The sequence below is a fragment of the Pinus tabuliformis genome, chromosome 1_2 (genome assembly GCF_031772625.1).
Source record: "Pinus tabuliformis cultivar Carrire ecotype Pingquan chromosome 1_2, CPIR1, whole genome shotgun sequence".
Classification (NCBI taxonomy): domain Eukaryota; kingdom Viridiplantae; phylum Streptophyta; class Pinopsida; order Pinales; family Pinaceae; genus Pinus; species Pinus tabuliformis.
This window is the reverse complement of record NC_142298.1, coordinates 1,007,132,468-1,007,276,646: the sequence shown is the minus strand read 5'-3', so window position 1 is coordinate 1,007,276,646 and position 144,179 is coordinate 1,007,132,468.

Below are 144,179 nucleotides of genomic sequence, written 5' to 3'. Positions count from 1 at the left end.
CACCTTGGAATGATACTCATCATCGTTCCTCATTCTTACCTGGACCAGAAGTCATGTCTACCTGTCTTGAGGAGTTCTCTTCTTAGTTCCCGACCCAACCACTTCAGACACCTATCATGACCCATGAAGTTTGGTCGGAAGGGAACATGGGTAATATTACCCAAACGATGCCTATTTATATTTATGTTAAGCCTGGTATCGTTGAAAATGTTCATATTGGGGTCACTTGTTCTCTTGATGAGATCAAGCTTTATACTCGTCTTTTTCAAGAGTTTCGAGATGTTTTTGCATGTTCGTATGAAGAAATTCCTAGCATTGACCCAAGTATAGTCGTGCGCAAAATTCTGACTTATCCTAACGCAAAGCTTGTTTGTCAACGGCTTTGTTCGATGCACCTTAGAAAAGCGGCCGCCATCGAGGGAGAGGTTGAAAAACTTCTTAAAGTTGTATTTATTTATCCTATAGCTCTAACAGATTGGGTGTCCAACATCGTGCCAATGACTAAGAAACAAGGAACCATTCGGGTCTGTGTTGATTACTGTGACATTAATCGTGCCTGTCTGAAGGACAATTATCCCACTCATTTTATAGATCAGATTATAGATGAATGTGATGAGAGTGAGATTTTATCCTTTATGGATGGTTTTTTTGGTTATAACCAGATAAACATTGCACCCACTGACCAAAAAAAGACCGCCTTTATCTTTCCGTGGGGGACTTTTGCTTATAAAAATCCCCCTTTTGGCCTTAAGAATGCTGGGGCTACTTTCCAACGAGCGATGCCTTATGATTTTCATGACATTAAAAACATCGTTTAGCCTTATTTAGATGATCTTCCTAACCATTCATGTAAGCACCATGACCATCCCAATCACCTTTGACAAATCTTTCTTCGTTGTAGACACTATAACATTCGGCTTAATCCGCATAAGTGTGTCTTCTGCGTTGAGTCCATACGACTTCTCAGTTTTATTGTTCCGAAGGATGGTATTCATCTTGATCCTCTTAAAGCCAAGGCTAATGTTAATCTACCCCCTCCCTCTTCATTGCATCAATTACAAAGTCTACAAGAGAGCAATTTTCCTTCGTCGCTTTGTGCCTAACTATGCTGAGTTAGCTTCAGGGTTCACCTGATTACTTAAGCAAGGAACGCCATTTCATTGGGATGAGATTGTCCAAAAGTCTTTTGATGACTTGAAAGCTATCCTCATTAATTCTCCTTTGTTACACCCTCCAAACTATCATCGTGATTATTTCCTCTATCTAGTTGCAGCTTCTAGCACTATTGTTATGGTACTGGTGCAAGATGATGACGAAGGTCATGAACATGTCATTTATTACCTTAGCTACAATCTCCTCGATACTGAGACCCATTATGCTCATGTCGAGAAATTGGCTTTGGATGTTGTTCAGGTTGTTCAACGCTTTCAGCATTATATTCTCCTTTGCACTACAACTGTGATTTTCGATTGCAACCCCATGACTTATATTATGACTCATCAGTTGCTTGGGGGAAATATTCCAAGTGGATTTTCATCCTCCAGGAATTCAATTTGGTATTCAATACTGCCAAATTGAAGAAATCACTTGTATTTGCTAAGATGATTTTCTCTTTTCCCTCTGCTTCTCTTCCTGCTAGTGCTAATGAGCAGCTTCCCGATGAGACTCTCTTTCTGATTAGCACTCTTGATCCTTGGTATGGTGATATCATCGTGTATCTCAAAAATTCTATCTTCTAGTCTGCATTGACCAAGGATGATCACCGATGCATTCGGCATCAATCCCAACCTTACCGCATCATTGGGGATACTTTATACCGCGTTGGTGTTGATTCGATTCTTCACCGATGTTTAACTCTCGATGAGGCTGAAAGAGTCTTAAATGACTGCCATTCTGGCGAATGTGGTGGTCATTTTTCTGGCTATGCCACTGCTCAAAATATCCTCTGTGTTGGCTATTTCTGGCCCTTCATCTTTAAGGATTTCATTCTTGCTGTTTGCAAATGCCATGAGTGCCAGATTTATCAGTGGAAAATGCATGCCCCACCTGCTCTCCTTCACCCCGTTATTACCATTGGCCCCTTTGCCAAATGGGGCATTGATTTTATAACATGTAACCATTGTTCAGCCGGGGGGCATGGTTATATTATCGTTGCCATGGATTACTTCACCAAATGGGCTGAAGTGATGCCTACATATTCATCTGATGGTAAAATGGTGGTGTAATTTCTCTTCAATCATGTTATTTCCAGGTTTGGAGTGCCTCAAGCCATTGTCACTAACCATGGCTCCCATTTTCGTGATTATATGATGGTTGAGCTGACTTCTAAATTGGGCTTACGTCACGACAGCTCAACTCTGTATTACCCTCAGGCCAATGACCAAGTTGAAGCAATAAACAAAGTTTTAGTCACTATGCTTCAACACACCATTGGGATGCACAAATCCAATTGGAATCTCATGATTTTTTAAGCTCTGTGGGCCTACCGAACCTCGACTAAGGATGCAATTGGATTCACACCTTTCTAGCTCGTCTATGGTCTAGAAGCTACCTTACTGATTGAATGTGAAATTCCCTCACTCAAATTGGTTGTTGAATTACTCCTTGAAACATCGCCTCAAGAAGAGTGTCTCCTATATTTGGGACGACTAGATGAAACCTACCGTCCCACGACTGCACAGAAAAAGTGAGTTAAATCCCATTTTGATCAGTCGATCTCTCCTCGTGCTTTTTCTGAGGGAAATTTGGTCTTGCTATATGACCAAGCTAATGATAAGTTGGGGGCAGGAAAGTTCGAACCCATGTGGCATGGGCCCTATATTGTCAAGCGTGTATTACAAAAAGGGGCCTATGAGCTAATTGATTATGAAGGTAACCCTTTGAGCAAACCCCACAATGGGTTGTACCTCAAAAAGTATTATGCATGAGTCATCTTGCATGGTTACTTGTGTACATAAGTGTGTTATTCATTTTTGTGTAGTTTGGTTTTGTGTGTTTTTTCAAGCAGCTTTCCTGCTTATTATGTCTTCACCTGCTTTGCAGATGTCTATGACTCTTTCTGTTGCTTTAGTTGATGGTGCTTCTCGTAGTACCCAGAATTTGTCATTCGCGGCATGGGCTATTTATGACCCTCATGGTGAGTTGATTGATCTTCAAGGTATTTGTTTAGGTCAAACAACTAATAACATTGCTAAATATAGCACAGTTCTCGAACTCTTGTCAGAAGCCATTGCTCTTGACATTCGAGAAATGGTTGTAAACCTTGATTCACAACTTGTTGTTCTTCAGCTCAATGGGCAATATTCTGTCAGAAACCCTCAATTATTGAGAATGTATTTGTGTATTTGTCTCTTGGAAAGAAATTTTGATTATATCACATATCATCACATTCCTAGGCATATGAATATATTAACAGATGCATTGGCTAATTATGTTTTAGACAGACATTTACACAATATGTGAAAACATTGTATCATAGTAAACATGAAATATAGCATATATATGTTGATAATGTTTGAGTGTAATACATCAAAATCCAAAAAATAATATATTTGTTCCAAGTACATCCATGGCTCACAGGCCTCAAAACTATAAATGATAAACTATGGACTACTCTGCGTGATGCTCATCATAGAATGTTACTGCTCGTACTACACGAGTCAGTAATCGGCGAATCCGATCTGACACTCCCACTGTATTCCACTGATAATGGCGAGGACTGTCCTTGATCCATGCATACTCTGGAATCCCTCTCGTTAGGCCCTCTAGATTTCAGGCAATCTCCTCTTCATTGTCCACTCCTTCCTAATAAGGAACGACCTTGAACTACTGAGCCACGCGTCTAGCTATAGGGGACATCCTTGCTGGTCTCTTCGGTCCAACATGTGCAATTATAAAGTCAAGGTGTCACGAATACATATATTCAAAAACAATACAAAAACCAAAAAAAATTGTTTTGATCACTGCCATCATCAAAGTCTTCTCCCTCTGGGAGTGGTATGTCAGGATCACCATGGAAGTTAGTCCCGCTATACGGCCAATCCTCCACGATGATCAATTGTCATTTGAGACACACAAAGAAGGCGGGACTATAGGACATCTGTTGGCCCCCTCCAAATCTAGGCATTAGCTCGCTCCATCGAACCATCTCGTGGTACTGGGGGGTTCACCTCCGCCATTTGAGAGTGGAACTGTGGGATTTGTTCCAGGAAGAAGGTTACTAGAGCAAAGCCATATCCAAATTGCCTCAAGTTCCCTACTTTGCATTTGGACAATTACCGTTTCATTTTCACCTTCATTGCTTCTACCCAGTTGAAGACAGTGGGTGCCATGCAATCCACAGCATATTGGAAGCACGATTTGTTGGAGCCATGTAGTGCTTGAGCCCTAGCCACTCGGTTAATGGTCAAAAGTATTACCTTTAATAGAAGATCATTTATGGTTATGATGTCGATCTTGCCGCTTGTAGATTTTAGGTCTTCTGGGCAGTGTTGGGCAAGAAACATGTTTACACTCACCCCAATAGGCCTGCCTCCATATAATTGGACTGGTTCCCCTATGTGACACAGTCTATTGATGAAATAGATGTTTGAAGTCTCCAACTGCAGCTCTTGGTCATGGATCACAAATACCTCCCGTCTGATATATTATAAACTAATTAGGTACTGCGGCAACTCAGGTTGAGCCCGTAGGCTTGGTGTCAGAAATAACTTGAGGAAACCACAGTTCCTCAATGCATCAAGACAATTTGGATCCTCCAAGGCCATTTGGTCTATTCTTTCATGTTCATGTTCTTTCCACTCAAACACCATTTTCTTGCCTTGATTTGCCTGCAAACACCCCACATTTAACTTAACATCAATTTTTGAAAGGGAATTTTTCGGTTTGAAGCGTTGAATTTGGGAAAAATTCGTAAAAATTTGGTTCTCTGCGCTGGCGTGAGCCCCCATGCTAAAAGCCGATGATCGGCGCGGTCCTGTGCCCGGATCCTACACCAACCGTCGATGATATTTTTTTGCAAAAAGTTTATCAAATCTGCTAAAAATATAGTTAAATGCTCAAAAAACAGGCATCAATGCGAAGAGTAGGGCCATGGCCCTTACCTGCAATGGACGGTTCGACGATCAACTTCCTGGATCTGCAACAATCCGCTCTTGAAGATTTAGGGCACAAGTGGGTAAAAATTGCTCCAAATGAGGTAAATGGTAAAAATGTTTTACCTTTTTCCCTTTTCATAAGCTTTTCTCTATGTTTTAGGGTTTTAAAAAAGTATTTTTTGCCATTTTTCTCTAGAAATGGATAATGCATTTGCTTCTTGTGTAGTGACAGGTGATGGTTTGCCAGTGATGATGCAAAACTGGAGTCGTAAAAATTGAAATGAAAAGATTGCCAAGTATTTTTCCCTTTTTGACTCATTAAAGAGAATAAAAATGGGGAGTCTGCTTTAAGCTCTTTTCTGACTCTCAAAACACGAAAATATTGCCAAGTTCTTGTCATTTTGACCTCGTAAAACGGTTCCGAAACATCATTTACCTACTATACATTTACCCCTTTTTTTCGGGTTTGGATAAACTATTTACAAAAAAGGTACTCCTTGGCTGACATGGTCAAGAGGTTCTTTCGAGTATTGTTTTCTACCTTTTCGGACTCGAGAGATAACTTTACGAAAAGGGACCTTTTGGAGTTTTATTTTCCATGTCTTTTTCAAACTCTCTAAACATGAAAAAGATACCAAGTTTTTCCTTTGTCGAACTCGTTAAAATTTAATGACATTGGATTCGTCACCATGATAGACATGAGCTTCTCCTTCCTAGGGCTCATTAATCTTACTAGGTCGGATCTATCTGAAGGATGGAATTATATTACAAGCATATGATGTTCCCTTCAAGATTGTGATAAAAAATAATTGGGGTACTGCCATAAATGGTGGGGGAAAATGGAAATTTTTTACCAGTTGTGTCGGCAACTTGTCGCTCTTGAACATGACACTTTTCTACTTCGTGTCAGGTTGGGATATCTTCACTTCATCATTAACCTTCTTGGGTTTGGGTCATCCACTTTTTTCCTTTCCATTTGATCTTTGCCACGTCATCATGACCTCCGATCCTATGGATCTAAAATCTGCCAAACTCCGGATTCGTGTCGCTGATATGTTCAAGAGTTAATCCTTCTACAATTTACACTCATTCCTGATTCTCTGTATCATCCATAATCATTGCATCCCCTTGTCTCATGTCAATGATGTGGGATACATCATGGCCCTCCTTCAACAAGGTCACTTCCTATCGACTTCAGCTCATTATCCAGGAAGTTGGCCGAGAGACTCCCTTCCAGTACCTTAGAGATTGCATGCCCTAATGGCAAGTTCTTCGCACTCGACGATAAGTTCTCATCATTGGCTTTCGATCGAGTGACTTCATGGGTGTTCGACTTCAGTTCCTTATTCACACTCTGTGAATTGTGCTGCTGGTACCTTGAGAGCCATTATCATTATTGGTGGTTTCTCTCGCGCTTGTTAATGGTTCACATCATTGATCAATAATCAAGTGATTTTATAGCATGTTCGACTTCAACACATCTATTCACATGCTAGAATTTGTACTTTGATCGGGTCATGTTGGAGCGCAAGACCCTGGGCTCAGATTACAAAAGTCCAGGTTGCAGGGCGATGTGACATGATCATGCTTACATACATGTCTCTTTCAGATGGATGGCTATGACCATACCATGAGTCTGTTATATGTGATCCTTCTCATTATTGGATGGCTACGACCATACCTTGGGTTAGATATGATCCTTCTTGCTGGATGGCTACACCCATACTTTGGATTCATGTACATGATCTTTTTTTGGATGGCTGCATCCATACCATGATTCAGGTATCAGAGATTTCAGTGATGTATATGTATCTATACTTTCTTGCAGGTTATTCAACGATAGTTTCCGGTTCCATGCATCTACTCATAAATAATTTCAATCCTCACTCTTGTTCGACCTTCATGCTTTAGGGGGCATCTGTTACAAAACATTTTGTCACTGTCCCTGTACTCCTCGTTCCTTTATCCTAGAGGACCTCTACAATGATCCTCATGTGTTTTCCTATCATGAAGAGTATGTCCTTACATCACTCTTTATCTGCAGAACATTTCCCTCTTACATCATTGAATCCCAAGAATATTCCTTCAAACTCAGTGTTCAAGAATGATGATATCACTTAGTTTCTTCCCTGCACTGATTTGCAGAGTCTAACACTGGGCCTAGTGCTGAACACCACTGGTAATCCATTCATGACCCGCGCCGACCCTCTTTTGGAAAGTTTTTAAAAATGGAGTCGAAGCTTCCAGGTCTAGAAGCTTCGTGAATGGAAGTTTGGTAAATATTTAAGTGAGATAGAGCCAAGAGAGACTGTTTGGGCTTCTTTCCCCTATTAAAATGGAACAAACCAAAAGGGATAAGGCCTCTCCCATCATAAGAAGATCCATTTCCCCTCTCTCAAGCTATATAAACTCTTCCTTTTCCAACCTCAGTGAGCTAATGAAAGCGCTGGAATAATTTGCAAAATCTTGATAGCCAAAATAACTCTTGAGAGCTTTAGCCTTCTAGTTTGTGCTTGTAAAGGGAGAATAAGTGTGTGGTTTGTTTGGTTTGGAGCAAAGAGGAAGAAGCCTTGAACTTCCATTGTTTGAGGGTGAATCATGAGATGCTAATAGTGGTGCTGGAACCCAGACACGTTGAAGGAAACTTGCAACGCTAAGGCGAAGGTTATTCTTTCCTTTTTGTCATAATAATACAACTGATATTTTGTTTCCTATATCAATTGCATATGCTATTTGGTAGCTTAAGACTCCTTAGCCTCTTAAGTAGGTTGAATATATTGCATGCTATCATGTGTTCTTTGGTTTCTTGTTCATTTGTTTCAGGTGCTTGATTGACATTAAGGAGCTGATCGCTGGAGAAAAGGCGCAAGGACTTCATCAAACAAGGATTAGCGATACAAGAGGTAGGATCTTATCCATTCTCAATCTAAGGGAACTTATGTTATATTGTCTTGTTTGTGGCTAGACCCTCTCCCCTGGGCTAGAGGGATTGTCTATGTCCGCAAAGAGGATCTTCCTACTCCACAACAACAGGAAAATCAAAGTAAGAGAACAAGGAAAATGTAAGACTAAAAGAAAAGCAACATGCAAGATGAGAAGCAAGAGACATAACAAATGCAAAAACTAGATGTGGAGAAAAATGCAAGGTCCATGCAATGAAAAGTAAAAATAAACTGCAACTAGACCTACTCCTAATCTAACTGGTTAGAAGGTCAGGGTTAAGTGTAATGAAATTTCCAGTGTAGCCACCAAAGCTACTCCCAACTTGCAAGTATGAAGATACAAGCAATTAAGAACGCTATAAAACGATGTGTTGGGTAACGGAGGTCCCACGTAACAGTTTTGGGTCTGATAGCCTAGAAGTTAGGGTAAAAATATTGTAAACCTCCAAAATATGCAGAGCGCAAAATGTAAAAAATCGAGTCAAAGGGTTGTCCACCCAAGAAATAATATAGAATAATAGGAAGTAGGTCGGTCTGTGGACCATAGGAAGGTATAAATAGAGCACGACCCTATGGGGAAAAGGTAGTTCTTTTGGTGTGATTGTGGATCTGAATTGTAATGGGTTTCTGAGGAGAAAATGTCTGAAAGCATCTGAAAGTCCGAGTCGAGGGTTTGTGGTAGTAGATAGAGGCTTTGCAACTGTGTGCGTAGAGGCCTAGAACAGTTCGCAGCTATGTGTGCGGACCCCTGCAACTGAGTGCGCAGGGTAGATCTGGATGTATTGGTGATAAAGTGGAAATAAAGATAAGTTGCTTCTGTAATTTTGTGTTAAATCTGAATTATCACGGATCTGGCCTTTTGTATGGTTAATATAACTGTTTGATATATGCACACATGCTTATGTTATGAATGTATATGAATCTGAGTCTATTCTAAGTGCGTGAACTAGTTAGATCTGATAAATGTGTGCTTAAAGACCCTGCTAAAGTAGATATGATACCTCAACAAGTAATCGATATTGCAGAGTAACCCGGGTCCGGAGCTACGCGGAAGTAGAGCAGCACGAGGCTGCAGAATGGCGTGCGAACCCTCCAAACCACATCTAGACATCCCAAGGGTGCGGAAACCTAGTTCCAGCACCCTCCCCTGCTACCTCGGTGAGACCTCAGTCCGCGCTCCGCGGGCTGTTGCCAAAAGGGCCGGTAGCTGCGGGATTTGTTTCACTAAGAAATTCTTCCAAACCTGGGTTAGGCCCATACAAGCCAACAAATGGTTCCGTTGCCGGGACCGGGATCTGCTTAAGGGGTGCCTGATGTGAAATGCAGGGACTCTATAGAGAAAGAATTGAAGGATCGAAGGGACCAGGAATAATAGTAGTTCAGAGTACATTGACAAGGGTAACAATGACAAGCGCGATCCAGCTACCGGTATTCAAAGGAGCAGGAGGCGAAGACCCGAAACAATTCTAGTTCGTGTTAACATCAGTATGGAACACACAACGAATTGTGGATGATAATATCATAAAAGATACCTTAGTCAGTGCGCTGCAGGACCAAGCGCTGACATGGTACATAAAGTACTCAAGCGATCACCCAACGATGGGGACAACATAAATCTAGATGGAATTAAAGAAAGAGTTTAGCCAGCCGAAGTCAGAAACATAGTCGATCATAGGGTTCAAGGAGATCATGATGATGCCTAGTGAAACCCCATGGGATTTGGACCAAATACTGAAAAGTACTATTCGTGAGGCTAACATGACATTGACAAATGCACAACACTGTGCTTGGTTTATGGCATCCTTAACACCACATCTGAGGATGGCTCTGTCACAACAGAAGATCTCAACCCAGGCTGAAGCATTAGAGACAACGATGAGGTTGCACGAAACTCCGTTACAAGACCTGGGGTTGGGAGTTCAGCAAATCCAAGCACAGATCCAAAATTTGTGTTTGGAAATGAAGAAGTTAAAACAAGAACAGGCACCGCGACTAGAAGTTCGGGAGGAAGTATGGTGTATAAAGTGTAGGAGCCAGGGGCACGATAAAGATCACTGCCCGGTCTCAGTGAATTATGTGGCAATGGGGGGACCAACACCATTGCGACCAGAGGCACAGGCAGGGCTGAGCACAACAACCCCGCTCTGGTGCACAATTTGTCAGGTGGGAGGAAAGCATAACACGGATAACTGTCATCTGCTGCCAAAATACAACTAGACCCCCAACAGTTATTTTGCAACTTTTGTGGATCAGTGGGCCAAGAGGAAAGAGATTGTCGTAGCTACTAATTATTAATGGACCAGTCACCTGCTTACAGAATGCAGACTGAGGCGCGAGGTTAGGATCCAGCCACGGTGATCACGTGCGGTGGGTTCTAGGGCTGTGGACGAGGACGGGGCGGAATGGGGCCAGGAAGGGGTCGCATGTAGCTAATCTGTTACAACTATGGAGGTCCAGGACATTACGTGTGGGATTGTACCAACCCAACTAGAATTTCATGCAATTATTGTGAGCAATTCGATCATGAGTTGATAGATTGCCCTACACTGATAGCACAGATTCGTGAAAAAAGGGCAGCGCAACCAACAACAACCCAGAATCTGTAGATGATAAGGTCTGAACCCCACGAGGAAGATCCCAAAGTAAACATGGTACTAAGGAGTGGCACGGCCACAGGAGCGGATAGAAGGAACGTAAGTAAGGAAGACGCAGGGGTTGGTAAGGAGGCATATCTGGAAGTTCGGGAGAGCTTCGCGAAGGTTTCTACCCCAGGTAGTAGGGATCAACTTGAGTCGGACAGGGATCCATCGATGATAACTACCTTTTTAGAGACATGTATAAAATTGCTTCGTGACAACAGGGTAGTTAAAGGCTTATAGGAATTGATAAATAGATGTGCAGGATGGAGAGAACCTCGTGTAGTTCGAAAGTTGGGAAGACATGTGTCGTGGACTGGGAGGGAAATGCTACTAACAACGCAGACCGATGATTATGAGATGGATCAAGTCATTTTGGATTTGGGATCATATGCCAACGTACTGCCTAAACAGACTTGGGAGCACATGGGTAAGCCTACGCTACAATGGTCCCCTATCCAATTGTGGATGGAAAACCAGTAGAAGGTCCTGCCCATGGGAAGTTTGCAAGGAATTATGGTAGATATTGACGGCACAAGTACTCGGACGGACTTTTAAGTAATTGAAATCATGGATGAAAGTACACCTTATCCTACGTTGTTAGGAATAGACTGGGCAATCGACATGAATGCGATTATTAATTTAAAGAAGTGGACAATGATATTTGAAACAAAGTCACTCCGCATAGTCGTTCCACTAGATCCGGTTGAAGGACCGTGCTATATTGAACCCGTGCGCAACAAAGAAAGAGACGACGAATTAGATGGCATCTATAGGATAGCTGCACAAAGACAAGAATGGGTCAAGAAAATGGAGGCTAGAAGAATACCATGAGGCTATGAAGAGTCCTGTACCACCGATTCAGATGCAGAATATGAGCGGTGGCGTAATAGGTTGAATGGAGTGACCACGCTACACTACAATATGGTGACTTAATCTTTGTACTGCGTAAGGGCCCAGGATTGTGAATTGCCAATGTATGATGGGCTAACAATAATAGATGAATTCCTGACCAAATTTGAAATCACAGTACCGGAGCACCAACGGTTTGATGCGTTGAAGTGGGCGTTGCACGTAATGCCTGCGTGATGGTGGGGAACACATGAAGGGACTTTCGAAGATTGGTGCGGCTGCAGGCGCATGATGAAGATCATATTTGGGAAGTCGGAACTACGCATAAAGGAGAAATATGATGGATGGGATGACCCGCGCATGCACCTTACCAGATGGATCAAAGCCTACAGAGAGGAACCTCAACCAGAATGGGTGCACTTACTTTATCACACCCTGGATTTCATTCCCAAAAACTGGTATACTGAAGCGGAGCTCTGGCATGACACAGGCGAGGGGGATATCTTGCACAAAGGGTTTTTGTCAACATTCTTCTTTGAAGATCAATGGATGGATCCCGTGGATGACGCATTACAGCCGGTAAAGGCCACCATTTTCAAGATGACACTAGAACCAGAAGAAACTGTGCAGCCTGACTGGTCGCGACAGCTGAGCCAGGCTCTCGAATGCTATAATGTCCATATAGAATATGATGAGGACGATCCGCAAAATGTCAATATTCTAGAATCAGAGGGGAGCGTGAGGTGCGCAGACCTGAAATCGAAGATCCAGATATCACAGCGTTGTTGAAAACAAGACAAGTCAATATCAGAACAGAAGAAGAGCCGAAGTATGCAATGCTTAGGGACTATTGGGACGAGGCCACAGTGGAGAAGGTCATTGAATTTCTTCGGGAATATCGAGATTTATTCCCAAAAAAATCATGGAGTTAAAAGGGATCCTAGGAGACCTGGGAATGGTGAAGATAACGTTGAAGCCAGATGCGAAACTAGTTAAATAGTGACCCTACCGATTGAATCCAAAACATAAAGCAAAGGTCCGCGAAGAACTGGACAAGATGCTGGCAGCAGGAATAATTGAACCAGTCAAGGAGTTTGACTGGGTAACTCCGATGGTTGTGCAGGAAAAGAAATATAAGGGTGATATTCGCATCTACGTGGATCTCAAGAAGCTCAATGATGCCTGTGTTAACGATCCGTTTCCAACACCGTTTATAGATGAGGTACTAGAAAATGTGGGGGGGTAGGAAGCCTACTCCTTCACGGATGGGTTCTCAGGATACCACCAGATCAAGATCGTGCCAGAGGATAGGAGTAGAACAATGTTTGCCACCGAATGGGGTTGCTTTCAGTACATGGTGATTCCCTTTGGACTGAAGAATGCGTCGGCGATATTTTCACAAATCGTGGTAGCGAAATTCAAGGAATTTATACACAAGTTATTAGAGGTCTATCTTGATGACTGGACAGTGTTCGGACTGATTAAGAAACACATAGCGAGCTTACGTTAATGCTGGATACTTGTCGCCGACACTAGATTGCGCTAAACCTAAAGAAGTGTACTTTCCTTGTCCCATTCGGGAACCTGCTGGGCCATGTGGTCTGTAAGCAAGGCCTGATGGTGGATCCAGCAAAGATCGCTGTCATACTCAATCTGCAAGTGCCGCGAAGTGTCAAACAACTACGCGCCACACTGGGACACACGGGCTACTATCGAAAGTTCATCAAAAGCTATGCTCAGATCACGGCTCCAATGGAACAGTTGCTAAAGAAGGATGCTACTTATTGCTGGAATGAGGAATGCAACAAAAGTCTGGAGACGCTTAAGGAAAGATGGCATCCACCCCTATATTGGTCTTTCCGAAATGGGACATTGAATTTCATGTGCATGTCGACGCATCATGTATCGCGTTGGGGGCGATACTTACTCAACCAGGAGCGGAGGGAATTGACCATCCGATTGCGTTCGCAAGTCGCCGGTTGTCAAAAGCTGAGAAGAATTACTCCACTACCGAGCGAGAGGGATTAGCGATGGTATACATACTTCAAAAATTCCGCCACTATCTGCTCGGAGGCCACTTTAAGATGTATACCGATCACTCTGCGTTAAAATACCTAGTGAATAAGCCTATGTTGGGGGGGCGCATTTGTAGATGGTTGTTGTTATTCCAGGAATATGACTTTGAGGTCGTCGTAAAGCTGAGACATATAAATGTAGGTCCAGATCACCCATCTCGTATTGAGACCAGCGAAGAGCCCACAAATTTAGAGGACGGACTCCCGGATGCACAGCTATATGTGGTGCGCGTAGCGGATGGCCATTTTGAGGATATAATCCATTTCTTAACTACAGGAACCGCGCCGCAGGGATATTCTGTTTAGCAGAAGAAGGAATTGGTGATACGCGCAACAGACTTCACCGTGATTGCAGGACACCTCTACAAAATGGGCAATGATGAAATATTGCGTAGGTATGTCCTGGAGTTCGAGCGAGGATAGATCCTGGCCGAAGCACATGGGGGGTTGCTGGCGGACATTATGCGGGTCGCGCCACAGCCCAGAAGATTCTTCACGTAGGATTATGGTGGCCCACTCTACATCAAGATTCGAAAGCATACTGCCGAGCCTGCGACGTATGTCAACGGACAGGGAAACCATCGCGGAGAGATGAAATGCCGCTCCAGCCACAGATGACGCTACAGCCATTCGAGAAGTGGGCAATCGACTTCATAGGACCTATCGAGCCACGAGGGAAGATGGGCGCACGCTATATCATCATCGCGATAGAATATTTGACCCGATGGGCAGAGGCACAGCCGGTTAAGGATTGCACGGCTGCGACAGCTGCGAAGTTTTTGTTTGAGAACGTACTGACAAGGTTTGGATGTCCCAAAATTCTCATGAGCGATCGGGGAACGCATTTCCTGAATGAAATGATCAACGCCCTCATTGAGAAATTCCAGATATATCACCAACAGAGTACGCTATACCACCCACAAGTGAATGGGTTCGTTGAGGCATTCAACAAAATCTTGGAGACCGCATTGACAAAGGTCTGTAATGTGCAGCGAAATGACTAGGACTTGCACATCCCTGCTGTGCTATGGGCATACCGAACCACATGCAAGAAGTTGATGGGCCAGACACCTTTTCGGTTAGTCTATGGCAAGGAGGCCGTTATGCCTATGGAATATATTGTGCCTAGTCTGCAGATCGTGGCAATAACAAGTATGGCAGACCGCAAGGATTTGGAGGAAAGGCTCGTGCAGCTAGAGGAACTGGAGGAGGAACGATTTTTGGCTAGATTCCATCAACAAGTACAGAAACAGCGCGAGAAAGCATGGCATGATCGCCATATCAAGGTGCGCACCTTCAAGGAGAATGATCTAGTATTGCTATATGACAATAAGTTCGAGAAATTCCCTGGAAAACTTCGAATGCATTGGTTGGGACCCTATGTCATCAAAGAAGTTACCGATGGGGGTGTGGTTCAACTTTCCAAACTCAATGGAGATCCCTTCCCGGGCCGAGTGAATGGCAGTCGCCTAAAGCTCTACACGGGCGGGCCGGCCGCTTGACTAACTGTTCGAGGGATAGTCTCACCGCTCCAGTCAATTGAAAGAGAGCGTGGGATGGTAAAGCAGTCTTGGAGAAAGAGGCGTGAGTGCCAAGATACGCGTCAATTAGGCCCATCACCAAGATTGCGGTTGCACGGTAAGAAGTGTGCTGACGCATTGCTAAGAGGTGAGGTGACCATTCCTATCACTATTCATGACAAGATGTATGCATTATGGCAAAAGGGAGCGGGTGGTGGGCAATTAAGAGAAGGAGTACGAGCTAGATATGGAACGAGCTACCATAGATTTCACACAAGGATGCTAGAACAGGTGGGAACCACTGAATTTGAAATTCGAATTGATTATAAATCACCGAGGGGCATCCACCGGGTGACCTACACTTCTGGAAAACATATGCTGGTTATCGATATGGAGCTTTTCATTATCTCTGCACAAGGAGTAAGCCTGAGGGTGGTGATATGGTCGATGGAAAAGCAAGACTCTCTAAGGAACATGGTGTTGACAGCTATGGGCATCCCGCAGAGTGCAACATCAACAGTAGGGGATGTATCGGAAAAGGGGAGACACAAAGCAAAATTGGTCCGGATGTCATCACCTTGCCTAGGGGCAAGCTAACGAACTACAACAAAAAAGAGAAAGGATGGAAAGACTGAGACCACTGCTAGCAATGTAGTTAATACGTTGTCTCTGAGGTACCTTGAGGATTGGGATTTCGCAGAAAGCAACACAGTAGACAACACAAAGAGTAGATACGAAGGTCGGAAGTGGTTGCGGTGGTACAAGGCGGTCCCGTATGCGGCTCCCCTGCTCGAGCTAAAATCATATGAGGGGGTGTTCTATGTTAACCGAGTAGAGCAGAATGAGCATTATCAGTCGCAAGAATTGGTAGAAACAACGAAGCAGGAGCCGGACAAAGCATTGTAGGAGACAACGAAGAAGCAGTAGGATGACGAGCGTCACTCAGAGGGAGGTGAACTACGAAGCCAAGGTAGCATGTATCGCCGCACCGACAAGTGACTCGGGACGAGTCACGATGATTGTGTTGGGGGACTGTTGGGTAGCAGAGGTCCTGCGTAACAGTTTTGGGTCTGATAGCCTAGAAGTTAGGGTAAAAATATTGTAAACCTCCGAAATATGCGGAGCGCGAAATGTAAAAAGTCGAGTCAAAGGGTTGTCCACCCAAGAAATAATATAGAATAATAGGAAGTAGGTTGGTCCGCAGACCATAGGAAGGTATAAATAGAGCGCGACTCTATGGGGAAAAGGCAATTATTTTGGTGTGATCGTGGATCTGAATTGTAATGGGTTTTTGAGGAGAAAAAGTTTGAAAGCATCTGTAAGTCCGAGCCAAGGGTTTGGGGTAGTAAATAGAGGCTTTGTAGCTATGTGCACAGAGGCCCAGAAGAGTTCGCAACTGTGTGCGTGGACCCCTGCAGCTGAGTGCATAGGACAGATATGGATGTATTGGTGATAAAGTGGAAATAAAAATAAGTTGCTTCTGTAATTATGTGTTAAATATGAATTATCGCGGATTTGGCCTTTTGTATGGTTAATATAACTGTTTGATCTATGCACACATGCTTATGTTATGAATGTATGTGAATTTGAGTCTATTATAAGTGTGCGAATTGGTTAGATATGATAAATGTGTGCTTAAAGACCCTGCTAAAGTAGATCTGATACCTCAACAAGTAATCGATATTGCAGAGTAACTTGGGTCCGGAGCTACGCGGAAGTAGAGTAGCGCGAGGCCGCAGAATGGTGGGCGAACCCTCTAGACCACATCTAGACATCCCAAGGGTGCGGAAACCTGGTTCCATCACCCTGCCTTGCTACCTCAGGTGAGACCTCAGTCTGCGCTCTGAGTGCTGTTGCCGAAAGGGCCGGTAGCTGCCGGATTTGTTTGGCTAAGAAATTCTTCCGAACCTGGGTTAGGCCCATACAAACCAACATAATGTGTTGAAATAAAGATGACAACTTGAATACATTGCACAAGAAAATGAAGGTCTGGACTATAGGCAAAAAAATGTATCAAAATAATTAATTCTAACAAGCCTGCAACTTTACCTTGTTGATCCGAACAACAGTCATACAAACCTTGGAAACTTCTTTTGAATGTACCTTCCTCTATGTTTTAATTATTAGCAAACATCAAGAAAAATCATAACTTATTATTAGCAACAGGGTTTTCTAAGTAAGATGCTTCCATCCAATCATAGTTTCGATCATGAAATCCAAAACAATCCTCATGAAAACCTTGAAATCCTTGAGAAAATGAATTTTCAATTAATGACACAAAATCAATGGGAGAATATTGTAAGGGAAACTGAATTTGATCATGTTTAGAAGGCTTGTCAAGATCATCAAGGCATCAACAATAAATGATGTGCTTCAACCACTTGACAAATATATGAAAAATGAAGTGATGAATCATAAGAATTTATGGCCTTGATGGAATTAGAAAATGAAGAACAATTATTATCAGACACACTCATGGGAAAATGATGAATTTAAAAACAAGTGTTAAGGCCAATGTTATGATCAGATGGGTTGATTAAGACATCAAATTCTCCATTGTTTGAACATAAATATGGATCAATTTGAGCAACTTCACAAATTATTTGAATAATATAATCACTTTCCTTACATGTTGAATCAATAAATCACGACCTTGTATCATACTACAGTCTAAACCAACATCATGGAAATAAGAATAATTAAGAACAAAAGCTAGTATAACAAATATAGGAAACCAATTAGGATACAACAGATCAACATGTATTGAATTAGATTCACCCTTTCTATCAACTTGGGACATTAACTTTTCAAGATAAGGAATTTGATTCGCCAAATAACTCAAGAATTTACTAACAGTCAAGAGGAGATCTTGTGCCATAAGGAAAATTTTTAACATATGAATATTCACAAGAAGGACCATGAGTTGATTATTCTCAGAAGTGTTTGACATATGTGAATCCTTCGACATATGAGTATTTGTCATGATGATTAAAAAGACAAACTTCAGAACACTGTGGATCCACAAAAGATATACATTCCAGTCATGAGTTCAATGCAAGAGGGTTATATGAATGAAGCAGGTGCGTAGATGGAGCACTAAATTCAATGAAGACTGGACCAATGCTTGCCAATGTGATGGGATGGTCACATGATTATGCTGGGAAAAATTTAAATATTTCTGTAATAAATTGTAAATATTTACATTAGGAAGTGAGTTTTGTTTTTATAATTAGTTGGATGAAATACTTACTAATCTAAATGTAGTTTTAGTTTCCATTATTTTGTGAGAAGGGGAAACATAAAATCTCTTGTGACTCTTGGTCGTCCCATGTTAGCTTCCTTTTTAAAGAGAAAGAGTGTTTTAGAAGAGAGTGTGTAGTAGAGGCAAAAGAGGAGGAGAAGAAGAGAAGATCCAACATGAGGAGAGGAGACAAAGGTCAAGATGCTTGGGTTGCACATGCCCACATTATATGTCTGGCCAGTTTACTATATGTTGAATTTGATTAATGAGCAATATGTTTATATGTGCCTCTGTATTTGTTTAACTTATTTGTCTGTGTGTTGTTAATGAAGTTGTTGGTATTTGGGGTAAATGAAAATGACCAATCTAGTGAGTTAGATGTGTGATATATTTTTTTGGTGTAGAATATGAATGGATGAATTCGTGAGAATTATGATGTTTAAGAGACATGAAATTCATGTAAGAAAGGAACTTGAATACTTTCACGATTTTAAGCATATGTATGATTGCTAGGCTTGTAAAATGGACGCTAGTTCTGAGTGATGAAATTAGAGTAACCCTAATTGAGATGCTTATGTTTATCCCTTCCTCCATATGAAGTTTTCATACATAAACTGGTGAAGAGATTTGATGTCCGAAATTAGCGTAAACTATGATTGAGATCTAAAGGGCCGAGTTCTGTAGGGAAGATTCGATCAATTGAAGTATGTCATTAAATATGCATTGAGAGGAATGTGCCATGATGTTATGGAGTAATGACTATGTAGAATTTACAGCTAATAGAGCGTTGGCATAGAAAATATAGCACCTTGTTTTGCTGAACATTGTCAAACCCTTTTTGGATTGATTCCCGGTTGGAAAATTTGTAATAATTTGCAAAATCAGATGAAGAGAGCTAAAGTAAGTCATTGATAATGTTAAGGAGTGACTTAAGGTCGTGTATAATCGATTGGGAGCAAGGCTAAGTCATTTCAACCTCCAGGATTTCGAAAATACATTTTTTTTGGAGCACTACAGAATCATTTCATAGAGCCTATAGGATTTTTTTCTACACCATGAAAATATTTTGCAGCGCTTATAACAAAGGTTTATAGGTCTGTGGTTTTGGTTTTTCTTAGCCTGTTTTGGCTTACCTATTGCATTATTTGATAAGTGAATCCCATTAAGTTGAATGAGACGAGGAAAAAGGATTGGAAGGTGGGAGAAATCCCTCTCATAGAATTTATCAAGACAATTCCATACTTTCTTATTTGACGAGCATATTTTAAATGTTGCATGAAATATTGTTGGAAATATTTATAGATTTGTGAGTGGAGTTAGTCCTAGGTTATTGGCAGCCGGGGTAACTAGGTTAGTCATCAAGTGGTATTGGAGCCACGAAAAATTATTTAGTTTGGAAAATCTTAGTGGAGGATACAATATGCTTTGGAAAAAAAGAGCAGAGAATGAAGGATGCTTGCAGACTAAAGCTACAACAAGGCTAGACTGATAGAGAGCCTGGAAAAGGTAAAAAAAAAATTAATTTGTTTTGCAATTTTGAAGATGGTTGATCATAGGGAAATCGTTGGAGATTGTGAGTGGAAAAGAAACTGAACTTACTAGAGAAGCAGAAAATTAAGAAGTCATGAATGTAGGGATATGCAGATTTATAACTCTGTCATGAAAGAGACAACATTTGAAGAGTGTGCAGTCATAAAGGATAGGATAAAGAAAGACACCAAGCAAAGAACTTGGTATTGAGGGAAGCAACAAACTTGTCACAAAGAGTTAGAGAATAAGAACCTTATAGCAAGAGGGGGACAAGTTGAATTCTTAGGAAGACTAAAATGATAGTATCTACCATAGCAAGTAAGGTATGTCAAAGAAGGAGGAAGAAAATATGAATAAATGGTGACAAAACCCAACAACAATTTTTTTTTGTTTGGAAAACTAAGAAGAGTGAGTGATTGAATATGCAACAACCAACAACTTTGAAGGCAAAGGAGCAAGAGTGCCCAAGAAGAGGTTCTACTGCAAAGGACCTAGATAAGAGAAGATACTAGGAGGATGACTTGGTATGGGTGACAAGTAGCAGACTTGTTACAGAGACAAGAAGGTCTTGCTACAACTCACTAGTAGACAATGAGAGTTTACAAGAGGAAGAGACGAAATTGACTATTATTAGTCATAACAGGGGTTTAGAGGAAGGTCACAAGTAGAAGAAGAAAAGTACCAAAGCAGTTGGACCCAAAGGAATGATTGATGAAGGATTTGAGAAGCAGATGGTGGAGTTAAGAGAAGAACTCAACCATGTGAATCAATTGTTACAAGAAAGTCAATATGACCATAGGTATGGTTGGATAATGAGCAATCATGAGGAATAATTGTGTTGATTTAAATATTAGGGATCTCTGCAACAACAAAAGGATGACAAAAATAAAAAGAATTTTGTAGCAACAGTTGTGTGTTCAAGGAAGATTTAACAAGGAGGTAATGGTATTTTGTTAATTGTGGATTAGTTGTTGCTTACAAGTAGCAATGATGAATGTTTGTAGTTGAGGATGATGACAAGTTACCTTGTAGTAGAAAGTAAGGAAGAACAACAAAGTTCTTAGAGGAAGAAGGTGAGTAAATTTCATGCAACATCCAGAACAGTTAAGAGTGCTGAAATGAAGATTCCAAAGGACGGAGTTAGCAAAAATACTAGGAGAAGACTAGGCATGGAAGAGCTTAGTATGGTATTTACAAACAGGTTGATGAAGTCAACTTGTTGTAGTGGCTTGTGTGCAGTTCACAGTGGGCAGGGAGAAGCTCATGGAAGAAGGAAGTTTGTGATTGTTGAGAGTCATAATAAAGGTTTAGAGAGAAGTCACAGAATATCAAGTCAAGACAAATTTGATAGAGAAGTAGTTGAAATCATATTACAACTAGAGATGATGAGAGGACTGCTAAAAAAAGATGAGGAAGAACAAGGTTACAACTAGACCCTCTGAAAGAAATTAAAATGGAATTTGTTGTAGGTGAAGCTGAGATAGAGATCAAATGCTCAGTTGAGGAAAATCTCAAGGGATTTGAGTTGCAACCATGGAAGAAAAACCTAAGGGTGATGAACACATGTGTGTGGATGTTAATGAGGATGTTATTATAGTGGATGAAGCAGATGAAGATTTGATGAGCAGCCCAAAGACATCAAATTTAAGCCAAGGACTAAATTAGAAGATGAAATTAGCAAAAGGAAAGAGACTAGGTATAGCTGGTTACATGAAGAGATAAATTATGATCCTTGGGAAATATTTGAGCAATGAATTGGCAAGTTTGAAAAGTCCGACACCAAGCAAAGTTTAGAGTTCAAAACAAAAGAAATATAAAAAGGTACAAGTTGATTAAAGATCTAGTAAGAGATTTATTTTCACTTTGCAGGTGACAATAGAGGAAGGTGAGGATATTTTCAGTAATCTATGGTAAAGAGTTCTCAAAGGGTTCCAGAGAAGAGAAACAAAAATATGACAAAAGCCCAAACTTAGGAGAAATTTTGGTGACGTATTGTGTAGCAAGGTGGAGACTTGTTACTGCAGAGGCATGTTGCAACTCACGAGTTGGAGTTGTTATGAGAAGACCAGATGCATATGAATTTTCGTACCATGGGTGTTTGATACAAGTGCATAGATGAGGCACTATATTCAATGAAGACTGGACCAGAGATTGCCAATATGATGGATGGTCACATGATGGTGTTGGGAGAATTTTAATTGTTTTTTTTAAGAAATTGTAAATATTTACATTAGGAAATGAGTTTTGTTTTTAGAATAAGTTGGAGAAAATATTTCCTAATGTAAATGTAGTTTTAGTTTCCCTTATTTTGTGAGAAGGGGAAACAAATCATCTCTTGTGACTCTTGGTTGTCCCACATTAGCTTCCGTTTTCAAGAGAAAGAGTGTTTGAGAAGAGAGTGTGAAACAAAGGTATAAGAGGAGGAGAAGAAGAGAAGATCTAACACAAGGAGAAGAGGCAAAGGTCGAGAGGCATGGGTTGCACATGCCCACATTGTATATCTGGCCAATTTATTGTATGTTGAATTTGATTAATGAGAAATATGTTTATATGTGCCTCTGTGTTTGTTTAACTTCTTTGTCTGTGTGTGTGTTGTTAATGAAGTTGTTGGTCTTTGGGGTAAATGTAAATGACCAATCGAGTGAGTTACATGTATGATGCTTGTTTTTGGTTTGGAATATGAATGGATGAATTCCTGAGAATTGTGATGTCTAAGAGACATGAAATTCATGAAAGAAAGGAGCTTGAATACCTTCACGATTTTAAGCAGAGGTATGATTACTAGGCTTGTAAAATGGACGATGGTTCTAAGTGTCGAAATCAGTGTAACCATGATTGAGATCCCAATGATTAGCATGCCTCCATATGAAGCTTTCGTACATAAATTGGTGAAGAGTTTTGCTGTCAAAAATCAGCATAAACTCTGATTAAGAGCTAGAGAGTTGAGTCTTGTAGGGAAGATTTAGTGAATCAGAGTTTGTGATTAAATTTGTGTTGAGAGGATTGTGCCACGATGTTCTGGAGTACTGATTGTGTATAATTTACAATGAATAGAGCATTGCCATAGAAAATAGAGCACCATGTTTTGTTGAACATGTCAAACCCTTTTTGGATTGATTCTTGGTTGGAAAATGGAAAATTTGTAATAATTTGCAAACTTAGATGAAGAGAGGTAAAGTAAGTCGTTGATAGTGTTAAGGGGCGACTCAAGCTCGTGTAGAATAAACTGGGAGCAAGGATGAGTTGTTTCACTTTCCAGGAATTTGAAAATACATTTTTTTGGATCGCGACGAAATCATTTCATAGCGCCGACAAGATTTTTTTGTGTGCCATGAAATTATTTCAGAGCGCCTATGACAAAATTTTCCAAGACTGTAGTTTTGGTTTTTCTTAGCCCGTTTTGGCCTACATATTTCAATATTTGATAAGTGAATCCCATTAAATTTAACGAGGTGAGGAAAAATGATTGGAAGGTGGGAGAAAACCTCTCATAGAATTTATCAAGACAATTCCATACTTTCTTATTTGACAAGCATATTTTAAATGTTGCATGAAATATTGTTGGAACAATTTACAGAGCTGTGAGTGGAGTTAGTACTAGGTTATTGGTAGTCGATGTAACCTTGTCAGTCATCAATGAATATGCATCAATAGAGATATCTTTGATCATAAGCCCAATCTTGAAATTTAGCTAAACTATCTCGGAAAAACCAAAAATCTATCAAGAATGAGCTTGCATCCAATGAAACAATACAAAGAAAAGAATTTTGTGAGAAAATCCAAATCTGACATAGTTCGGGGATATCATTAGGCTTGTGAGAACCTGGCATAACCATCAATGATATTTGAAGTGCCTCGACTTCCTAACGAGCCCCAAAACTTTGAAATGTTGGATAATTACAATTTTAGAGTTGAGTCAGATTGTGCATTGTTTGTGGACAACTACTACCAATTACAACAAGTTCACTATTATTCAAATAGTAGCCATCTACATCATTGGTTTGATCATATTTTTCAAACTCAATAAACATGTTACCCAGATCATAATATTCTTCTAATTGAAAATATGAAAGTGGATATATTGGGGAAATCTCACGAGAAACTTGATTTGAAGAGTTATCTTGATGGAAAACTGGAATTTGAAAAGCATGGGACAAATTCTAAATAATTTATTTCTTATCTTCTTCATCATGGATGACCTCACTTCCTTGTGTTAATTCAAAATTATTCTCATAAGAATGTGAACTTGAAGAGCATGGCATATTTTCATCGCAAGTTAATTTATTACATACAATAGGACACAAGGGATAGTAAGTTGAAGAAGAAGTTCCTATAAGAAGATCTTCTTGAGAAATCAAAATATTGGACGATATGCCCATGAAATCATCACCATGTACATCAACGGAGTCATGGTCATTAGAATGGTGGCTGCCTAAGGCTTCGGGTTAATTAAGAGCTTTGGTTTCGTTTGATTAAATGCCAAGATCACTAGATTCTAAATCAACCATGAATGAAGGAAAATCATCTTGACATAGAGAACTTTGAAAAAGAGAAGAGAGATCAAAAGTATCTTCACCTTTATACTCCTCTACCTATGGAATGTGACCATCTTGTACTTGATCAACATTTAGACCAACAAATTGAGAATTAAGAGTATTTGAAGTACTAGCTAGTGGTGTGAATTGATTAAGCAGATCAAGGCACGAAGGTTCATGAAATGTAGATGATAAAGGATGACATGTATCCCTTGAAGAAACAACATTTTTAATGATATCAAATTCAATATTTTGTTTATGTACATTAATGTGATATGGGGAAATCAAGGGACCAATCTTCACCTTAGGTTGCTTGTGCGTAGAGTATCGACCAAGAAGATAAAATGAGGATGGGATGAATGGATCATCAATCTGATTTTCAGATTTCATAACTTCAACAATAGTACTAGAGAAAAAATTGTTAGGTAATGAAAAGGGAGGAAGACAAGGGAAAAAGGAGTGGTAGATTTGTCCTCTAAGATTTGAGGTGTCTCATGATTGAGGAAGTTTGGAAGAGCACAATAAACCAAGGATTCAGATTCAGATTATTTCAAGAATATTTGAGCTAGATACCGAAACTTTTCCTTAAAGAAATATTAATCCATATCTTCTTCAATAAACTCATAACATAGGTGAATAAGTATATTAGAAAAATCCTCTATTTATTCATTAGGTTTCATTCTAAGTTGATTAATCCTTTTATAAACATCTCAATAATCATACCTATGAAAAACTTGATGAATCTACTTGAAAAGTTGTTCAAATGAATGAATTGAAGCAACTGGTAAGGTATGCCACGACAAATTAACTCAACCTTCAAGAGTGAGGGTGAATAGTTTACAAACAACATATTCACAATTGATTTCATGAGATTCACAAAACTTGAGAAATAGAGATGTATGCTTGGCTATGGATATTTCACCCTCGCCATCAAACTTTAATTGAGACAAGTTGTAAAAAAGTTCCACGAGGATTGAAAGTTTAAGATTGGATCTATTAGAAAAACATTATGGGAGTATGATTTGGGAATGAGCCATTTAAGATAAGATATTTAAACCAGACTCAACAGGCTTAGCTTTTCATTTGGTCATCCTTCTAGCACCAACTATTAATGGTGTTGGAAATCCGTTTGTTGATTTATGGTAGCATCAAATGTGCTCTAAGTCTCAAATTTTGCAGGGAGGCTTGGGCACATGTATTCCACAGAATTCAGAAAGGGTTTTGGGAAATTCCACCCAGAAATAGTTTTATTAAATTAATTAATTATTTTTAATGGGACCCTATGTCTAAACTTAGGAAAATAAAATAATTAATGGGTATTAATCTAATTGTGGGTGTAACTTCTAGAATAAGACGAGGAGCAAGCAAAAATGATCTTAGCTATTGATTAGCTTCTAATCTGGGCCGTTGAATATCGATGAGGAGATTATTTAAGGAATCTTGAGGGTCATTTGGAAAAACACACAAAGTGAGTTCAAAAGTTTGATTTTATGAAGGCAACTACCGGGAGAATTTTGATAGTGAGATTTTGCAGCAAGGGGTAGGGATAGTTTGGTTGGAGAGTCTTCTCTTGAGCTAGGATATGCATCAAAGAGATAGAGAGACACCAAAAGGAGGATGTGTAGTACCCATGAGGGGTTGACGCTGAAACAGAAGGGCTCACGTAGAGGTTGACGCTAAGCCATAAGGGCTCACACAGAGGCAACGTAGTTCTCCAAGAAGAAGTTTGAATTTGTTGAGGGAGCTCACATTTCTGAGCCGGGAGGGCTGGAAATTGATGTAAAAGGCAAATCAATTCCCATTTGGGTAGACACAAAGCCTTAGAGGCTGACGCTGGACCTATGCAGGGGCAACACAGAAATAACCGGGGACACGTTGGTTCAACTGTCGGATAAGCAGAGACTTGCCGGGTAGAGTGAGGTAATCTCACAAATTTCTTTTGCCAGTTGTATTTCTCTATAACTAGATTTCCGAGAGGGCATCCAAATTTGTATTTAGAAAACTACTACATAACAATAAAAACCCTCAAATCTGCTGCACTGATTTTCTCGCATTGGGATTTTCCGGGGACATTTGTCCAAAAACCACCGTGTCATTTGTGTGTATCTTTCTCTATTATTTAGTTTCTTATTTCGGCATATTATTTAAATGGTGTAGGCTACAGTGTATGTTTTTCGATGTTTACTGTAGGAAACTGCAAATAACTTGTTCATGTAAATCTAAGAAGTAGAAGAAATATCATCAGTGTTGCAGTAGGAATTCCTGGTTTAGGGAATTTTCACATGGTATAAGAGCGAGTGCATGTGAAGCAAGAAGAATAGTGCCAGTGAACATAATGCTGAGCAGAAAAGGAGGTTGAAAAAGCTACGAGAGGTAGCAGTTCGAATCCTTAGAGGGGTTTGCGCAGTCATAGCTGGAGGGTTAAATTTCAAGGTAGTCTCTCTCTGAGTGAGTCAACAGAGAGAGGGGATTCCAGATTGAAATCTTGCCGTGGTAGAGGGAGAAATGCTAAAGCCTCAGCGCAAGGAGATGCTGGTGGGACACTTTTTTCTGTAGGCTGTTTTGCTGGGCAGAAGGATGTTAGAAGAGAAGAGAAGCATTGTGAGGGAATTTTTCCTCAGAAGAATTCCCATCAGGAAGTCTGTTTTCTTATTGGTTGAGAAACAATAGTAAGAAGCAGAGAGGAGAGGTTCGACAAATTTTTCACTGCAGAAATGGCAAAGGAAAAGAGAAATATCCTCGATGGAGTGAAGGATCACAAAGTCTATCACATCACTAGCAGAGGGACTGCTAAAGAGATGTGGGATGCGTTGTCTACGCTATATGAGGGATCTTCCGAGCATCGGAAGATGTACTTAGAGCAGAAGCTGAGATCTGCTCAGATGCAAAAGGGGTGTTATCACCAAAAAATTGATCATCTAGCCTAATTTACTAGATGGATCGAAGTACACCATGTAAAGTCAATTTTACCATAGTAAAATTGCTTTCAATGTGAGAAAGTACTTAATAAACCACCTTTTTCAAGTAATTTTTAGGTAAATCCATGAAGAATAGTTAAATAATTCACTATTTATTTTATTTTCTTCTAGGAATAATTAATTAGACCATTTTTTAATTATTATTCCTTGTCATATTTGACCCAATCATGAAAAATAAACAGATAAATCATTAATTATCTTATTTTTCTCTAAGAATAATTAATTAATCACTAATTAATTATTATTCTTTGTCATATTTGATTAAATCCCTTAGGAATAATTAAATAAATCCTTATTTATTTATTATTCCTTAACTAATTCCCTGAGATGATAAATAAATCATTTATTTATTTATTAGAAATAAAAATTTAAATACTTTTTCCCTCCTAACCAAATATAATAAAATATTCCAAGTGGTTATTCCAAGAATGGGATCAATAATATTTATTATTGTTCATTTTTCGAGGATAACTCAATATTTTTTTTATAAATAGAAGGGTTTTCCATTCATTATTCACTTTTGGTTATTTTCATTGTTGCACTCATTGTTATAACTATGATTATTTTCATTGTTGCACTCACTGTTATAACTCTAATTATTTTCATTGTCGCACACCATTACTTGTTGGGTTTACATATTATAGAGGAGACAAACTCTACACAAGCTGAAGATATTTGAGGATAGCCAAGAACCCATCCCATAGAGGGGGACTGGTAACATTTATTTGTTCCCTTCATAGGTGTTATAATAAAACTATTCTTTGCATCTCTGGTTTCCATTGGACGATTGGAGTTATTACTCTTTCTTTTTGCTGTTTAACTATGATTGTGGCATAGATCCGGACTTTGACAGGTTTTGTTTCTATCAGTGGCTGCAGATCTACAATGTTCAACAACCATTTACATTGTTGAGATTGTTTGTCATCCATAATCTTAAGTGGATTCTTTTCGTACTGCTTTGAGAAGAAAACACTACAACAAAATTGACGACTCCCCTGGGTTTTATACTTCAGATCTAGAAACCTTGGTGACCTTTGCTTTTCAGCTTAGGGTTTCTTATTTTTTCAATTCTCTTAATGTTTCTTAGTTTTTTAACCTTAGATATGTTAAATTTCTAATTTCTGCAAGCTTTTTGGTCTTTTCCGTAGGTCATAGGAACCAACCGCGACAAAGGCGACACTTTTTTCTGTGATTTGCCGACCGGGATCCATGGAGCAAAAATCACACTTTTTGGCCCAAAAAGTGCGATATGGAGGCCATAGCGCACTTATCAGCCCAAAAAGTGCAATCCCTACAGGAAAACAGGTTAGTACTTGCGATTTTTGGGTTTTAGGGTTTTTCTCAGATCTGTTTCTAGGTTTTGTATAGAGTTGTCTATTGGGTTGTCTGACCTCTGTCTAATCTCTCTTAGGCCTTGATCCATGCTTATTTACTCATCGAAGTCGAATTTAGCCCCCCCAGGGCTTCTAGTACACTTCCACATTTATAAGAGAAGTTTAGCTGAGTGAGTAGTCTGAGTTTCTGCAGCGCTTTCAGCTACATTTTATAGATCTGTACCTTTCTGTTTCAGATCTATAAAGATAGGTTGCCACCATCCATAGTTTCACATTTAAACTTATTTGTTCATTGGCCTTAGGGTCCCATTGGTTTCCCTAGGTGTTACACCCATCTCCCTATATTTTTGCAGCGATCTTCCCCTCTAGTTTTTTGCTGTTACTGCACCACTTTCCAGCAACTTAGTGTCACTTGATCCTATTCACCCAGACATTTAGATATCTTGACTGTTTCATTGTATTTTCAGTCGATTTAGACACCAACCAACATAGTGTTTGCAAACCCAGTTTGGGTGGGGTTTAGTTGATTTTTTTGTTGTTCATTTTCTGTTGTTAATTTAAGTTTATTTTCAACAATATTTTTTCTTTTTTACAAACATGATTTGGGCTTAATCAATAAATACACTTGCACACACTTGCACACCTTAAGTGAATGACGCTTGGTTTACACTGCTAAGCCAAGAATTAACATAATAAATTTACCTCCCCTCACCGAGACAAAGGCATATTTTTGATCTCCCTTCACCATTTCTATGTCACGTGTGTCCTACCACCATTGCGCCACCAAGACGTTTGTTGTGGAGACTATTAGGCCTTCACCACCAATGTATGCTTGGGCATATTACCCCTCCCCGTCAGGTTCAAGTTCATAGCCTTCCAAGTCCCCATACCGACTCTTATCCTGGTTCATCCGATTCCTCATCTGATTCTGAGCCTCCTTCACTATATATCGTAACCATGTCTGGATCCACAGCTGGTGCAGGAACCTAACTTGGTGTTGTCTCCGGTTCTATCCCGGTGGTCACATCAAGAAGAACAGTCTTAAGAACCGTTCCGACAGCCCCCATGCTCCCCTTTATGGTTGGTTCAAGTCTATCAGATTTTAACTAGTTGATAAATGACCCCATACACCACGATGTTGTTTGGCCCTCTATGCCGACTAAGCTTCCCTCAGACATCCCAAAGTTTGAGGGTAATGTTGGAGAGGATCCTACCAACCATGTTCGATCCTTCCATATGCGTTATTAGTCCAACTCCATAACCGATGACTCCATTCGTCTCCATTTATTCCAATGCACACTCACTGGAGATGCTGCAAAATGGTATGTAGATGAGTCCGTCGCATCTCATTCCATTTTCGTGATGTTTGCTAAAGTGTTCCTTTCATATTTCCAGTTAACTCTCCGGTACGACATTGGTACGGAGCTATTGACCTCATTCCGTCAGTCCTTTGCCAGTCGCCTATCCAACCATGTTTAAGAGTGGCGTTGAAGGAGGAGCACATGTCATGCCCTGCCTTTCGAAGATCATGTCTACTTAGATTGGTTTCTTAGGAGCCTTTTAGCACCCATTGGAAAAGATGCCGCATCCCATTTTCCTCAGAACGAGGAAGAAGCTCTCCAAACTACTCTGAGATATGATTTGATTTATGAACAATCAGGTTATGTCTATACCATCATTTCAGACCTCCCTTGTCCTAGAAGTGCCAATGCATCGGGGGAATCTCATGCTGCCGACGGTATCATTGGAACCCTTTCACACCCTTCGCCATATACTCAAAAAAGTTATGGCTATCTACAAGGGGGCACCAATTCCTCTAACACTCATGCCCCTCCTGCTAGCAACATGTTTTCAGGACCCCAACCTATCTACCAAACTATTGCTCCTCCTTATGCACAGTCTAGCACTCTAGCCCCTCAAGCATTAACGCTGCAACCTCCCATGATTCCTCAGCCACCGCCCCCTCAGGGCTAGGTGTTTTCGCAGCAGAATGCGACCAATCCCAAAAATTCGAAGAAAAATAATAAAGGGAAGGGTAACAAGGGTAACCAGGGTAATCAAGGTAATCAACCTAGTGAACCCTAGGGGAACCAGCCTAACACCAACAACCAACAATAGGGCAGCCGACACAAGTAGAACAAGGCTATTCGTACGAACAAGCCTTGTGCATGTTGTGGTGTACATGGCCATTATACACATGAGTGTCCTCTCTTACCCTATATTTTCCAAATGTGGGAAGTTAAAGCAGCTTCTAGAGGTCAACAATTTCCTCAAAATCCTGCGCCATATTAACTGGTAGTGCTCACAAATCCTTTCCCTCAGCAAGGATTTATTGATTCTCAACCTTAGACAGGTCAAGCAGCCCACCCCCTCCAACCTTCTGGTCCTGGTGACTACCAGATCCTTATGATGAACTCTGATGAGGTTAACCCCTCCAATATCAACCTACAAACTTGGTCGCGTCAATATGGAAAGCCATCAACTTCATCCACCACTGAGTCAAAAACCAAAGCATATGATGAGCCTCTTATGACACCAAATGGTCCTCTACAGATCCCTCAGCCTAAAGTTGAGGCCCTTCCCAAGATCCCAAAGGGACCATTACGTCGTAATGCAGCTTCTAACCGAGTTTCCCATACATATAATATAGTAGATGACTTGGCGCAATCACGTGTTGCCATGTCGACGTTGGAAGTTCTCCAATCATGCCCATCTCAAAAGAAAGCTCTACTAACCACCTTGGGTGCAACAGATCCTTCTAATGATCATATGATTGTCTTTCTGGTTGATACATCAGAACATCCCCCATTTCCTTCACCCGTTTCTTTCTAGATATGAGCCCGAGTCGGTAATGCCATCATCTCCTGATGCATTATTGACGAAGGTGCATCCACCTGTGTGATGTCTGCTGTTGTTTGGAAACAACTTAATTCACCTGAGTTGTCCCCCTCTACCATCACTTTGCGTGCTTGTGATGAACACTCCTCCTAACCCCTTGGCATGTACCGCAACTGTCCAGTGACTCTTGTGGGCAAGACTGTCCATGTCGACATTGAAGTCATTGATGCCCCTTTGGATTAGAACATTCTCTTAGGTCTTAGTTACACCTATGCCATGTCATCCATCACTTCTGCGATCTTCTGAAAGATGTGCTTTCCCCACGAAGGGAAGATCGTTACCATCGATCAGTTGACTTACTATGAGTCAGGATCTGTGACCTCCCCCGAGTCCATTATCTCATCAGCGTCTGATAAATAGTCTTCAAATCCTCTCACCAGTGTTTCACCAGTACTCTATAAAGATTCCTCTTTGTTGGGTGCTTTCCCTGGTCCTCCCTCTCCCATATCAAAGCCTAAATCTATGAGTGTTTGCATGTTACAAGTGTCATGGGCTACCCTTAAGTAGTCTAGTACACCTAATCAACAATCAACTCCTCAACACCCTACTATTTCCCTCCCAGTTGAGCCCTCTGGATCCACCCCAATGACCTCCTCTGTTTGTGGGTGCCTCTACTATGTTTCCACTAGGAACTGTTCCTCCAGGTCTAAACCATCCAGGAGCTATTCCGCCAGGACATTACCCTGCAGGCCAGATACCTTTCTTATTTCCCCCTTCAAGAATTTTTTCTGTCCCTGTAATGGATTCACTAGTCCTTCATAACATGACTCTAGAGATCCCAGTAGGGTACATCGATCCCCCTACAAGAATTCCACCTGGTCAGCTAAGACCTTATCATGCTTTGACCCTGGTTCAATCGATCCCTACAGCCCCTGCCACTGCTTCAGTTCCATCACAACCTCAACAGGAACCCACTCCTGTTGTGAAAGCATCTGTCCAGGGGGCAAAGCTAAAAGGAAAAAATCGAAAGACAAGTCTCCCCAAGCTCCTCAAGCCCCTAAGACCCCAAAGTCATCACCTCCATGTTCTTTGTGTAAAGTTGTTGGGCACACCACCAATAATTGTCCCAAGCTTCCTCAAATCAAACATTTGGCTCATGAAATGTTCCCTGAGTCAAATATCCCTGAAGTCCATGTTAACTTATTGGGACCACCTAAGAAACTCAAAACATTGCACACAAATCACCCTTGTGCCTTGTGTGATCATCATGGTCACTATTCCCATTGTTGCCCTCGTCTTGATGAATTTCGTGATTGCCTTAAAGTGCTTCGCGAATACAAGGCCACTCATAGTGGATCATCCACTCCTCTACCCATGGATTATGGTACCACTAGTCAAGCAGAACATGGGGACTCTAGTCCTACCATTGTGATCCCTCCCCCCGATGTTGAGATGACTGACACCATAGTCCATGTCCTTTACCTATCGTCATCCTTGAGTTCCTCGCAAGTAAACCTTTCTAAGGTTTCTGCATGCGCTTTTATCGAACCTCCTTCGACAGAACCCAAGTCTTAACATCTGTAGATCGTCCATCTACCAACTCATCATCTACCATTCAAGATGATGCGTATGTGAACCTTCTTTCTCAGGTTTATGCACCAAGTAATCCTGCCGCATCATGTAGTCAGTCTTCCTCCCATCCACCCATCTTCCAGTCTGATGAGGACATCATGGAAGATATGTCTACCCTTGATTACCCTTGGGATGATATGCACCACCATGCATACTTCCTGCCATAGTAGTCCCATGACTAGTATGCTGTGGAATCAAAAGACTTCATCCACGGTAAAGTCAATTGGTTTCGAAATCCCATACCTTCCCAGATGCTTTCGAAGAAGGGAACATGGGCAACGTCTCTCCTACTATCAAAATTAACATTTCAGATAAACTAGGGGTCGAAGAAAACATTACCTTGGGGGCAGAGTGCACCCCGGAAGAAATTGAAGCTTACACCAATCTCTTCAAAGAATTCCGTGATGTTTTCGCTGGGTCCTACTCTAAGATGCCCAGACTTGATCCCGCCATTGTTGAACACCATATCGACACATGCCTTGATGCCAATCCTATCCATTAGAAGTTGAGAGCCATCCACCCTTCTCGACCCAAGGCCATAAAATCCGAAATTGACAAGTTCAAGCAGGCTGATTTCATCTATCCCATTGAGTATACCACATGGGTATCCAACCCGATTCCTGTTCTCAAGAAGCAAGGCACCATTCATGTTTGCACAGATTTTCGTGACTTGAAAAAAACTTGTCCCAAAGACAACTTTCCATCACCCTTTATTGACATGATCATTTATGAGTGTGCAGGGCATGAGGTTCTATCCTTTATGGATGGATTCTCTGGGTACAACCAGATCAATATCCGTCATGCCGATCAGTTAAAGACAACGTTCATTAGTCCATGGGGAAACTTTGCATATTGGGTCATGCCATTCGGCTTAAAAAATGTTGGAGCCACATTTCAGTGGGCCATGTCATACTGCTTTCATGACTTGGTGCACCTTATCCTTGCTTACCTTGACGATCTCACCGCTCATTCTAGGTCTCGGGCGCAACATATTCATGATTTGCGCACCATTTTTCTCCGATGTCGCAAGTATAACATCGTCTTAATCATTGAAATGTGTCTTTTGTGTTCCTGCCAGCCATCTGTTAGGCTTCATTGTGTCAAAATACAGTATCACTCTTGACCCCTTGAAAGTTCAATCCATTCTTGAACTGCCACCTCCCCATACCTTGCGCCAGTTACAAAGCCTTCAAGGCAAAGCCAACTTCCTTTGCAGGTTCATGCTTGACTATGCGACCACCGTGCATGGGTTTCTCAGACTCCTTCGCTCCACCATTCCATTTGTTTGGGATGACCATGCTCAATAGTCTTTTGATGCCCTGAAGCATGCTCTCACCTCTGCACCCTTGATTAGTCCCCCCGACTTCACCAAGGACTTCATCTTATACATCTCAGCTTCCACCCATTCGGTCGCTGGGGTCCTTATTCAAGAATATGAGGATTAGAATGAGCATGTTATCTATTATGTCAGTAAGAACTTAGTAGGTCCCCCTATGAACTACTCCCATGAAGAGAAGTTGGCACTGGCTGTCATGTTCTTTGTCCAAAATCTCCCTCACTATATCCTCATGCGTACCAACAAGGTCGTAACAAACTCCAACCCCATGACCTTCCCATTGAGTTGATGAATCATCAATGGGAAGTACACATGTTGCATCATCATCCTCTAGGAATTCGATCTCGAGTTTGTTATGCCAAAAATTAAGAAAGGTTTGGACCTCGCCGAACTCATTTTTGAATTACCCACTGGTGCATGTGATGCACCGGTTAACAACAAGCTCCTAGATGAACACTTGTTTGTCATCACTTCAGACGATCCTTGGTATGGAGATATTATCACATATTTGCGAACCCAAAAGTTCGCTCCCCATCTTACCCATGATGATCGATGATGGATTCGATACCAGGCCCCTTGCTACCTCCTCATTGGTGATGACCTTTATCATCGTGGTGTGGATTCTATCCTCCGTCATTGTCTCACCCATCCTGAAGTAGAGCAAGTGCTAAATGCCTGTCACAGTGGCGCTTGTGGTGGTCACCTCTCTGGTATGGCCACTGCCCAAAAAGTCATGTGCGCTGGTTACTTTTGGCCTTCTCTCTTCAGTGATTGCATTGAGGCAGTCAAACACTACCCCAATTGTCAACATTTTTCCCCAAAGGCAAGAGCCCCACCAGCTCCCCTCCATCCTGTCATCGCTGCTGGTCCTTTCTGTAAATGGGCCATTGACTTTATGGAGTTTCAACCATCATTTGTTAATAACCATAAGTATATTATCGTGGCGGTCGATTATTTTACCAAATGGGCTGAGGCCATGCCAACGTTCAATAACATGACGGCTATCGCAACCCTTTTATTTTTAAACCTTGTTATCGCTCGATTCGGGGTTCCGAAACAATTGGTCTCTAACTGTGGCCGCCATTTTGAAGATGAGGTATGGCATGAACTGTCCTCACTATTGGGCTTCCAACACCAATACTCATCGTCTTATTACCCCCAAGGTAATGGAAAAGTTGAAGAATTCAACAAGACTCTCAAGACGATGCTTCATCGGATGATGAATAAGCACAAGACCAACTTACACCTTATGCTCTTCCTAGCTTTGTGGACCTATAGAACTTCTATTAAACTGCCACCAGGTTTACTCCTTTCCACCTTGTCTTTGGTGAGGAGGCAGTCTTACCAATCAATGTTGAGATCCCTTCCCTCCACCTAGCTGTCGAACTTCTCCCTGCCACCCAACCATTAGAACAAATACTTGTCATGCTCAAATGCGCCTCTGAAGACCGCCGTGTTGCTTTGAAAACCATTGAAGCGGCCAAAAAGCGCACCAAAGCTCAATATGACCAAAAAGTCAACCCTCGTGCCTTTCACAAAGGTGATCTTGTTTTGGTGTATGACTAGGCCCATGATACCTTGGGGCATAGGAAGTTCGAATCATTATGGCTAGGACCTTACATCCTTAATAAGGACTCAGGTAAGGGGCATATCTCCTATAGGATTTCGAAGGCCAACTCCTTCCCAATCCTCGTAATGCACTCTACCTTAGGAAATTTTACCCATAGCATTTCCCATTGATTTGCGCGTATTTATTTATTTCATGCATTTAGGTAGGTTGCATCACTTCATTCGATGATTTGACACTTCACCAGGAAGCCTTTTTTCCAAGAAAGGTCACTTTGTCGCCTCTCAAAATCGAATTTCGTCATAAAGCGACACTTGTACTTTGTGTTCCTCCTCCTCAGAATACTTGTCGTACCATGTGTTGATTTTTGTCATGAGTAACCATCATTTACTCATGTTTCGATGGTCCCTACCGGGCCTAGTCTGTATGGCAGCGTCATCAAGTCACCCTTGTTCAGAGCATCCACGATGAGTCACCCTTGCATTCTTGGAGTCTATTTCATGTCCCATTATATCATGTCACAATATTCCATCCATATTTTCATACTTCTCATCCTGTGTTGCCCATTTTTGCCTCCAGTCATATTGTTCCCATCCCCTCTGGAGTTGAGTCAGTTCCTGCGAGTTCAACCATGCGCTTTATGCTCTGACAAGGGTAGTCGTCTGTTTGTCCCTCATTCCTACTTTCTCTCCATTATCCATGGTGCCAATCCATCAGTCAAATTACTATTTTCCCTCATGCTTTAGTTGGGGATCCTTATTGCCTCATCTATCGCGAGCCCTATTCTATCGACATCAGATCATTTATTCCAGAAGAACAGCCTAGAGGGCGGTGTATCTTGGTTCCAGCTTCCATTTTTGTTCAGTGCCTTGGATCGAGCAAAGGGACTCATTATTTCCCTTTGACTTGGTTGTTTCATGTTCGTGATTCATACACTTGATGGTCCAATGATGCAATAGATTGTACCAGTGATTCCCGGGTATGTGTGAGATGTTTCATACCTCATGAGTGGGTAGCCATTCAGGTAGCCCCCCACATGCTTGGATGCTTTCATATTATGGTACAACCTTAGATGCAGTTCCGCAGATTTGATGGCTTCGGTTCCTACCGATCGCATTTTTCATAGCATGAAAGTCTCCTTCAGATGATCCATCCAGTACTGCAGAGCCCTCCCCTGTTCAACAGTGCTTCTTCGGTTGTTTTACCCTCCCTCCCACCCATTTTTTTTAGGGAAGGGCCTTTGTATATCATGTACTCAGATATTATTGTATTCATTCTTGGATGATGTTTTTACCAGGTGCATTATGTATATGGGACACATTGTATTATTTTCTGGCTCTGTTACGCCATCATGTCATGACCATTCAGCATGTACTTCATTTCTCAGTATTATATTTCTAGGCGAACCATTATTTTTGTACTAAGTTATCTCGATGGGTATGGGTATGCCTCCCCCGCCTTAGTGAGGTCCAGTACCACAACATAAAAGGAGACTTGCATTAGTCGTGCCTCCTCTATCCCTATCCTCTTTCAATTCAGCTTCATTGGTCTCTCTCTCTCTCTCTAACTCCCCTATGTTGTCTAGTGATTGTGTCTTTACAACGTACTTCAGTCATATGTTTTGCTCCTAACACTCATACGTTGGGGAACAATCTGTTATCACCAAAAAATTGATCATCTAGCCTAATATACTAGATGGATCGAAATACACAATGTAAAGCCAATTTTACCATAGTAAATTTGCTTTCATTATGAGAAATTACTTAATAAACCACCTTTGTCAAGTAATTTTTAGGTAAACCCATGAAGAATAATTAATTAATTCACTATTTATTTGATTTTCTTCTAGGAATAATTAATTAAACCATTGTTTAATTATTATTCCTTGTCATATTTGATCCAATCATGAGAAATAAACAGATAAATCATTAATTATCTTATTTTTCTCTAAGAATAATTAATTAATCACTAATTAATTATTATTCTTTGTCAAATTTGATTAAATCCCTTAGGAATAATTAAATAAATCCTTATTTATTTATTATTCCTTAACTAATTCCCTGAGATGATAAATAAATCATTTATTTATTTATTATTTCTAAATAAAAGTTTAAATACTTTTTCCCTCCTAACCAAATACAATAAAATATTCCAAGTGGTTATTCCAAGAATGGGATCAATAATATTTTATTATTGTTCATTATTCGAGGATAACTCAATATTTTGTTATAAATAGAAGAGTTTTTCATTCATTATTCAATTTTGATTATTTTCATTGTTGCACTCATTGTTGTAACTCTGATTATTTTCATTGTTGCACTCACTGTTATAACTCTGATTATTTTCATTGTCGCACACCATTATTTGCTGGGTTTACACATTATAGAGGAGAAAGACTCTACACAAGCTAAAGACGTTTGAGGATAGCCAAGAACCCATCCCATAGAGGGGGTCTGGTAACATTTATTTGTTCCCTTCACAAGTGTTATAATAAAACTATTCTTTTTATATGTGGTTTCCATTGGATAATTGGAGTTATTACTCTTTCTTTTCGTTGTTTAACTATGATTGTGGCATAGATATGGACTTTGGTAGGTTTTGTTTCTATCGGTTGTTGTAGATCTACAATATTTAGCAGCCATTTACATTGTTGAGATTGTTTGTCATCCATAATCTTAAGTGGGTTCTTTTCGTACATCTTTCAGAAGAAAACACTACAACAAGGGGGAGCGCGTAGATTAATTCCTCACAAAGCTTCAGGAGACCTGAGATGAGTTATTAGCTGTGGGGTCTACACCTCAAGATTCCAAGTTAGTTAGATTGGCCCTAAATTCTATCTTAGATGAGTGGCAAGTCTTTGCCTAGAGTATCCATGGGCAGAGTGACTTTGCCAAATTTGGATGAGATGTGGGAAACTCTTAAGAAAGAGGAGTTGAGGAGAGATCTAGTCAAGTGTAAGCTTGATGGAAGCAACAACAGTGGGTTGAAGCCCATGGAGGAGGAGGAGAATTTAGTCCCTGCATCGAAGGGGTAGTAGGAGCAACAGAGACGTAAGAAGGACGTCTCGAAGATAAAGTGCTTAAGGTGTGGTGAAATGGATCACTACACAACACAATGTCCTCTCAGGAAGAAGGAAAAATATGAGAAGCATGATCCAAAGACTACACCCATGAAGACCGAGGAGGAGGAGTTCACCATGGCAACTGAGATACCTCCTGGAGGGAGGTGGGATGATTTGGAGCCGTAGTTTGAAAGAGCTACAAAAGGGTAGGATCCTTAAGGAGGCCACCTCTTTGATCAATTCCTTTCTATGGGAGCATAGCTCAGAAGTAGTTGGATGTACTAGTTTCAGATGGTGCCAAGGAGTGTCAGAGAGATAGTTGTAGTGGCTAGGAGCGCTAAAGAGTGAACAACGCAGAGCAGAGTTGGTAACAGTGCAGATGGCATAGAGCGGAGGTCAGTAGCAGCGCAGTAGATTCAGAGGGTCAGCGCAAAGGCTAACAATAGTCAGAATCCAAAATTCACATGGTATCATACTGAACATAATTATTTTAGTAATTTGGAATGTTTTTCCATTGCTAATGCAGTAGCAACAATAGTTTGCAGTATAGGGGAAGTTGGCAGTGGTAGTGCCAACAGTAGCACAGATGCAAAAATTCAGAGGGATTTGCAGTATGGATTCAGTGTTGACAATGGCAGGGTCAACAACAGTACAAATGCAACATTTGCGCAGTGGTTGGTGGACAACATGTCAGACATCAGTAGCACAGAGGGAGATGTTACAAGTTAGAGTGATGCTTCAACAGGTTGCATTGCTGGAGCACATTCCTCACTAGGAGGGAGTGTTTCTTTCTAGTAGCATCAGATATGCTCTAAGTCTCAAATTTTACATGTATTCCAAAGAACCTAGAAAGAGTTTTGGGAAATTCCACCCAGAAATAGTTTTATTAAAATAATTAATTATTTTTAATGGGGCCCTAAGTCTAAACTTAGAAAAATAAAATAATTAATGGGTATTAATCTAACTGTGGGTGTAACTTCTAGAAGAAGATGAGGATCAAGCAGAAATGATCTTAACCATTGAATAGCTTATAATCTGGGCTGTTGAAAGTCGATAAGGAGATTATTTAAGGAACCTTGAGGGTCATTTGGAAAACACACAGAGTGAGTTCAGAAGTTCGATTTTATGAAGCAGAGTAACTACCAGGAGAATTTCGATAGTGAGCTTTTGCAGTGAGGGGTAGGGATAGTTTGGTTGGAGAGTCTTCTCCTGAGCCAGGAAATGTAGTAGAGAGGCAAAGAGATACCAGAAGGAGGCAAAGTAGTACCCAAGAGGGGTTGAAAGTGAGCTAAAAGGGCTCACGTAGAGGTTGACACTGAGCCAGAAGGGTTCACACAGAGGCATCATAGTTCTCCAAGAAGAAGTCCAAATTTACTGAAGGAGCTAACATTTCTGAGCCAGGAGGGTTGGAAATTGCTCCAAAAGGAAACTCGATTCCTAGTTGAGTAGACATAGAGCCTTATAGGTTGATGCTGGACCTACGCAGAGGTAATGCAGAAATAGTCGGGGACACATTAGTTCAGCTGCCAGATCAGCGATGACTTGTCAGGTAGAGTGAGGTAATCTCAAAAATTTCTTCAACCATTTGTATTTCTTTGTAACTGGATTGTCGAGAGGGCATCCAAAGTTGTATTTAGAAAAATACTACATAATAATAAAAACCCTTAGATCTCCTGCACCGGTTTTCCCGCATTGGGTTTTTCCGGGGATATTTGTCCAAAAAAACTATGTCGTTTGTGTGTATCTTTCTATATTTTTCAATTTCTTGGTTTGACAAATTATTTAAATGGTGTAAGCTGCAGTGTATGTATTTTGATGTTTGCCATAGGAAATTGCAAATAACTTGTTCATGCAAATCTAACAAGTAGAAGAAATATCATCAATGCTGCAGTAGGAATTCCTAGTTTAAGGAGTTTTCACACTGTCAACTAAGGGTCTCCCCAGTATGGAGTCCCAATCATACCTCACATCATGGATTAGGAGACCCAACCTGAAACACTGCCACTTGCCATTATCCTTAGGAATTTTCCTTAGATACAATTATCAACATAAGAGATTATGCAAACAATATTTGAAACAAGAAAGTAGGTTGACAGTGCGAGGCATACAATCGCAATGTGTATAAAGTAGTTTCACAGAAGGGAAAATAGAGAGTGAGACTTTAGAAGAAAAGTAATAGTATTATGATTCCAAAAAGGGACACAAAAGAGCATGAAAGAATCATTGATTAACCTGCAAATTAGTTCACAAGATAACAATGATCATAAAATCAAACAACAACACAAATTCAACAAGATGTATACTAAATCCAGTGAAATAGTTCATTTTCATTAGCGTGTGTTAATAAAATATACACCGCAAACAATGAAATAATAGTCTCACAATAATTCACGACATGTGCATGAAAGTGCATAGACTCTGAGAGCCTCATATATTAAGTGAAAGTACCAAGATATACAATTACAATGCTACCACACTAGCCCCAATATTACAACATTAAGTCACCACTTGCTCCTCCAAAGAAATATCTTCTCTCTTATGCCAAACTAGAGAAGCCAAGGTGAAAAGTACAAAATTCAAAGTACAAGCCCTTTGCTTGAGTTATGAGGGTTTATTTATAACAAATGAAGTGAATATTCACCTCCCATGTGACTCTATACCTCCCTCATGACTCTTGAGCTTCTAATATGAATTTTAAAATCCCTACGTGACCTTTGAACTTCTAATGACTCTAGAATTTTATAGTGACTTTTCACATTCCATGTGGGACCTTTCGGTCTTCCACACATTTTACATTTTCTCATTTTTGAAAATAAAATAATTACATTTCACAAATGATGTGGCAAGATACATTGACACTTATGAATTTGTGATGAAACTTGGAGAAGCCATAACTTGGCATTGATGACATGGAACTTAATTGTGATGTGTCTAGGCCAATACTTTCTCCTTGCTATTGCGACTAAATTCTTCATGATGGATATTTTCTTCATCACCATATTCACCCTCCAAAGGGTTTAGATGAGTGTTGGAACCTTCCAAGTTAGTATGAGTTGCCATGTCTTTGTCTTTGTCCAAGATTCCTTCAGGTTCTTCATGATGGTCCCTTTGGTGCTTCTTCTCTACAAGTGCTCTTGTATCCTCTCCTTGGTTTCCTCCTTGAGCATCATCCTTTCATGTCTAAATAATAGTACCTGCAAATGGAAAGACAAAATCAATCCCGAAATCTCCTAGTCTATCTTGTTCCTTATACAACATGTTGATCAAGCTAAGAAAGAGTGCAGGACTAAGAAGGAGGCTCAAGGATTATGCAATACATAGTTCTAGGAGTCATTGTGACCACACAATGCACAATGGCTGAGAGATTGAGGGGAAGAACTCTGTAGTTGAAGGAGACATTGATACAGTGAGGCATACTTGCTCACTATGATTGCCCAATGAGCAAGAATATTGACCTTAGTGATTACACAATTTCGCTAGTCAAGGAGGCAGTGAGGCCTAACTATTGACTAAGAATACGCAGTGTGTAGTGTAAGACTTTCTGGTCGGGAGAGTTGTATAGTTTTCAAGGACAAGAGGCAGAGAATTAACACTGATTATGCAATGTGCAGTCCTTGGAGGCAGTGACTGCATAATGCATAGTTCCAAGAGGAAAGGATGCTTCACTGTGACTTGAGACTACGCATTGTCCAGCTCCAAGAGAGAGTTAGCAAGCTACAAAGACAATGAATGGTCCAAAAATGACTAGGTGTGGGATCAATTAAACAAGAGAGAGCAAGACATGCAAACAAGTCCTGAAATAATGATCTCACAATTAAATAATATTAATACAAGCCAAAATAGTAGTCAATACCCAAAATCAACAAGCATACCTTGAAATGAAAACAAAGAGACACTTATTTCTAAGTGCGATAGTTGAAACATAGCTTTGCGACACTTAAAATACAAGTGTTGACTGCAACTAGAAAGTGCGCTAAGACATGGGAGAGTGTATAGTACATATCCTTATGATATATATGATCATCTAATGTAGAAGAGTGCACTGGAAATTTCTCTATTGATGCGCCACAATGAGACACATGTAAGAGTGAAAACAATTAAAAGTGACACTTGTGATGGTAAGAAAAATGAAAATGACACTTGAAAAAGCTAGAAAAAGTGAAAGCAACACATGCCAGATCAAAGAAAAAGAAAAAGCAAAACTTGGTGAAAGTGAAATGAAGGAGAAAAGGCAGTCACAAAAGTGAAAGCGACACTTGTGAAAGCAAAGGTGCACAAAAGTGATAGTTGAGAAATCTCACCAGAATGATGATACGATTGCTACAAACAATGAGAGAGACTGTCAAATAATGTTGCACATTGATTTTCAACATAGATTGCGTAGTGCACTGTCCTTATGGATTGCATAATCACTGTCAACTGTGAATATGCAAGCACTATAAATAAACATTTCGTAAGCACTATTCCTAGGCACTGTGCAAGCCTTAGTCTCAAAAACTACGTAATGCCCATCTTCAAAGATAGTAATGGACTACTATGCTTTCTAGAATGAGGTGCACCTGTGAATGCATCAAAAGATAATCATGTGTAAGAAAGTGAGTTTGACAATTAAAATCTTAGAAGAAGACTTGAACACTTAGCAAAACACCAATCAATCATGAAGCAACTATGATTAAATTAGAACAAAAAATCGTAGGATTACAAGTAGAATCCAAAATTCAAGTGTAAGGAAAATTTTGGAGGATGTTTGTTGCAACAACAACAAGCTATCCCCAAGTAGCCATTTGACTTAATTATTTTTTAATTGGTTAGTTTGTGACTCATGCCTGTCTTGTTACTATGGTAATGGATACTATAGTTCTATACAATATTTGTATAATAGTTCAAATCAAAGGTTGTAGGTTTACCATGTTGAGCAAGAATTTCAATAATTGTTTTCGGTGTATATGCCTTAGTTGCATAAGTAATGCTTTGTGCACAGTGTGGTACTCTCATTCAAATATTTTCACTTATACATCTCATTGTTCATTTTTATATATAGATAGAGTCAAACTCTGATATAGAAGTACCTTTTTCCCATGAGAAATATCTTTATGTTCTATATGAGGAACGCACATGTTATAGTCTTAAAGGGAATTCTCGTACAACAAAGATTGAAGCCATTAAAAAATATATTCATTATCAACTTAGCATGTCACATGTGGGAATTGAATACTAGTGGGGAAGATAACAACATTTCTCATAGCCATCCAAGCTAAATCCAATTGACATCTTTGGTATAATAGTTTATGCTCATTTTATCTACAATTTAAAATTCAAGCAAAAGATATAGATTATTGTGATTGCTAAGATATTACTTATCTAGACTTTGATTCAGAACTTTTTTGAATATGCATTCTCCTATCATCACTCATGTGGTATTGAATAGCAAGGAAAACTAGTGTTCTAGAAAGATGAAATATAAAGTCATTTTTGATGATTTTTAGGATGGAATTTGTGAAGGAGAGGAGGACAATGGACCTAAGAAGTCTACATCAAACAATGAGCTAGCCATATGGAAGAATAAAAAAATATCCCATGCCCTTATTGTTGCATCAATAATTGAAGAGGTAACCCACCATATTATTTCCACTACAAATTCTTATGGTTCTCTAAAGAAGATAAAATATTTGTATGACTCACATTCAGAATTGGTGCTTTTGCAACTATTGGTGGAACTCTTAAACCTAGCCTTGAAGGATGATGATGCCATAACCTTGGATTCTGAGATCAAATCCATCATGCATGGCATATATGAAACTAGGTTGAATATATATCTTCCTCTCGCAACCTTTGTCAAGGCCCTCTACCGTATACATTCTCACTATCTTGAATCCCTGGAAGCTAGTGACCAACTAAAGTCTATTACATTTGATTCTAGTGGTGAAGGTCACAAAACGTGAGAAAGCCTTTGGGAAGAGGAAGAAAACAATTAATCTCCCTAAAGAAACCATATACCTTGATTATAAAGGGAAGAACTAGTCACCTAAGTCTTCTAGTGGAGAAAGTAATAAGAGAGGATGTGGAAGAAAGGACTTAAGGAGGGTTTACACAACCATGGTGATAGACCTAATATTAACTGTGCCCATTTTGGTAGAAATGGACATGATGCATTGACATGTAGAATCCCTTTGGAGAGGATTGAATACAAACAAGAGAAAAAAGAAGGTATAGGTAAAACAATAAATCCAACAAATAATGAAATGTAATGGGGGGAAATGGCTATGATCGTGCGACAAGTCTCGAACCTACAACCATCACATGATCATGATTAAGACACACTGTCTGACTGCAGACTTGACTGAATACTTACCATCCCCTCTTCCTCTCTTCGACTCTCAAGGTGGCTTCATATTGTGAGGACCTGAGTGCATATTCTGTGAGAATCATTTTCGGTTGGACTCAATATCATCTCCTAGGTCAACTACAACACTTTCGGAGTCTGAAATGGATGAAAAGCTTGTAAACTTTTCAGAGGACCCCTATGAGTCTTCTTCCATCTGGACCGAGCCTCCACATCGGTTAATAACGATGGATCCACCGGCGGCACACGATATACTGGCTTCCCTGGTCAACGATTCTAGGGTTTCCCCAACATATTCTCTTGTTCGCCCTAACCCTACTGATTTGGCTCCCTTTCAAACTGTCGGTTATGTTTCCATGGGAACTTCATTTCACTGTTACCCTGATGACCCCCTGCACTATAACTTACCTGATTACCCTATCCCATCCCCTTCCTTGCTTCATTTTTGGAATCCTGTCTTGACATTCAACCTCTGATGACCTCTTCTACAGATCTAGGACCCTATATGGTTTACACCTCTGATCCATCCGCTCACTCTTCATCGCCATCTCACCCTCCCCTCCACCCTTCTATTACTATTCCTCCCTCCTATGGATGTTTCGAAGGAGTCCCCATTCCACAACATGATATCCCTATTAAACTCACTAGGGTTAACACTTCCTCAGAAACTCCTTCCACTGAAGTTGCTCACCCGGAATCTAGAACTTGCAAGTGCGGGGTAAAAAAATCAAAGTGTATTAAGGTGAGCAACAAGGGAATTCAACTTATTCTTGGTGAAGGGATTCCTATAGCCGACGCCATCAACACAACAAACAGGGTTTTGGTTGGAAGGGTATGCGACAATATTTATACCTCTTCCCGACTGCAAAAATAGATTTCAGAGATCTGGGGTCAAATACTGCAGGTGATACCGTCAGTTGTTACAATGTCAAAGGGATGGTTCACTCTCCATTTCCACAAACTTGAACATGCAGATTAGGTCCTGACTAAATTTTGGCACATTGAAATGGTACCTATTTTACTCAAATGGTGGAGTCCCCTTTCGATGCCGATCAAGAACAGTTGGGTGCTAGTCTAATTTGGGTTAGGTTACCGGGTCTTCCTTTGCATTTATGGTCGGAGGACATTTTCAAGTGCATTGGGAACATCCTAGGGACATACCTTGACAATGATAAATCTTTCATTGAGACATGGAAGATGGGTTTTGCTCGAATGTTGGTTCATTTGGATACCCGTGAAGGACTGGAGGAGAACATGTATATTCTTTGGAGGAATACCACTAGGGTTCAAATTCTGGATTATGGAGTTCCATTCCATTTTCGGTGCTACCACAAATTTGGACACCTATATAAAGAATGTCCCCTACTGGCCAAGGAGCTCCTATCATTGGTGGCACATGATGACACTGGAAAGGCTGGAAAGTCTACACAAAAGGATTAATAGTCAACGAGGGAGGGGCCATCAAAATCAAAGTCAACTGTGGCTAAACAAAGGAAACCAACTGCTGCACCACAACTGCATTCTCCAATGGTAACCAGGGCATGCTCTGCTGTTGTTGGATGTCATCTGAGTAGTGAATACTTTCCTCACCTCTCTTCTCCTTTTATATCTATTGAATCATCTACATATTCTCATGCACCTCTAAGGGATGTTATTCAATCTATACACAATTTGAACTCGATTCCTTGTCCCTCTACCGTTTCCCCTGATATTGACTCAAACCCTCCTCCTGCCATCCCTAATTTTCCCCCATGCCCCTCCTCCTCTCTCGATGCATCCTCTAAATCACACTTCAGCCATCGATATAGTCTGCGATCTCTTGACAAGGTGATCTTGTCCTTTGGTGGTGGACTGGGCTCATCCTCCCCCACGAAAATCACGAAGCATCCTAAATCCTCCAGGGTTAGACATTCCAACATCTCCAAGGCCATTCAATAGGGCGATCTTGATGTGGGTGAAGGTAGGTAAATCTCCATTGATGGGGTTCTTAGAGAAATAAATAACCTCGCCATGGCCCCCTCATGAAGTGGCTCTCCTTCAATTGTCGCGGGTTGGCTAGCCCTGCAAAATGACTAGCCCTCAAAAGACTTTTTGAAGTTGAGAATGTGGATGTGATTATGATTCAGGAGACTCTTGGATGTTGTGACCACCTCATCCTTGCCTTGGCACCACTACTTCTAGGTTGGATCCTACATGCCCTTGATGCCTGTGGTCGATCTGGAGGACTTGCCATTGGCATCAATCTCAAGGCCTTAAGACTCGTAAATGTGTGGGGTAGAGAGGGTGTTTTGGCATCGGATGTATTCTCGAAACAACTTGGAATGGATCTCCAATTAGTGAATATCTATGGCCCCTATCATAATCATATGGTATTCTGGGAGATGATATTGAATTCCTCCTTCATGCAATCTGATAACATCATCCTAGGGGGCGACCTCAATTTATCTATTGGAGTTACAGAATCATGGGGATCCCATGCACAATCAGATTCACTATTTGATAATATCGGTGTTACACTAAAAAATGTCACCATGACTATTCACAGTTAGTATGGCTCCATCAACTGTCATACTATCCTCCTTGGCAAGTCTCATGCCTCTGCTTTCCATGTCAAACTCAAAGAAAGAGAGAAAAGTCATTTAAAGTCAATTATCTCTGGGTACGCAGTTTCTCTCAGCCTTACCTGCGGGTACGCAATCCAAGTTCACAATACCTGCGTACTTGTACGCTCTGTCTGTAAAGCAATGGGTGCGTACTCCTGTAAAGGTCAATAAGCGCAAGTTTCACTCCAAAAAAGTTACTTGTGGTTATTTCTAGAGCATTCTAGAAGCTTGTTTGACGTGTATGGAGCGCCTCCAGATGGTTCATGTATCCCTATGGAAGAGGAACTTATCCCATCAAGAGGGGAGCTAACCCACCCAAAAGAGGGGCTTATCCCATTGATGGTGGACCTGATTAACTTCCTCTATAGCATTATAAATACATGCATTGGGCCAAAGGGAGGGAGGCTGAAAGCTGAACATTCCTAAGGGTAGATGCTGCTGGAATTAGGACTTCCTTGTGAGAGCTTGTGAGGAGAGATTACCATATTTACTTGTTTCCATTGGGAGGTGGGTGAGCTGATTAGAGTAAAGGAGAACTCTTGTGGACCCTGGGAGGAGCTTGCACAACACCAAGGCTCAGGTTGTAATGGTTCCTTTTGTTACCTTTAATACAAATTAGTCCATTCTTCTCAACAATTTGTTATTTATGAGTTGTTTCATATACTCCTTGGTCTATATGTTAAATATGTTTTATTTTATGTGATATTCAGGTGCTATTTAATTGTTTGACTGTTGGTGAATGCAGGTTTCGAAGAGAAGGAGGAGCTCATCCGGATCAACGAAGCTGGACTACTACAACAACGTTGGGTTACAGGTAAGATCTAAACACTTGATTTCTCATATTGTAATGCATATTTAGAGAAGGATTGCTCTCGTTTGTCTTGTTTGTCACTAGAAAGTCTTAGACTTCTAGGGAGGTCGGTTGTGTCCGCACTGTCGACTCTTTCTGCATGACAATCGGCCCATTGTGGAGCACCATCATTTAATTGATATTCTGATGTCTCATCTTCAGCCAACTTAGAGGAATAGGAGAACTCGGGATGCTATGCTTGCACAGAGACTGGATCGATCTCTGATTAAGGAAGCCCTTCTTGAAAAACTTGCTCTTTACAAACAATGGGTGGGATCAGGGGGCATATCTAACCACTCTCCGATTTATATTGATATCTCTAGCCCCATGTCCAAACCGAAAACACCCTTCAAGTTCAACTTGAATTGGATCATGGACAAGAATTATCTCCAACTTGTCAGAGAGACCTGGACTATTGAACCACCTCCCCTTGGAATGTTTGCCTCTACTAGCTTTGCCAATAAGTTCCTCTGTCTTAAAAAGAAAATGATTGAGTGGGCAAGGGAAAAATGCAGACACGATGAACAACTACTCAATAATATTGAAGAATAACTTGCCAGATCCAAAGACCTTATCAGAGGATGTTTCTCATCCATTGAAGCCAAATATCATATCATTAAACCGGAAGTGGAAAGATTACAATCCTCAAGGAAAGGGAGGAAATCGGGAGGCTCAAAATCAAAGCTATTGGCTTCATGCTGGAGATGATAACACCAAGTTCTACCACCAATTTTTGAAAGGTCGAAAGGCCATAAACACCATCTAGTCTCTGGAAGATGAGGAAGGCCACACTTACTCTTGTTTCAATCAACTTGAAATATTAGATACCTCCCATTTTGGACAACTTTACAAAGCTCTTCAGGAGGCAACTTTGGCGGAAATAATAAAAATCGTTGGTCTCTTCCCCAAGTTTGTTGATGATGATACAACAGAGGACCTAAAAATACCTGTAACGATGGGGGAACTTGAAGCAAGACTCAAATGGTTCAAGAAAGACAAGAGCCTAGGATCAGATGGTTGGCCTATTGAATTCTATCTAACCTTCCTTGACTTGCTGGGCCGCGATCTACTTCAGGTTGTTGAAGAATCCAGGATTGAAAATAGTATGTATCACACATTTAAATCTACCTTCATTTCCCTCATCCCCAAATCATATTTACCACGCAATTTCTCTAATTACAAAACTATCTCATTACACAACTGCATATACAAGATTATTGCAAAAATAATTGCTAATTGGATCAAGCCCATACTCTTTTAATATTTATCTTAGGAAAAGTTTTCTTTTTTGGACAACTGTCAGATCCATGATGCCATTGGCATTGCACAAGAAGGGATACATTCTATGCATATCAAAAACATCAAGGACATGATCCTCAAGATTGATCTTGCAAAGGCTTTTGACAGGACTAGTTGGATATACATTCAGATGCTTATGACACACATGGGTTTCCCTATCTTCGTAATCAACTAGATCATGTGCTGTATCACATCTGTCTCATTCAACGTCCTTATAAATGGAGAAACTTCAAAATTTTTTCATGCTGAGAGAGGTCTCAGACAAGGGTGCTCCTTATTGTCCCTACTCTTTCTTTTGGTAATGGAGGGCCTGCGCATACTTATTATCGACTAGAGGAACTCTAGGAGACTGAAAGGCATCAAAATTGTTGATAACTACATTATAAAACACCTCCTTTTCATGGATGATGTTCTCATTTATCTGAATGGATCTATTAGTGATACAGCAGTCTTCAATTCAATGATTAAGCTGTTTTGCAAAGCCACAGGTATGTTGTGTAATAATTTGAAATCTACATTATTAGCTATGGGATGCTCTCATCACGAGATTCATTTTTCCTTACAGAGATTTCCTTTCACCTCTCTGAATTTTGAAGATGGATTCAAATATTTAGGATTCCGTCTCAGACCGAATAGATACAAAATTGCTGACTGGACTTGGATGGTAGCCTAGATTGAGAAAAGGCTAAATATTTGGAAGCACAGATGGCTTTCTAGAGTAGGATGCCTAGTTCTCATCAAATCAGTCCTTGAGGTGACTCCAGTCTATTGGATGTCATTAGCTTGGATTCCTAAAGACATACTCTCCAAAATCCAACAAATCTGTTGTAGATTCCTTTGGAAAGGATCCAAGGAAGGACACACCTTTTCTTGGACCAAATGGGACCTCATTGCCCTGCTTAAAAAATGGGGAGGCTAGGGATTAAAAGATCTCTTGTGATTCTCTAAGGCTCTTGCTACTAAACTAGGGTGGAAAATGCTCTCCACCGATAACTTGTGGACCAAGGTTGTTACAATGAAATATATCAGTCCCCTATGACCCATTGAAAGGATCAGAAACCCTCCATTGAATAGAGTTACCATCTCCTCGGTCTCGCGTGCTATCCTAAATTCTATTTAATACATCCACTGTGGATTATCTTGGAGGATCAAATCAGGAAGACAGGTTCATATAGGAAAATACCCTTGGTCTAGCTGTGGAAATGCACACTCCCTCTCTCCTGGCCTCATTCTCTTCTTAGAAAAAGCTGACATCACCACACTCGACCAAATTTATAACCCGATCAGCACTTCCATTTTCTCACAAGCCTGGAAATGAGCGCATGACCTCGACATCCCTGCTGAATGGTATCAGGAATGGACAAGCTACATCGCTGCACTCATGGAATCCCATACTATAATATTTGACAGGGACGACGAGCTCCTGTGGATTTTCTCCCAACATGGCAAGTACACACCTAAGGATGGATACTCATTTATATATGCTGATCATAAACCACCAGTATTGACCTCATGGTGTTGACCCTTATTGAAACTGAAAAGCCCCCCTAAGGCAAAACTGTTCATGTGGTGTATCTTACGCAACAAAGTGCCCACTGGAAACAACCTACAAAAAAGATACTTCCATGGGCCCTCTTAGTGTGCTATGTGTAGAAATGCTGAAGAAAGTGTTGATCATTTATTCCTACATTTCTTTTTGGCAACATATATTGCATTTGCACAATATCAGCATACGCTGGACTGGTTAGGACTTTCATACAACCTGACATACATGGTGGATCTGAGCAAACCCTGCCAAACTCCAGAATTTCCCTTTGCATGTCTGTTGGGGTATTTGGCTCAGTAGGAACTTGATCATTTTCCATAACAGGTCTCCAAACTGGACTGTTCTCTCCGCACACATATCTTCTCTCTATCACTTGATACCCGAGGAAGATCCCAAACAACCTAACAAGACTATCATTGTAGAGAACATTGACAAATCATCCCCCTTGGCATATTTTGACAGATCTGCCCAACTTGATGGTTGTGGGGGTGGAGTGATATTATATCTTAATGAGGATCAACATTTCAAATTAAAAATGGGTCTCAGAAGTGGCACCAATAACTTTGTTGAACTGAGCAATCTAAGACACCTTCTATCTTTCTCATTAGAAAAGGGATGCAGACACTTGCAATTTTTTAGAGACTCCAAAATCATCATTAATTGGTTCAATCAACAATCTACTTGGCATGTGCACACACATTGAAACCTATTGGACGAGGTTATACTATTAAAATCACAATTTCACTCTATTTCATGTCATCATATTTACAGGGAAAGAAATCAACTTTCTGATCAACTTTCCAAGGAGGCAACGCAACTTCCACGTGATCACTAGTTGATACAAGAACATAATGAGCATACTTTATACCAGTACTTTCACAGGCCTTTTGATGATTAGCCCTCACAAGGGGAAACTCTACCCTGATTTCAGAGATATATTTTGGAGATGATACTATCTGCATGTTATATTTACTGAACTGCATATTTTTATTTATTCTAATGTATATTGATCAATGGACATCAAGTTACAGTTATGTAGCAAAATTATTTAATATGTATTTGGATTGCCACCATATTTTGATATATACTTCCTGAAGAAGCATCTACAACATGTAATTTTCTATACATAATGAAAGTTACGATTTTTCCTTGAGGAAAAATAAATCCAACAAAATATAATTATGTCCATGAATTTACTCATTACATTGTTTCCCATTGCAATATTGGAGTACATGAAGATTTGTTTCTTACTTCATTTGTTTCTTAGAGAGATGCTTGGATGTTTGACATAGATGCAACATGCCACATGACATTATATAGAGACTTCTTTAAGATTTCAACGACAATGTAGACATCATATCATACTTTGCAGTTAAATCAAGTCTCAAATCTCAAATACTTGGCACCATTAAGCTTAAACTACCTAGACTCCTAATTTTCTTTTGCATGATACTCTATCTTTTAAAATTGCATAGACTTTGCTATCCCTAGTGCTCATTCAATTGAAAGGCCACCCCATTCACATATTTTATGAAAAAGTAGAAATAAGGAAGGATTCCAACAATATGGTTGTCATGACTTGAGTGGAGGATGAAATATTGATGAACCTGAAAGGGACATCTATTAATACAAAATATTTTGCACACCTCTGTTATCAAAATGGAGGCACATTACATCTAGTCTTTTATGGCATGCTATATTTTGACATATTAATTATGATAGCATTCACTTATTGAAACATAATGGTGTTTCTAGTTTTCCTACTATTCCTAGGAAACTAAAGCAATGTGATGCACATATCCTTGGAAAGCTCAACAAACAACCCTTTCATGATTTTGCTTCTAAAGCATGTAGAAAACTTGGACTAACCCATTTTGATTTATTTTTCCTCATGCTTGTTCCATCTGCTAATGGAAATAAATATTTTATGAATTTTATTAATGATTACACAAGGATGTGTTAGGTGTACTTGTTGAAAGATAAATCTCAATCTTTTGAAACTTTTAGAAATTTTCATGCATGTATTCATAATAAGGCACAATCACATATTCACTCTAATCATATTGATAATGGAAGATCATATACATCAATGAATTAGAAAACTATCTTGGTTAACATGGGATTCAACATCAAACCACTGTACCATATAATTATCAACAATATGGTGTAGCTAAAAGAATGAACATTGCTATATTGAATATGGTTGATGTTTTTCAAAAGTGTAAAGTTGATGTTTTGGGTTGATGCGGTTCTAGGTGTAATGTATGTGAAAAACATGTGTCCATCTCATTCTCTTAAGAATAAGACTCCTTATGAAATATGTATGGCCACATTCCTTTGTTGATGCATCTCAAGGTATTTGGTTCCTCCTACTATCCCTTGATTCCTAAGGAGAAAATAAATAATCTTGATGCAAGAATCGAGAAGCACAAATTCACAGGGTATTAAAATATCACCAAGGAATATTATCTCTACAATGAGGTAAGTAAGAAGATTTATTTTTTCTTAAATCTTCCAAGCCTGACAATATTGTTGAGTGACAATTGAATCATTTGGATATAATGAATTATTTAAAGATGTATCATGAACTTGATAATGACATTCCATGCCACATCTTGAAGGGGAGGGGGGGTTATATTTGATCAATCTCTAGAATCCCATTTTGAAGCACCAACTTCCCCTCATGAAGTTCCAACCACTTCATCAAATAAAAAAGATCCTCTAAATGATGTGATTGAGAGGATTGGAAGGTTGAATCTTAATGCAACACCATGTCAAACAATGGAGCAAACCGAACCATCTCAAGAAGGAACACCAAAATGGCTCATCAAAACACTTGAAAATGTTCATCCCGATGAGGTTGAAAAAATGGGAAATAGAGGTTCCACCATAAAATATGGAGGTGATGTAGATAATTCCAACTCAGGAGATGCAGATGATATGAATGTTTCATATGGTTGTGAATTGAATTTATCTGCTAATTTTGAACCAAGTTTCTTTAAATAATTTGCTACTCATGATGAGTGGAAAGAAATAATACAAAAGGAATATGATGCCATCATCAAGAATGAAATGTGGAAATTGGTGGACCTTCAAGTTGGAACCAAACCATTTGACTACAAGTGGGTCTACAAGAAAAAGTAAAAGTTAGATGTTCACATAAATGGGCGCTTTATTTAAAAATTAAAGAGTTTGTATCTATATTGTAAAAGTTGTAAGTTTATGTTTGGAAGATCATCTTCTCCGATGAAACACTCAAGCATTCAATAACTTCAAAATAATTTTTTAACACAAGATAAATACATATTTCTCTATGTATACAATCAATTGTAGTTGGTGTTTTCTCATTACATTTTCATAAATAAAGAAGCAACTAATTTGGTTTGGGTAAAAGGATGAAGTTGATGTGCTTGAGCTTTCTAGATATGAACTGTCTAAAAAATTTAGAAATGTCTAGTGTTTCGAATGGACACTAGCCATTGTCTCAGACAAATAAAGGTTAAATGATTCAAAAGAGTGTTGAGACAAAGATATATAGGATAATGATCTAAAAATGAATGCTATAGAATGATAACAAAAGTTAAATATTCATTGAGAAAAAAAAATAGGAATCAATTAATAAAATAAAAAATAATAAAGAATTAGGAATCAAATAATAGAATAACAATAATTAGTTTAAGAGCCATCATAAATTAATAATAAATCTAGATAATTGACACATACATGAAAATACAAAAATTATAATAAAGAATTAGGAACAAAGAAATAAAATAAGAGTAAATAATCAAGGGACCATAGTAAAATGATAAAAGGTTATTAAAACCTTTTTTTGACACCAAGGAGTAGATTTGATATTAATTCTTCTCCCAGACTTAACAAAATACTCAAGAAGTGTTTAAAGTGAATTCCAAACATTAGGTTCTTCAGAAAGGAACAGGAAGGTAGTTCCAAAGTTTGGATCCAAAAAACTGCTACTGATAAATATTCTACCTACTAGACTACAATTGTAAGCTATGCAAAATTGACCAAATGGAAAGACAAATTTACAAAATGCTATAATAGATCAGGAGGGAGATCATCAACCAAAGTTTTTTTTAAGGTCAATTAACAATTTTTCTTTTTGGGACCAAGAAAGGGTGCTTGTTGTGCTGTGTTGTTCAATAACAGTCCTTTGTAGTTGAAGCTCTTCCAATTGACAACACAAGGTGTCAAGTTCATCTTCCTGCCATTTTAATCTAGATTTCAGTGATTACAGTTCCTTGACCAAGAAGATAATAGAGTTGGACTTCTGTTGAATTTTCTAATGGAGGGTCAAGGATTCGACATGCTCATTGATAGGGAGATGTAGATAATGGCTAGCATGGATGCCACTTGAAGTGGCTATAGATAACTTGCTATGTTCCATGAGAAAATTAATAAAGGGGAGGAAGCAGAGATCGAGGAGGGACAATATCCAAGGGGCCTTTGAGTTAGAAACAAAGGAGAAATAATGAGGTGAGAAACTAAGCAACAAAAGGGCACCTTGAGAGTCAATATACATACAATTTGGCGATCAAGAGGGAGAGAGTGAAGCACTCAACTAAAATCCTAAGAGAGAAGCAAAGGGATGAACAGGTCCAGGAAAAATTCATCTTTTGTATTGACAAGAAAGCACAACGAGAGGTAACTTAGGATGACCTACGAGCCACAATTAACCTGAAGGAGTTCGTGATGCTTGGGTCCTCCAATGCACAGAGTTTGGAGCACCAAAATTGAACGAGCCTATGGAGGAGTCCAACCTAAACCCATGACTGTCCCCCTAAACCTCCATAAAAACCAAAGACAACCAGAGGGGATGAAATCACGTTTGCGAGTCGGGTGGGAGAAATATTTGGCTTCGAAATTGATTAGGGGCGACCATAGAGCCCCAACATTTTCCTTACATAAAAAGACCTACAACATTACAGAGAACTATTGTTTTTGGTTAGCCATTGGTGTGACCACAAGGAAAATTCCATAATAATTGATGGAAATTTCCTAAACTAGAATTTCCCTCCTATACCAAGAAGAATGAGCAAGACCCCCATAAAAATGCATACTACCTACAAACTAGAAACACATTTCCCATACACTGTCCATAGATATGAACGTAGGACCCAAGATCTCACACGCTACATAAATCCTTTCAACATTGAAGGTCATTAACTCCCACCACCTTGAAGCCATCGATAATACAAGTATGAGGGTGAAGATGAAAATGAAGAAATTCTTGAAGAACACATGCGAGTGCCTGATATATGTTTTGAAATCACTGCTTCTGCTTGCCACCACATCAATATAATTAAGCCCCCAAATTGCTCTAAAATCCTTATGGTTACCAATGTAAGGGGAGGAGGGAAGTGTAAGAATGTAAACTTTGAGGCCCTTATAAATTGCCTTTCCCTTTAAAACATACCAATAGGCTCTGACGTTTATATGATGATAAAGAATACGGAAGGAATCATTCATGGAATAAATTACCATCCTAACATACCATTAATGACGATCTGCCTTGCTTCAAGAAGAAAATCCTTATTTGCTTGCTCGTTTGATTCCTTATTTAGACCTCTCAAGATGTGATAAAATGACTTGTGATGAAAATAGACCAGAAGAATTTGAATTCAATGGAAAAAAAGGCTGAGATGATTATTCTTTAGAAGATAACCTCTTTGTAAATTTTGGATGGTGAGAAGGGAACCTCCAAGGATTGCTATCTTACAGATATTCCTTTCTTTAGCCAAGAGAAGCCCATACATTTCAGCCATATTGTTTGTCCTATTGCCAAGTCCCCAGGAATACTTTACTTTTAGCCCTTTTCCATCGCTTCTGTGTAGGTTGGATGATGGCTCCTTGTCGCACCGTGTTTTTCGTAAAAAAACTCACACAGAGCAATATCTTCATGCGAGCTCCCACTACTTTCCGACCCATAAGATTAGATTTCTTAACACTCTAGCCACTCGTGCCTTAAGAATTTCAGATGTTGGTCACCTGGAGGAGGAGAAATCTCATCTTTTGAGAGTTTTTAGAAAGAATGGTTATAGAAATTTTCAGGGTCTTAAGGCTTTTCAAAGAGCCAGTAAGGCTCCCAGGGTTAAAAAAGGTTTGGATGATCCGGTTCACATGGTTAAACTTCCTTTTATCCAGGGAACCACGGACAAGATTGCTCACATCCTTAAAAAGCATAAAGTCGTGGCTACCTTTAACCCCCTTAATACCATCAGAAGCTCCCTTAGATATGTTAAGGACCCGGTTAACCCTAAAGACATGAAAGGGGTTTATTCAATCCCTTGCTCTTATGGGATTCCCTACATTGGGGAAACAGGTCGCTCCATTAATATTCGTATTCAGGAACATGCTACTGACCTCAGGCATAGGCATTCCCGTTCCTCAACTATTGTTGAGCATGCAGAGAAAACTTTGCATCATGTCTGCATTGAGAACTCCCAGGTCATCGCTAGGATTGATCACTTTCATCATAGGAAGTTACATGAGGCCATTGAAATTGAAAAGCATCTAAGGAATCTCAATAGGGATGATCGCTAGACCTTAAGTAGGAGTTGGGTACCTGCCATTTCTTCTTGACTTCTATGTTTTTAATTTGTTTCTCTCCTTATTATGTTTGCTTTTATTTTCATTTTCATTTTATTTTTCATATTTATGTATATATAAAATTTTATTGGTTGATTATTATTAACACTATTATTTATTCATTTTTTGTTTTTGTTTTGTTTTTTTACTATTTTTATTATATTTTATTTTATTCAATTTTTTTAATTAATTAATTAATTTTTTTATTTAATTTAATTTTAATTTTAATTTTCTTTTTATATTTTATATTATTATTATTATTTATTTATTTATTCATATATATATATATATATATATATATATATATATATTTTAATTTTTATTTTTTCAAACGATTCTCTATGTTTAATATTAATAAGTATTCTATTATGTTTAGATTAGTATTTGTTATTCCAACTAAATTATATATTTTTTAATATTAATAATTATTCTATTAGGTTTATATTAGTATTTAATATTTTAACTAATTTATTTTTTAATATTATTTTGATCTAATTAATCTCTAACGTTCTTCTTATAACTAAATTTCTAACAGTTACTTATAACTAAATTTCTAACGGTTACTTATAACTAAATTTCTAACGGTTATTTCTGGTACATGGGGGCATCTATGCTATTTATACCTAATTTCAGATCTGGTTTTTCATCTTTATCTTAAAGATGAACCACAATTAATAATTTGAGATATCAACTCCAAAACAATTATGTAATTATTCCGAAAATTTTATTTGATAATTAAAACATATTAGTTCCAAAATGAAAAAGAAAATAAATAACGAGGAAAAGTGATATCAAACAAATAAAAAAGCACGAAACAAAAAGAATAACTTAAACGAAAGAATATTTAAAATAGATCTACACATGAAATCCAAAATAAAGAAATTTTGATAATTTTATGATTATTTTGGAAAAGAGCAATGCTAAATTTATAAAAGGCACATGAGAAACTCTGGTGGGAGTGTTTATACTTTTTATTTTAGGGCAATTGCGTAAAAGTCAATGAAACACTAGTTAGTACACTTTAATTTTTTAGATTGTTGTGCTTTTTGCTTTGAAATCACAATTATTTCGGTGCCATTTTGTGGTCACTTTACCTCTGTCATTTGAATGATCTAATTGAATTTAATGGCATAACTTGACATTTTAACATTGAATTATTTCACTAATATTTTAATATAGTTGGATTGTTTAAATTGTTTTATTTATTTTTATAGTTTTACCTTCGTTTTCCATCATATATCAACATGTGATATGATAATTAAAATTAAAATAATTTTGTTTCAATTTTTGAGTGTAAAGGGTTGAATTTGTATTTATTTATTATTATTTTTTTTTTTTTTTTTGAGAAAAATCAAATTTTCATTAAAATAATAAAAAGTTACATCTGTAGATGTATAAGAATTGTTGTTTTTGTGTGTTCACCAAAAGACACAAAGACATACTGAGTAGTCTATGACAAAATCATATGGTGATGTAAGAACCAAAAAAACCAAAAAATAATAGCCTAGGCCTCTCCATAGATAGAGAAAACAACCCGCATATAAGTCAAATGTCATGTTATGTCATAATGTATCATTGAGGATGTATACATGAAAGTTGTTTCAATATATCAAAAACATGTTTATAAAAAGCATAAATAAACATATTAATGATATAAAACTGTATAAAAGAAAACAGTTGAAGTGAGCCGTTGCCTGAGAACTGTGAGATGAATTGTCATATGGTGAAAGGAGGTAGATCTGAAACCCAAGTCAGCCCGTCTATGGTCTCTCGTATTTTCCATCTTCCCATAACTCGTTGAAGACCTCCTTTAGATAAAATATCTGCCTCAATGTTCCATTCCTTGTATACGTGGCAAACATAGATGAAACAAAAAGCTTGTTTTAAAGTAAAAAATTCTTCTATGAGTGGGATCAAAGTATGATTTTAACATCTATGTCCTGCATTAAACCAATTTACAAAATTTAAAGAATCACCAAAGACTTCTTTAGAAGCTAAACCAAGTTCCCGAACCCAACGTAGAAGTAATTTTAGTGAGAAAAGATCTGCATAGTTGTTTGATCCAGAAGCAAGGCCCACTGATGACTTTAAAATTCTGAGGTCATTAATATGAGTGACTAGTCCAGCCCCACATATATTTTTTGCATCAGAAGCTCCATCAAAATAAGCCCACGAGAGCTATGGATTAATTTGTTCCTCTCTGATAATTCTAGGAGTTGAGGTTGTCAAGGGTGCTAGAAGTAGAGAGAAAATTGTTGCAGATTTAATAGCTATTATGGAAGGAGTTGTTGAGATGTCCCAGAATATTCCTTTGTTTCTTGCCAACCATATTCCCCAGATTATTATTGGTAGTACATTCCTTAGATGTTCATATTGTACTGCATTCCACCAATTTTTCCAGGCTTCCTTAATGTTTAAACCTCTCTAGTTCTCTCTGATTCCTAGAAGCCTCAGGTCTGCTTCCCAGATTTTTGAGGTGAAAGGGAAATTTATAAAAAGATTATTTACTGTCTCTTCTATATTTTTGAACAAAACACACCAGCATGGGCCATGCTTATTTCTTTTCCGAAGATTGTCCCATGTTGACACTTTATTTTTGAGGAGGCACCAAAAGAATAATCTTGTCTTTATAGGGCATTTCAGTTTCCATTAAGATTTCTGCCACCATGCTTGTGCCCCCTACATTATCCTGTCCATTTGATGGATGTATCCAAATTTTGGAGTATAAAGACCAGTTGGTGCATGGACCCATCTCAGTTCATCTATACTATCCCTTATCCTGACATGTGATCTTTGTAATTCCATGATATAATCGTGTAAGACATCTTCCCACTCTAGATCTAACTGTATATGAGCCCTTGTTTTCCATCCTTGATGCCAGATCGTGGAGTCCTCAACATATGCTACCTGGCTTAAGAAAAAAATGCCTTTCTCATTAAGGGATAATGTTAATTCCCTTAGGAGTTCATATCCTTCTCTGCATCCAACCCAAGGATCGATACCAATTTTGACTTTTCCCCATTCCATATATGCCATGTAAGACAATCTTTAATGACCCTGAATGCATCCACTATGGATTTCCCAATGACGAAGGCATTTGAGATTTTTTTATCCTACTTTCGCACCCAGTCCTCGATGGGAAGAGGATCAATATATTTCCTTTTGACTACGGGAGTCCAAAGTTTGTTAATATAAAGAATACACCATCTAAATTTCACTGCAAGTGATGTTGTGAAAATTAATAGATCCTTTTTTCACCATCCTCCCCATGCCTTTGGAAGAGATATCTTTTTCCCAAGCCACCCAAGGGAGAACTCCTTCCTCCTTTTCTCCAACCCATGAAAAATGTGCACACATCTTTCTAGTATGGGAAAGAATCCCTTTTGGTATCCAAGTGACAACTATCCAGTATAAAGTAATTGCTATTAGAACTGATTTTATCAGTACTAGCCTTTAGGCTCTCGAAAGCCATTTGAAGCTCCAATGTTTTATGTGCTTTTTGACCTCGGCTAGTAACCACATCCAATCTTGTTTTCTATAGGAATCTATTTTGAGATGAAAACCAAGGGATTTAAAACTTTCCTTCATTAGATTTGCTTCAAAATGGACAAAACTTTGAGCTCTAATGATTTTCGTTGGGAAACAACGTTCATGAACTAAAGAGGACTTATGATCATTTATACACATGTATTTTTTAGAAACAGGTTGAGGGATTCTTTTAACCATTGAAGATCCCTTCTGGACCCATTGCTGAAAACAAGAATATCATCAATGAATAATAAGTGGGTAACAAAGAGATTTGTGCAACCTCGATCCATTTTACATCTCCTCTACGTTTTGTTGAAAGGATCAACTGACTAAACCCTTTAGTTGCTAATAGGAAAAGAAGTGGTGACAATGGGCATCCCTGCCTCAGTCTTCTCTGGGTGTGAAAAAAGGGGGATGATGCACCATTTATTAAGACTACAAAGCTTACATTAGTGATGCATCCCATGACCTGGTTGATGAAAGCAATATCAAAGCCCAAATGCATGAGTAACAATCACAAATAGATCTAGCTAATTCTGTCATAGGATTTTGATAGGTTGATTTTTTCTATCAGTCCTTTTTTCCTGCTCATTTTAATGTTGTGTCAAGTTTCTTGTGCTACACCTATGGCTTCGTGAATCTGATGGCCATCTAGAAAGTCAAACCATTCCTTGGAGACATTTCTTGATAATATGGGGTTTAGCCGGATAACTATGATCTTGGCTATAATCTTGTAGAATCAGTTGCATAGAGATATCGGTCTAAATTCTTCAAAGGTCTTGGGATCATCATTCTTAGGAATTAAGGCGAGGAAAGTAGAATTGAAGGGCTCATGAATTTGGCCTTTGGTCCTAGAGTCCTTCATCACCCCTAGCAAGATCATCTCCTAACAGCTCAAAAAAATGATGGAAGAATTGAACTGTCCAACCATCTGGTCCCGAGATTTTATCTTTCTGCATATTTGATAACGCCTTATACTTCTCCTTTTGTGACTAAAGCCAATATTTGTTCATTTTCTTCCTCCTCCACATATCTAGGAAATAGCTGGGCAACCTGAATTACTTCTACAATAGTTGCTTGTCTCGGGGATCTGAATAGCACTTTGAAATGATCTCTCCCCATTGATGCTCATTCAACAAATGTTTTTGCAATACTTCCATCTTATTTCTACATTTCCCATATAGTGATTATATTCTTTCTTCGTCTGGCATAGTTATGGAAAAACAATGAGTTTTTGTCTCCTGAAGCAAGCCAAATGGCTCTGCCATTTTGTCTCCATTGTTCTTCTTGATATTTTAAAATCTTTCTTTTTGTACTTTCCAACTGTTTTATCCTTTCCTTGGCTTCTTCTATCTCATAACCATCTCCCTCTAAATTTTCCAATATTTCTAGGGTTTCTTCAATGTTTTTTAATTTTGCCTCTTCCCTTATCTTCTTTTCTTTTTTCCCAGATGGTTGTGGCATGTTTCGTTCTTTGTAGATTGTCCATGACTTGATGAGCTATGGGCGATCCCTAGTCAGAGGAGTATGGAGTCTAGGTATCCTTCACCAACTCATTATAGCTTTCCTCTTGGAGCCAACCCGGGATAAATTTAAATGGACTTCCAGGCTTCCCACTGCTACCTTTCAACTCGAGGAGAATGGGGAAATGGTCTGAGTCACCTCCCATCCCTACCCATTGTCAAAAAAGGGAGATTTTGATTATTATTTATTCATTCATAAAAAACCAATCCAACCTATTTGCCACCCTAACCAGACCTGAGCATCTGTTCCTCTAGGTTGGTCTTATTTTTACAAGGTTTATATCAATTAATAGTTTGGTCATCAACTTGTGCACAAAAAAATCCGCTAAGGGATCAACTTGTGCTTGTGGCCCCCAAATCTCTATCATGTGGAGATAGAAATTTAATTCCCCTCCCACCACCACATTAGGAGAATTCATGAATGATTTAGCTAGAAGTGAATTCCAAAAAGTGATCCTATCTTAGCAAGGGTCGTATATGTTGATGAGGGTTAGATCCATCCAAACCTCAGAGGAGTAGAGCTCAACCCCAAAAACTAGGTCAGATCCCTAATAATTTAAGAGCCTGAGGTTGTTGTATTTGAATCCCATAGATAATCCTCCCGATATTCCCTTCACATCAGAGGTCACAAAATACCACCCTGATAGTAGTTTATTTAAAGAGATCGAGACAAATTCTCCAATACCTAAAGTTTCTTGAAGCATATGAACGTCTGGGCAAGTGTGTTTGAGTATATTTTTTGGTGCTAGCTTCTTACGGGTGCTAGCTAACCCACTACAATTCAAAGATAAAACAATCATTAATAACCCACCTCTGGGGCTTGTGCTGCTCTAAGCGGCCCTACCAAAGAGAGTTGTTTCCCATCTGCTATATCCATTTTAGCTTTAATTTGGGCTTTATAAATTTTTGTTTTCCTACCTATAGTCTTCCTTATTTTAGGAGGCTCTTGAATATCTCCTAACCCCCCGATAGAGTCACAAGTAATATCTTTCTTATCCCTTGGTCGAAGGTTGTAGTAGGATGGAAAAGAGGATGAACGTGGGGGAAGAAGTCACCTCAATAACCAGAGGGAGAGTTATAGGAGATTTGAGGGTAGAGATGGAGACAATAATACTTTCTAGACCATTTGACATACTATGTAACAACAAAAATTATGACGACTTTGGCCTAGATGGACCAGGCCTCGAATTTTCATCAAATAGATATTGTAAAATATAGGATATAGAGGATGGAATGGGTAAAGTAATACCCATAGACTGAGGCTCAGTGTCAATGGCTTTGATATTATCATGATCCTCTTGTCACTGTCCAAGCCCCTGGAATTCTTGGTGCCTGATTGACTGTTGATTTTCCTCTTCTATCTCCATCGGCTTGTGGCCAATATCCCTATGCTCCCCTGCATCCTGAGCCTACTTTATCCCTTCATTCTCTAAATCACCAGGCTCTTCATATCTTGGTGTGCCTCTTTGCCTCCTTCTTTTGCGAAACCCCAGAGGGTAGTCCCTTACCATATGAGCATGTTTGTGACAACGATGGCATTGGAAAGGCAATTCCTCATAGTCAATTAATTGAAAATGTGTGTACCCTTGAAGATGCAGGTCAATTTTTTCTGCCAAACTCTCCCTTGGATTGAGCTTTACCAAAATAGGGGCCGTTATCCTGATTTTGGACTCCTTGAAAGACATGTCTACTTCAACGTAAAGACCTTGTTTATTTCTGATTTCCTTAAGCACATCTTCTATCTAGAGCTGAGGAGGTAGATATGGGAGGAAAACTGATGAGCCCCCAAATTGGGTAACCTATTGGGCTCGTTTTGCCTACTTATCCTTGTTCAATCCTCCATTTTTCATAGATTATGCATATTTTCCTAGTATGTTTATGTTATTTGAATGAATAAGGGTGGTCACTCTACCTAGGAGGCTAATACGTGGTTATTTCAGTATTTTTGGAAAAATTTTGGAGCAAAACCAAGCAATCATGGGTCAGCTGGCAGCCAAGCTTGAGGTGAGGATTCGTGGGGAGGTTTTCTCTTGCATTAAATGGCCTTCCTCGAAATCTCCACCCTCAACACCGAGCTCCACAGGCCACCAAAACGAGTTTTAAAGGCAGCCAAGCAGATTTTGGAGGAGTGACTGTTCACTAGCAGTTGGGATAGCCGAGTCCCTTGAATCTAGGAGGGCTACTAGCCCCCTCGTATTGTACAAATAGGAAGGCCTCAACCTTCGTAGTTTACTTTTTTGGAACCATTGTTATTTTTTCACTATAGTGCTGGCATTTTGCTCAGCCTGTTTTATTGTAGCTATTGCTGTACAACTTTCTTATGATGGTTATTTTTGAATAATGATAAGCAGATCTACTTGGTATTAGATCTGAGTCCTTTATAGGAGCTTGCAGCTCTTGTGGTTGGGCCCAACCCGAGTGCTTATGCCTCCTCTATGTATTGCTAGTTGTTCTTTATGCATTTGCAAAAACATTTCTGTTAAGTAGGTTAAAGTTTGCTGATTAAATAGGTCACTGTAAATGGTTAGATAGACTTTTGAATGCTCAGATTTTGTTGATAGGTTGTTAATAGGAAAAATCTTCAAGAAAAGGGCCATCAAACATCTCTGGTTTCACCTCTCCTTCAGTAGGATCTGGAGCTGGGATCAGGATAACTTTGTTGCCCACAAAAACACTAATTTTGCCGTGCCATGCAATCACTAGTGTTCGATTTTCATGTGTAGAAGTTGGTTGCAATTTTATACTTTCATTTGCTTAGTTGCATGAGTTAAAATACATGGTTTCATTGCAGGTCACACTTCTGTTCATTCTCTTTATTGGCAGCTAGCAGATTTAGGTCATCATAATTAGGATTTTGAATTTACAGGTCTTCGTTGGATCAGTTGGAAAAAACACCTTGCAGAGTACCTGTACCACTCCTTCATCTGGTCATTCGCCATCAACACCATCCACTCCACCCTCTGCTTAGAATCCTTGCCTCCTGTTCACCATTTGCTCCCATAACCCTAGTTTTGTGTGTAACATTGCTTTAGTCTTCTTTGAACCAAATACAACCATCCACACCTGTCCACAACTCCATCCACCGAGTTCTAGACCATCTCCAACCCTCACCCTACCTCCACACTCACTCCTTCACCTTTCCCTCTCCATTCATCCACCAAAAACCTCATCTCTGAACATCCTGTAGAAAATTCTAGACATCCTGTAGAAAATCGCAGACATCCTGTAGAACCCCTGCAGACTTCCTGTAGAGGCTCACGAATGAGGTTTCTTGACAGCCAAACTCGGTGAAACTCTATGGAAGGGTGTTAGGGACCCCTTAGGCCCTCTCTGAACCTTCTTGACCTTTCCCAAGCATTTCTTCTTGCATATCCACCTCTGCACAGCCCAAAAACAGTCAAATCATATGCATAATAACTCTGGCAACTTATTCAAAAATACAAAAAGATGTTTCTTTCAGATGTTACTGTAGAAGTAGCTTAGATACATGTATTTACCTTCCTAGGAGTCAATGGCATTTCCTTCAGTAGCTTGCATCCTCTTCCTGGCATCAGTAGGGTTAGCTGGTAGAATTAGGGTTTGCTAGGGTTTGCGTTTTCTTTTAGCTTTTCACTGTCTTTCTGCAAGTAGATCAACCTTCTTTAAAGTAGCTTTCATCCATCGGTTAAAAAGCTTCTTCTCAGAGCCCATAGAAGTTGGCTTGAGCCCCTAGCGGACTTGTGCCAGCTGACCAAGTGACAGCTGCGGCAAGAGCTAGTACTTGTGCATACAACACCGTCACTTCCAAGTTTGTTACGAACTACCGGGTTGATAAAAGTAAAGAAGGGAGTCCCAGGAGTTGTAGCATTATTGCTGCAATACTGGAGCTCACCACCTCTTTTTGGCGCCATTGCCGGGGAAGCGTCAGAGTATTTGTGATTGCTGCTTTTCTTCTATTTTCCTACTCTCGCCTTCTGCTAAGTAGTTTATTTCATTTCCATTCTGCAATTTCATTTCTGCAAAAGTAAACTAGACATTTCCTTCTTTCGTAGATTAACCTTTCAATTCTGCAAGTGTAGAATAGAATTTCAATTTTGCAAGTGTAGTTTAGTATTTCCTTCTCGCAATTTGATTTCAGCAAAATAGATTTCTCTTTCCCTGCTTCCATTTCAATTCTGCATTTTCATTTCTGCAAGATAGATTTTAGTTAGTTGCAATTCCATCTGTTTCAGTTTTGCAGGTACAAGCATAAAAAAAAGCAAAAACAACCAAAAGTCCTTTCATGCCTCGTAGGAACAGAGATAATACCGGAAAATTCCTACCCAACACCCCCACCACTTCACTAAGTCACCCTTCTCTCTTCTTTGGTGGCAGTGATCCAGAAGAACCTATAGGTGAACCTCCTGAGATATACGAAGATCCTATAACAGAAGAAGAGCAAGAAAACATTCCTTTTGAGACTATGGCTGACAACAGAAATGGTAGAGACGATGATGAGAGAATAGAAGGTACCTTCCCCATCCGAGAGACTAACGGGGACATGAAAATGAAGAACATAAGTCCCTCAGCCTTACCTCATTTCCATGGATTGACCACTGAAGACCCTGATACCTTCCTGTTTGAGTTTGTTGTCCTTTGTCGAACTTATGACTATACAGAAGATGAGAAAAAGTTGAAACTTTTTCCCTCTACCCTCAAGGATGCAGCATTACACTGGTTCATGGTGTTACCTGGAAACAATATCACTACTTGGGCTCAGATGTAGCAAGCCTTTAACAACAAATACCGGGATTACTGTAGGTCAAAGGAAACCAAGGGGGAAATCTTTCGGATGACCATGGGAAATGATGAGTCTCTAGAGGACTATGAGGAAAGGTTCCAACTTAGCTATAAACAGGCCAGGTGCACACTTGACCCTGAATCTCTAAAGCTGGTTTTGCTCCGAGGAGTCCCTGAAGACCTTCTAGATACCCTTCACATGCTAGTTGGAGGAGATATTTACCAACTACCTTATGAGGACATAAAGACTGTGTTTAGAAACCACTCTAGGGCAGCCCGGAAAAGAGGTAGGGGGAATCCACTTTCAGCTAGTACTACCTTCTCCAAGCATGAGTTTGCTAATCAGATGGAAGACCTCAAAAGTGAGATGAGACAGACCATTGCCATGCAACTTGATACTTTCTGAATCCAACAAAAGAAAGAGGAAGCTGAGAGGGCTTTGGCCATTTCCTGTCCCAGATGTAAGAGGAAGCACCCTAAGAACGAGTGTCCATTGCACTCACTGGAGGTATGTTTCGTTTGTGAGGAGAACCACCCTACAAACCAATGCCCAACCTTGCCTGGATTCAAAGCCATGTACCAAGGGACTGAGGCACCCACTGAACCTCTCTACTTCCTCAACCAAAGGAGACCGCATGGACCTAGACCTTACCAGCAGGGGATGCAAGGGACATCCCAAGCTTATTATAGCCCCAACAAATTGGCTCACATGCCTTCTTGGGGTCCCCTTGCTCATCCTTCCTGGTCTGCACCTCCTCCGTGGTCTTATCCACCCCAATACCATTCTCAACCCACTGATCATTCATTTCACTCACATGTCCAGCCACAGCCTCAGTGGAATGCACCTCAACTGGGGTGGAGGCCCCAATACAACTCTCCTCCCACCATTCTTCCTCCACCACCGGCTCAACCACAACCATTACCTCCTGCTCCTCCAAGACAACCCCAGATGCCTGCCCAACCAAACCCGAACCCCAACAACCGACAGGCCCAACAGGTATACACTGGGGAAACAACATGTCCTACCTATGCTGTGGAGATCCAGGAGATCAACCTGCGATCCGGAAAGACCCTTCCAGATCGCCAACCTCCTCCCCCAGAGGACGAGGAAGAGAAATAGGAAAGTGAACCCAAAGCCATTCCACCCTTTCCTGAGCGACTAACAGTAACCACACAACCAAACCCAGAGGAGACTAAACTTTTGGGGGAACTAAAACAGTTGTGTGTGAAAATACCCCTTCTCCAGGCCATCAAAGATGTACCGATATACAACAAATTGATTAAGGAGAAGTGTTTCAGGCACCCAGGCAGGAGAAAGAGAGATGCCTCGACAATCAATGTCATAGGACAACTATCTAATCTAATGTTGGGGCAAGTAATCTGTCCAAAGTATTTGGACCCTAGGAGTCCTGTAGTTGATGTCCACATCAATGGCACCATTATCTCCCATACCTTGATTGATCTAGGGGTTGCCATTAATGTGATGATTAGGGACACCATGCTTAAACTCAACCTTCAGGGTTCCTTAAGGAAGACTTCGACAGTCCTGTAGTTGGCAGATCGCTCCACTGTGACTCCCGAAGGGATTGTGGAGGATGTCTTGGTCTCGGTTGACTCTTGGGAGTATCCTGCGGACTTCTTAGTCCTTCAACCAAAGGCAAAGCTTACTGGATACCCCCTCATTTTGGGAAGGCCTTGGTTAGACACTGCGGATGCTTACATCAGTTGCCGAGCTGGAAACATGACCATCAAAAATGGTCCTATGTCCAAGCAGCTAGTACTATACCCTCCTGCCCAACCTCTGCTAGAACATGACTTACCGCTCTGGCTGGAAGAAGGAGATGAGGATTAGGTATACTCTGCACCCTTGTGCACCATAGAAACCACTAGCGGAGGTCCTCAAACCGAGGATGATTTGATTGAGACCTTGATTCGGAATCCACCTCCTAGTGCATTGTCCTTAGAGGAATTGGTTGAGGATACCAAAGCCAGCACCTTAGTGGACCTCTGTGTGTGATCCGGATTTAAACAGGAATGCAACAAATTACAGAGATAACCATATACACAAGGATGCAGCGGAAATAATACTTCATTTCATTAATGGAAAAATACTGAAATATGCTTACAATCAGAAATGGAAATAAATCAGCTAGGGCGATGGTAGCTTATCTCTGAGAAGAGATGTGATGGCTACATGCCTCTGAACTGTGTTACAATGAGGCTCAAAGGCCTATTTATTGTTGAGAAACAATGGAAAAACCCTTAACATTCCAAAACCTAACCCTAGGAGATGAAACGCCACAATGTGGGCCCCGTTTGGGGTAAATTGGTACATCAACTTCCCGGGGTCGTAACTTTGGCATATGATCTCCGTTTGACGCGTACAATAGCTTGTTAGAAAGATCTATCCGAGCACTATCATTGTTGGAACAGGCAACATCGGTCCATTCCATGGACCCATGTTGCCCCCGGATTCCCCAAAAAACGTCGTTTAGGGCCTCAAAACGGCTCCGGAAGTTCAGGACCCGAAAAACTGCTAAAAATAGTAAGTTGTGCTACAATTAAGGAAACTGAAAATGCTGAGAAAGACAATGGTGGGGGTCCAGGTGGACTTGGCAGGTGGCCACCAATATCCACCTGGATCATTCCTCCCCCCTTAGGAAGTAATGGTCCCCATTGCGTTGAGCTCCTCCATGAGATGAGGAAACTTCTGCTGAACTTGTTCCCTGGTGAGCCACTTGCCCTGCTGAAGGAGTTGGCCTGCTTTGACAACTCGATACAGTTGGATATTCTGTTGGCGAGTGTTCTTGATCTGTGTGTCCATGATCCGATCAGTTGCAGCTTGTTCCATGCAATCTGGATTTAATTCTGTGGGTTTGAGTTGTTTTGCAATGTCGGATGTGTCTAGCGATGGTGGAAAGTATGGCCGAAGGCGGTCCACATTGAACACTGGGTGCAGGCCAAGGAATGGGGGAATGCTGAGCTCAAATGCATTGTCTCCCATAGCCTTAGTAATGGTGTAAGGACCATATCGGAGTGGTCTCAATTTCCGATAGGCTCCAGTAAGGCGTTCCTTTTGCAAATGCAACCAGACTTTTTCGCCCACCTGAAACTTGTGTGGCACCCGATGTTGATCATGTCGCTGCTTGTACTTGGCATTTGATTTCTCAAGAATGTCATGGACCTGCTGGCGAATATGTTGGATGCGCTCAATGAAGCTGGTGGCCTTATCTGTTTTGGACTGGACATGAGCTGAATTCATGTGAGTAGCTGCAAGTGGCATGGCCACATCAATGGGGCAGAGTGGCTGGAATCCCAAACCCACCTGAAAAGGGCTATGGCCAGTGGAGCTGTGAAGAGCTCGGTTGTAGCTATGCTGAACATAGGGGAGGCTCTCGTCCCATGTGTGTGGATGCTTTGAGTTATACATGCGCAGAATGTGCACAATCATCCTATTGACAACCTCTGTCTGGCCATCAGTTTGAGGATGGAAGGCTGTGGACTTCATGAGTTTGGTGTCCAGCATTGACCAGAGACTGGACCAAAATGTGCTGAGAAACTGACTCTCCCGATCTGAGATGATAGACTGTGGGATCCCAAAGTGCACCCACACTCGTTCAAAGAAGAGTTTAGTAGTGGCTTCTGTTGTGATATTCTTCTTGCAGGCCATCATAATGGCCATCTTCGAGAACCTGTCGACGACCACAAAAACACAGTCATTTCCATGCTTAGTGGAAGGAAGGCCTGACATGTAATCCATGGAGATGGATTCCCATGATCGACTAGGGGTAGGCAACGGGGTATAGAGGCCATGCTTCTTAATGGCCGGTTTGGCAATGGCACAGGCAGTACATGATCGGATGTACTTCCCAACATCCTGTCGAAGATTCGGCCAATAGAAATAATTTTGCAGTACTGCCACTGTTTTCTCGACCCCGAAATGCCCAGCAGCCCGACTGTAGTGTGCTTCCCAAATCATCTTGGCATGCTCGCTTGAAGGAACACAAAGGTGACCGAGGTGGCATAATAAGGCATCCTGGAGGTGAAAATCTGCAACATGCCGACCCTCCAAGAGTGTCTGGTATGCGTGGCCGAATTCTGGGTCACTTTTGTAGAGAAGTGGCCAATCAGAAGTCTCGTGCCCACAAGAGTTGAGCACGGTGGTTAGCGCCATGATCGGTGGTCGACTGAGGCAATCTGCAACATTATTGGTGCTGCCCTTTTTATACTTGATATTCAAGTGAAACTGTTGCAGGTATGTAGACCACTTCTGGTGGCGATCATTCTGCAATTTCCCTTGGGTCTGTATGAACTGCAGAGGTCGATGGTCTGTGTGGATGACCGTTTCCTTCCCCAAAATGTAATGCTTCCATTGTCGGCAGGCCTATACAATGGAATACATCTCTTTATCATAAGTGGGGTGCTTCCGGACTGTGTCTGAAAGTGTTTCACTGTGATATGCCACTGGATGTCCATGTTGAGTAAGGATTGCCCCAATAGCATAGTCAGAGGCATCTGTCTCGACCTCAAATGGTTGTTGTAAATCTGGTAACGCGAGCACTGGTGCCATGCAGAGGCGATCCTTCAACTCCCTGAATGCCTTCTGTTGAGATTCAGACCAAAAGAATTTTGCTTTCGCCCCGCCCTTGGTGACTTGACTCAAGGGCCAAGAAATATGAGAAAACCCCAACACAAACCTGCAGTAGAAGTTGGCAAGACCTAGAAAGCTGCAGAGCTCTGTTAGAGTGGTTGGAGAGGGCCAATCCCGAATGACTTGGATCTTGGCTGGATCGACATGCACCCCCTGTTCATCAATGATGTATCCCAGATACTGAACCTGGGTCATGCCAAAAGTGCATTTCTCCAAATTGGCACATAGCTTGTGTTGTCGCAGTGTTTGGAGAACCTGTCGGATGTGGTGGAGGTGCTCTTCCCAACTCTGGCTGAAGATCAGAATGTCATCCAAGTATACTACTACAAAGGAGTTGGTGAATGGCCGCAAGATGTCATCCATTAGCCTCATAAAGGTTGCAGGAGCATTCGTCAATCCGAACGGCATGACCAACCATTCGAAGAGGCCCTCCTTGGATTTGAAGGCAGTCTTCCACACATCGGAGGGTTCGATTGGTACCTGGTGATATCTTGACTTCAGATCGATCTTGCTAAAATATTTCGCCCCCTTTAGTTGGTCTAGGAGGTCGTCAATCCACGGGATCGGGTACCTATTACGGACAGTGATCTTGTTCAGCGCCCGATAGTCAATACAGAGTCTCCACGTCCCATCCTTCTTCTGTACCAACACAATCGGGCTCCCACAGGGCGATGAACTCGGATGGATGTGACCTTTCTGCAGGAGCTCCTGAATCTGCCTCTTGATTTCATCGTTCTCCAGAACGGAGCGCCGATAAATTGGTCCATTGGGTAGCGGCGCACCTGGGGTCAGATCGATGTAGTGCTTGACTTGACAGTGCAGAGGAACCCCTGCCGGGGAGGTGAAGATGTCCTCGTACTCCTCCACAACCTTGTCCATCTGTAGTTGTCGTGCAGAGGGACCCCGTTTGGAGGCCGCGGCCACTGTCTTCTTCTTTCCTTGAGGGCGTATCATTAGGAAAACAAATTTCCTGGTTTTGGAAATGATCTTACTGCATTGTTTCGCAGTAATCAAAGAGATGGCGGCAGGTGGTGCTACCTCTGGTATCCTGAACAACTTATTTCCCAATGTAATAATAACAGCACGGGGCCTTGATTCATACACAGCATGTCGCTTCCACAAGTATGGTTGTCCTAGTAATACATCACAAACTTCAAGGGGAGCAATGTCACACAATACCTCATCCGTGAAGGGCTTGATGTTGTATGGAAGGCGACACTGCTGGCTCACGCGAAGATCTCGTCCTTGGTGAAGCCACCCAATGGTGTATGGTTGTGGATGTGCTGTGGTCGGTAAGCCCAACCGCTTCACGACCTCTGCCGAAATGAGGTTCTTTTGACTCCCAATATCAACAATGAACTGTATCAGGGAGCCCTTTACCCACATCTGGGAGTGGAAGAGACGCTCCTCCTCCTCTGGATCTTCGGGTTCATTTTTCTGGATCTTTGCGGTAGCAACAGTGACGCTGGGATCCGCATCAATGATCTGCTTCCCTTTTTCAGACCCCTTATCGGGTTCTGACTCAGAGTCGGAACATGCATCTGATTCTGAAACCTTTAGCTCAGCCACCAGTGACTGCTTGGCCCGACACTCACTTGTGTTGTGAGTGGAGCTCTTATGGAACTCGGACCATTTTCCAGTGTCCTTTCTCGGCTTCGCGGCACTGTTCTTTGCTTGCAGCTTCGGCTGGTTGTCTTGGGCTGTCCCGCCTTGGCTTTGTCCTTTGTTCTGTGGTTTCGGGGCACCTTTCCCCTGCTTTGGATTCGCAGATTCAAAGTCTCGCTTCTTTTGTTTAAACTTCTGCTCGACCTTGACAACATATCGGTATGCTGCGCCGAGCGAGGGGATGTTTAAGAATTGTATTTCTTCCTGGATGTACTTGTGCAGGCAACCACGGTATTTGAGTATCAAATGTTGTTCTGAATCCTTGATACCCAACTTTGTGCGAAGGGTATGGAAAAGATTTGTGAATTCCGGCACGTCTTGGTCCCTTCCCTGCCGCAGCGTGGTCCACTTTATGTATTCATCCTCATAGCTTCCGACAGGGTAGTATTGCTCCTTGATGGCATCCCGGAACGAATCCTAGGTGGGTGCGGCTGAAAATAGTGAGCCAGTACTTTCATCCTTCTGCTCGCAGTAGGTTTCCCACCAGTCCTTGACATGGGGGGCTGCTTTGAGAAGAGCAAAAACAATCTTTTCCCGACTCGAAAATTCATGAACAGAAAAATAACCCTCTAGCAGATTTAACCATTTATCTACGGCATCTGCGTCTATCTGACCCTCGAATATGGGGATTTCAAAATTAACTTGTACCTTAAAGGGTGTGACGTTTCCAGAGTAGCTGCTGGAAGCCGATGCGCCACTTTTGGGTAGCCGCTGAAGGATCTGGGCAAAGCTGTCCATCATCGCGTTCCGTTGTCGCTCGAGGGCTTCTTCGAGCAAAATTTTGATGGGATCTCCTGCCCCCTCGTCTTTCTTCTCGTCTGCCATGGGAGGCCGTCGGGATTTGCGAGGCTGGTCTTGCAAAGGTTCAACCAGTTCAAGCCCTAACTCCTTATATCCCGACCTTGTTGGGGACATGCAAAGAAAAACAGAGAAAAAGCAGACCGCTCTGATACCACTGATCCGGATTTAAACAGGAACGCAACAAATTACAGAGATAACCATATACACAAGGATGCAGCGGAAATAATACTTCATTTCATTAATGGAAAAATACTGAAATATGCTTACAATCAGAAATGGAAGTAAATCAGCTAGGGCGATGGTAGCTTATCTCTGAGAAGAGATGTGATGGCTACATGCCTCTGAACTGTGTTACAATGAGGCTCAAATGCCTATTTATTATTGAGAAACAATGGAAAAACCCTTAACATTCCAAAACCTAACCCTAGGAGATGAAACGCCACAATGTGGGCCCCGTTTGGGGTAAATTGGTACATCAACTTCCCGGGGTCGTAACTTTGGCATATGATCTCCGTTTGACGCGTACAATAGCTCGTTAGAAAGATCTATCCGAGCACTATCATTGTTGGAACGAGCAACATCGGTCCATTCCATGGACCCATGTTGCCCCCGGATTCCCCAAAAAACGTCGTTTAGGGCCTCAAAACGGCTCCGCAAGTTCAAGTCCCGAAAAACTGCTAAAAATAGTAAGTTGTGCTACAATTAAGGAAACTGAAAATGCTAAGAAAGACAATGGTGGGGGTCCAGGTGGACTTGGCAGGTGGCCACCAATATCCACCTGGATCAGTGTGACTAATACAACCTCTCCCAGAATTAAGAATGTGGAGTTTGGCCCCAAGAGAACTTTGAAGATCAGCTCCTCCCTATCTCCTTCCTAGGAGAAGGAGCTGTGTAGCTTACTGAACAAACATTTAGATGCTTTCGCCTGGAGCTATAAGGAGATGAAAGGAGTCCATCCTTCAGTCTGTACCCATCACATCTACATTAAAGAAGATTGTAAACCAGTCAGGCAACCTCAGAGGAGAATGAATCCAGCCCTTAAGGACATTGTCAAAGAAGAATTGCAAAAATTGTTGGATGCAGGATTCATCTATCCTATCTCCAATAGTGAGTGGGTTTCGCCCCTAGTGCTTGTGCCCAAGAAGAACGGGAAGTGGAGAATCTGTGTAGATTACCGGGAACTTAACAAAGCCACTAAGAAAGACCATTTCCCTTTGCCTTTCATAGATCAGGTGTTGGATGGACTGGCAGGGAAGAAGTTTTTCTCTTTCCTAGATGGGTTCAGCGGGTATAACCAGATCCAAATCAGCCCGGAAGACCAAGATAAAACCACCTTCACCTGTCCTTGGGGTACCTTTGCCTATCGCGTCCTTCCCTTTGGGCTATGCAATGCTCCTGCCACTTTCCAGAGAGCAGTATTGAGCATCTTTTCTGAGTTGGTCCATGATTCGGTAGAAATCTACATGGATGACTTCACTCCTTATGGGTCCAACTTCCAAGAAGCATTGACCAATCTGGGAAAAGTTCTAACCAAGTGCATTGAGATGAACCTATCCCTCAGTCCTGAAAAATGTGAATTCCTGATGACTGAAGGGACCGTGCTAGGACATACCATTTCTCGCCAAGGATTACAGGTGGACCCTAATAAAATTGCTATCATCCAAAAGGTCCCACCTCCTCAAAAGGTAAGAGATGTTCAGAGTTTCCTAGGCTTAGCAGGATATTATCGAAGATTCATTAAAGACTTCAACAAGCTAGCCTCGCCATTGTTTGGACTCTTAGGGAAAGATGTTGAGTTTAAATGGACTGAAAACTGTCAAAGGGCACTGGATGAGTTGAAAGAAAAGCTGGTGTCCTCCCTAATCTTGAGAGGTCCAAACTGGGCCCTACCTTTCCACATCCACACTGATGCCTCGAACAAAGCCATAGGGGTAGCGTTAGGACAAATTGAGGAGAAACTCCCATATGCCATATACTTCGTCAGAAAAAACCTGTCCAAGGCAGAAATGAACTATACTGTAACCGAGAAAGAGTTCTTGGCCGTAGTCCATTCCCTAAACAAGTTTAGACACTACATTACCGGTTATCAAACATTTGTGCACATTGATCATGCTGCGATTAGATATTTAATGAATAATCCTAATGTCAATGCTCGTATTATTAGATGGTTACTTTTGTTACAGCAATTTGATTTGATGATTGTCGACAAGCCAGGAAAGGAAAATGTTGTTGCTGACTTCTTGTCTAGAGTGGACTTGCCTGTAGGTGAAGAAGGAACAGTGGATGACCAGATGCCGGATGAACATCTATTTGCTATCTCAGTACTCTATCCATGGTTTTTTGATATAGCAAATTACTTGGTCTCAGCACAGTTTCCTCCGCATCTGTCCTCAAAAGAGAAGAGCAGAATTGTAAGGAAGAGTGTCCCGTTCACATGGATCGGGGGAAACTTGTTTAAGCTTGGCCTAGATCAGATCTTGAGACATTGTGTTAGAGAGGAGGAAGTCTTTGACATCCTCCTAACCTGTCATGATGGACCTTGTGGAGGCCACTTTGCAGCAAAAAGGATTGCCTTCAAAATTCTATAGGCAGGCTACTATTGGCCTACTCTTCATCAGGATGTCAGAAGATACGTCAGCCAGTGTGACCGATGTTAGAGGATGGGGAAACCGACTCCAAGAGATGAAATGCCTCTCCAACCTCAAGTGATCCTTGAGCCATTTGAGAAGTGGGGCATGGATTTTGTGGGTCCTATCAACCCTCCTTCAAGGCAACGGTCTTACATCATTGTGTGCACCGACTATCTGACCAAGTGGGCAGAAACAAAGGCAATCAAAGCAGCAACAGAAGAAAAGGTGGCTGAGTTTCTGAGGGAAAATATCTTCTACAAGTTTGGCTACCCAAGAGAGTTAGTCACAGATCAAGTAAGCCAGTTCACCTCCAACCTGATTGAAGATTTTCTCGCTCATCACAAGATCAAGCACAAGACTTCCACCCCCTATCATCCTCAAGAAAATGGGCAGGTGGAAGTCACTAATCGAGCATTGGAAGGGATTTTGACCAAGGTTTTGAGCAGCAGCAGAAAGGATTGGGCAGATCGCTTGGTTGAGGCCACCTGGGCCTACAACACCACTTGGAAGACCACAACCGGTTTCAGACCTTATGAGCTGGTCTACGGGAAGAAATCTTTGCTGTCCATAGAGTTCGAGTACAATACATTGAGGGTGGCAGCTCAGCTGGACCTAGATCTTAGCCATGCTCAACGTGAGAGATTATTGCAGCTGAATGGATTACATGAACAAAGAATGTAGGCCCTCCTCCACTCAGAAGTAGTTCAACTCCAGAGGAAGATATGGCATGACCGGCACCTTAATGAAAAGCAATTTCAGCCGGGAGATTGGGCACTACTGTATGACTCAAGATACAAGGATTTCAAAGGGAAGCTGAGGACAAGATGGTTAGGACCATATACAGTGGAGAAATGTAACGATAATGGTTCAGTCCTTATCAGGACCATTGATGAAGAGGCCATCCCCATGCTTGTCAATGGACATCAACTGAAAATCTACAAGAAACCCCTCTCAAGGCAGGAATTCATTGAAACTGTGGAAAAATTAGTGCTGGTAATAGAGCAGGGTTCTACCTCTGTTTTGGCCACACCTTGATCATCAAAAAAAAAAAAAAAAGAAGAATAAAAAGATCCCTGGACGAAAACCTCTCTAAGGCGGCCAGGGCAGGCAGTGAGGGTGAAAACCTCATGGAGGTGCCCTTGCTGTCTCTCGAAAAATAAAGAAATGGAATAAAAAAAAAGATCCTTGGGTGAAAACCTCTTTGAGGCGCCGAGGGCAGATAGTGGGGGTGAAAACCTCATAGAGGCTGTCCCTCTCAAAAAAAAAAAAGAGAAAAAAAAGGAAAAAACAAGGAGAAAAAGAAAAAAAAAGAAGAAAAAACAGGTATGATCTTTGAAATTATTGCAGGTTGCAGGGATATAATGCAGATAAAGAGGGTCACGCAAACCAAGGACAGGGGTCCATCCCAAGCTACCAGGCATCCTCACCGACACTCCCTCCATGGCCACACACTTTTTCCAGGATTTGGACACATTCGGGTCAAGATTCAACCTCCTACAGGAAGTTTCAGGGCTTTCTACAGGAAGTTCTGCATTTCTACAGGAAACATCCTGTAGAACCTTTGGATGAGCCAAAATCGATTCTGGAGGAGGATTTAAGACTTGAAGTTTGTTGGTGAGGCCTACAGCCACCCCTTTGTCCCATCCATCACCTGTTTCCTCTCTTTCCACTGCCATTACCACCATTTGGTCCTGTACCCCTGCATAGTCATGTAAAAGAAGTCCTGTTTTCTTCAGATCGCCATTTTTTTCCAGGGGACAAATCAAATACAGGAAGGCCTGCATACTATACCTGTCAAAAGCTCCAAGAGGACCCTTCACCTGTGACTGTAGCCGTGCTCGTTTCAGCATGCAGCTCAGGAGGAGAAGAAGCTACAGGATGTCCTACAGGAATCCTGTAGTAGCTGATCCACCTGGAATACAAACTATGGAGTCAGGAGTAGTTGAAATCAGCACAGGAGGCATGCTACCAGCTCCGCGGAAATATGAACACCTTCTCCACAGCTGAGAGCAGACGGGGCCGTGCATGCAACGTTCACCACCATAGGACCGGTTCCTGAAAGCCTTGCATCTGGAATCAACAAATGGACGAGAGAATTACCACGCCTATACATGAAGCAACAGTGAGCACAACCATTGCTTCACGTCCAAAAACCTGCGAAACATGTCTGCGGTCACCCCCAGGTAAGTGCCTAACCTTATTTCATCAAATTAGCATGAACTATACTGTGAAACTTGCATGACTGTGAATGTGCGGATTCAACAAATGCAATGGTCAGTCAACTGGCCATCCACAGCCAGTAGAACTGTCTCGTGGGATCCGAACAAGCATGGTTACGCTCGATTCCGCCAAAAATATGTGGAGCCGACACGTGGGAAGTGTCCAGTCGGGGAAATTAGCAGATTTGTAGTGAAATTGGTGGACTGACAGGGATGACGACGTGTAATGGCGGAGATAGATATTGGCGGTCAGAAACATGCCGAGGAATGATGGCCATGACGTTGTCTAACGGCTCAGCCTGGACACCTCACCCTCGCGCCATGAATTGCGTCGTATTTCAAAATCATTCGGCCAGAGCATGCACCTCAACCACTGTCATTTACGACACAACCAATTTTTCAACACCGTGAGCGTCCTCCTCCTCTGCAGTTCGTTAGCCTGAATTTCTCGGCCCAGTTCAAACTATTCCCGTGTCCCAGACTTGCTCCGCAACGCCGTGTCGTCCTCCAGAAGCAGTGGAAGCTCTCTATAGGAAGGAGCTCTACAGGAAGCAGAGTGAAAGCTATCGGAGCAGAGAAACCCATGTCTGTGCGTCAGAATTGGAAATCTCGAGGAGAGGTAGGCTCGAACATGCCATCCCCATGCTTAATTTTCGAAAGGTGGTGAATTAGCTTGTTTGAAGTGGGGAAAATTGAAACCAGTCTGCCTGTGGTCAAGAATGGTGGTTTGCTTATATAATACACAAAATTTCTTTTGAATGGTGCTGCGTCATACTCACCTCCATGATTCCTGTTAACAAACTCTCCCCATTATTATGACAAACCGCTGTAAGGCTCACCTGTGCATGTATCAAATTTTTTTTGTGTGACTGTTATATGATTGGTATAAAAATTTGCTCTGCACTCTGTCTGTGAGAGCTTCATTCCTTTTGACAAGTCGAAGTCTTGGGCGGCAGCAGTATTTTAACTAGAGAATTGGTGAAAGGGGGAGATACAAATAGCGGAGAAACCCTGTCCTGAGAACCAAGGAGGAAAACCACATCCGAATTTCCATTCTAACCAGAGCTCAAGCCGAAAAATAGGGTATTTTCACCATGCCTGGAGGGTTTATCAGGAAGGAACCCTCGGATTCCAAGAAATTGAGAGAAACTCCTGAGGTGGTAGACCTGTTTACCCGTGCAAAGTGGATGACCTTCTGTGATAAAATCCAAGGTCACGATGATGAAATAATAGAGGAGTTCCTAAGGTCCCTGCAGCCCAAATCAAAAACATTGGCAACTGTAAATTTCAGGGGATTGACCTTGAAACTCACTCCACAACTCATTAGCCGGGTCATTGAATTGCCATTGGGGATGCCCTGGGATAAAGAGGAAAGGAAATTGGGCCAAAAGGCCAAAAAGGAATTCTTCCTACCAGAAGATCAGTTTTCAGAGGATAAAAATGGGGTCCGGAGAGCTAGCTTACAACCATTTTGGAGTGAAGTCAGCCTTCAAATTATGAAATATATTACCTGTGAGGGGCGATTTAGTATTGTGTATGGGTATCACTTCTGCTTGTTAACTGAGCTCAGGCATAAGATGGATTTTCCCTCAGAACAAAAATTGAGCATCCCATACTTCCTCCTGCAGTCATTGATTGAGTGTGGCACAAAACTGAAGGAGGGGACACCAGACCAGCTGGCTCATCATGGGATTATCAAGCTCCTCGTAGAAGATGCCCTCCATACTTATACCGTCCCTATCTCCTGGGCGATTTTCCGTAATATGACCAAGAATGATGATATCCGGACTCTGGCAGAAGAACTCACTTCATCCAGCAGTGAGGAGAAGGAGCATATTGAGGCAGAGAAGAAAACTAAGGGTAAGGAAGCTAAGGGTAAGAAAACCCAGGACAGGCCATCACAGGAAAATCCACAAGAAAAACAAAAGGAAAAGCAAGAAAAAGGACAAGCTGTTGAGGCCAAAGCTGGGAGTAAAATAAAAACGCCAAGGGAGAAACGGTTGCAAACTCAGGCAGAGAAGACTGAAAGGATGCAAACAACACCCAAGGCAACCACAGCACAAGTCAAAGAGAAGGCACCCTCAGCCAAGCAAGCCAAATCAGGGAAAACTGGTTCTACAGGAAGCCAGCAGGCTATTTCTATAGGAAGTCAGAAAACTGCTTCTACAGGAAGCCAGAAAATGGCCACTACAGGACTTTCTACAGGAAGTCCGGGGAAAGGGCAGCAGAAGGAGAAATCGGCCGAGATTTTAGCTAGGGAGGCAGCAGCTGTGCTGGCCACCCTAAGCACATCCCCCAAGCAGAAGGAAAAGCGAAAGAGGGAGCCTCCCCTGTACTTTAAGGCAAGAAGAAGTGTAAGAATTAAAACGGTAGACCCCAACCTCCATCAAAAGAACCAATCACCATTGTAGACACCCCTGTCACACCAAAGGAGAGGTCCCCCTCCAAGGCAGCCATCACTTACAAGCGGGGAAGCCCGAAGACATCCACCTGGAGGGAGAGGATGAAAATGCTGGACACCAAAACCTCTCTACAGGATGCTAAAACCATTCTACAGGAAACATTGGCTAGACTGAAGGAGACCGAAGAAATGGAAGGTGAGGCAGCCAAATCACCACAGAAGGAAGAAGAGGTCGATCACATTATGGAACCTAGCCCCCAGCCCAGCTCGGGCTCCTATTATAACTTCTTGGAGGCCGGAAAGATCATTCCTCAGAAATTCATAGTGCCACTCTTCCTTTCACTGGAGGAAGAGAGGGTGAGGACCCACACTTGGATGAAAATCGCTAAGTCCAAGGGAGTAGCAAATATAGGTCCTCTAGAGGAGCAACTCAAAGAGGCTAGAAGAGAATTGGCTATGGTGCGACATGTGGAGAGCATCCAGCGGGTCAGGCTATAGGAAGAAAATGAGTAGCTCAAACAATAGCTACAGTCACAGGGACAGAGGTAGGAAGACAGGCCTCACATCTTGGGGGAACAAGAGCAACAGGAGGGGCCCACAACAACCATAGATACCCCTTATGAACAGAAAAGGAAGGAAGGGACACAAACTGAAATTGAGGCACTGAACCAGCAGCTCCAGGAACAAGAACTACAGATACATTCTCTAAAACAGCAGCTGCAAGAAAAGGAGGCCCAACTAGCCTGCATGGCCAGTTGGGCAATGGAAGCTCTGAAGTGCAGGCAACCTACCAATTCCTATGCTCTTTACCTCAAGGACCAATGGTTACAGTTTCAAATCAATACCTTGGCTCAAAGGGGCATCACCCCTTTCCAAAATTATCATCAGTTTGCAGCTTTATGTGGCAGCAGTCATCTGAGGATAGGGCCAAGTTGGCAGAGTTCTACTTGCACAACTTTTCCCTTCTGGACATGAACGCATGGGATCCTAACACGATGATAGGGGATGTCTAGCTTATGGCCATGGCCTCTTGGATGAGACATGAGGAGAAGAGAGCAGCAGAAGTCTGCAGTATCATAGGCAGAGAGTTCAGTGAGCCTCTCATGATCAGAGCAGAGCCAGATGACCCATTAGCAGTGATAATTGCCCACCAACACTTGGCCAACAGTCCTCAGGATCTACCGGAATACATTGAGCAACAGGCTCAAGCCATTGCCCATTTTGAAGACATGGAGAGACTGTTGGGAGAAAACTGTATGCATGCCTGCACAAGGCGGTGGAACACACTGCCTCACAGCCTGAAGATAAGGGAATACCATTCTCCCACTAGGATGAGGGAGGCCTTGGCAAGGGTACCTCTCTACAAAAAGTTGATGCAGGACTTGCAGGCCAATTGGATTGGCTTGAAATTCAGTCCTCCTTTACTTCTGGGATTGCTAGAAGGAGTGAAGGAAGAGGAGGAAAGTAGACAATGGGAGGAAGTGGAGAGGAAGGCAGGATTCCACGACCAGGAAGAGGATATCACAGCAAAGGCTTGGGACGTGAGGGAGGCGATCAAAGCCATAAAGGATGATGAGATGGACTAGTTGCTCAGAGGATGAGCAACCGATTCAGCAGGGGGGTGATGATGAGCCCCCAAATTGGGTAACCTATTGGGCTCATTTTGCCTAACTATCCTTGTTCAATCCTCCATTTTTAATAGACTATGCATGTTTTCCTAGTATGTTTATGTTATTTGAACGAATAAGGGTGGTCACTCTACCTAGGAGGCTAATACGTGGTTATTTCAGGATTTTTGGACAAATTTTGGAGCAAAACCAAGCAATCATGGGTCAGCTGATAGCCAAGCTTGAGGTGAGGATTCGTAGGGAGGTTGTCTCTTGCATTAAATGGCCTTCCTCGAAATCTCCACCCTCAACACCGAGCTCCACAGGCCACCAAAATGAGTTTTAAAGGCAGCCAAGCAGATTTTGGAGGAGTGACTGTTCACTAGCAGTTGGGACAACCGAGTCCCTTAAATCTAGGAGGGATGCTAGCCCCATCGTATTGTACAAATAGGAAGGCCTCAGCCTTCGTAGTTTACTTTTTTGGAACCATTGTTATTTTTTCACTATAGTGCTATCATTTTGCTCAGCCTGTTTTATTGTAGCTACTGCTGTACAACTTTCTTATGATGGTTATTTTTGAATAATGATAAGCAGCTCTACTTGGTATCAGATCTGAGTCCTTTATAGGAGCCTGCAGCTCTTGGGGTTGGGCCCAACTCAAGTGCTAAGGCCTCCTCTATGTATTGCTAGTTGTTCTTTATGCATTTGCAAAAACATTTATGTTAAGTAGGTTAAAGTTTGCTGATTAAATAGGTCACTGTAAATGGTTAGATAGACTTTTGAATCTCAGATTTTGTTGATAGGTTGTTCATAGGAAAAAGCTTCAAGAAAAGGGCCATCAAACATCTCTGGTTTCACCTCTTCTTCAGTAGGATTTGGAGCTGGGATCAGGATAACTTTGCTGCCCACAAAAACACTAATTTTGCCATGCCATGCAATCACTAGTGTTTGATTTTCATGTGTAGAAGTTGGTTGCAATTTCAAACTTTCATTTGCTTAGTTGCATGAGTTAAAATACATGGTTTCATTGCAGGTCACACTTCTGTTCATTCTCTTTATTGGCAGCTAGCAGATTTAGGTCATCATAATTAGGATTTTGAATTTACAGGTCTTCGTTGGATCAGTTGGAAAAAACGCCTTGCAGAGTACCTGTACCACTCCTTCATCTGTTCATTCGCCATCAGCACCATCCACTCCACCCTCTGCTTAGAATCCTTGCCTCCTGTTCGCCATTTGCTCCCATAACCCTAGTTTTGTGTGTAACATTGCTTTAGTCTTCTTTGAACCAAATACAACCATCCACACCTGTCCACAACTCCATCCACCGAGTTCTAGACCATCTCCAACCATCACCCTACCTCCACACTCACTCCTTCACCTTTCCCTTTCCATTCATCCACCAAAAACCTCGTCTCTGAACATCCTATAGAAAATTCTAGACATCCTGTAGAAAATCGCAGGCATCCTGTAGAACCACTGTAGACTTCCTGTAGAGGCTCACGAATGAGGTTTCTTGACATCCAAACTCGGTGAAACTCTATGGAAGGATGTTAGGGATCCCTTAGGCCCTCTCTGAACCTTCTTGACCTTTCCCAAGCATTTCTTCTTGCATATCCACCTCTGCACAGCCCAAAAACAGTCAAATCATATGCATAATAACTCTGGCAACTTATTCAAAAATACAAAAAGATGTTTCTTTCAGATGTTACTATAGAAGTAGCTTAGATACATGTATTTACCTTCCTAGGAGTCAATGGAATTTCCTTCAGTAGTTTGCATCCTCTTCTTGGCATCAGTAGGGTTAGCTGGTAGAATTAGGGTTTGCTAGGGTTTTCATCTTCTTTTAGCTTTTCACTGTCTTTCTGCAAGTAGATCAACCTTCTTTAAAGTAGCTTTCGTCCATCGGTTAAAAAGCTTCTTCTCAGAGCCCATTGAAGTTGGCTTGAGCCCCTAGCAGACTTGTGCCAACTGATCAAGTGACAGCTGCGGCAAGAGTTAGTACTTGTGCATACAGCACCGTCGCTTCCAAGTTTGTTACTAACTACCGGGTTGATAAAAGTAAAGAAGGGAGTCCTAGGAGTTGTAGCATTATTGCTGCAATACTGGAGCTCACCACAAACCGAAATTGGAATCTCTTCCAGTTTTTCTCCCTTTGCATCAAATAATGACATCCTTCTCTTAAACATGATTGGTGAAAGCCCAAAGCTCCAATTGTGCTCAAGAACCAATTCAAGGCTTCATGTTTCCTGAACTTGACCATGAAGCATCCTCGAGCTAATATGGTCACCTCTGAGTCATTTTCCGGTGCCCCCCTCCAAGCCTTCGAAATAAAGTCAGAGATATAGTTAGTCGAATAGAAAAGTCCCTTTGCTCTGCCCACGATAATAAGTTCATAGGATTCCATGGACCGGTTAATTTGAATTTCAACCCCAAGGACTATATTAGTGTTTTCAAAATTTTCCCTAATGAATTTTCCTTTCTTCCTCTTCAATCCTGAGCTTTTAGCATTTTATTTTTTTGGCCCTTATGGATGCGATTGTAGTCCATGCACAAGAAAACAAATTTCTGTAGTTTCTCCTTTCCATTATCTGTTTATCAGAAAATTATGTGTTATATCTTCCTCAGGCTCCACAATTTTCCTACTATTTTCTATTCAAAAATAGAAACCCCTACTGTGACCCCTAGGTGGCCCTACTCCCATCCTTCTCCATTCTTCTTGCTCGAGTCTGCTTGTGTGGGATTTCCTTCTTGTGTCTCCTCTGCCACACTAAGGAAGAAATATTTTTCACCAAGATTCCGCGTTGATAATCCACCCAAAATTTCTTTCTTAGTAATGGGTTTTATACCGATTGGTTGCTGAAAATCCTTTGACACTGCCTCTCCTTGTCGCTGCACAATTTTTAAGGCATGGTTTCCGTCGATTCTTTGAGCTGAAACCCTGTTGTTTGCATGCACCTCCTTGGCCAGGCAATTTTTTAGCCCCTCATTCCCCCAGAGGCCACAACTCTTCATGATATCCTTTAGACCTCCTTTAAACCCTATAATTTCAGAAATTTCCAGCGAGATTGGGGGTCTTACCTAGGTTTCTACCGCTTCACTATGTTGGGTGTGTGTTATATTCTTTCCACTACTAGTCGCATGCATGGGACGATAGCTGGCCTATGCATTGCGCCGGGCGCAACCCCCCAATCGAGGGGTTTCAGGGGGGTGGAAACCCCCTGTACGGGGTTTGGGGTAGCACCCTAAGATTTTTTTTTGGACCCTATATTAGATGGGAAGACCTACCTATGGTTTTATTTATGGGTTTCACACATGATTTTGGGCATGACGATTTTCTGCCCATGGTATTTTGTGGATCTGGTCAAGGGAACTACAATTATGTTGTAATCTAGGTTTAATGGATTGGGGTTTATGAATGCTTTGACTTGTATATATGTGTATTGTAACATTGAAAGGAACATAATGAAAAATCAATCTGATAGTCCTTGTTTTGGGATTCGGGGGAAATATTTGTGTATTTATTTTGTGTTTCTCGCCATTGTATATTTTATGTTTTTAAGAATTCGTTTGCAGGTAATTTATGTCCAGGGTTAAAACCTACATTTGGTATCAGAGTTGTTTCATCTTCAAGGGGACGCCTTTACTGTTGAGGGTTTTTTCTCAGGCCTGTGGTAGACCCTTTTTAATGGGATATATGCGGGATCGATTCTTGTGGTGAAAGAAGATGCCGAGCAATGGAAAGATAGACATTAAGAAATTTAATGGTCATATTTTTGAGTTGTGGAAGCTTAATATGGAGGATCTGCTCGTAGATAAAGATCATTGGATCACGGTAGATCTAGGTACTAAACCAACAACAATGTCAGCAGAAGATTGGGCGAAGCTGGGTCAGAAGGAAAAGAGCATAATACAATTGTGTATCTTAGATTCAATATTGTTGAATGTATCAGGGGAAGCTACAATGAAGGATTTGCTGGTCAAGTTAGGGACTTTGTACCAATCTAAGTCTCCGGTGAAAAAATTGTTCTTGCAAAAAAAGCTGTATAACCTGAGGATGAAGGATGGAGACTCGGTGACAGAGCATCTGACTACCTTAAATATTGTGATAAGCCAATTGTTATTTGTTGATATAAAAATTTTAGATGAAGATAAGTGCATCATTTTGCTGTGTTCTCTACTAGATTCGTGGGATAGTTTTGTTGTTGCTGTAGGTAGAAATAAAAATGCCTTGAATTTTGATGCAATTTTCTCATCCTTGTTGTTGGAGGAGATGAGACAGAAAAATATGGAGATGAAGAATGGAGATTCCTTATCTATACGAGGATGGTCCCAGAACAAAAAAAAAATAAGTCCTCAAGTGGGAGATCTAAATCTAGAGGGAGATCTAAACCTCCAAGAAAACCTGTAAAGAAATGTTGGAAATGAGGAAAGGACGGGTACTACAAAAAGGACTTTAGATCTAAATCTCCCACGAAAGGAAAGGGATGTGATGATGCTCCTTCTATAGAGGTGAAAACCACCTCAGATGAAGGTGGGGATGTGTACTTGCCTTCTTCTTCAAGTACACATGTAGATCATGAGACATGATTGATTGACTCATGTGCATCCTTTCACTTCACTCCCGATAGGGAGTGGTTCTACGAGTATAAGAAATATGATGGCGGTGATGTATTCTTAGGGGATGATAGGAAGGCTGGAATATTAGGACGTGGAAAATTCAAGTTGAAGTTGCAAGGTGGAAGGACAAGAACACTTCAAGGTGTTCTGCATATTCCTTCATTGGACATAAATCTATTTTCTTTAAGAAAGATGGATTATGCAGGTGTAAAAACAGTGTTCGAGAAAGAAAAATGCAAGATGGTTCAGGGAGCACTGGTATTGATACAGGGAGTTTATATTGGAACTCTCTACAGGCTTCTAGGTAGTACTTTTATTGATGGGTGCAACAATTCTGTGGTTCCTGAAAGTGGAGCAGGAAAATCTAGTGGTCTCTGGATAAAAGACCATGCTATGGCATCAAATGCATAGACATATTGGAGAGAAGCGCCTTCGAATACTTCATGGTAATGGTATGGTAGAAGGTATGTCTAACTGCTCTTTGGATTTTGATTTCTATTAACATTGTGTATATGGGAAGCAGAATCGGGTGAATTTCCCCTTTGGTGCTAAGAGGATGAAAGGGATATTAGAGCTTGAGCATAGTGATGTGTTTGGACCTATGTCGGTTCCATCACAGGGTAAGTCTGTGTACTATGTATCATTTATAAATGACTTCTCAAGGAATACATGGATATATTTCCTCAAGAAGAAATTTGAAGTCTTTGACAGGTTTAAAGAATTTAAGGCTTTGTTGGAAAACCAAACAGGGAAGAAGATAAAGGTGCTGAGGACATATAAGAGTTTTGTAAGAAGTACGGTACAACACAACATAAGACTACTCCATACACAACTTAGAAAAATAGAGTTGCAAAAATAATGAACAAGATATTGATTGAAAAGGCAAGAAACATGCTCAGTGGTGCCAGGCTAGGATAGGAATTTTGGACAGAGGCGGTGGAGACTGCATGTTACCTAGTTAATAGATCACCTTCATCAGTGTTGGAGGATAAGAATTCACATGAGGTATGGACTGGTAAGAAACCCTCTCTTTCACATCTGAGGGTATTTGGCTATGATGCATATGTACGTGTTCCAAAGGAGAAAAGAACCAAGTTGGATAATAAATCTGAAAGGTGCATCTTTATTGGGTACAAGGATGTTTTAAAAGGTTATAAGATTTGGAACCTAGAAACAAGGAAGGTTGTGTACAACTGAGATGTGGTATTTAGAAATGTGAAAGATGTTATTAAACATGATGTCCTACTAAAGGAATTTGAGAATATAGATTTTTAGGTAAAGGAGGAAGAATCAAACTCTACAAAAAAACATGAATCAAAAGATGAAGAGCTACAAACTCCAGCTGTGAGAAGATTAGTTTGAGAAAGAAGGCAAGCAGAAAGGTATAGTCCATTTGCTTTCTTTTCAAATTTTAGTTTATCTATTACTGATGATGATCCCATAATTGTCAGGAGGTAATATATTCAGAGGATGGCAACTTCTGGAAAGAGGCCATGATTGATGAAATGGCATCTTTGGACAAAAATGAGGCTTGGCATCTGGTGGAGTTGTCAGCTGGAAGGAAACCCATTGGAAGAAAATGGGTGTTTAAGAAGAAGATGAATGCAGAAGGCAAGTTGGAGAAATACAAATCTCGGTTGGTAGAAAAAGGTTATTCCCAGGTGCCATGGATTGATTTTGGTGATATTTTTTCTCCTATTGCCAAGGAGCTTCTATTAGATTACTTTAATAGGTTTCTTTTTCTTTTTATTTTGAGGTAGAATAGATGGATGTGAAGAAAAAATTTCTTCACGGGGATCTAGAAGAAGAGATCTACATGAAGCAACTTGAAGGCTTTGCGGTGAAGGGAAAGAAAGAATTGGTATGCGGGTTAAAAAAGTCTCTATATGGGTTAAAGAAGTCACCATGGATGTGGTATCACAAATTTGATACATATATACAAGGACTTAGCTTCACCAGAAGCAAAGAAGATCACTGTGTGTATTTTAAATTAATTGGTGACAATGTTATTTATCTGGTCTTGTATGTGGATGATATGTTGTTGATTGGAAATGACAAATAAATTATCCAGGATTTGAAGACCCAATTGTCCTCCAAATTCGACATGAAGGATCTTGGTGCTGCAAACTATATTTGGTCATAGAAATTAAACGAGATTGGGCAAAGAGGAAGCCCTGGTTAAACCAGAGGAAGTATGTCGAGAAAACACTACAGATATTTAATATCCAGATGTTGACAGTGCTGGAAATCCATCAACCAAGGGGATCTCCCTGATATGAAGTCCTAATCAGACCTCACACCATTTGGTGTAGGAGTCCCATTTGGTATAAAGGCCCGGTTTCCAAATCCTTAAAGATTTTCCTTGGCTCTAGCTATCAACACAAGAGAGTGATGCAATGGTATCTTCGAAAAGCAAGGTGAGTGTGCCTGGTGAGTGTGAAACACAACTGTGTCTAGGTTCTCTTACTGCAGGGGGGGGGGGAGAAAAGTGAGCCTCTAAGTGAGAGGTAATAGCACCACCTAGGAAGAGACACACATGAACCAGAAGGACCTGTCTAGCATCCATCGAAATAGTCCAACGGACGTGACAATCGTTATAACCAAAAAACAAGGGAAGGTCTGTCTAACATCCAGTGGAATAGTCCACAACGGATGTGATGGTCGTTATAACCAATAAGTAAAGAAATATTTGTCTAGTATCCTACAAAATAGTCCACAAGGATGGGACAACAATAACAACCATTATAGCACATTCTCAACAAGATAAGCACTAAAATAACCAAAATAGTTCAACTATCTTAGTACATGTGAAAGAAAACATGAAATACAAACGTCCACAGAATAGTCTTACAAACATTCATAAGTCATGCATGAAGAACATGCTGGCCTTAAAAGGTTTCTATTATCAAGCAAAATTTCCAAGACACATATTTACATTGTACATCACTAGCCCCAGTAGTGGGACATTAGAGCCACTCCTTGCTCCTCAAAGAACTAGCTGGTCTCTCTAATTCCTTGTGGGAGGAGCCAAGGTGAAAAGTCCTTTGCACATACAATGAGGGGTATATATAACTAAGGGGTGAGGCTTTCCCCTTGTGACTCTTTGACTACCGTCATGACTGTTCAACTTACATGACTCTTCATATTCATGTGTGCCCATTGGATTTCCACTTTACAATAAATTTGATATACAATATACATGGCTCACAATAGTGATGTGGCATATGAAAACTCATGACACGACTTGACATGAAACTGATGACATGGACTAGATTAATGATGTGGTAATGACATGTTTTCATTGCTGCTGAGTGCTAGATATGTTCTTGGATATGCTTGCTCTTCTTCTCCACATAACTTAATAATGCAAGGTCTTCAATGATCTTCAATCTTGGTAGGTGGTTGCACACATGTGTTCATTCTCTTGCTCTTGGTAGGTCTACTTGTTCGTTCAACTACAAGAGAGTCTTTAGGCATGCTTCCCTCCTTCTTCTCCTTCTTCATCATCTCTCCATGACTTGATAGTGTACATATTCCTGCAATTTACTCATGACGAGACAACATCAATCTGAAAACTCCCTAGTCTAAGATGATGCATTATTATCCATGAAATGAGCCAGGGACAAGTGACAGACTAGGAGAGAGGGCCCAGTAATTGTGCATTGCACAATTCTAGGTGTCAGGGAGAGAGCTTGATCACTAAGATTGCATAGAGCGCAACTCAGGCTTGACTGAGAATTTTTTTAGCATAGTCCCCACTAGGGAGAGAAATTGCGCAGTGGCCATTAGGAGTCAAGATTGCGCAGTTCAAGCTAGCAGTGGCTGATGTAAGATGAGGCCCTGAGAGATCAATTCTATGCAACTTTTAGAGGAAAGGGGGACTGGGTAACAGAGAGGCCTGGAGGAAAAATCTGCACAGTTCTTGAGGTCAGTGAGCTCTGGCTGAGGGAAGGACACTAGAGGACACATCTACGCAGTTCTGGAGGCTAAGGGAGGCTAGTCTCTCTATGCATTGTGGGGTTCCAACAGGCAAGGGAAGATATTGAGGATTGAAAGTGTGAAGTGCACAGTTCAAGTTAAACTGGGGGAAAAACTACACAATTTGGGGGTCAAGGAAGGCTATTGGGTTCTAGAATCCCACAGTACAACTTCCCTGGAGGATAGTGACTGCACACTACATAGTTCCAGGTAGAAAGGTCACATCAATGAGGGTTGAGACTGCGCAATGTGTAGCTCAGTCGGGGCTCGATGAAGCTTAGTTGCCTGGTCAGGAAGGTTTTCCAGAAATGGCTAAGTGTGGGAGGAAGATAAACTTTTTATGAACTTGAACTTATGATCACACACTTAGCATACTTCAATGAAATGAAAACATAGACCACCAGAGCAACAAACAAAGCATTACCCTCTGTGTGACTGTCTCATGACAAGAAGTGACAAGTGTGACACTTGAGATAGGCTTTAGGACGACTGTGACGACACTTGTGCGACAGTGCTCAAGACTTTGTGTATGAGTGCGATAGGTGTTTACATGGCTAGGACAACTCGTATACACAAAGACCAACCTTAAAAACCACTAGAAAAGGATCACAACATTACATATCAGTCAAACATGCCAAAAGACAACAATTAGCCCAACATGCAAAAGGGAATGAAACACTTAGCGAAAACACATGGAATGACTTTCAATGTTTGTGACCATACATGTCATTGAAGACATAATGATATGAAAATGATAAGCTTTCCTTCATACTACGCTAAGAGGTGTATTTCAACTTCATGAAAGATGTGCTTTGTTTTTCGTACCTACCCTCCAAAGGGTTGTGAATCAGATGGAGTCTTCATGTGGTCCCGATCTTCTATCATACCCCCAGGTTCCTTGGTATTCTTATATGATGATTATCTTTTCTCCTCAGCTCCTTGAGTGTCATCTAGTATGTCCTCCTTCTTCATCTCCTTCTTTATCATCTTTCCATAGTGTAAGAGAGTACCTGCATCTGCAACTCACTCATGATGAGACAACATCAGTCTAAAACCCCTAGCCTAAGATAAAGCACTTGGATTCATGAACTGGGTCGGGACTGAGTGATAGGTCAGGGGAGAAGGCCCAGTGACTATGTGATTGGGACATTTTAAGAAGCCAAGGATCAAGCTTGATCAATGAGACTGTGCAGTGCGTAGCTCAGCCCAAACTGAGTGAAGTTTCTGCACAGTCCTCACTGAGGGAAAAAAATGCGCAGTGTCCACTAAGGGACAAAATTGCATAGTTTAGGAAAGCAGTGGCTACTGCGAGATGGGGCCCTGGGAGGACAAAATACGTAGTTTCAGGAGGCAAGGGGGACTAGGAAACTGAGAGGCTTGAGGGATATAACTGCACATTTTCTAGAGATAGTGAGTTCTAGTTGAGGGAAGGACACCAGAGGAAGAATCTATGCGATTTTGGATGCCAAGGGAGGCTGGGCTTTTTGTACATTGCACAATTCTAGCAGACAAGGAAAAATATTGAGGGTTGTAGATTCAAAGTGCATAGTTTAGGAAGGTTGGATGAGGTTAGGTTGCTAGGAATCCTTCGAAATTTGGCTAAGTGTGGGATCAATGTAACCGATGTGAACAGTGATAAAACTTTATTGTGACCACACATTTGGAAACTTAGTGATATAACATAGACCATACAAAACATATGAAAACATACTTTTCTTAATGCACAACCTTTCTGGCAACTCACGACAAATGTGGCTTCGACGATAGACTTTATGAGTATAATGATGACACTTGTGTAATAGTGGGTGAAACTTTGGAAATGAGTGCGAAACATGTATATATGACGATAACAACTCATTTTCACCAATATTTCCTCTTGAAGCAAACCAAAACTCCCCTTTGCATGACAAGTGATAATTCCCATGCCCGAAGATGACACTTTCTATATAAAGATAAAAGTGTGAATGACTCTTAAGATCCAAGAAGGGAGCTTGAAGTCATCAACTGACCAATAAGTGACTAAGGAAGAACCAATCACAAGGTCCATAGTAGGCTCCAAAATTTGAGTGTAGGCCAAAATTTGGAGGGTGTTGCAGCAGCTACAACAACAAGATAGTAAACCGATGAAGGTTCCTATCCATGTAGGTGTAAAGTTATCTATTGAACAATGTCCCAAGACATAAGAAGAGGAGGGGGGACATGTCCCATGTTCCATATGTGAGTGCATTCGGTAGCTAGATGTATGCAATGATATGTACTAGAATAGACATTGCACATGTAGTGGGAGTATTGAGCAAGTTTTTTTCAAAACCAGGGAAGGAGCATTAAACGTCAGTGAAGCGGATTTTCAAGTATTTGCATGGCACTAGTGATTATGGTCCGTGCTACCAAGGAAGACCAGGATTGGATATAGTTTTGGACATCCGTGGCTTTGTTGATGCATATGGGGCTAGAGATCTGGATCAGAGAAGATATACAAGTGGGTATGTGTTTAACCTATTTGGAGGTGAAGTTAGTTGGATGAGCAAGATACAGTCTATAGTGGCATTTTCAATTATAGAGGCATAATACATGGCAACCACTCATGCAAGCAAGGAAGCAATTTGGTTGCAAAGATTGTGTTCAAGTATGGGGTTAGTACATCGATCTATAAGGATATACTGTGATAACCAAAGTGCAATTTTATTGGCAAAGAACCCTTCTTATCATTCAAAGACATAGCACATTGATGTTCAATATCACTTTTTGAGGGATATGGTTGAGGACAAAAAGGTGTTGCTGGTAAAGGTGGACACTTTGAGGAATGCAACAGATGCATTGACGAAGTCTGTGAGCGCTGAGAAGTTTTCTTAGTGTAGAGAAATAATGGGTGTTGCAGGGCTGGACCAATGACTAAGCTCTCCTATGAGCCCCTGTGTGGAAAAGAAAACAACAAGTGGGAGAATGTTGAGTGTGTATTATATTATTTCCATGACTAGTCACACACGGGGGGGTAGCCCCCTTGTTCCTTGCACTGGGTGCGAAAATGGGATCATAGGGGGGTTGTAGGTCCCCTGTATGGGGTTCGGGGCATTGCCCCGAGTTTTTTTTGTGAACCCTATATTAGGTGGGTGGACCTACCCATGGTTTTATGAATGGGTTTGACACATGATTTTGGGCATGATGGTTTTCTGCTCATGATATTTTGTAGATCCAGTCAAGGGAACTATGATTATGTTCTAATCCAGGGTTAATGAATTGGGGTTTATGAATGCTTCAACATGCATGTATATATGTATTGTAACATTGAAAGGAACATAATGAAAAATAAATATGGTAGACCCGATTTTGGGATCCAAGGAAAAATCTTTGTGTATTTGTTTTGTCTTTCTCACCATTGTATATTTTATGTTTTTAAGAATTTGTTTGCAGGTAATTTCTATATAGGATTAAAACCTACACACTGAGTGGTTGTTCCTCTACTTTCGCTGGTGGAGACAGACCTTCCCTGTGGCCCTTTTCCGGCTCCCGTATAACTACTATGGCTTGATTAAGTTTACCCTCCTTCAAAAATCCCATACCACCTTCTGTTAACCACTCATGCCCATGAAGACCCATTTTTCCAGTTGGGGATCTAGTTGGAAGCCTGACCTTGTATATATTCCGTTGAGTCAACTCAAGGCCCCAGACTAATAAAATGTCTTTCGGTTCAGGCTCCAGGTTGAAAAAATCTCTTGGGTTGACCATTTCCCCGACTTGTGTGAATATAAAAGATAAATTGCCGACTTCTCTAGTCTCCTGGTAACTTCCCTGATTAGATGTAAAAACTCCAAACTGTAACTACTATGAAAGGGTTTTACCACTCCTTGCCGAAAAATGTATACACCTCCTGCTGCGCTTGGTTGTTCGATGCTACACTGAATCCTACCTCCTGCCATTTGTTGTCCAAATGTTGATAGTATTATGATACCGAAGACCATTCGTGCAACTAGAGCTATCACCTTGCTTCAGAAATTTGGATTTCGTGATAAAAAACCCTAGACTCCACCATCTTCCCATCCCCTACTCAAAAAGTTGAAATGTTAAAAAATGCTACATTATTTTAGTAAATTTATTTTTTCCATGATATCAAAGTAATAATTATAATAATTTAAAGTAGAGTAAAAATGTTAGAAAATTCCAAATTATTCAAAATGAGCAACCATCACATTAGTTGAAACTAGAAACAAATCATTTTCTAATAATTGAAATAATAAAATTGCCTCAATTTATGTACAACAAAGTCAGACTTAGTGCATTATCATGAGCTAAATAACTTACTTTCAAAAAACGCTCGATTCTTTTGTTCTAAAAGTTGTGTGTTTAATTCCATGATTGATTATATAGTGGGGAGTTACGATGGGTGGAGTTGGAATTTAAGATAGGTGATTGAAATCGGAAATAAATAATTTCTAAGTGTAATTAAATGTATTTTAATTTAAAAATATCGAATTTAGTTTATTTGATATTTTAAATTATTTATTTTTTCAATCAGCTTGACTTAAGTTTTGTTTTTTTATTTTTAATTTAATTTTGTATTTAAATATATAATTAGAAGTTTTTATTAGTAATTATTAAGATTAAATCACGATATAGCTATTTAATTAAATCATCTTATAATTAAGGTAGGAATTTCAAATATGAAACACTTGTTAAATTTGATAGTTCTTACAACTCTAGTACTTATTTTTGATCATTTTAATAAAGAGTGTTGATGATCACCTAAAATGTTTAACTATATTTAACAAAAATATCACTAACAATTTACCCATCAATTTCCATCCTCATATATAATCATTTTATATTTTAATTTATTTGTTCTCATAATAAAATCAACACATAAATTTTAATTAATTAAATTGTTATATTTAACTATATTTAATTTCACTTCACCCTAATACAAATAATATAATACAAATTTAACTTATACTCTTCCATGTTAATCAAGTATCGGATTAACTATTCAAAATGTTGGGAGCATTTAGTTTATATCATTAACAATAAAACCATTACCATCATTCTAGTGCTTAATCACCTTCATGATCCATTGTGGATTCCCTCAAAACAACTAAACCATAGAACACAAATTTATAAAGAAGATAACATGTGGAGCATTCCTTCATCCACATTTAAGATAACAATTATAAGTCCATAATACCCCTGCCAAGTTCCATGCCTATGCCAGTGTTATCTCATTCTTAACTTAGAAATCTGTATCGCAACATTTGGGTCTTAGGAAGAGGTTAGTACCATAACAAAAAAACCATTAACATGATGACCTACTTTTCGATTATAAAATTTTATTCAAGTTTAGTTAGGGATATTGTAATGAATTTGGATATTTTAATTAATGAAGTGGAAATAACTTTTACTTCAATTTATCTTTAATGTGCAATCATCACAAATGTACAAAACAATGCTAAAAGGGAGGGACAATTCCCAATAGTTAGCTCAACTTTCCTTATAAAATTTTTGCAATTTTATTACACGTATAATGTACAAAGTTTCACAATTTACAATTGTGCAACAATTGCTCAACACCCTACCCACTTGCTGTTTACCCAATTGTGCAACCCACCGCTTCCTTGGTATGACTTCTACACCTTCGTGTAGCCTGCTGACAACTTTGGTACAACCACTGCCCAATCACACAACTACAGCCATGTCTACACTGTCTGAATGTGCATTACCCCTGCCTTGCCTATTGTGCAACAGCGGCCTGCACCCTATTTTTCATGTACCCCGCGCCCTGCTTGTCATTCAATAGTGGCCCACGGTCCTATCTGAACACTAGAAACCGCAAATTCTGCCCAGTCTTAACTTGCACAATCATGTGGCTCACTGAACGAGCCTCACCCTGCCCCACACCCTTGCTCCGCCCTTAATTTTTATATATATAGATATAGGTTTTTTCCATTTCTTATTTTTATTTTAGTTTTATTTTTATTTTTAATTCTTATTTATTTATTTATCCTATATATATTTTTTTGCTATTATTATAACAAAAATTAAAAAATATATATATATATATATATATATTTTTCCTTTTTGAAACCATAATAATAATAATTATTTAATAATTAACAATATTTTAAGAATTAATTATTAATAATTAATTGAAAATATTACTAATTTAATAATTTATTATGACTAAATTAGTTATAATTTCTTATATCTTATGTATTTACCTGTGAGTTTTGATTAAATATTATTTAATACTTAATAATAATTAATAATTTAAGAATTAATAAATTAATAATTAATAATTAATACATTTTATTTAATTATTTTTTACACATTGACTATATTAGTTATAATTTCTTAACCAAAAGCTAGATGCTAAGGTTAGTTTTTATTAAATAATATTATAGTCCTAACGTCTAATTTTGAAACTTGATGCATCTAGGTGCTATTTAATTCTATTGATTGATCAGTTTTTTCCACTTGGTCCTGAAGATGAACCTCATTAGTAGGTTCGAAACATCGACCAGAAAATAATTAACGTGATTAATCCGAAAGTTATTTTCAAACAATCATTATGGATCACAAAAGTCCGAGATCAAAGAATTTGGATATAATCTCTTGGGAAATTCCTATTAATATTTATTACCAAGATGATTAAGATGATTATGATTATTATATTGGAATATGAATGTTTGGAGAATCTATAATTTTTAAAGATCGACTCTCATTATTACATCAAATACAACAATTTCATAAATTCCAAAAAAACTAGTTACAACATGTCTTCGAAAACCTAAACCTGTAGTTGAGGAAACAAGTTGTTCACCAAACCACTTGAACTAAGATCCTATATAGTTGAGGAAACAAATTGTTCACCAAACCACTCGAACTAAAATCTTTTGACAATTAACTTTAACATTTTAATCAAATTTAAAATTAAATCAAATTTTATTTTTTTTAACCAATAAATAAATAATAATAGTTTTTTTTTTTAACAATATCAACCACAATTTTATTGATTATAATAGATTATTCGAATTGATTATAAAATAATTTGGTTGATTTTAATTAATGAGTAGATAATTATTGGTTTTATGGTTCATAATTTTGTTTATTAAAATAAGTGGGTAATTTAAACTCAAAAATAGTTCCTCAAGTTAAATTTGTTAATCAAATTGTAATGTGCATTCCTTTACTTCCCAATATTCATATCAAGCACGAAAAATTTATCAATAAAACATCTTTACACATATATTCACAATTATATTAAACATTTATTCTATTCCACATCAAACATTTATTCCATTCCACATCATTTTTCAATGCATATATTAAAATAAATATAATTGAAAACTCCATGAGGCAATTGATAAATTTTTTTCAATCTAAACCCTACTTAAAAATTATTTAATATTTTTAAAACCACAAAAATACTATTAGCATTTTTAAATATCCTCCTTGGCATGAAGTTAAACTGCAACAATGGTTTTGTGTTTGAAAGATATCAGGTCAAGGGGTTGGATGCTACAAGTGATAGCCTTGACAATGAATATTTTAGATAGAATAATAGATAATGAATGCTATACTATTAATTTTAATTTTTTAAATTAAAATTAAGTCTTATATAGATAATGAATGCTATACTATTAATTTTAAGTTTTATATAGATAATGAATGCTATACTTGCTCTAGCTATTCTTTTGTAGATATAGTTCGTGTTATAAAGTAAGAACAAACAATTTTTTACATTTACAATTTTTTTTATATTTACTTAAGGATATTAAGCATTTTCTATCTCTCCAATATGTAAAAGCCACTCTCTCCAACTTGGTGATTCAATTATTGTTATAGTGGTTTCTTTCCATGATTTATACAATTGTAATATGCATTCGATTAAATTTTAACATTTAAATTAAATAATCTTATATTTAGATATTCTTAAAGAGCAATAACTTGCGTTATTAACTTTTTTCCGGGGAAAAAAGAAACTTTTTATTAAGATAATAAAAGTTTAGATCCAATGGTTCTTAAGCCATGTTGGGCTCATTGATACATTCACAGCTCAACCCGTAGGGAGCTTTTTTTTGTTGATTGAAGCTTGAGGGAGTCTTCCTCCCGAGAGGAGGATGTAATCCATTAAAACGATAAAACTAGAGTTAACCGGAGTCTCCATAATGGAAAACAACTCCAAAACAGTCAAAAAAGTGGCCGCCGGCAGTGTGTATGTTTCAAAAATATTAAGAGAGGTCTGAAAGCTATGATCGGTCAGCCGAAAGGAAGAAACTTCTAAGGAGAAATATATACAAAATAAAAACAGTGTATAGAGAAAAACTATATAGGTGCCGACAAAAATGGGGCAGATCAAAATCTGAAATTAATGCTGATGATCATAAGGAGGCTGGTCTGATCTGTAAGACTGCCCCTGATGTTTCTCTTCTATCGCCCAGCTGTCCGGATCCTGTTGTAGACCAGCCTTAGATAACTGATCTGCTTCTTCATTCCTTTCCCTGTAGATATGGCATAATGTAAACCTGTTAAAGAGAGTCTTCAGATATAAAATCTCTTCAACAATTGTCATCAAAATTTGATTTTGGCAAACAGCTAAACCATTGATCCAATTTATAACATTAAGAGAGTCCCCAAATAACTGTATAGAGTTGATACTTTTGTGTTGTAGCCAGCATAATAAGAGACGTAAAGAAGAGAGTTCTGCAAAATTGTTTGTTCCTGTACCCAGCCCAACCGAGGCTTTTAGAACGTGTTCCGGATTGATATGGATGCTCATGCCTGCACCGGCCCGATTGTTTTGTGAGGCTCCGTCAAAGAAGCCACAAGGGATATTCTCCTGAATTATGAAATTATTTTGTTTTGTTCTGGTTTTTTTTTCTTCAGGAGGAGGCATAGCAGAATAAATGGCTGTGATATTAGAGGCAATGACAGAGGACGGTGTATTTTGATCTTGGAACAGACTCTTATTTCTCGCTAGCCACACACCCCAGCAGAAGATAATAGGCAAGTTCCTCATATTTCCTTCCGAATTAGTTTGCCACCACTTCCTCCAGGAATCGCCCAACGGCTCATTTCCCCACTGTGCATTAACCTTGAGGAAACCAGTGACCTCCTCCCAAATCTTCCTCGAGAAGGGACAGGTGGTGAAAAGATGATTTGTAGTTTCCTCATCAGACTTGCACAGAGGACAACGCCCAGGACCAGCTAAAAACCTAGTTTGTAGGATTTCCCATGTTGGAGCCTTCCTGTTTAATATACACCAGAGAAAGAGCTTGGATTTTGCAGGGCATTTGAGTTTCCATAAAGCTTTGGACCACCAATCCGGTGCTCCCCATCCTATCTTTCCCAAAAGAAAAGAATATCCCTCTTTTGGAGAATACCCCCCAGATTTGCTGTGTGCCCACATTAACCTGTCAGGATCCTCCCTTATCCTAACATTGGATCGTTTTAGTTCTTTGATGAAACCTGTCCATTCATTCTTCCATCTGACATTTAGCTCTAACTCTTCATCATCCTTCCAAGCCTGTCCCCAAATAGTTGACTGCCCAACTCTTGCCACCTGATTTAATGAGGTGATATCTTTGGACTCAAGATGTCGAAGGAGCCCTGGCGATAAGGCATAAGCTTCATTACACCCGACCCAAGGGTCTCTGCCAATCCTGATTTGTCTGCCATCTCCCACTTTCCAAGCTAACCCTTGCTCAATCACTGAGAATGCATCCACCGTGGCCTTCCAAATTACAGAAGAGTTTTTTGCCTTCTTGTTCTGGCTCCGAATCCAAGCTTCCAAGGGCATTGGATCGATATACTTCCTTTTTACCACCCTTGTCCATAGGTTTTCTATGGTTATAAGCCTCCAACCTGACTTTGCTGCTAACGAAGTGCTGAACTCAGGAAGTCTTTTAATCCCCCAACCTCCCCACTCTTTTGATCTGGCCACTTTGTCCCATGCCACCCACGGTAATCCGGCCGATTCCTTAGAGCCTGCCCAAAGAAATCTGCAACAAATTCTTCTGATTTTCTCCATAACACCTTTAGGAATCCAAGTTAGAGCAGCCCAGTAAACTGGTATGGCTAGCAAGACCGATTTGATGAGTGTTAACCTACCTGCTTTGGACAGCCATATATAGCTCCAATGTGAGATTCTAGCTTCAATTTTTGCTATAATCCAATTCCAATCTTCTTTTCTGTAAGCATCTGGTTTTAGCCAAAAGCCCAGATATTTGAAAGGAGCATCCAGAGATTGGCTAGGAAAAGGAAAAAGATCGGCCAGAAGACTCCTTTCCCTTCTGTCCACATCTGCCAAACAAACTTGTGATTTCACAGAATTTATCTGCATTCCAGTTGCTTTTAGAAAAAGATCAAAAATGCATTTTATCTCCTTTAATTCGCTGAAATTTCCATTTGTAAAGATCAATATATCATCAACGAAAAGAAGATGAGTGATGAAGAGATTTATTGCTACCTCTAAACCTTTTACCTTGTTCTCACTTCTGGCTTTATGTATCAGCCTGCTAAGTCCTTCAGCCACAAGGAGAAACAGAAGAGGAGATAATGGACACCCTTGTCTGAGGCCTCTCTGGCTAGAGAAAAAGGAAGAGGCAGCTCCATTGACCAAAACTGCAAAGCTGACATTTGTAATACATCCCATGATCCAGCTGACAAAAGGATAGTTGAAACCCACATGAGTAAGAAGCATTCGTAGATAGAGCCAGCTTATCCTATCAAATGCTTTGGAGAGGTCTATTTTGAGAACAACACCTTTCTTTTTCTTTCTTTTGACACTATGGATTACCTCCTGGGCAACCCCGATAGCTTCATGGATTTGTCTGCCATCCAGGAACCCAAATTGTTCCATAGATATGTTCCTTGACAAGATTGGAGCTAATCTGAGGGCTATAACCTTTGAAATAATCTTATAAATGCAGTTGCACAATGAGATTGGTCTGAAATCTTCAAAACTTTCCGGCTCATTCTTCTTAGGAATGAGAGCAATAAATGTTGAATTAAAAGGTCTATAAATGTCTCCTTTCAATCTTGACTCTTCTACAACTTCAGTTATCTCGTCTCCAATTTGATCAAAAAAATGGAGAAACAATTCAATAGTCCAGCCATCAGGGCCTGGACTTTTGTCTTTGCCCAAAAGCTTCATGGCTGCTTCAATCTCCGCCTTAGTGACCGGTGTTGAAAGATCTTCAGAATCTTCTTCCTCAATGAATCTGGGAAAACATTGCACAGTTTTAAAGACTTCTGCAATAGTAGCCTCTCCCTGATCAGAATATAAGTTTTGAAAATGTCTTTTCCCTAATCCAGAAAGTTCTGAAAAGGACCTGACATCTCTTCCTTCTTCATTTTTAAGGCTCCAAATAGTGTTTATTGATTTTCTTCCTTTTGCAAAATTATGAAAAAATTTGGTGTTTTCATCCCCAGACTTTAGCCAAACTGCCCTGCTCTTTATTCTCCATTCTTCTTCCCTTTCCAGAAGAATTCTGGTTTGCTGCTTCTCCAAAAGAAGAATTCTATCCTTGGTTTCTTGAGATGAGTATCCATCTGAATCCAAACCCTCCATCTGTTTCAGTTCTTCCCTTATACTGATCAGCTCCTCATTTTGTTTCGATTTCCTATCCCTTGCCCATGAGATTGTAGCTGATTTCAAACTTTTTAAATTTTCCATGAACAAAAAGCTTTTCTCCTCTCCTGCATTGTGTTCAGGGTGAGTCCAAGTTTTTTTAAACAGATCACAGAAAGAAGGGTCATGAAGCCAAGCAGGATTAAATTTGTAAGGGGCGGGGGGCTTGTGAGGAGGAGTAGATAGGTCTAAGAAGATTGGGAAGTGGTCCGAATTCCCAGTTTCCTCCACCCACTGTCTGATTAGAGGAGCTTTCGAGGATAGAGAGTCTGATAGCAGGAAACGATCTAATCTTTTGGCAATCCTGGCTGCTCCTATTCTTCGGTTCCTCCAAGTAGGCTTTAGCTTAATCGGGAGAGGGTCAATAAAGTTATTCTCAGAGATGAGATTATGGAAAAAATCTGTTAGTGGATCTTCTCTCGCCAATGGTCCCCAAGCTTCAGCACGACCCAAAGTGAAGTTTAAATCACCTCCCAGAATCATCACAGGAGCTTTCATAACAGATTTTGTCATCAAGTCATCCCAAAAAAGTTCCCTACCTTGACAAGGCCCATAGATATTTACTATGGTGATAGGGAAATGGAAATCAGGGGATATTATCTCCATTCCCATAACATTCTTCATCCCCCAGGTATTGAGAACTTTAACCCTCCCTTCTTTGTAACCGATTGCAGTTCCCCCCGAATGTCCAAAGGCATCCATAGCGATGAAAATCCACCCTGGAAGAAGGGCATTAAGCATAGGTTCAATCTCATAGGCCTTCCCCAGGGTTTCTTGCAGAAAGATAACATCTACTTTTGAGTTGAAAATCCATTCTTTCAAGGCCAGTTTTTTAGGTTTGCTGGCCAAACCTCTGCAATTCCAGGATGTTAGGATCATTTGATAACTCCCTCTGGGGGATGTGCTGCTCTAAGAACCCCCTGAATGGAATATTGTTTGCCATCTGCAACATCCATCTTTGCTTTAAGTTTCGCCTTGGACAGATCAGATTTCCGTCCTCTTTTGTTTTTGGATTTGTTCTGTGTAGGAATCATGCCCAACCCACCTAACGACCCCTGAGTCACTTGGTTCCCACCCAAAGATCTCAGATTGTATGGGCAAGGGGTCCGGGACACAGGGAGAGAGAGAGGAGGCCAATTGTCTTCACAGTTTATGTCCAGAAGTGGTAATGTTTCAGTTAAAGTTTCCACATCCGGCTTTAACATAGTGACGCCCATATTATCAACAATATATTTTTCTTGCTCTTTATAGGACGATGAGGCAATATTATGATTTACATTTGAATGCTCAGGAGAAATAAAAGAAGAGAGAGTCCCTGAGCACTTACCCTTCTCCTGGTCGACGGATTGGGTTAGATTTGTTTCCTCGACTGATCCTTTCTCAGCTTCCGGGTCTTTAGCTATTTCCTCGACGACCCCTTCCACAGCTTGCGTTATTAACTTATATTGTACTATAAGATTAATATACGTCTTTAAAATTTTATTAACTTCTCTAACTTGTGAGCAATTGTATATAGGACTCTTTAGTTGATATATATCTATTATATAGTGTTTAATTATATATCGATTATGTAATGTTTAATTATTTTTTATTGATTTTATATTAAGAGATAAGTATTTGACAATTTTGGTATTAATTTTTTTGTAAGCTTGGCATGACTATATCTTCATCATGTCTAATATATCATTTTGATTGGGGTAGGGAATTGAACTGGTGACTTTACATCGCCTTAACAATCACCGTCTATCCAAGACCCCGTGGACAATTCTATTTGATTTTTAATTTAATATCACAAATTTAATTATTTTATACATATAATTTATATTAAATAATAATAATTATTAGTAGTAGCAATAATAAGAAAGAAATATATATTAACAAAAATGTTGTCTCAAGAGTTTAGAATAGAGGTATACAAATTTGACATTCTCTTAGAGAAGCATGATTCAAAATGCCTATCATATATGTGTAGATGTGTTTATCTTTTGAATTTTCCTACACAAACACTTTGCAAAATTTCTTAGATGCAAAGAAATAATAGAAAACATGTCAAATATTAACTATTAAGAAAAATATATTTGGTTGTGCATATCATCCACTACACTCTTGCTTTATCCAACTATTTCCTTGATCACAATTATCACAAAATAGACTAAGTTAACCAATCACTGAGGATAATGTTGCAAGCTTGCCTTGGGAATTACTTGAGGCTTTTGGTGATCAATTGAAGAAGGCATGGATTGATCCAGGTGGCTCCAAAAATTCTCAAGATTCAGAAGTGGCATTGGAAAAGCTCAAAAATAAAATTCATTGGATTGAAGTGGAACTAGGGTCAGATCAAAGATCTCAACGCAAGATTTTCAACAACGTGAATGCCACCTCAATCCTTGTTTGTATGTGGAAGTTATGACTAGTCAAAGTTTTGGTCAAACTAAGCCCAGTGGTAGCCACTAACGAGGCAACAATTTAGAATTTACCGTCGCACGAATTTTGGCTATCGGAACTGGAAATTTTTTTTCCTATTTAATTCATCCAGTAACCCTTAAAAACCGCCACCGAAATTTTAACTATTATTGTGAAAAAATAAAAAAAATTAAAAAAAGGGGTGGTGGGCTACCACAACTACCACCCCCCAACGGATTGAATATATATAATATGTATAACAGTGGGCGGGACACCCGCTAGAGGACCTGCCAAAACTTCCACACAACCAACCATATATACATTTGAATACGGGGCCGATAGGGATCGAACCCGCCGAACAGATTCAGCCGGCACGCCCCACGGGCGACCCGATTCCCAACTTTAATACCTCCATCTAACGGTTAGTAACAAGCCACCAAGACAAAAAAACAATGCCAAACAAGAGTTTATACGGGGAAGCCCATGGGCTTGACCCCAGGACCTTCACCCACCTAATCTAGGCGCCCACTAACTTTCCACAAGCCAGGCGTTGGTAAATCTGCTCAAGCAAAAATATATAAACTCGTTTCTCTCATTTGCCCACAGGGAGAAGGCAAAGATCTGAACAATGGACGAGGAGGCAGAACCAAGAGCGTGTCCCAGGCCATAACTGTGCCCAGGAAGGCACGATTTTCAAGAAAGATTCCTAGGGAACCTTGGGAGAGTCTTTTTGCATGGAATCTTGAAGGAATCTAAAAGGTTCCTTGGAGCCCCAGAAGTCACTTGCTCAGAATAGGGTTAAGTTTATAGTCGTTTGACACGATTTTGCGCCATGAATTCAACGATGATGCCCATTTCTAGGGACGAGTTTTGCATTTTCAGACCATTCCATAAAATGGAGGTATAAGGGTCATTTATGTAACTGATTGTAATTTATTTCTACTACCATTTAATGAAAGAGGCCTCCCCACATTGAGGAGGGTCCAAAGATGTAGCCCACATTAGGTGAACTCCGTCATCGGAATATCTTGTGCCTTTGATCTCATGGTTACTTTTTAATTTCTGCTTCTCTCATGCGTTTATGTTACTTGGTTACATGCTCTTTTAAATACAATTCTGTATGCATCCTTGAAGTAAAAGATATGGATCAAGTTTGGTATCAGAGCAGGTCTTCTTAATGCGAGTTGCATGAGTGAATGCTAACTAAGAACAAGCTCCAAAGAGGAGAAATAAAACTCAAATGCTTTGATCCTGAAGTGGGGCATGCAACATGAAGACGAAACATGGCAGATGAGGAAGCTCGAATGGAGGAAGAGCGAAATTATCAAAATATCTTCTTCACCATGGCAGAGAAAGTTAACAAGTTGTGCATGATATGAGAAGACGAAAAATCCTAAGAAGAAAGAATGAGATGATCATGCCTTGGTAAATCATGAAGGAGGAGGAAAAGAGCCTCCTGAACCTCTGTCTCCATCTTTTAGCAAAATTTCTTTTTCATTCTCTTCTCGTCATTCTAGAGGTAGAAGAACTCATAAAATCCTTTTTTCAAGATGGATATCAAATTTGATTTACTTGTGTTTAGTGGAGAATCTAATGCATAAAAGATAGCCAACTGGATCAGACAGGTTGAGGTATATTGATGCAGGAGCATCAAGACCATTTTTTCATTTGTAAATATGTGATAAAGGGGGGTGTGACAATTTTAATATTTTATTAATTAATTTGTTATTAAAATAGGAGATAATTATGAGAAGTGAGGATTATGTAAATATTCTTTTAATAAATAAAAGGATATGAGAGAAATAGTTTAGGAGCAAAGTTTGGGATTAGGATTTCTATGTATGGGATTAGTTGAGGATTAGGTGGAGAGATATTTTGAGTGAATTAAATGCATTATTTGTGTGTAAATAGGAGTGGTTTTTGTGAAGAAAAATAGACTTGAATAGTTGGAGTGTAAGAGTGATGGAGAGCAGGCTTGAACAGCCAAGGCTGTAAGCCTCTGGCAAGTTTGTAGAGGGCCAATTGTTGAATATCTGGCCATGCACAAAGGGTTTTGAAATTGATTGCATTTGTTTATACAATGAGGAATTTGTTCTGGAATTTTGTGTGTGTTTCTGGTCGAATTGGTAGAAGGAGGTTAGAGTTCTTAAATTCAGTCATATGATAAGCTTTGTAGACAAGCTCTGCACATAAGTTAAGAATCGATATTAATGATGAATCTGAATGCTTTTATGTCGATTTGTAGTAAGGGCGCACTGTGAAATTGTGTTTATAGAACTGAACGAAATTACCTTGAAGGAAAGCTGTTAATTGAAAATCAAATGCAGAATTAAATGAAGCATGGCGCAGAGTTCTGTTTTGATGTTAAACGCAGAGTTCTGTCAATTGTAACAGATTTTTAATGACCGGACATTCTGTCCATTTGTAAACCAAACTATGATTGATTGAGATGCGGTGTGAAGAATTTGTGATTGAAATTAATTTGCAGTGAATTTGGAAGGTGATCTGTCATCTGAATGGGCAGAGGGATTTTATTTTATGTCAGCAAGGCTCGATCTCATGGCTAATTCCAGAGATATGATAAGTCGGAAAACACTCAGGTATTTGGTTTCTGCGTGGACTTTTTCTAAAATTTCTCTTGCAAGTGGATTGGTAAATCCTTACGAATCAAATGAACGTTGTACAAATTGTTGATTTAAATCCTGCTTGCGCAATGATTGTTCCAATTGAGTCTACAAGTTTTATCTATTGGCGTATGCTGTCATTAGAATATTCCGGAATGAATGCATAAGTGTTAATTGAACGCTGTTGGTGGTGGCTCAAGTGTAAAAGGGTGTAGGTTTATACACTGTGTAAATTCAGAAATAAATGACATGCGTTCTTAGAAACAGGGGAGTGCAATAACAAGATAGCAAATTGTTGTATTGGTAGTTCGATTGATGGCTAAGTAAATAGCCCAATCGATCTATTGAGATGTAGAACCAGAATTGAATCTGGTAATTGAGAATTGACTTAATAATTGTATGAGGGATGCTTTAAAAGAAACCTGAATGTATGAATGGTGTGTCAGATATATTACAAACTATAGTGTATGGGTATGTACAACGTTGAAATCTGAGAGAAAGTGTTTCAAATTGTTAGGCAATGCTTGATTGATATTGATTTATTTATTAGCATTCAACTTTAAAGAGAAATTTCGGTTGGTTGCCATATCAGAAAACTATTTGCAGAAGTGTGTGAACAAAGTTGAACGCAAGGTGATAGAGGACTTCAACGTATGGCAGCTGTGTGAACATTTTCTGATGGATGGAACTTTGAATAAGGTGAGGCGCAGTGAATTGAATATCAGTTGAAATGATGTAGCGGACATAGTAAAGATTAAAGAAAGCGCTGGCAATCGATACATATGTTGAGTTTAATGAATGCGTTGGCAAAATCGAGCTACAGTTATGAGAAGTGTGCAGTAAGGAGTTGAAGAGCAGAATCATGGAAAGGGTAAGCCTGAATAGAGGTAAGTTAAGTTGCCAGGTTCGAGTTTTTAAAATTTGGTTTGAATTTGTAAGTTGAATTTTTAAAGAGGGCAGAATTGCATACAGTGAGGGCGCACATAATATTGGACATCTATGATGTAAATGATTGATTGGGAATTTAGATCAATGGGGTTTTTAAATGGGAAGATGCTTAAATCGTAGTTGAATGGTTTGAGTTTGATAATTATGGTTTTACAACCAAAGATTGAAAGAGAAACTTACACAAATACAGAGTTTGAATATTATGTTTTGATAAGTTTCAATTGAAGGAGAAACTTTTGTATGAAAATGGTTGGTTCTGGTTGTGAACCATATGATAGCTTTTGATTGGGGAAAAAGCTGAGATGCATTCTTATATGCATGGTTACTGAAGATCCTGGGTATTGCAGGCCCTAGCCTGCATCATTTTGGTATCAGAGCCTGGCTCTGTTGAAATTGAAGAATGTTTTCTGAATGAAGACAGAAGGTTTTGTTGAAAACTAAAGTGTGTTTTTTTTTTAATGTATGATGAATGATTGAAAGGAAGATCAGATTTTAAATCTGATATGCAGCATACACAATTGCAAGTGAACAGGATGGCAGAAGTGAAATGATTTTTCTGATTTGAAATTTGTAAATGCAGTTTATGGTTGCAGAGAAGATGATGGCAGTGAACCTGGCATTCAGCTAAAGGCTGAATAAGGAGGACAATTGCAGTGTCCTGAAGAAGAAGGTGAGTTGAAGAGATAGCCTGGAGAGAGCAGAGAGAGTGCTCGAAAGGTTCCAGAGGCAGTGAACCAAGTACTTACCAAAAGACTGAGTGAGGAGAGCTTGGTGAGGTAAGTGGCAGCAAGAGAGATTGCTGTTGCAGAGGCTAGTGCAACTCATGATGAGTGAGAAACTCATGGAGAAGATGATCATGGAGGATCAGAGAAGGGGTTCAGAGGAATGCCACAGAGATGAGATGACCGCAGAAGTTCGAGAAAGAGAGATTGCAGTAATGAAGGTACAATTGCAGGTACTAGAAGAATGGCTGCAAGAGCGGGAAAACCAGAATAGAGGATGGATCTTTCCACTGAAGGGAAAGAGAGTGATTTGGCGACAATTGCAGAGGAGGTTGAGGCAAATTGTGATTGCCTTGTTGAAAAAGGAACTTAGAGTTCTTGAGCCAGAGATGGAATTCGAAGATTCCAAATGCAAATTTGTTCAAGAAGAGTTGAATCTGAAGGCTGTTCAGATCGATGATGAGATAGCAAGATCTCAGGAGGAAATGAAGACAAAGGAGTCTAATCAGAATGTTGATGCAGAGAGAGAAAGACCAGCTGATGATTGGTTAAGAGCTGGTGAAGGTATGGAAAATTGTGTAAAATTTCCGAGTTCTACTCCTAATGAAATTGTTGAGTTGTATAGGAAACTAGATCTTCAGAGAAGAGAATTGGAGAGACAGAGGACTTATGTGCAGGATAATTTGCTGAAGAAGCAAGGGAAGAGAGTTTTCATGAATGACAGTCATGGAGCAGATGATGGTAAGAAGGAGAGACTAGCTAACAGTCTCTTGATGAATGCAAATCAACATACTGATGTGCTGATAGAGGAGTTGGGAAGGAACTCAGAGCAGCATACTGAAGTGTTGCAAGAGAAATCTGAGGAGAAAGCTAGTGAAGATTTTCTGAGTCCTGAAAAAGACTTGGAGTTGCAGAGAGAAAACTTGGTGACTGAATCGACAAGTGAGACCAGTGGGTCTTGTGATTTTGAAGCTGACAATTTGATTGTGTTTACAGGTAAGAAAGAAGACAGTCCATCATTTGGAATTGTCTTGGAAGGAGGAGAACAGTTGCAGAAAGAAGATGAGACAATCATGTCTCATAAATAGAGGCTTGTTACCATGGGTGACAAGAAAGAGTTGGCTTGTTTGTATAGCCAAGAGAAGACTGGTGTACGAAATTTTGGAGCTGCTACAATGTTAGAAGATGAGGCTACAATGTTTGAAGGACTTGATTTGATTGACAGAATCAATCAAGATGATGATGGACAATTTTTGAAGATTGTCGAAGAGAAAGATGGAGATTATGCTGGAGTTAATTTGCAACATGTTGATGAAATGCTGAAATGTTTGTTGGAGACATTTGAACCAGAGAAAGAAGTTGCAGATGAAATTGCAGGTGACGAGCAAAGGAATGTTGCAGAGGGACAGGAAGTTTGGGAGGTAGCAACATCCATAGTGACAGCTAGAGCAACATGTGGGGCGACATTTATGGTGATAGCTGAGGCAACACTGACAACAATAACATCTATGGGGGCACTGAATACATGTTTTATTGAAGATGCTGGAGAAAGTCTGTTAGACAGAGAAATTGAACTGATGAGGCGGGTGATGATGAAAGAATCACAGAAGAGGCCAGCAGCAGTAAAACAAAGGAGAAGCAGCAAAAGAAAGACAACAAAAGATTGCAAAAGCACAGCCAGTGGAGCAATGCAACATAAAGTGTGGAAACCTGGAGAAGAATATCAGAAAGAAGCAGTGACAAGTAGAAAGTTACAACACAAGATATGGAATCAAGGCATACACAGACCTGAACACATGATCAAGGGATCATGTTTAATTCCAACGTTGGGAGTCTGATGCAGGAGCATCAAGACCATTTTTTCATTTGTAAATATGTGATAAAGGGGGGTGTGACAATTTTAATATTTTATTAATTAATTTGTTATTAAAATAGGAGATAATTATGAGAAGTGAGGATTATGTAAATATTCTTTTAATAAATAAAAGGATATGAGAGAAATAGTTTAGGAGCTGTTGGAGAGGTAAATCCCCTCTACGGATAGAGGCGATCCCTACTAGCCCAATAGGGGTCTAGCAACAATCACACAATGCTGCCACGCATGTTCCTAGTTACAATTAAACGAGAGGTAAAGAACACCTACTTGGATTCCCGCGCTGTCGTTGGACGAAGAGATGTCTCCTTCGCTCCTTCGCTTCGGCTGGTCACAGTCCTCCGCGATCCCCGCGAACGGACACCTGCACACACGAAGAGAAGGCAAACGCAAGCGTGAAATCTAGTAAAAGTAACTATATGCCAGTCAGAAAAGACATAATTCACATTTATCCATTGCATAAACAAACGAGAATGGAACAATAATAGCAGTCATCTATTATTAATCAGAAAAGAGAAGAGTACAACCAAATGTTCTGACGTCGATAAACTTCTCAGGAGGGATCAGTCAGCATGTATCTCAAGCATTCACCTTTGAGGATGGTTCTCCCAAGACAAACAACTCTCTCTCTCTCACACAAATGTCACAAACAAACTTCCCCAAGCAATGAATCACTTCCACTCCTAACACACCAAACCTATAGCAGCAATCTGAGCACTACAAGCTCTGTGCAATCCAAGCTAAGTCTAGCTAGTTCCCACTAGTTTCTAACTAGCTGCTCATGGTAATGGTGGAAGTTTATATAGGAGAAGGAGTCTCCCAAAAAGGTGGAAGGATGAGCTTATCTTCAAGGGGAGTAGTTGCAAAGGGTCGAACAGACATGCCATAAAAGGGAGTCGATATTCACAAAGCTAACAACCAAGCCTGGAGAGATCTGGAAGGCTGGTTGTTTGAACAAATTCGCCCAAACTGGATCAGCGCGGATTATACAGAGACTGCCGCGCTGTCAGCAAATAACAATAACTGAACAAGTCATGTCAGCGCGGAAGAACACGGGAAAGCCGCGCTGTGCGTCATTGCGGAAAAGTGATGTTCTTCCGCGATGGCAGCGCACGAAATACACTGTGAGGCGCTGGTCATCGCGGTTATTTTAGGAACAGACGCGCTGATGCACAAAACTTTGGAAAAATGGGTTTTTAAGCCAGTTCAGGGATCAAACACTTAGTGATTGTGACTTCTGGACACAGCAGGGTGACTGACAGGAAGGCAGTGATAAATTACTGTGTAACAGATGCCCCCTAAAGCATGAAGACCGAGAGAGCGGGAGGGGTGAAATGCTTTACAACACACGCCGAACTGGAACACCACCAAGAAGTACCGAAAATCTCTGACAATCAAGTACATGCAGTCTAGGCATGGGCGCAGCCATCCAAAAGACATGCGAAAATGGTCTGTGGTATGGACGCAGCCACCCAGTCAAAGAGACCAAAAACTGAGAAGGTATGGTCGCAGCCATCCACGAAGACTCAGGTATGGGCGCAGCCATCCATCAATGAGTCATGTAATGATTATCCACAAAATCGCAGCCTGGACCATAATGAGCAAGGATCCAGGGTCTTGCGCTCCATCTCGACCCGAACAGAGTACAAGTCCAAGCATGTGAATATATGAGTTGAAGTCGAACATGCATGAACATCGTCTGATTACCAGTCAATGATGAAAACTGTTAACAGACGCGAGAGGTACCACCAATAATGACAATGGCCCTCAAGGTACTATAGGTACAATCCGTGGCGTGTGAATCAATGAGTTGGTGTCGAACACCCACGGAATCATCCGATCGGAGGCCAATGATGAAAACCTCGCGTCGAACACGAAGAACCTGCCATTGAGGCATGCAGGCTCTAAGGCACCTGGAAGGGGTCTCTAAGTCACCGTCCTGGATAATGAGCTAAAGTCGACAGGAGGCAACCTTGATCGAAGGTGGGCCATAATGTTTCCCACATCATCGATGCGAGACAAAGGAAGATTAGTGTGACGAATCAGAAGTATGTGAGGCGTCAAGGGTAGGTTGTAACTCTGCAGAGGTCAACTTCTCTTGAACATATCGGCGGCACTGTAACGGATTTGGCAGTATTTGACATCAAATGAGCAGAGGTCATGGTGACAGGGCAATGAGCAGATGAGAGGTCAAAACAGGGTAACCCAAACCCACGGAGGCTAATGTGAAACGAGATGAGATATCCCCACCCAGACACGAATGCAGACTAGTGCCATGTTCAAGAGCGACATACTGCCGACACGACAATTATTATAGTTCCATTTTCCCCACCATTTCTGGCAGGTACCCCGATTATTTTTGGATGACAAGCTTGACGGGGATAGCATATGCTTGAGGAGCGTCATTTCGACAATACCCGATGTCATCAAATGTTTAACGAGCCTGACAAAGGAAAAACTCGGCGTCTTTTCTTGTTTAGAGAGCCTGAAAAGACAGCAAAAAGAAGACTCCAGGGGGGTCCTTTTTCGTACAGTTGTGTCTCTCGAGCCCGAAAAAGTATAAAACTATGCTCGAAAGAACCGCCCGATCATTACGATCGAGGAGTACTTTTCATGAGTAGTGATATTGATCCAAAAAAGTAAAAAAGTAATCGGTATCACGTCGTTTCGTAACCATTAACGAACCGGAAACGACAAGGGTCCGACAATCTTTTCGTTTTTACACGGTCGGAAAAGGGTTTAAAGACGACCGCCTCTTTTTTACTTTTAACGAGTCAAGAGGGATAACTCGGCAATCTTTCCATCTTTAAACGGTCAGAAAAGAGCTGAAAGCAGACCTCCATTTTTATTCTCTTTAACGAGTCAAAAAGGGAAAAATACTCGGCAATCTTTTCATATTTTACGAGTCAGAAAAGAGCTTAAAGGTGACTCGTCCTAGAGGAACGAGTGGTATCAAAGGTAGCAACTGGTTCCGGCAATGGTGGAACTGCTAAAAACATGTAATGGTCAAGAGGCTGGCTATCAAAACCACTCATAACTGCGGTCCCTCAGGAAAGGATAAACAACCAAGTGAGAGCATATGATCGGCCAAAGAGATGGTAGCAATGGAATGAAACAACCAAGGCTCATCTAGCAGAATTCAGCGGATAAAAATGGCAATCACGAGATGTAAATCGGATATGGGTTCATTTTTACACAAGCTTGAACCGTGGAGAACTTTGCTTGGATTCGGTTTCATGTTTACACAAGCTTGAAACGAAAAACTATGCTTGTTATAAGTTCACATGCCCCCAGCATAATAATGCAAATCGAGGTACATGCCCCCCAAGCTTCATTGCATTTGACAAAGTGGATGGAATGAAGGTTCACTTTCGAGATCTAGAAAAGACTCGACTTGGAAAGGGAGTTGTTTCATTTTTTAACGAGGTTGACACAGTAAAAGAACTATCCTCATAACCCTTGTTTCATTTTTTAATGAGCTTGACACAAGATCAGGAACTATGCTCCGCCAAGCCTAGTTTCATTTTTTAAGGAGCTTGACACCGGAAAGGAACTATGCTCCGACCAAACCCAGTTTCATTTTTTAAGGAGCTTGACATAGGAAAAGAACTATGCTCCATCCAGACTTCATCATAATGAACGAGAAGTGGAGGCCCCCAAGAAAGTGGCTCCGGAGGGAAGGCCGACATCTTGGAAATCAGGACCTAATGCCCCCAGGACACTATGCACGATGGTGTCATCACTGGGTATGGGCACGGGGTAGGTGGCCACATAGTTGATTTGCGGCGAGGCAGATGCAACTTGTGGATGAAAGCCAGGAGGGAAGGACGAGTGCGCCGGAGGGGCTTGTGGACGAACGAACGATAATTGATCGAACGTCACGATTCTTCCATCGTGTGGAAAACAAACCACACGGAAAAGCGAAGAAACAAGGGCTCCCATGGCATACACAAAGTCACGCCCAAGGAGAAGACTGAAGTCTAAAGAACCTTGGGTAACTGAGATGTCTATATAGACAGTCTTGCCTCCCAAAGTAATAGGGAACTTTGGAAGGATCCCTAATGGCTGACTCGTTCCTCCGTCAAACGCGGTGAGATGCGGTGCGACAGGTACAAGCGATGGGGAACCCAAAGCTCGCCAAGTAGTAACGGGCATGAGACTAACCGATGCTCCTTCGTCTAACACAGTGCGGGCAGCGCCTTATTGCAAGCATAGGCGGTGACCCAGAAAGGCACATGGGACGGAAGGGGAGGGGCAGTCAAACGACTCCAATCAAAGGAGATGACCGAACTACTTGGTGGGGGAACCATATGGTTTCCCCCCCGCTCGGAAAGAACCGACTCTAAATTCTCCGGAGAGGTTTCAGGAGAACCTTTATCAAGCTCAGGAGAATCTGAGGAGACGAGAAGAACATGAGAATTTTGCTCTTCCGAAACAGAGTGGTTGAGAGGAGGTGAACTCGAATCAACACCCTTTCCGACCAACGGCGGGTCTGGAACAGACTGAGAACAGCCAGGTTCGGGAAGAGGGGCCTGGACAAAAGGGGAATCTGAAGCGATCTCTTTGTGAACAGGGGCGCGATCTACAGCTGTAGAAAGACGCTGATAACCAGCGGGGAATGGATTCGGAGGAGCAGCAAGACTTTCCAACACAGCAGAGGCTTTATCCATGAGTGGACAAAGGTGAAGGGGATGTTTGCCTTCACAAAATCGACAGGGGATTCGAAACTTCCCTTCCTCCTTACCATTCCCAACTGATGAGGTAGCATCACCATGATCATCAGTGGACGATGAAGGGCGGGCCGGATCGTGAGACCAAACTTCCAATACCCTGGGAATGCCAGGACAATCACGAAGCAGATGGTCCTCCCTGCATAATCGACAAGGAAACTTAACCTTCCGCGGAGGAGCAGAAGGTGACCCGACTTCAGGTGTACTGGAGTGAATAGCTGGACTTAGGAGGGGAACTGTGTGTGTAGGCTCTCCCTTAGGGGACTTCTTCTTCTTGGTCTTCCTCTTCTTCTTCTTAGCCACCTGGTTACTTTCATCGAGAATTTCTACCAGGCGAAGTACAAGAGGACGACGTAGAAGTAGGTGTCGAAGGGGAGAGATCCACCTTAGGATCAACATGATGTTGTTCAAGTGGAGGGACTGATGGACTAACAGCCGATACGGTAGGGACCAAAGAGGTTGAAAACAACCACACAGGCAACCCGACAGTTAACCCTGGTAGGGACAACGTCGCCATATACGGAGCACCAACATTCCCAAGAGGAGGGAATTGTCCTGGATTCCCATCAGATGGGGAACCTGGGTTAGTGAATCCCGGAAAAGTTGCCATAGCAAACGAAAACGAAACCTACTCAAGCTAACGCACACGAGATCTAATCAGGTGATGTTATCGTGGCCGAATTAATTTTAAGACACAAGAACCAAACTTGACCTTTTCATGTTTCAGGAGTCGAGAAAAGGACGAAAAGATGACTCCAGTCTCCTTCGAATGTTTAATGAGCACGAAGTGACAAGACGCTCACAGGCACCTTTTCGTTTAGGGAGTCCGAAAAGGATCAAAAGTGACTGCTCTGGAGACTCTAGGTAAAAGGTGTGCCAGACTTTTCGCAAAACCACAGAATACTTTTTAGGGTACGGGTGGTCAATCTTCGTGAATGCTGTGTTCACTGCATTGCGAATCGTAAGGCGGCAGACTCGGCTTCCTATGGATCAAGGATAAAAGCCTAGTGGGGTCTCCCTATATACGCGACGGTACGTGGGAGCGCAGTCCGTGTTAGACCACTATCGAGTCACAGAAGGAGGAATCACCCAACCTAATGTGAAACAACAGTGACTATGTTTAAAGACGCCGGAACACGTCTCTAACCTAGACCTCTAGATATTTGCGTTTAGTTCCAATGCGTTTTTAGATTCATTTGGTTCATTTTATAGTTGATCTTGAGATTAAGTTTCGATTTCAGGCTCTATCGTATGTTCTCTCACAATTACCTAGATGCAAACTACATGCCAAAGAATACCATTTTGTTCGATGAATTCTAGCTATGAGAAGGTAAAGAATTTTTTGATCAAACAAAATGAACACAAGCAATCAAACAATCTAATGCAGCTAAAGGCAGGGAAACAAAACTTTTCTTTTGAGAATGCAAATCAACGAAATGTTCTTTTCCTTTTCAATTATTGAATACAAAGATACTAGTTTGATTTTTTTTTTTTAACGGCACAAAGCACCTAAAATGAATTTTGAGGAACAGGAACACCAAGCAAAAATGGATAAAATCACTTAATGAAAACACACAAAGTTCCCAAGAACACTCAACCAAAGTCTCGAAATCAAAAGGAAACAAGGCAATGCACGAGCTATGTGATCTAAGCTCTGCAAAACAAGCAAGGATCGCAAGCAAGGAGGAAGCGAAAAAGACCACTTGGAAGCACAATCCAATACACTCTGACAATCACTGAAAAAATGCGAAAACGAGTCTAGAACGAGCTGGTCAATCAAGCAAACAGGGATCCTCACGGGAGGCTTGACACACACACGGCCACTAGATGTCCTAGGGTTCAGAGTGCGCAATCAATAGAGAAAAGCAAACATCCGACGGACCAGAGTCGCAACCAGTCAATTAGAGACCCAAACACAATCCAGTAATCGCAAAAGTAAGGATGAAAACACGAACCAAGCAGCTAGAAGGGAAGTTGTTTGCAAACTTAAAACCAAGCAAAACGAAACCCTATGGAGTTGAGCTCCGTAATCAAACAGTTCAAAGTTCAGAGAGTGAAAAACAAGTCATCAGACAAGTGGGGAGAAGAAGGGAAAGTCACAGCAAGAGGTTTAGGAGGTCAATTTGGACAAAAATGAGTTTTCCAGGCTCAGCGCGGGTAGCCTTCAGCAACTTTGCGACGTCAGCGCGGAAAGTCAGGGAAAAGGCGCGCTGCCCTAGAAGAAACGAGGTCAGCGCGGATATAAGGCACACAGACGCGACGACCAAAATCACAAAGAAGAGTGGGCGCGATGTCAGCGCGGAAGAACACGAATAAAGCGCGCTGCCCTTGAAAACGAGGTCAGCGCGGCTGTTAGACGTACAGGCGCGATGAAGAGAAAACCAAAGAACAGAGTCGCGATGTCAGCGCGACTGTTCCGAAATAAAACGCGCTGGGAGTAAAAAACAAGGAAAGCCAAAATAAAAACTTCCCAAACCAAAGGCAGGAGCTTTTTAATAATAAAGACGCTTTCCAGAAACACCCAGAAAGTTCATAAGCAATAAAGACAATCCCAAAAACCCAAAAAGAGATCAATCAAAGCCAAACACAAAAGTGGACTCAAGAGACAAAAAGGCTGATCCCCAGTGGAGTCGCCAAATTGTTGGAGAGGTAAATCCCCTCTACGGATAGAGGCGATCCCTACTAGCCCAATACGGGTCTAGCAACAATCACACAATGCTGCCACGCATGTTCCTAGTTACAATTAAACGAGAGGTAAAGAACACCTACTTGGATTCCCGCGCTGTCGTTGGACGAAGAGATGTCTCCTTCGCTCCTTCGCTTCGGCTGGTCACAGTCCTCCGCGATCCCCGCGAACGGACACCTGCACACACGAAGAGAAGGCAAACGCAAGCGTGAAATCTAGTAAAAGTAACTATATGCCAGTCAGAAAAGACATAATTCACATTTATCCATTGCATAAACAAACGAGAATGGAACAATAATAGCAGTCATCTATTATTAATCAGAAAAGAGAAGAGTACAACCAAATGTTCTGACGTCGATAAACTTCTCAGGAGGGATCAGTCAGCATGTATCTCAAGCATTCACCTTTGAGGATGGTTCTCCCAAGACAAACAACTCTCTCTCTCTCACACAAATGTCACAAACAAACTTCCCCAAGCAATGAATCACTTCCACTCCTAACACACCAAACCTATAGCAGCAATCTGAGCACTACAAGCTCTGTGCAATCCAAGCTAAGTCTAGCTAGTTCCCACTAGTTTCTAACTAGCTGCTCATGGTAATGGTGGAAGTTTATATAGGAGAAGGAGTCTCCCAAAAAGGTGGAAGGATGAGCTTATCTTCAAGGGGAGTAGTTGCAAAGGGTCGAACAGACATGCCATAAAAGGGAGTCGATATTCACAAAGCTAACAACCAAGCCTGGAGAGATCTGGAAGGCTGGTTGTTTGAACAAATTCGCCCAAACTGGATCAGCGCGGATTATATAGAGACTGCCGCGCTGTCAGCACATAACAATAACTGAACAAGTCATGTCAGCGCGGAAGAACACGGGAAAGCCGCGCTGTGCGTCATCGCGGAAAAGTGATGTTCTTCCGCGATGGCAGCGCACGAAATACACTGTGAGGCGCTGGTCATCGCGGTTATTTTAGGAACAGACGCGCTGATGCACAAAACTTTGGAAAAATGGGTTTTTAAGCCAGTTCAGGGATCAAACACTTAGTGATTGTGACTTCTGGACGCAGCAGGGTGACTGACAGGAAGGCAGTGATAAATTACTGTGTAACAGATGCCCCCTAAAGCATGAAGACCGAGAGAGTGGGAGGGGTGAAATGCTTTACAACACACGCCGAACTGGAACACCACCAAGAAGTACCGAAAATCTCTGACAATCAAGTACATGCAGTCTAGGCATGGGCGCAGCCATCCAAAAGACATGCGAAAATGGTCTGTGGTATGGACGCAGCCACCCAGTCAAAGAGACCAAAAACTGAGAAGGTATGGTCGCAGCCATCCACGAAGACTCAGGTATGGGCGCAGCCATCCATCAATGAGTCATGTAATGATTATCCACAAAATCGCAGCCTGGACCATAATGAGCAAGGATCCAGGGTCTTGCGCTCCATCTCGACCCGAACAGAGTACAAGTCCAAGCATGTGAATATATGAGTTGAAGTCGAACATGCATGAACATCGTCTGATTACCAGTCAATGATGAAAACTGTTAACAGACGCGAGAGGTACCACCAATAATGACAATGGCCCTCAAGGTACTATAGGTACAATCCGTGGCGTGTGAATCAATGAGTTGGTGTCGAACACCCACGGAATCATCCGATCGGAGGCCAATGATGAAAACCTCGCGTCGAACACGAAGAACCTGCCATTGAGGCATGCAGGCTCTAAGGCACCTGGAAGGGGTCTCTAAGTCACCGTCCTGGATAATGAGCTAAAGTCGACAGGAGGCAACCTTGATCGAAGGTGGGCCATAATGTTTCCCACATCATCGATGCGAGACAAAGGAAGATTAGTGTGACGAATCAGAAGTATGTGAGGCGTCAAGGGTAGGTTGTAACTCTGCAGAGGTCAACTTCTCTTGAACATATCGGCGGCACTGTAACGGATTTGGCAGTATTTGACATCAAATGAGCAGAGGTCATGGTGACAGGGCAATGAGCAGATGAGAGGTCAAAACAGGGTAACCCAAACCCACGGAGGCTAATGTGAAACGAGATGAGATATCCCCACCCAGACACGAATGCAGACTAGTGCCATGTTCAAGAGCGACATACTGCCGACACGACAATTATTACAGTTCCATTTTCCCCACCATTTCTGGCAGGTACCCCGATTATTTTTGGATGACAAGCTTGACGGGGATAGCATATGCTTGAGGAGCGTCATTTCGACAATACCCGATGTCATCAAATGTTTAACGAGCCTGACAAAGGAAAAACTCGGCGTCTTTTCTTGTTTAGAGAGCCTGAAAAGACAGCAAAAAGAAGACTCCAGGGGGGTCCTTTTTCGTACAGTTGTGTCTCTCAAGCCCGAAAAAGTATAAAACTATGCTCGAAAGAACCGCCCGATCATTACGATCGAGGAGTACTTTTCATGAGTAGTGATATCGATCCAAAAAAGTAAAAAAGTAATCGGTATCACGTCGTTTCGTAACCATTAACGAACCGGAAACGACAAGGGTCCGACAATCTTTTCGTTTTTACACGGTCGGAAAAGGGTTTAAAGACGACCGCCTCTTTTTTACTTTTAACGAGTCAAGAGGGATAACTCGGCAATCTTTCCATCTTTAAACGGTCAGAAAAGAGCTGAAAGCAGACCTCCATTTTTATTCTCTTTAACGAGTCAAAAAGGGAAAAATACTCGGCAATCTTTTCATATTTTACGAGTCAGAAAAGAGCTTAAAGGTGACTCGTCCTAGAGGAACGAGTGGTATCAAAGGTAGCAACTGGTTCCGGCAATGGTGGAACTGCTAAAAACATGTAATGGTCAAGAGGCTGGCTATCAAAACCACTCATAACTGCGGTCCCTCAGGAAAGGATAAACAACCAAGTGAGAGCATATGATCGGCCAAAGAGATGGTAGCAATGGAATGAAACAACCAAGGCTCATCTAGCAGAATTCAGCGGATAAAAATGGCAATCACGAGATGTAAATCGGATATGGGTTCATTTTTACACAAGCTTGAACCGTGGAGAACTTTGCTTGGATTCGGTTTCATGTTTACACAAGCTTGAAACGAAAAACTATGCTTGTTATAAGTTCACATGCCCCCAGCATAATAATGCAAATCGAGGTACATGCCCCCCAAGCTTCATTGCATTCGACAAAGTGGATGGAATGAAGGTTCACTTTCGAGATCTAGAAAAGACTCGACTTGGAAAGGGAGTTGTTTCATTTTTTAACGAGGTTGACACAGTAAAAGAACTATCCTCATAACCCTTGTTTCATTTTTTAACGAGCTTGACACAAGATCAGGAACTATGCTCCGCCAAGCCTAGTTTCATTTTTTAAGGAGCTTGACACCGGAAAGGAACTATGCTCCGACCAAACCCAGTTTCATTTTTTAAGGAGCTTGACATAGGAAAAGAACTATGCTCCATCCAGACTTCATCATAATGAACGGGAAGTGGAGGCCCCCAAGAAAGTGGCTCCGGAGGGAAGGCCGACATCTTGGAAATCAGGACCTAATGCCCCCAGGACACTATGCACGATGGTGTCATCACTGGGTACGGGCACGGGGTAGGTGGCCACATAGTTGATTTGCGGCGAGGCAGATGCAACTTGTGGATGAAAGCCAGGAGGGAAGGACGAGTGCGCCGGAGGGGCTTGTGGACGAACGAACGATAATTGATCGAACGTCACGATTCTTCCATCGTGTGGAAAACAAACCACACGGAAAAGCGAAGAAACAAGGGCTCCCATGGCATACACAAAGTCACGCCCAAGGAGAAGACTGAAGTCTAAAGAACCTTGGGTAACTGAGATGTCTATATAGACAGTCTTGCCTCCCAAAGTAATAGGGAACTTTGGAAGGATCCCTAATGGCTGACTCGTTCCTCCGTCAAACGCGGTGAGATGCGGTGTGACAGGTACAAGCGATGGGGAACCCAAAGCTCGCCAAGTAGTAACGGGCATGAGACTAACCGATGCTCCTTCGTCTAACACAGTGCCGGGCAGCGCCTTATTGCAAGCATAGGCGGTGACCCAGAAAGGCACATGGGACGGAAGGGGAGGGGCAGTCAAACGACTCCAATCAAAGGAGATGACCGAACTACTTGGTGGGGGAACCATATGGTTGCCCCCCCGCTCGGAAAGAACCGACTCTAAATTCTCCGGAGAGGTTTCAGGAGAACCTTTATCAAGCTCAGGAGAATCTGAGGAGACGAGAAGAACATGAGAATTTTGCTCTTCCGAAACAGAGTGGTTGAGAGGAGGTGAACTCGAATCAACACCCTTTCCGACCAACGGCGGGTCTGGAACAGACTGGGAACAGCCAGGTTCGGGAAGAGGGGCCTGGACAAAAGGGGAATCTGAAGCGATCTCTTTGTGAACAGGGGCGCGATCTACAGCTGTAGAAAGACGCTGATAACCAGCGGGGAATGGATTCGGAGGAGCAGCAAGACTTTCCAACACAGCAGAGGCTTTATCCATGAGTGGACAAAGGTGAAGGGGATGTTTGCCTTCACAAAATCGACAGGGGATTCGAAACTTCCCTTTCTCCTTACCATTCCCAACTGATGAGGTAGCATCGCCATGATCATCAGTGGACGATGAAGGGCGGGCCGGATCGTGAGACCAAACTTCTAATACCCTGGGAATGCCAGGACAATCACGAAGCAGATGGTCCTCCCTGCATAATCGACAAGGAAACTTAACCTTCCGCGGAGGAGCAGAAGGTGACCCGACTTCAGGTGTACTGGAGTGAATAGCTGGACTTAGGAGGGGAACTGTGTGTGTAGGCTCTCCCTTAGGGGACTTCTTCTTCTTGGTCTTCCTCTTCTTCTTCTTAGCCACCTGGTTACTTTCATCGAGAATTTCTACCAGGCGAAGTACAAGAGGACGACGTAGAAGTAGGTGTCGAAGGGGAGAGATCCACCTTAGGATCAACATGATGTTGTTCAAGTGGAGGGACTGATGGACTAACAGCCGATACGGTAGGGACCAAAGAGGTTGAAAACAACCACACAGGCAACCCGACAGTTAACCCTGGTAGGGACAACGTCGCCATATACGGAGCACCAACATTCCCAAGAGGAGGGAATTGTCCTGGATTCCCATCAGATGGGGAACCTGGGTTAGTGAATCCCGGAAAAGTTGCCATAGCAAACGAAAACGAAACCTACTCAAGCTAACGCACACGAGATCTAATCAGGTGATGTTATCGTGGCCGAATTAATTTTAAGACACAAGAACCAAACTTGACCTTTTCATGTTTCAGGAGTCGAGAAAAGGACGAAAAGATGACTCCAGTCTCCTTCGAATGTTTAATGAGCACGAAGTGACAAGACGCTCACAGGCACCTTTTCGTTTAGGGAGTCCGAAAAGGATCAAAAGTGACTGCTCTGGAGACTCTAGGTAAAAGGTGTGCCAGACTTTTCGCAAAACCACAGAATACTTTTTAGGGTACGGGTGGTCAATCTTCGTGAATGCTGTGTTCACTGCATTGCGAATCGTAAGGCGGCAGACTCGGCTTCCTATGGATCAAGGATAAAAGCCTAGTGGGGTCTCCCTATATACGCGACGGTACGTGGGAGCGCAGTCCGTGTTAGACCACTATCGAGTCACAGAAGGAGGAATCACCCAACCTAATGTGAAACAACAGTGACTATGTTTAAAGACGCCGGAACACGTCTCTAACCTAGACCTCTAGATATTTGCGTTTAGTTCCAATGCGTTTTTAGATTCATTTGGTTCATTTTATAGTTGATCTTGAGATTAAGTTTCGATTTCAGGCTCTATCGTATGTTCTCTCACAATTACCTAGATGCAAACTACATGCCAAAGAATACCATTTTGTTCGATGAATTCTAGCTATGAGAAGGTAAAGAATTTTTTGATCAAACAAAATGAACACAAGCAATCAAACAATCTAATGCAGCTAAAGGCAGGGAAACAAAACTTTTCTTTTGAGAATGCAAATCAACGAAATGTTCTTTTCCTTTTCAATTATTGAATACAAAGATACTAGTTTGATTTTTTTTTTTTTAACGGCACAAAGCACCTAAAATGAATTTTGAGGAACAGGAACACCAAGCAAAAATGGATAAAATCACTTAATGAAAACACACAAAGTTCCCAAGAACACTCAACCAAAGTCTCGAAATCAAAAGGAAACAAGGCAATGCACGAGCTATGTGATCTAAGCTCTGCAAAACAAGCAAGGATCGCAAGCAAGGAGGAAGCGAAAAAGACCACTTGGAAGCACAATCCAATACACTCTGACAATCACTGAAAAAATGCGAAAACGAGTCTAGAACGAGCTGGTCAATCAAGCAAACAGGGATCCTCACGGGAGGCTTGACACACACACGGCCACTAGATGTCCTAGGGTTCAGAGTGCGCAATCAATAGAGAAAAGCAAACATCCGACGGACCAGAGTCGCAACCAGTCAATTAGAGACCCAAACACAATCCAGTAATCGCAAAAGTAAGGATGAAAACACGAACCAAGCAGCTAGAAGGGAAGTTGTTTGCAAACTTAAAACCAAGCAAAACGAAACCCTATGGAGTTGAGCTCCGTAATCAAACAGTTCAAAGTTCAGAGAGTGAAAAACAAGTCATCAGACAAGTGGGGAGAAGAAGGGAAAGTCACAGAAAGAGGTTTAGGAGGTCAATTTGGACAAAAATGAGTTTTCCAGGCTCAGCGCGGGTAGCCTTCAGCAACTTTGCGACGTCAGCGCGGAAAGTCAGGGAAAAGGCGCGCTGCCCTAGAAGAAACGAGGTCAGCGCGGATATAAGGCACACAGACGCGACGACCAAAATCACAAAGAAGAGTGGGCGCGATGTCAGCGCGGAAGAACACGAATAAAGCGCGCTGCCCTTGAAAACGAGGTCAGCGCGGCTGTTAGACGTACAGGCGCGATGAAGAGAAAACCAAAGAACAGAGTCGCGATGTCAGCGCGACTGTTCCGAAATAAAACGCGCTGGGAGTAAAAAACAAGGAAAGCCAAAATAAAAACTTCCCAAACCAAAGGCAGGAGCTTTTTAATAATAAAGACGCTTTCCAGAAACACCCAGAAAGTTCATAAGCAATAAAGACAATCCCAAAAACCCAAAAAGAGATCAATCAAAGCCAAACACAAAAGTGGACTCAAGAGACAAAAAGGCTGATCCCCAGTGGAGTCGCCAAATTGTTGGAGAGGTAAATCCCCTCTACGGATAGAGGCGATCCCTACTAGCCCAATACGGGTCTAGCAACAATCACACAATGCTGCCACGCATGTTCCTAGTTACAATTAAACGAGAGGTAAAGAACACCTACTTGGATTCCCGCGCTGTCGTTGGACGAAGAGATGTCTCCTTCGCTCCTTCGCTTCGGCTGGTCACAGTCCTCCGCGATCCCCGCGAACGGACACCTGCACACACGAAGAGAAGGCAAACGCAAGCGTGAAATCTAGTAAAAGTAACTATATGCCAGTCAGAAAAGACATAATTCACATTTATCCATTGCATAAACAAACGAGAATGGAACAATAATAGCAGTCATCTATTATTAATCAGAAAAGAGAAGAGTACAACCAAATGTTCTGACGTCGATAAACTTCTCAGGAGGGATCAGTCAGCATGTATCTCAAGCATTCACCTTTGAGGATGGTTCTCCCAAGACAAACAACTCTCTCTCTCTCACACAAATGTCACAAACAAACTTCCCCAAGCAATGAATCACTTCCACTCCTAACACACCAAACCTATAGCAGCAATCTGAGCACTACAAGCTCTGTGCAATCCAAGCTAAGTCTAGCTAGTTCCCACTAGTTTCTAACTAGCTGCTCATGGTAATGGTGGAAGTTTATATAGGAGAAGGAGTCTCCCAAAAAGGTGGAAGGATGAGCTTATCTTCAAGGGGAGTAGTTGCAAAGGGTCGAACAGACATGCCATAAAAGGGAGTCGATATTCACAAAGCTAACAACCAAGCCTGGAGAGATCTGGAAGGCTGGTTGTTTGAACAAATTCGCCCAAACTGGATCAGCGCGGATTATATAGAGACTGCCGCGCTGTCAGCACATAACAATAACTGAACAAGTCATGTCAGCGCGGAAGAACACGGGAAAGCCGCGCTGTGCGTCATCGCGGAAAAGTGATGTTCTTCCGCGATGGCAGCGCACGAAATACACTGTGAGGCGCTGGTCATCGCGGTTATTTTAGGAACAGACGCGCTGATGCACAAAACTTTGGAAAAATGGGTTTTTAAGCCAGTTCAGGGATCAAACACTTAGTGATTGTGACTTCTGGACGCAGCAGGGTGACTGACAGGAAGGCAGTGATAAATTACTGTGTAACAGATGCCCCCTAAAGCATGAAGACCGAGAGAGTGGGAGGGGTGAAATGCTTTACAACACACGCCGAACTGGAACACCACCAAGAAGTACCGAAAATCTCTGACAATCAAGTACATGCAGTCTAGGCATGGGCGCAGCCATCCAAAAGACATGCGAAAATGGTCTGTGGTATGGACGCAGCCACCCAGTCAAAGAGACCAAAAACTGAGAAGGTATGGTCGCAGCCATCCACGAAGACTCAGGTATGGGCGCAGCCATCCATCAATGAGTCATGTAATGATTATCCACAAAATCGCAGCCTGGACCATAATGAGCAAGGATCCAGGGTCTTGCGCTCCATCTCGACCCGAACAGAGTACAAGTCCAAGCATGTGAATATATGAGTTGAAGTCGAACATGCATGAACATCGTCTGATTACCAGTCAATGATGAAAACTGTTAACAGACGCGAGAGGTACCACCAATAATGACAATGGCCCTCAAGGTACTATAGGTACAATCCGTGGCGTGTGAATCAATGAGTTGGTGTCGAACACCCACGGAATCATCCGATCGGAGGCCAATGATGAAAACCTCGCGTCGAACACGAAGAACCTGCCATTGAGGCATGCAGGCTCTAAGGCACCTGGAAGGGGTCTCTAAGTCACCGTCCTGGATAATGAGCTAAAGTCGACAGGAGGCAACCTTGATCGAAGGTGGGCCATAATGTTTCCCACATCATCGATGCGAGACAAAGGAAGATTAGTGTGACGAATCAGAAGTATGTGAGGCGTCAAGGGTAGGTTGTAACTCTGCAGAGGTCAACTTCTCTTGAACATATCGGCGGCACTGTAACGGATTTGGCAGTATTTGACATCAAATGAGCAGAGGTCATGGTGACAGGGCAATGAGCAGATGAGAGGTCAAAACAGGGTAACCCAAACCCACGGAGGCTAATGTGAAACGAGATGAGATATCCCCACCCAGACACGAATGCAGACTAGTGCCATGTTCAAGAGCGACATACTGCCGACACGACAATTATTACAGTTCCATTTTCCCCACCATTTCTGGCAGGTACCCCGATTATTTTTGGATGACAAGCTTGACGGGGATAGCATATGCTTGAGGAGCGTCATTTCGACAATACCCGATGTCATCAAATGTTTAACGAGCCTGACAAAGGAAAAACTCGGCGTCTTTTCTTGTTTAGAGAGCCTGAAAAGACAGCAAAAAGAAGACTCCAGGGGGGTCCTTTTTCGTACAGTTGTGTCTCTCAAGCCCGAAAAAGTATAAAACTATGCTCGAAAGAACCGCCCGATCATTACGATCGAGGAGTACTTTTCATGAGTAGTGATATCGATCCAAAAAAGTAAAAAAGTAATCGGTATCACGTCGTTTCGTAACCATTAACGAACCGGAAACGACAAGGGTCCGACAATCTTTTCGTTTTTACACGGTCGGAAAAGGGTTTAAAGACGACCGCCTCTTTTTTACTTTTAACGAGTCAAGAGGGATAACTCGGCAATCTTTCCATCTTTAAACGGTCAGAAAAGAGCTGAAAGCAGACCTCCATTTTTATTCTCTTTAACGAGTCAAAAAGGGAAAAATACTCGGCAATCTTTTCATATTTTACGAGTCAGAAAAGAGCTTAAAGGTGACTCGTCCTAGAGGAACGAGTGGTATCAAAGGTAGCAACTGGTTCCGGCAATGGTGGAACTGCTAAAAACATGTAATGGTCAAGAGGCTGGCTATCAAAACCACTCATAACTGCGGTCCCTCAGGAAAGGATAAACAACCAAGTGAGAGCATATGATCGGCCAAAGAGATGGTAGCAATGGAATGAAACAACCAAGGCTCATCTAGCAGAATTCAGCGGATAAAAATGGCAATCACGAGATGTAAATCGGATATGGGTTCATTTTTACACAAGCTTGAACCGTGGAGAACTTTGCTTGGATTCGGTTTCATGTTTACACAAGCTTGAAACGAAAAACTATGCTTGTTATAAGTTCACATGCCCCCAGCATAATAATGCAAATCGAGGTACATGCCCCCCAAGCTTCATTGCATTCGACAAAGTGGATGGAATGAAGGTTCACTTTCGAGATCTAGAAAAGACTCGACTTGGAAAGGGAGTTGTTTCATTTTTTAACGAGGTTGACACAGTAAAAGAACTATCCTCATAACCCTTGTTTCATTTTTTAACGAGCTTGACACAAGATCAGGAACTATGCTCCGCCAAGCCTAGTTTCATTTTTTAAGGAGCTTGACACCGGAAAGGAACTATGCTCCGACCAAACCCAGTTTCATTTTTTAAGGAGCTTGACATAGGAAAAGAACTATGCTCCATCCAGACTTCATCATAATGAACGGGAAGTGGAGGCCCCCAAGAAAGTGGCTCCGGAGGGAAGGCCGACATCTTGGAAATCAGGACCTAATGCCCCCAGGACACTATGCACGATGGTGTCATCACTGGGTACGGGCACGGGGTAGGTGGCCACATAGTTGATTTGCGGCGAGGCAGATGCAACTTGTGGATGAAAGCCAGGAGGGAAGGACGAGTGCGCCGGAGGGGCTTGTGGACGAACGAACGATAATTGATCGAACGTCACGATTCTTCCATCGTGTGGAAAACAAACCACACGGAAAAGCGAAGAAACAAGGGCTCCCATGGCATACACAAAGTCACGCCCAAGGAGAAGACTGAAGTCTAAAGAACCTTGGGTAACTGAGATGTCTATATAGACAGTCTTGCCTCCCAAAGTAATAGGGAACTTTGGAAGGATCCCTAATGGCTGACTCGTTCCTCCGTCAAACGCGGTGAGATGCGGTGTGACAGGTACAAGCGATGGGGAACCCAAAGCTCGCCAAGTAGTAACGGGCATGAGACTAACCGATGCTCCTTCGTCTAACACAGTGCCGGGCAGCGCCTTATTGCAAGCATAGGCGGTGACCCAGAAAGGCACATGGGACGGAAGGGGAGGGGCAGTCAAACGACTCCAATCAAAGGAGATGACCGAACTACTTGGTGGGGGAACCATATGGTTGCCCCCCCGCTCGGAAAGAACCGACTCTAAATTCTCCGGAGAGGTTTCAGGAGAACCTTTATCAAGCTCAGGAGAATCTGAGGAGACGAGAAGAACATGAGAATTTTGCTCTTCCGAAACAGAGTGGTTGAGAGGAGGTGAACTCGAATCAACACCCTTTCCGACCAACGGCGGGTCTGGAACAGACTGGGAACAGCCAGGTTCGGGAAGAGGGGCCTGGACAAAAGGGGAATCTGAAGCGATCTCTTTGTGAACAGGGGCGCGATCTACAGCTGTAGAAAGACGCTGATAACCAGCGGGGAATGGATTCGGAGGAGCAGCAAGACTTTCCAACACAGCAGAGGCTTTATCCATGAGTGGACAAAGGTGAAGGGGATGTTTGCCTTCACAAAATCGACAGGGGATTCGAAACTTCCCTTTCTCCTTACCATTCCCAACTGATGAGGTAGCATCGCCATGATCATCAGTGGACGATGAAGGGCGGGCCGGATCGTGAGACCAAACTTCTAATACCCTGGGAATGCCAGGACAATCACGAAGCAGATGGTCCTCCCTGCATAATCGACAAGGAAACTTAACCTTCCGCGGAGGAGCAGAAGGTGACCCGACTTCAGGTGTACTGGAGTGAATAGCTGGACTTAGGAGGGGAACTGTGTGTGTAGGCTCTCCCTTAGGGGACTTCTTCTTCTTGGTCTTCCTCTTCTTCTTCTTAGCCACCTGGTTACTTTCATCGAGAATTTCTACCAGGCGAAGTACAAGAGGACGACGTAGAAGTAGGTGTCGAAGGGGAGAGATCCACCTTAGGATCAACATGATGTTGTTCAAGTGGAGGGACTGATGGACTAACAGCCGATACGGTAGGGACCAAAGAGGTTGAAAACAACCACACAGGCAACCCGACAGTTAACCCTGGTAGGGACAACGTCGCCATATACGGAGCACCAACATTCCCAAGAGGAGGGAATTGTCCTGGATTCCCATCAGATGGGGAACCTGGGTTAGTGAATCCCGGAAAAGTTGCCATAGCAAACGAAAACGAAACCTACTCAAGCTAACGCACACGAGATCTAATCAGGTGATGTTATCGTGGCCGAATTAATTTTAAGACACAAGAACCAAACTTGACCTTTTCATGTTTCAGGAGTCGAGAAAAGGACGAAAAGATGACTCCAGTCTCCTTCGAATGTTTAATGAGCACGAAGTGACAAGACGCTCACAGGCACCTTTTCGTTTAGGGAGTCCGAAAAGGATCAAAAGTGACTGCTCTGGAGACTCTAGGTAAAAGGTGTGCCAGACTTTTCGCAAAACCACAGAATACTTTTTAGGGTACGGGTGGTCAATCTTCGTGAATGCTGTGTTCACTGCATTGCGAATCGTAAGGCGGCAGACTCGGCTTCCTATGGATCAAGGATAAAAGCCTAGTGGGGTCTCCCTATATACGCGACGGTACGTGGGAGCGCAGTCCGTGTTAGACCACTATCGAGTCACAGAAGGAGGAATCACCCAACCTAATGTGAAACAACAGTGACTATGTTTAAAGACGCCGGAACACGTCTCTAACCTAGACCTCTAGATATTTGCGTTTAGTTCCAATGCGTTTTTAGATTCATTTGGTTCATTTTATAGTTGATCTTGAGATTAAGTTTCGATTTCAGGCTCTATCGTATGTTCTCTCACAATTACCTAGATGCAAACTACATGCCAAAGAATACCATTTTGTTCGATGAATTCTAGCTATGAGAAGGTAAAGAATTTTTTGATCAAACAAAATGAACACAAGCAATCAAACAATCTAATGCAGCTAAAGGCAGGGAAACAAAACTTTTCTTTTGAGAATGCAAATCAACGAAATGTTCTTTTCCTTTTCAATTATTGAATACAAAGATACTAGTTTGATTTTTTTTTTTTTAACGGCACAAAGCACCTAAAATGAATTTTGAGGAACAGGAACACCAAGCAAAAATGGATAAAATCACTTAATGAAAACACACAAAGTTCCCAAGAACACTCAACCAAAGTCTCGAAATCAAAAGGAAACAAGGCAATGCACGAGCTATGTGATCTAAGCTCTGCAAAACAAGCAAGGATCGCAAGCAAGGAGGAAGCGAAAAAGACCACTTGGAAGCACAATCCAATACACTCTGACAATCACTGAAAAAATGCGAAAACGAGTCTAGAACGAGCTGGTCAATCAAGCAAACAGGGATCCTCACGGGAGGCTTGACACACACACGGCCACTAGATGTCCTAGGGTTCAGAGTGCGCAATCAATAGAGAAAAGCAAACATCCGACGGACCAGAGTCGCAACCAGTCAATTAGAGACCCAAACACAATCCAGTAATCGCAAAAGTAAGGATGAAAACACGAACCAAGCAGCTAGAAGGGAAGTTGTTTGCAAACTTAAAACCAAGCAAAACGAAACCCTATGGAGTTGAGCTCCGTAATCAAACAGTTCAAAGTTCAGAGAGTGAAAAACAAGTCATCAGACAAGTGGGGAGAAGAAGGGAAAGTCACAGCAAGAGGTTTAGGAGGTCAATTTGGACAAAAATGAGTTTTCCAGGCTCAGCGCGGGTAGCCTTCAGCAACTTTGCGACGTCAGCGCGGAAAGTCAGGGAAAAGGCGCGCTGCCCTAGAAGAAACGAGGTCAGCGCGGATATAAGGCACACAGACGCGACGACCAAAATCACAAAGAAGAGTGGGCGCGATGTCAGCGCGGAAGAACACGAATAAAGCGCGCTGCCCTTGAAAACGAGGTCAGCGCGGCTGTTAGACGTACAGGCGCGATGAAGAGAAAACCAAAGAACAGAGTCGCGATGTCAGCGCGACTGTTCCGAAATAAAACGCGCTGGGAGTAAAAAACAAGGAAAGCCAAAATAAAAACTTCCCAAACCAAAGGCAGGAGCTTTTTAATAATAAAGACGCTTTCCAGAAACACCCAGAAAGTTCATAAGCAATAAAGACAATCCCAAAAACCCAAAAAGAGATCAATCAAAGCCAAACACAAAAGTGGACTCAAGAGACAAAAAGGCTGATCCCCAGTGGAGTCGCCAAATTGTTGGAGAGGTAAATCCCCTCTACGGATAGAGGCGATCCCTACTAGCCCAATACGGGTCTAGCAACAATCACACAATGCTGCCACGCATGTTCCTAGTTACAATTAAACGAGAGGTAAAGAACACCTACTTGGATTCCCGCGCTGTCGTTGGACGAAGAGATGTCTCCTTCGCTCCTTCGCTTCGGCTGGTCACAGTCCTCCGCGATCCCCGCGAACGGACACCTGCACACACGAAGAGAAGGCAAACGCAAGCGTGAAATCTAGTAAAAGTAACTATATGCCAGTCAGAAAAGACATAATTCACATTTATCCATTGCATAAACAAACTAGAATGGAACAATAATAGCAGTCATCTATTATTAATCAGAAAAGAGAAGAGTACAACCAAATGTTCTGACGTCGATAAACTTCTCAGGAGGGATCAGTCAGCATGTATCTCAAGCATTCACCTTTGAGGATGGTTCTCCCAAGACAAACAACTCTCTCTCTCTCACACAAATGTCACAAACAAACTTCCCCAAGCAATGAATCACTTCCACTCCTAACACACCAAACCTATAGCAGCAATCTGAGCACTACAAGCTCTGTGCAATCCAAGCTAAGTCTAGCTAGTTCCCACTAGTTTCTAACTAGCTGCTCATGGTAATGGTGGAAGTTTATATAGGAGAAGGAGTCTCCCAAAAAGGTGGAAGGATGAGCTTATCTTCAAGGGGAGTAGTTGCAAAGGGTCGAACAGACATGCCATAAAAGGGAGTCGATATTCACAAAGCTAACAACCAAGCCTGGAGAGATCTGGAAGGCTGGTTGTTTGAACAAATTCGCCCAAACTGGATCAGCGCGGATTATATAGAGACTGCCGCGCTGTCAGCACATAACAATAACTGAACAAGTCATGTCAGCGCGGAAGAACACGGGAAAGCCGCGCTGTGCGTCATCGCGGAAAAGTGATGTTCTTCCGCGATGGCAGCGCACGAAATACACTGTGAGGCGCTGGTCATCGCGGTTATTTTAGGAACAGACGCGCTGATGCACAAAACTTTGGAAAAATGGGTTTTTAAGCCAGTTCAGGGATCAAACACTTAGTGATTGTGACTTCTGGACACAGCAGGGTGACTGACAGGAAGGCAGTGATAAATTATTGTGTAACAGGAGCAAAGTTTGGGATTAGGATTTATATGTATGGGATTAGTTGAGGATTAGGTGGAGAGATATTTTGAGTGAATTAAATGCATTATTTGTGTGTAAATAGGAGTGGTTTTTGTGAAGAAAAATAGACTTGAATAGTTGGAGTGTAAGAGTGATGGAGAGCAGGCTTGAACAACCAAGGCTGTAAGCCTCTGGCAATTTTGTAGAGGGCCAATTGTTGAATATCTAGCCATGCACAAAGGGTTTTGAAATTGATTGCATTTGTTTATACAATGAGGAATTTTTTCTGGAATTTTGTGTGTGTTTCTGGTCGAATTGGTAGAAGAAGGTTAGAGTTCTTAAATTCAGTCATATGATAAGCTTTATAGACAAGCTCTGCACATAAGTTAAGAATCGATATTAATGATGAATCTGAATGCTTTTATGTCGATTTGTAGTAAGGGCGCACTGTGAAATTGTGTTTATAGAACTGAATGAAATTACCTTGAAGGAAAGCTGTTAATTGAAAATCAAATGTAGAATTAAATGAAGCATGGCGCAGAGTTCTATTTTGATGTTAAACGCTGAGTTCTGTCAATTGTAATAGATTTTTAATGATCGGACATTTTGTCCATTTGTAAACCAAACTATGATTGATTGAGATGCGGTGTGAAGAATGTGTGATTGAAATGAATTTGTAGTGAATTTGGAAGGCGATCTGTCATCTGAATGGGCAGAGGGATTTTATTTTATGTCAGCAAGGCTCGATCTCATGGCTAATTCCAGAGATATGATAAGTCGGAAAACACTCAGGTATTTGGTTTCTGCATGGACTTTTTCTAAAATTTCTCTTGCAAGTGGATTGGTAAATCCTTACGAATCAAATGAACGTTGTACAAATTGTTGATTTAAATCCTGCTTGCGCAATGATTGTTCCAATTGAGTCTACAAGTTTTATCTATTGGCGTATGCTGTCATTAGAATATTCCGGAATGAATGCATAAGTGTTAATTGAACGCTGTTGGTGGTGGCTCAAGTGTAAAAGGGCATAGGTTTATACACTGTGTAAATTCAGAAATAAATGACATGCGTTCTTAGAAACAGGGGAGCGCAATAACAAGATAGCAAATTGCTGTATTGGTAGTTCGATTGATGGCTAAGTACATAGCCCAATCGATCTGTTGAGATGTAGAACCAGAATTGAATCTGGTAATTGAGAATCGACTTAATAATTGTATGAGGGATGCTTTAAAAGAAATCTGAACGTATGAATGGTGTGTCAGATATATTACAAACTGTAGTGTATGGGTATGTACAGCGTTGAAATCTGAGAGAGAGTGTTTCAAATTGTTAGGCAATGCTTGATTGATATTGATTTATTTATTAGCATTCGACTTTGAAGAGAAATTTCGGTTGGTTGCCATATCAAAAAACTATTTGCAGAAGTGTGTGAACAAAGTTGAACACAAGGTGATAGAGGAATTCAACGTATGGCAGCTGTATGAACATTTTCTAATGGATGGAACTTTGAATAAGGTGAGGCGCAGTGAATTGAAGATTAGTTGAAATGATGTAGCGGGCAGAGTAAAGATTGAAGAAAGCGCTGGCAATCGATACATATGTTGAGTTTAATGAATGCGTTGGCAAAATCGAGCTACAATTATGAGAAGTACACAGTAAGGAGTTGAAGAGCAGAATCATGGAAAGGGTAAGAGTGAACAAAGGTAAGTTAAGTTGCCAGGTTCGAGTTTTTAAAATCTGGTTTGAATTTGTAAGTTGAATTTTTTAAAGAGGACAGAATTGCATACAGTGAGGGCGCACATAATATTGGACACCTATGATGTAAATGATTGATTGGGAATTTAGATCAATGGGGTTTTTAAATGGGAAGATGCTTAAATCGTAGTTGAATGGTTTGAGTTTGATAATTATGGTTTTATAACCAAAGATTGAAAGAGAAACTGACAAAAATACAGAGTTTGAATTTTATGTTTTGATAAGTTTCAATTCAAGGAGAAACTTTTGTATGAAAATGGTTGGTTCTGGTTGTGAACCATATGATAGCTTTTGATTGGGGAAAAAGCTGAGATGCATTCTTATATGCATGGTTACTGAAGATCTTGGGTATTGTAGGCCCTAGCCTGCGTCATATATTGCCACATAGAAATAATCCAAGAGGATGAAGCCGAGATCCAACTAGCATCCCTTCCATTGAGTGGCACTGCTCTCGTCTAGTGGGAAGGCAAGCTGCAGAAAGGTGGTAAGAATAGTCATAAAATTCTTTCATCTTGGTCTGAGTTCGTTTCTACTTTAAGGGGACAATTTTACCCATTGGTTATAGACTGAAGGCCATTATGGAATGGGAACATTTGAAACAAAGTGAAGGTGAAACTATACAAAATTTTACAGAGGAGTTTAGGCAATAAGCGTTAGCATTGAATTTTCCACTAGATAGTCATGAGACATTGATGAAATATATTGGCTCTTTGCATAGTTATTTGCGTCATTCATTGTTATTATTTGAGCCTAAAACTCTTAATGAAGCTAGTGTGAAGGTTGTACATCTTGAAAGCAAGGAGAAGCATGAACAATAAGACCACCCAAAGAGGACAACAACATCTAAGAGAAAGGAAACAAATCCCTCTTGTACTCATTGTGAGAAAGAAGGGCATGATGAGGAACATTTCTGAAAATTGCATCCGGAATTGAGGCCAAAGATGAACGATAGAAAGGAGAAGCAGAAGACAGTTGCAACTGTGCAACAAGACTAAGAATCTGAATTAGAGGACGATGAGAATATCACAACTGCAGGATTTATAGGTGTTTTACCAATTGAACTAGGATCAGGCTCAGGTGACGAAATAAAGATCGTCGCTTTTGGGATTGTAGAAGATGGACCTGTAGACTTGGGTTCTGATTCAGGCAATGAGACAAATATTTCAACAGATGTTGTTGCAAAAATAAAAAGGGAACCAAATGCGATATGGCTCCAAGAAATTGAAGAAATCAACCAAAGAATTCAAGCGAAGAATGATGAACTAAGGAGACTCCCATAAGAAGCAGAGAAGGAGAAAAAAATGTTGCAGCATCAGTTACAAGCAAAGGAGGAGGCCTTGGAAAAGTTGTAGCATAACAAGCCTGAGGTAAGAAGTGATTATTCAATTTCATGTACTTTTTATGATGGTGATTTCGCTACTTTTGAGAAACATACTACAAGAATTAGATCAAAATTTTTGAAGAAGATGGGGTATCAAGGGAAGGGCCTCAACATTAATGGCCAAGGCATTGTGAATCCCATCAAAGTGGAGGAATTTCCTCGTTACACAGGACTTGGATATGTCAAAAAAGAGGTTGGGGAATGCTCCAAGAGAGCCAGTAACCAACCAACGACAAATGATGGGAGAATTTCATCAAATTCAAGTGATAGTGAAGATTCCACGGGCACTTATCAGAGGTGCACCAGGAATAATCATTCCAAGACAATTTAAAAAGTTTGGAGGAGAAATAATCATTATAGTTACTGCAACGAGGATGGACACTAGGGAGCCACATGTTAGATACTCCATGCCCAAAAGGAACCTCTGAAGAAATCATCTGGAAAAGTTGTCCATCAAGTGAATCATCTCTAGGATGATGACCCATTCACTTTGTTGAGTAAGAGATGGTTTTACTAGATATAGTAGCTTGTCATGGCCACATTTTGTAAATCATGTGTTGCGATATAATTGTAAAAGTGATGATGTGTTTTCCATTGCTTATTAAAGAAACAATTATGTTTTTTTCCTTTTTGTTGATAACTGGGGTATTGGTTTCTATTATGATGTAAACTTAACCAAAGAGTGTGTGTTACAAACTCTTGGAAAGTATGGGGTTGTTTGAGTCATGTGTGGTTTTGTATGTGATTGCAAAGCATATACCAGGTTTGCATGGAATGTAGATGTTGAAAGTGTGGATTGACAAAGGAACATAAGATGCAGATTATGTTCATGCTTTTGGAGGACCAAAAGCTTCTAAGTGGGGAGGAATGATCTAGATGGCTCCAAAAATGCTCAAGATTCAGAAGTGGCTTTGGAAAAACTCAAAAATCACAGTCACTAGATTGAGGTGGAACTAGGGTCAGATTGAATATCTCGACGCAAGATTTCCGATGACGTGAATGACACCTCAATCCAAGTTCGTATGTGGAAGTAAGGTCCGGTCAAAGTTTTGGTCAAACTAGGCCTAGTGGCAGCCACCAACGAGAAAACAATTTGGCATTTACTGACACATGAATTCCGGCCTCCGGAATTGGTGAACTTGTCACCTATTTAATTTGTCGAGTAACCCTTAAAAACCACCACCAAAATTTTAACTATTATTATGAAAAATTAAAATATATATATATATATATATATATATATATATATATATATATATATATATATATATATATATATATATATATATATATATATATATATATATATATATATATATAGGAAGATGGAATTAGGCTCTGACGGCGTGCGACAAAAATAACCGCAAAGGGAAGGTTAGCCGCAGACCGCAGCTACAGGACCTCAGGATGGAGCAGTTTTCGGCAGCTAGGGTTGCGAGCGATCGACAGATCAGCACCAGCGACGGGAGGCTACAATCGCTGTCCGGCATGGAAGGTTTACCGGAAACGGACCTCGTGGATTACTCCGAGGATCCGTTGGAGGGTCAGGTCTTATTCACTAACCCTAACTCTGCCCCCCCGGGTTTCGTTCCTCCGCTTTCTGATATCTCAGGTGCCCAGAATATCCTTCCGGTTATCTCCTTGCCGGATCCCTTTTCATCTGGACTGGTAGCCCCGCCTCTCTCTCCCGGCACAGCTTCTTTCCTTGCTTCTCATTTGCTTGATCCCGCTGATCTGGATCAGATCCCATCCCCGCCTCCTGATCCACAGCCTGCTCCAGAGGTTCCTCGGACATATGTGACAAATCCCTTCCCGGATTTTGGGGCAAAACCCTCAGGCGCTTTCAACACCCCGGTTGTTAACCCTAAACCCTCTAGACCACCTCCGCCCGGGGTCACAAACCCGCTATCTGAGCATCCGTCGGCCCCCCGATCCAAGAAGCAGAGGTCGAAATGCGTTAGGGCAATCTCGAAAGATACCACGGTTATCTACGGTGACTCTTCGGATTTTGAAGCAACCATGGCTCTAGCTCGCACAATGTTGGTAGGGCACGTGCGGGGGCGTTCCTACACGGTGGACAGATTGATGCGCTGGGTGAAAGAAATTTGGGGAGTACTCCTCACACAGGTGCCGGAGGTTGAGGTTCTACCTCGTGGGTGGTTCTCCCTTCAATTCGCAAACGAAGAACACACAAATGCGGTCCTCGAAAGATACTGGCATATAGAAACTGCTCCTGTGCTTCTGAAGAGATGGAGTCCGTTATTCGATCCTGAGCGCGAGCAAATTGCTGCAGGGCCTTTATGGGTCCGATTACCAGGGCTTCCCATACAATATTGGAGCGAAGAATCATTCAAAAGGATCGGCAATGCACTTGGGACATATCTGGATCATGATCGTGGCTACCTCGATACCCGGAAGAAGACTGTAGCTCGCATTCTGGTGCATCTGGACACCAGAGAAGGATTGGAGGAAAGAATTACATTGCAATGGGGTAAGCTCAGGCGTACTCAGATGCTGGATTACGAAGGAGTACCCTTTCGGTGCAATCGATGCCACCAAGTGGGTCATCTCTACAAGGATTGCCCTTTGAACAAGCGACCGGACAGCACTCCAAAACAATCCCCCATAGCATCCAGGCGGACTTCCCCGATCGTTCCTCAGCCATCGCAAGGATTCTCCGTTCCCATTGGAGCTCAGGAGTATACAGAGATGAACTCCCTCGAGGCGCCATCGCCTCCGTTGACTCGGGCTCGGGCAGCTGCCGCAGCCGCACAAGCTTCGGGTACATGTTCTATCTCTCCCTTTATCTCTAATGCACAATCTTCTGATTATGTTTCCTCTGTATCATGTTCCATGGCTTACTGCAATATTCCCTCGCCCCCTTCTATTCCTTCTATCGCTCCACCCACTCTGCCATTCATCATGTCTCCGCCCCCGTCTCCGTCCATTGAGACCCCTGTTAATAAGATTCCCCCACACCCATACTCCCTCCGCCCCCGGACCTCCCTCCCGGAATCCTCTGAGAACCATATGGGTTTGGGCATTGTTCCCTCGGGCGTGAGCTCCGCTTCTACTAGGGGAAGGAAATCAGATTTAAACAAAGCCATCAAAAGAGCTGGCGCAGAAGTCGCATCAGGTCGACAATCCACCATTGTTGGGGCCCTTAGAGAAAATCCCCCGAAAAGGGGTCCTCCATGAAGTGCATCTCTTTCAATTGCAGGGGTTTGGCTAGCTCCCCCAAAAAACTAGCCCTCAAACGACTTTTTGAGGTCGAATCCCCTGATATCATCCTCCTTCAAGAAACCCTAGGTCCTGCGGAATCCATCTCCCTCTCCCTGCAAAATATCTCGTCCAGATGGAAATACATTGCTATGGATGCCAATGGTAGATCAGGCGGCCTGGCGATTGGATACAATCCAAAATCCATAAGACTGGACTCTTCTTGGGGGGGTCAGGGTTTCATGGGGGCTGACATATTCTCATTGGACTTAGGCCTCTCCCTCCGCATCATCAACATTTATGGCCCTTGCCAACAGAGAGAAAGTTTCTGGAGGATGCTTCTCAGCAGGAACCTGATGAATCTGGACCGTATCATTCTGGGGGGGGATCTGAACTTCTCCTTGGGGTTTCGTGAAACATGGGGATCTCGGGCGCAAGTAGATACTATCACTGCTTTCATGAGGAATATGCTGGAACTGCATGACCTTGTTGACATTCCCATGCAGAACCCCCTACCAACATGGAGGAACAGGAGGGTTGGGGCAGCGGCCTTGGCCCGCAGATTGGATCGATTTCTGATAAAAGGTCCGCTGATTCACCAACTACACCACTTCAAGCAATGGGTGGGATCTGGGGGCATCTCTGATCACTCTCCAATTCTAATGGAAATCAAGGGACCCCTACCTAAGCCAAAAGCTCCTTACAAGTTCAATCACCTTTGGCTACAGGATCCAAGCTTCTCAAAACTGGTCTCGGACTTTTGGCATACACATCCTATCGATAGAGAAGCATCGATGGCCAGGGGATTTGTAAAAAACCTGACTGAACTCAAGCACATAGTGATTGAGTGGGCCAAGAAAAAAAAAGGCCAGAGAAGAGGAGCAGCTCATCAAGATTGAAGAAGACTTAAACTCCCTTCTGGATGAGAGAAGTCTGGGGTTCATCTCCGAGGATAGCAAGACTCGACTTATTGAATTGGAGAAGCAAAAACAAAATATTCTAAAACTCTGGGAGGAATCGCTCAGACTGAGGAGCAGGGCACTATGGCTGAAAGCGGGGGATGAAAACTCTAGATTCTTCCATAATTTTTCCAAAGGAAGGAAGGTGTCCAACTCCATTTGGGACCTTCCTCTTCCTGATGGGGGAGTGGCAGATACCTTCAATAAATTATCTCAGCTTGGAACAGCACACTTCAGGGGGATTTTCAAGAGCACTGCTAGTACCAATCTTGCTGAGATTATCAATGTGGCATCGCACTTTCCCAGGTTTGTAAACAACGATGATTCTGAAGCTCTTACAGACCCTGTTTCCATGGAAGAGCTCGAAAGTACGATCAAATGGTTTCAGAAGGAAAAGAGCCCGGGACCTGACGGATGGACTATTGAGTTTTACATTGCCTTCTTTGACATCTTAGGAGGTGATATCCTGAAGGTGGTAGAGGAAAGCAGAATTTCGGGACAAATCTACCATGCGATCAACTCCACTTTCATCGCCCTCATTCCCAAATCTGACTCCCCCTCTTCATTTGACGACTTCCGCCCCATCTCCCTGTGTAATGTCCTATACAAAATCATATCTAAGATTATTGCCAACAGGATCAGGCCAATCCTGTCCAAGCATATTGCCCCCCAGCAATTTGCTTTCTTAGAAGACAGACAAATCCATGAAGCCATTGGATCTGCCCAGGAAGCCATTCATTCCATCTGGACTAAACGTCTGAAAAGCATTCTCCTTAAGATTGACCTCTCCAAGGCTTTTGACAGAGTCAGCTGGCTCTATATCAAGATGATTCTCATCCACTTGGGTTTTCCTCATCCCCTCATCAATTGGATCATGGCTTGCATAACATCCCCCACT